Here is a 144,179-nt window from a genome sequence, read left to right on the forward strand (position 1 = left end):
AAAGGAGGTGTGGCTTGCCTCCGTCCTGATTGGCTTTTCCCCTCCAGGTTGACAGGCTGTGTTCCCGGCTTTGAAAGCTCGCTCCCCAGCTTCCTCCGACATCCTCCTCCACTGGAGCCATGGCATGGATTAACAGCGCCCCTGAGTGGCACATTTTTATGTATATAATTTATTTAATATTAAAATGTAATATTAAAACTGTACTACACCAAGAGTTTGCTTGGCGCTTTTCTCCCCTTTCCCTCTTCTTTTGCAGTGTGGGTCTCCCAGCCCTTTCAGAGCACAAGCAGCCTTGCATCCCTCGTGGAGTCCAGTTACCTGTTTTTAAACCTTTCCAGGTTCCTTTTGGTCATCTATTATCGTGGACCTTTTATGGGCAGTACACCATAATAGTTTATGGACAATACCTACCTATTGAACTATTGGCATTCCTGCAGAGAAGGGTAGAACTGAGAATTTTGTTTGTTTCTTGTCTACCTTTTCTCATCAGCAGTTAGAGCAGTCTTGTGACTTTTATCGGTGTCTGGTTAAAGCTTGTAAGAGGAGTTTTCATTCTCACCTGATTGTCCCATAAGGCTGCAGGACCCCGACCCTCTATCTGGACAGTTCTGATTGTTGATCCAAGGAATATCCGATTGCCTCTCAGGAGATCAGGAAGGAATTTTTTCCCCCTGCTCTAGCATATTGGATCATGTTTTGCTGGGGTTTTTCGCCTTCCTCTGGATCAACTGTGGGTATAGGATTGTGTTATAGGATTGTGTATATGGGATTGTATGGTTGTATTTTCTTTTCTGTTTTTTATTGGTTGAGCCAGATGGACTCGCATCTTTTCTTCAACCTTACTATGTAACTATGATTGGCCCTGTGCTGATCACATGCACTCTCGAGAGATAAAAAAAAAAAACTCTTTAGCAATACACACCAAACTGAGGAAATTGATTGGTGACTGTGGAAGAAGGGGAGGATCAGAGAAGACAGGATAAAACGGCCTTTATACACAATTCAGAGGATTAAAGTATAACTAAAGGCAAAACTCTTTTTTTTTTTTTTTTGTTTTGGATGAAGTGGAGAGGGATTAGAGCCTGTGTCAAGTTTTTGTTTCTGCCTGTGCCCCACTCAAGGAGATTCACTCTCTCTATTTGTCCTGTTTACCATTATCTTTTCAACTAAAAGTAAAAGAAAATCCCAAAATTTGGGTTGTCCCCAGAAAATTAATAGAGGGGAAATCTTCCAATTGGGACACTAGTTCTGGTGACCTGGGGGTCCCCAATAAATTCCCTTAATTTGCAAGTATTTCCTCTAACAGACAGGATCAAACAGCCTTTATACACAATACAGAGGATTAAAGTATATTTAAAGGCAAAACTTTTTTTTGTTGTTTTGGATGAAGTGGAGAGGGATTAGAGCCCCTGTCAGGTTTTTATTTCTGCCTGTGCCCCACTCAAGGAGATTCACTCTCTCTATGTGTCATGTTTACCATTATCATTAAAAGTGAAAGTAAAAGAAAATACCAAATTTTGGGTTATCCCCAGAAAAGTAATAGAGGGGAAATCTTCCAATGGGGACACTGGCTCTGATGACCTGGGGGTCTCCAAGAAATTCCCTTAATTTGCAAAGATTTCCTCTCACTTGTTTGGCTACAGGACATGAAGTGAAGGAAAATCTCCACAATGGGAGAGATGGCAAAAAAATAAATAAATCTGACAGGGGCTATAACCCTCCCTTACTCTATCCAAAACGAAAAAAAAAAAGTTTTGCCAAAGTTCTACTTTAACCCCTTAGGTTCCTCGCTGAGTATACCAAGCATGCTTTATTGCATATACAGACTGATTTTACTGTTGTGGGTTTAGTAACACTTTAACCACTTAAGCCCTGGAGGATTTGGCTGCTCAATGACCAGGCCCTATTTTGCGATTCGACACTGGGTGAGTTTAACGGAAAATTACGTGGGCCTGGGACACTGTACCCAAATAAAATTGACGTCCTTTTTTTCCCACAAACAGAGCTTTCTTTTGGTGGTATTTGATCACCAGTGCGATTTTTATTTTTTGCGCTATGAACAAAGAAAGAGCAACAATTTTGAAAAAATGACAATATTTTTCAAATTTTTTTATATGAAATTCTCAAAAAAAAAGTAAAAATCAAAATTTTTTAACCTTTTAGGCCAATTTGTTTTCTGCTACATATTTTTGGTAACAAAAATCGCAATAAGCGTATTTTGATTGGTTAGCGCAAAAGTTATTGCATTTACTAACTACGGGAAAGATTTATGTAATTTTTATTGTTTTTTTTTCTTTAACTAGTAATGGCGGCAATCTGCGGTTTTTTTTTTTGCGGGACTGCGACATTGTGGCGGACAGATCGGACCCCTGAAGGACATTTTTGACACTTTTGGGGGTACCAGTGACATTACTATGTGGCTATTAGTATGCACTGTTACTGTACAAATGACACTGGCAGGGAAGGGGGTTAACTTTATTGGTGATCAAGGGGTTACGTGTGTCCCTAGGGGTGTGATTCTAACTGTTAGAGGGCGTGGCTAGTAAAGTAATCACAGAGACATACGATCCTACATAGCAGGATCGCATAGCCTCTGTCATTACTTCAGGGAGAATGACAGATGGCTGTGTTTACATCAGCCATCTGTCTTTCTCCTTCTCCTGAGGGAGATCGCGAGTGGCCGGCGGACATCGGAGCCGCCGGTCACACGCGCTGGCAAGGCAGGGAATGAGCGGGGGCAGAAGCGCGCCGGTGGTGGCGCGCTTGCCCCCTACAGGCTCATGGGCGAGCGACGTACCCCCTACGTCACTTTGCCTGTAGGGGGCTGACTGCCGCAGTAAGTAGTTGTGCGGCAGTCGGCAAGTGGTTAAGATGTAAATAAAGGCAAAACTGTTTTGTTTTTTTTTCATTTTGGATAGCCTAAGGGAGGGTTATAACCCCTGTCAGTTTTAATATTTTTTTTTTGTCATCTGTGTCCCATTGGGGAGTCTTTCCTTCTCTTTATGTAGCCAAAACAGGGACTGAGAGGAAATCCTTCTAAAGTGAGGGAATTCTGGTGTGTCGCCAAGGTTACCAGAACTAGTGTCCCCGTTGGAAGATTAGACCTCTATTAATGTTCTGATGTCAACCCAGAATTTGGTATTTAACTTTCGATGATAATGGCAAACAGGACAAATAGAGCCAGTGAATCTACCTAATGGGGGCACATGAAGCAATAAAAGCTGACAGGTGTTCCAATACCCCCCCTACTCCAAAATCCAAAACTTAAAAAAAAATCCAAAACTTAAAAAAAAAAAAAAAAAAAAAAAAGTTTTGTCTTTAGTCACACTTTAAATTGGAAATAAAGCAGTTGATTTCCCAAAACAGCTACATTCAGGCATGCAATGAATGATAACTGTCACAGTTTCTTCTGTTTTCATCCAAACTGTTAAGTCATTAATGTCTTTTGTAATAACTGATCACATGTGCAGCACCATGACAGCTGCATATCAAACTGAGACTAAGATAGCAGCTTCCCTGGATGTAAAGGATAGAAGGGTTCAGTTCTTCTTTAATTCTGCATTATAGTTTTTGTGACTCTAACACATTAATAACTATATTGAATTCAATTGTTGTAATCATTGAAACTGGACAACCTATAAGATTACTTCTGATTGGTTGGTTTGAGTTCCTGCACCTTGCACTTAGTCATTGCACAAACAGTTATTATTACCTATTATGCAAAGACCAAACATGCTTACACCAACTGTACAGTTTTAGCATTTAGCTATATTGTTTAGTCCTTTTTTATGATCATTTTTTCTGATTGATGTAAATTACTCCATGTAGGCCCCTTTCACACGGGCGGTTGTTGTGCCATTGGTAAAAGCATGTTTTGTTATTTTGAAATTCCAACACTCCTTGCACAAAGATTATTCACATTTGTACATTGCGATTATGTGCGATTAGGTGCGTTTAGCTGCGGTAGTAAATTATTGCCTTTTGTATAGAAACTGTCCGCTTATTTTTTTTACTGCGATTACCTGCGTTTATATACAGATAGCTGCAGTACATCGCTCCTGGATGCTGTCAACTTTATTTTTCCCAAATGCACAAAACCGTATGTTATGAAAACGTGCTAAACGCAGTGTGTGAACTGGGCCATAAAGATGCATTATCTGCATTTAGATAGGTAAATAAGTTCCTCTTTCCGCAGCTAAAAGCTGAAATCTAACCACTGGTGTGAAAGGGGCCTTAGGGTCCTTTCACATGGGTGATCCGATCAGATCTGCCTGTCAGTTTTTTAGGCAGACCTGATCGGATGCTCCATGCATCCCTATGGGGCAGCAGATTTCAGCGGAGACATCTCCGCTGACACCCGCTGCTATCCGCTTTCGATCCTGTCTGTGAAATCCGGTTGGTTGGAAATCCTATTTTCCATCCGTCTGGAGGATCGGATTGGATGGGATTGGAGGAGAACGGACAGGCGGTCCATTCTCATCTGATCGCCCCATAGAGGACAGTGGGGATCTGACAGCTCCATCTCCGCACACAGAGCGGAGACGGAGCTGTCATCCACCTGCTCAGCGGGGATCGGTGGATTGATCCCCCGTTAAGACAAACCGACCTCGTCGAAGCTTGCGCCGTGTGAAAGAACCCTTAGTGCCGATTCACACTAATACGACTTGTCAGGCGACTTGGTCAGCCTGGCAAGTCGCGCACCGTCGCGATCCATTGAGTAGTACAGGACCAGTTCTAATAGGAGCGACACCCTAAGTCGGAGCGACGTAGTGTGAACCGGCACTTACTGTTTCTTATCTTTTCAATTAAACAGTATACCAAGCAAAGAGAAGGAAGGAACATGCTATTACAGTGCAAAGCTTATATAACATTGGCTGTCTTTATCTTCGGATCTACTGGTTATTTTGGCATGTGGCTTTAACTAAGAGTTAAAAAGACCCTATCACCAGCAAATAATAACGTGTTTTGGATGCCTGCTGTGTGGTTCCTCAAGCTGACATGGGCATCACTATGGTGCCCTGTGTACCATTGACAGAGGGGCTGGTGGTGGGGAACCACAAACTATGGCATGGAACACAAGCATCCAACTTTTCCATAAGGGTTTTGGATGTGAAGATTATGGCACAGCTTTTATTTTATTTTTATTTATTTTTTGTCAGTGTCAGGATGGCTTTATTACTGCTTATCCATTTTTTTATCATGTGCTCAGTTTGAATTGTTTGGATTCCTTTAAATATCAGAAATAATGACTTGGCCGCTCCAGTCTACTATATCTTATGGACAGTTTATTCAGGAACAGACTATAAAGTAAGGCTCCTATTGTGTTATGGATTATGAGATTTTTCCTGGTTAATACAATGTAATGTTCTGAAGAGCAATACAGGAAGTCCCCAGGTTACAAACAAGATAGGGACTGTAGGTTTGTTTTTAAGTCGAATTTGTTTATAAGTCGGAACAGGTACATTTTTTAACCGGTTCCCGACCGCCCGCTGCCAATTTACTGTGGCAGTGCGGCTCTCCTGTGCAAACCGACGTAGACCTACATCGGTCGCGCGCCCGCCCCCACTCGGCAGTGGGGACTTCATTGCATGGGGCAGGCGGCTCCAATTGCCGCTTGACACCCGCAATCGTTCCCCACTGAGAGAGAAGAATGGTCAGCTGTTGTTCTTCTCCCTGGAATGATTGCAGAGCACCTGTGTTCCTTCTATCCTTTCACAAGCCACGTCCCTCCACAGTTAGAATTACTCCCCTAGGCTCACATTTAACTCCTTGATCACCCACAGTGTTAACTCCTTCCCTGCCAGTGCCAGAGCTCCAGTCCCAGATGCCGACTCTTTAGTAAAAATATGGCGGAGGGAGCTAGCCGCGCTGTTTGAAGTCACGCACCGCACTGCAGGCGGTCGTGATTTTTATGAGTATTGCTGTTATACCACGGACTTATATTGTGTTATACCACGGACTTATATTGTGCAAACAATTGAATCTGTCAGCCCTGGACCTTTGGGAGGAGGATCGGTGTTCACCTTTATGCATCTGGCTTATTGGATCTCTGTAATGGGGATCACCTCTATCTGGTTATCTATCCGGTGTTATCAGAGTGCTTGGTGGCGGTTCTCCGGGTCTATGGTCTCTCACGTTTCTACAGTTTGAAGTGGACACTGAAAGGACTGCTTTGTCCAATTTATTTTTGGGACATTTATACAGAATTAGCGTGGCAGTTTTTACATTACGTCATTATTACAGTAACAGTGCATATTTCTGCAAAAAAAAATTGTAGATCGCCGCCATTACTAGTAAAAAAAAAAAAAACCATAAAAATTACATAAATCGTTCCCGTAGTTAGTAGATGTGAAATCTTTTGCGCAAGCCAATCAAAATACTTTTATTGCAATTTTTTTTTACCAAAAATATGTAGTGGAAAGCAAATTGGCCTAAAATGTTAAAAAAAAAATTTTTTGAGAATGTTAAATAGCAGAAAAATATTGTTTTTTTTTTTTCAGAATTGTCGTTCTTTGTTTTTTTTTTATAGAGCAAAAAATAAAAATCGCAGAAGTGATCAAATACCACAAAAAGAAAGCTCTATTTGTGGGAAAAAAGGACATCAATTTTTTTTGGGTACAGCGCCGCACGACCACGCAATTGTCTGTTAAAGTATCGCAGTGCCGAATCGCAAAATAGTGCCTGGTCATTTAGGGGGAAAATCTTCCGGTCCAGAAGTGGTTAAGTATAGCTCCAGCCAAAAGAATAATTTTTACGTTTTTTGGATAGCATAGGGAAGGGTTAACACCCCTGTACCATTTGTGTTGCTGTCTGTACCCCTGTTCAGAAGATTTCACCTCACTTTCTGTCCCTACGACAATTGGATTTTGAAAATTTTGGGTTGTTGTGGAAACAAGGATTATTGATAAAGTTTTAGGGGAGACACCTTTTTCCCATGAGAACTCTTGCAGGAATTTCCCTTCCTAGGGGGAGATTTCCTCTCATTTCCTGTTTGTCTCCCTCCGTTTGTTAGTAGGAGCTGTTTGCAAGTGGGATGTTTGTAACCCGGAGACCTCCTGTAGTATTAAACCTGAATTAAGATTCTAATATCTGTACATGTACCTTGACGGCAGGAAAATGGCATGTTGGCTGGAGAAGGTATGTTACGTGGCATGTTTCAAAGCAAAAGCATATTTGCTGGGTCCTTCAACCTCTTCATTAATTTTTTGTCCTGTATAAGGTATGTAAAGTTATGATAAATCAGGTCTATGAGACCCGTGTACACTGTAGAAGAACTCATCTAAAGCAGGTGAGTCTTTCCTGCTGTTTTCTGAACTGAGACAGCCAGCAAATATCCCCAAGAACGAGGATGACTGGAGGTTTACATATGCATGAGCATAAATATTTAATAGGATGTGCATGCAGGTCAGTCATGAGAATATATAAATCGCATTAAACTCTCAGTAGAATAAAGACACACACAGAGAGCTTACAGAAAAATAATAAAATCTATAAATTACTACTACGGTACTAATCACTTTTCCAATGTGGTATTATGTACTAAGACATCATGAAAGAGCAAATATTGCAGTATAGCTAGCAGCACACAATTAAAACACAATGCTTATACAGTGAATTTTTAATTAAAACATATGAAGATAGGCTTCATTACAGTTATAAAATCGGACCTAAATTTACATACGCAGATTACCTCTGTTGTAGACCAATGTTCATTACATATAAGTAAAAATATATATATATGACATATTACATATTTCCTTTGCACCTGCTACCAAAGATCAAAGAATCTGTTTGTGATTTGCCATTAACTTGATGGACCAATGCAGATCTTTGAAAATATTTCACTGGCTCTGCATAACACAGTCATAATCATGACAATCAGCAGATTTCAATTTTTATGGATATTGGACTGGTCCAATGCCAAGTTTGCGACAAACCTCATTCTGACTTAAGCCCCGTACACACGCACCGATTGTTGGCCGTAAATTTTCGGCCAACGTCCGATCGGCCGATTGTCGGCTTGTTAGTATGATGCTTCCGACAACCGACTGCGAACAAAATCTGGTGTGCATGCTATAAATTTTTTGTTGGCCGTCAGCAGAACGGCCGATTGTTCCTCAGTCAGTACAGATTTCGGCCGACAAAAATGTGATGATCAAGACTGGGCATGCTCAGAAAAGAAAAAACACACGAAAAGTAGACCAGAACATGACATCACTTCTGCAGTTGGATGTTGTTGGCCGACAAAATTCGTGTGCAGTCTAGAGCACATTTCAACCAACACAACAACACTGGACAAAAGACGGCCGATCGGTCGGCCAACAATCGGTGCATGTGTACGAGGCTTTACTCATCTTGAATGACATATTTCTGTATTCCATTCTTCTCTATTGATATTACAGAAGGCAACTTTCAGCAGTCCAACAATAATGAACTGAAGTAGACCTGTACTTAAAATGTGATTTTTTTATTTTTTTTGCCATAATGTAGGGAATATTTAGAAATGTTATTTGCACCTAAGCAATACTCTGAAAATGTAGCTGCCCCAAATTCCTCTGAATAAAAAAATCAGTATGCTGCCTTATATGTGGGTGTGCCTAGGCACTTCTATTCTGCAACCCCATAGTTGTATATTTGCTGTGTAAGAGGCACTGTGCCTGTGACTGCTAGTCTCATTGTATCCCGAGTCAACAAGGTGGGCAATTCTGACATGAGAAAGCAAAGCCTTTTTTCGCTACCTTAATGGCCACTCTTACACAGTGTGGACAAGGCATGGTAAGTTAGCAGTTGGGAAAGTGTTTGCTGGAGGGAGACCACAAGTAAAACTGGTGATTAGCCCTTTGTTCTCTGCCCTTTTTTTTTGGCCAAAGCTTCCAAAAATCAGGTTACTTAAAAAAAAAAAAAAAATCTTAAAATTCATTGGAAGATGCATTGAGTTTGAAAATATGCTGATATGGTATTATACTAAATGTTGACAGCTAAGTTGCCTTCTACAATTTTAACACATTCCCTCTTCAGCATAAGCTGTCCTTTTTGTAAAGAGAAAAATAAAAAAACATAACGTAACACCTAATAATATAAATCAATGGCTTTTTTTAATGGCATGGTGCAAAATACAGTATCTATTTTTCCAGTAAACAATGGCATGGCTATCAAAGTTGATGGGACCCTGTTTTCTATGCAGTTGCATGTCTACATGATCTGCATATTTTCACATATGGCTGGTGACCTAATAAATATAGCAGAATCCCAAGTCATGAACTATTTACACAAACAAGATCTGACACCTGCTTAAATATTCACAGATGATTGTTGGAGGAGTAAAATGTAGGAGATATGGTGGAGAACCCATAAGCAAAACAGCCCCACAAGTACATACAAAAACCGGAGTCAGACATAGCCTGTTATGCACTTATATTGCCCAAAGATAACAAATGCTTGGCTGTTAATGTTGGTAGCTTCTTTGTATTACTTGCACCATATTGTCCACCATGTTTCTAAAGTCCACAATAATGGGCAAGAATAATCAATGCGACTTCGGTTGCTAAGTCACAGTCCTTGCTGGAATTGATACTGTAATTCAACAGCTGATGTGACATAGATTGCCCAGACTAGGTCTAGTACACTGAAATACCAATCTGTTACAAAGTGACCCCAAAATGATTAACCATGCTGCTATTATTTATGGAAACTATAGCATGTACATATTTATAGGCAGAAAGCATCATGTGACTTTGGCACTGGCTCATCATAGACCTTTTACAGCAAAAAAATATCAATGCATAAACCACATAATTACAGTTCAAATGGTAGAAAGGTAAAAAGAGTTGCATGAAGCATTAAGCTAAATGTGAATTGAAAGAGGCAATTAACTTGACAAATCAGCCAGTTTTGAACTGTCATTTTGCTAGTGCGGCATGAAAAATAAATATAACAAATACACTCTCCTTTCAGACACTTTTCATTCTTAAAGTAAAGTCCGAATTAAATTTAACCTGCTACACTCCGCATCTTGTTTTTTTTTTTTTTTTTTTCTAACGAAGGTAGACAATACAACTGTAAACAACGATAACAGAAAAAAAAAAAATCAAATAACATAGTAATATGAAATGTCCAGTTGGTCTTCATAGCAATGATGTCTTGAGAATTTAGATTGTAGGCTTTGTGTTTGAAAGGGGTCTGAAATAATTGGATATGTTGCTCATAATATTTGTTACCATTTTTGCGTCTGCACTAAAAAAGCAAAACCTGGTTGGTTACTATACCCGATGTGGATACTTTCCTTCCAGATTCCACATTTTATGTATGAAGCACAGCACAGCTCCATAAAACAATGGAACTTCCAGTTATTACAGAGACTTGCTGGGTCTATTGTATGAAAAATTTTGTAAAATCATTTGTGCTTACAGTCTTTAAGGTAGAAAATAGGCCATATATTGGAAAGTGTCCAAAACAACATAACTTTTTGTTGCCCATGGCAACCAAACATTTACCATTCCTATTTCTGGCACAACCCGTGATGATGAGATAATAAATTTAATTAATTACTAAGAGCAACATAACCATTTTTCATATTTGAGACCATTCATAGGTTTAGGCTTAGATGTAGGTTAAATGCAGCATTATTTTAGGTAAAATGCCTTGCAGTTGAGATGCATTTGTGATATGTTTAAGATGCTTTTACCATGTGTTTCCAGTGCTTTTACACAGATTTGTGTAGCGGAACAAATGAAAAGCATCATGTTACATGGTAAGTGCAACACTAAATGCAACAGATCCTATATGAAGGGGATATTTCTGATTGGTGGCTCTGGTTTATGGGTTACAATATGCTGCACATTATCATTGCTCTTTGCCTTGTCATATTGGATATCCTTTCGATTATCTCAGACTACATTCACACCTGAGTGTAGCGTTTTCCCGCGTTTTTTACCGCGATTTTTACCACGATTTTTACCGTGATTTACAGGCGTTTTTTGTGCAGGCGTTTTTAGATTGAATAGAGACCAATGGAAAACGCCTGTAATCTGCCCAAAAAGAAGCTCATGTACTTTTTTGAGCGTTGGACGTTTTGCTCACAGCGTCAAAACGCTCAGATGTAAACAGGGCCATTGAAATGAATAGGATTTGTCTTGTTGGGTGTTTTGAGAGCTGATCCTAGAGCAGAAAAACTCCCCAAAAACGCCCCAAAACGCCAACATGTGAACGGAGCCTTATTGAATTTGAACAGAACTGCATATGATAATTCTCCAAGGATGGGTACATCAGTTGGCATTGGTGGAAATAATAAGCCAGTTGGTGGTAGCCAGCACTAGAATTGTGCCTCTCAAAGATATCATGATCATACCATTTGGATAAAGAATAATGACTCTCATCCACCTGGCCTGAAGAGTTTGTACACAGTTTAAACACAAGTCTTGTGAGTGCTCCACACATAAAACAGGACTATGATTTAGAAGACACCATAGTTTACATGGAATAGTTGACATTGTTTTTTATGTATATTTTCATGCTGGTAGGCAATGTAGTAACAGTTCCTTAAGTCCAATCTGAAATATTGCATTAGGTACATTCTTCACACAGCTCTGACAGTACAAAGCATAATGCAATTGTTGTTTGGATTCAAGGCTGAATGCTGCAAGCAATGGATATGATAAAACAATACAAATTATTTTAGCTGTACAGTTCATAAGAACTCATCAGTATTTTCATTTAGTGTTGCTGGATTGAAGCTACATTACTGTAGTAAGAGTTTAGAAAAAGTTACTTCTCTAAAGCTACTGAGGCTGGAAAGAAGAGTGGATGTTTCTAGGACCCCCTCTTCTTATGGTTATATCATCTTAGACTGAATATACATTAGAAAAGGACAAGTGCACAAGTGCATTTCCCATGGCTCTTTGTCATGATACATGCATTAGCTTTGGCCAGGATAATATAAAGCAGGCTATGGCTACTGTTTTGCAAGCTTTGCCCAGTTGTCTGCCACCATTTCACCTTCTCCAGTGCCACCCCTGCCACATCTATATTCTTAAATGTTACTGTAGTATGTGTACTTTCCACCTGGCGTCTTCAAAATGAACAAGGCAACCCAAAAGCCTTGCATTCATCCAGTCTGGAAGGTGAATCATCTGCTTCCTCTAACATGTTTGACTGGTAGTAACTGTAGAATGAGCACATTGTCCTAGTCTATTCGACAAAATAATTATGCAGTTTGGAGTGAAACATTTGCAGTGTGGAAGTGCATTAGACACATTTTGGGAGACCCTGACCTAATCTATTATCTAACTGGGTTATATGGGTTTTTGCAATTGTTCATTTTGTTAGTAACTCTACTAAAGTTATCATTTACTCCTATTTTATATCAGCAATAGACTATTCATTAGCTTTGATCAATATAAGACTTAGATTGATCAATATAAATGAATACAGTGGTGCCCACTGAGCAGTTCTTTCAGCAAAAATAACTCTTTAAACACATGAAAGTCATCTTGTGAAAAGCACACTGCTATTGCAGGTCTTCTACAACTGTTTCCTGAATGTCTATCCCTGCTGATAGGCAACGGCCTACAAAAAAAAAAACAGCATGATTTAGAAGAGGGCAGCTTATACCACAAAGAAGGCCTGGTGACAAATTGGAAGTTTTCAAAAGACAACTCAGATAGGTAAGAAATCATCAGCCCAATAGAGAATTCCTTTAGAGGAATTAACCATGTTATATTAAACAATATTTTTTTAGAAATATTAATTATTTCATATATAATATTAAATAGCAGCACTGACAGAGAGAGATTTTTAATACAAATTTTTAGAAATGTGTTTACCCTTCATCTGTAAATAATTTATTTACACAATTTGGAGCATTTAAATGTTCATAAATATAAATATATCTTTTCTTTAATTTAAATAACAAAATGATTTGCATTGTTTGTATTACAGAACCTAAACGGGTAAAAACATGCTACAGTGAATATATCCAGAGGTGAGCCAGGTGGTTGGCATTTCTGTCAAGGAGGAGACTGTTAAAGCCACATTACCACCTATAAGGACATTGGAGGATATCTATAGTTTTAAATATTCTTTTAAAAACAAAGATATTACTGTTGAACGGAATATAATTAATTCCACAGCTTCAATACTGCTTAGTTTTAGGGACATGGGTATAGCGAGCAGATATGGACTGACAGTCTTGCAGTTCTGGCACTTGCCAGAAGGACTGTTGTTTGTGATATTATTAGTATTATATTATAGGCAGTTGTGAGCTGGTGAGCGTCCACACCTGACCACCAAATACTGTATTAGTTTAGTGTTGTTTACTTTGTTATAAGCAAGACTCTCTTTCTAATTGCTTCAAATTTGATCCCAATTTCCTTGTAAGAAGCAAGATTGTTACTCATTAGCTATTTCATTGGGTCGAAGTACCAGATCCAATCGAACACAATGGTGTTTTTTGCTATTACTATTATTAGTCAGAAATATATCAGGATCACAAAATGTTTAAGGCCATCTACAATAAAAACTGTGTTACCTTAAGGCTAAAACATCTTCACTGGTTAATGAAGTTACCAAATGTAACTGTTTTTCACTACTGAATGAATGACCTGTTATATTTTATGTTATTTTTTTATAGACTCAGCTATCTATAGATATCAGAGCTTTATAACAGTTATAAAAACTATATTGAGACTGAATTTTGTGATGTTGTGACTACTTCCCTTCTGATAATTTTGCATGGAACTGGGTACACATATCTTTACATGTCAAAATGCATCCACCTATAATATGAAATCTGAACTTAAAAGACCCCTGTTATATGTTTAAAGAATCAATATACTTATAATGAAAAAATATAACAATATGTAAAAGAGCTATTAATTGAATTGACACCTATATGTATAAAAACCCACACCTATAGAGAAAGTTAGATCTCTCAGAGTTCCATATCTGGAGGGAATGTCCCTCTTTTGGAACCAAAAGTATCTGCCCCTCATTGCGCCTTAGTTGTATCTCTTTTAGTATAAAGGAAAAGAAGAAATAAAAAAATCCCTTGTTGGTTTATACCAATCATTTTTGGGTATTCATTCCTTGTGGTCGGCGTAGCTGGGAGTGTCACATGGGAAGTCAGTTTGTGTTTGAAAATTTTGCTCCCTAATAAAGCACTTTTAGTTTACATTTTGGATAATCTCTTTAAATTTTGATATATTTATCCACAAATAATAATAAAACATCTATTATACAAAGCAGTTTATGAAAATGATATAATTATGTAATAAAATAAACATATTTGTTTAATGATCCCTTAACAATTTGTAGATAGATATATGGAGTCATCTGTAAATATTTATATCTCTGCTAGGATTTTAATGGCTTTCGAAGGCCACATGTGATTTACAAATGGCAAGGCTCCAGTTACCCTCTGGATGTAAGCACTAATAGCACAACCTCATGTGGCTTTTTATTTTAGCAATAAGATCCACTTTAGCTGCAACTAACTGTTTTTCATGGGTTTAAAAAAAATCATCTGAGCAAATAAGTGCATTGTAGGATAAGTAACCTCCTTAGAGATGGTCTCCAAAAAGGCGGGCACTTAAGTGTAATGTGTTTTGGCTATAAATCTATCAAACGCTCTTCACATGGCTCCAAGGGTAATTTTGTCGCTCCTCCAAAAACATCGACATTGTTATCGGCCCATGGGATGATGTTGCCAGGCATCTTGGTTGAGCAGTTGGCTATGTTGACTATGTCTTCTGTTTTTAGAACACGGTCCCAGATATTAAATTGGCTCAACTCTCCAACAAAGGCTTGTGTGGCATCAAACCTTCCTCCAACAGAATCCTTTACAGGAAAAAAAAAAAAAAACAATATTTGTATTTTCTTTGGTACCAATTTGTAACAATAATGTACTGTACTTTGAAGACTATAGTATATAATAATAATAACAATAATAATATTAATAATAATAATAATATGAATAAAGTACACATAGGTTTTATTGATATTGATCATTATTAACTATAACATTTAATACATTTTAATAGGAATATTATGTAAAAAAAATATTATAATATATAATTTATAATATCTAGTATTATATAATATATTACAAACATTAATATTATTATATTGCAGCAGGGGAATTCATGTATTTGTTACAACCAGAAGTGACTAATGTTTGAATTACCAGCAATGGCCATAGCTCTGTAGGAGAAAGAAGGTTGGAGACATGGGAGTTGGGACAGGTAAGTATTACTAATCTTATTTTCCAGGGCACTTCAAAAGGTCACTTTGAGGGCTACTACAAGAGATTGTATAAAGGTTTGTATATATTTTCATGGTCAGGACTAAAAAAATAATTTTTTTTTAATGTATAGTTTTTAGTTGGGTAAATGTGAAAATATTACATAATTAGTATTTTATTTGCAAGCCACTAGTTGCACAGAAGTAATAGTTTCTAGTCTTCTATCACTACATTTGTATAGTCATATTATCTAAACCCCAGCACTAGTGTCTCAACAATACACTCAAGTTAGGAGGGGGATGGAGGGCAGGCAGAGCTCTCCTCTCCAATACCCCCTCAGTACAGATCCCCCCCCCAATACCTGACAGTACAATGCTCTCCCTTCCTCCGCCCCATCACCCCTCCTCCAGTACAGAACTCTCTTGTGTGTAATATGCCAGGGGAGTATTGCCTTTTAGCATTAAGCTAAAACAAAACTTCTGCTTGCAGCTCCCCCCCCCCCCCAAGCCCCTTCTAATACTTACTACAGCCTGATCTCAATCTAGCGATGTGCACGAGGACAAAGGCTCTCTCTGCTCTCGGCTCTCTTCCTCCTTCTTGGCTCAGAGACAGCAGCAGGAACCATTGGCTTCTGCTGCTGTCAATCACTGCCAGTGGAGAGGGATCGGGGGTGGGGCCAAGCCACTCTCTGTGTGTCTATGGACACACAGAGCCAGCTCGAGAATGAGTTCATGAGTGCTCCCATAGCAAGCGGCCTGCTATATGGACACTCAGCAGGGGGGGAAGAAGCCTGGAGTGCCGGCAGGGAACCCAAGAAGAGCAGGGCTGCTCTGTAAAACCATTCCACAGAGCAGGTAAGTATAACATGTTTGCTATTAAAAAATAATAATGATGATAACCCTTTTTTTTTAGTTTTAGATAGAGTGGAGAGGGATTAGAACACCTGTTAGTATTGTTGTCTATGCCTCTGTTAGGGAGATTCATCCTCTATTTGCCCTGTTTACCGTTATCACCAAAAGTGAAAGTAAAAGAAAATCCCAAATTTTGGGTTGACACCAGGACAGTAATAGAGGGGAAATCTTCCAATGCAGACTCTAGTTCTGGTGACCCTGGTGACAACCAAGGATTCCCTCACTTTAAATGGACCTTCTCTTACTTCCTGTTTTGGCACAGGAAGTGAAGGGAAGGGAAATCTCCTCAATGGAACACAGATGGCAAAAACAAAACAAAAATAAAAACTGACAGGGTTAAAGCCCTCCCTTAGGCCTGATTTACACAGATGCAATTTCAGATGAAACTTGGGTCACACTAACTTGCATGACAATGGAAACAACACTGTTTACAATTGTACCTGTTCATATCAATGCAGTGCAGCTGCAATGCAATTTAGGAAAGGGTCCTGTGCTACTTTGGTGCGATTTACAGTGCGATTTTGCCCCAAAGAATATGCAAACCCCATCCAAATTGCAACCAAAGTTTCTGAAAATCGCATCTAAATTGCATTGCAGTAGCGCTAGGAATCAGTAACTCTAAGGGGAAATCAAAATAATGTAGTTATAATATTATAATAAGAGTATGACTCTCTAGTAAAGCATCCCGGTAACCTATCTAGTCCCCATACTATATATGGCAAATAACTGTGGCCCTGTAGTGATTCGCAGATACAAAATAATCAGTATGCATTGTAGTAGTTATAGTGCTTGCCCCTGTTTATATATACAATCTTGTTACCTTGTCATTATCATCGCCATTGTTTATAGGTGAGCTCGCACTTCCACAATTCATGGGTGGGACCCCTTGTGCTCTCTATGCTTGGTTGTACTCCCTCCAGTCGGGTTGCTGATGCAAACAACTCTTTTTTTAGTAAGTGTAGCCATGATTCATGGCATAGACTGCAATAGTTGTAATTAACTTATTTATATATGATTATTGATTGTATACTTTATCTTCATGTAGAAATATCGCCTTTTATTGAAAAAAAGCTCCTGAAGAAGCGCAGTCGGCGCAAAACATGTCCTGCTGAACCCCAACAACTGGATACAACACCCCACTGCTGGTCTCCCACAAACAGTCTATAATAGGAGTTTGTATCTGCAGGTCTTACACTTGCTGTAGTACATGGGTGTAATCATCCAACATTTGAGGTTGATGATCCATATTGATGTTGGGATATTAATATAGTAAATCCAATATATGTCTTGTTTTAAATAAAAAATTGTTTGTCCAAATTGTGATTGTAATAAAATGTATATTTTTTAGTTAAAATTACCCTTTTGTGAGGTTGTGTTGTGCCACTAAAGTCCATTTTCTCCATATCCTCCTATTCCATACATTGCAGTAGTGTGAACCGAGCCTCAATCAATCCAAAATGAAAAAAAAAAAAAAAAAAACTGGCTTCTATTTTTGGAGTTCTACTTTAAAGGAATTAGCAAACTAGTATGAATTTTGTTTTTACCTCATCACCATATAAATAATGTTCTGAGATGCTTTATTAAATATTTAAATGGATGTTTATCAAATGCATTTTCTGTGGGCAATTTTGAGGGAGTAGAAGAAAACAAAATAAAAACGATAACATGAATTTGTGCTGCTATCAAGAAAGAAAAGCATAATAAAACACATTTTCCTAAATGCCAAGCACTTTAGGTTTTTTAATGGGAGAAGCAGTTTGTGAGCTTTCTAGCCGGCTTGGGCCCCTTTTAGGGAAAGCAATGTTGGCATACTAAAATGAAAGTGCTCATAGTCCAGTAATAAATGTACTGTACTCATGGTTCTAAATGCTGTCGATCTGTTTATACTCTACGTGAGATACGTATAAAATGTTCTTATTCAATGGATTCTAAACAATGTCCCATGGCACTTTAGACCTCATAGGGACCACATTAGACACTGTTGCTGTAATTCTTCTACTTGATGCATGTAAGTTCACATTTTCTGTAAATCAAAGTGACGACTAAAAGTGCTTATTCTATTGACATATCTAGTTCAAAATAGAATCTTTTACAAAAGAAAAAAAAACATCATATTACCTTATTTAAAGTAATGTGACTGTTTTTTTGACATTTGCTTATTTACAATATGCTCCATAAGGAGAGTTGTAATGTAAAGGGTAATTATATTTTGTACCCACCTGCTCCTGGCCCAAAATAAGAATTCCATTTGGTTTAATTGGGTGCCAAGGGGCTAAGTTTTCCCCTGAGCCAAGCTTGACTCCATCCAGATATGCTTCCCACATTCCATCTCTAGTCGTCCATGTGATGCAAATATGATGCCATTTTCCATCCCCAATAGAGAATGGTAGCTGGGCCACCTGCACACAAAAAGAGAAAGAAAAATCATTGAAGTCTTTACGTAGATTACTTTTTTCCATTCAGGGCAAACTAATTTCCTCTACTTACTCCTGGGAGGAGTAATTTGAAGTGAAAATTGGTGTAAAGGGAAATTGAGATATTATAAAGAGCAACCAATCTGCTGTTTGTGTTCAGTTTCTAGCTCAGGGATTCCTGAATCTAAATGGTTACTATGGACTATACATCCAGGTTACTTTTACTCCTGGTATTATATTTGTGTTTTTCATATATTATAAATCTCATGCCATAGCCTAATTTAAAATATATAATCTTACTTGATAAGGCAGTGCAATCAGTAATAATACTGTGCAAAATGCAATAACTCAAGGCATTACTATATGCTAAATATTAATATTGGTTTTTGCAACGCATCACTGAGTAAGCTCAAAAGAGGTCCCACGGCCACATTCCATTTTAGGTATTCGTATTATTGTCTCTCTCTGGCTCCACTTATTCTGCCTAATTTTTTTTTTTTTTATCTTTTTCTTTGTTCAGGTAAATATGAAATATTTTAAGCTAATATGTTGTCTTTTACCTGGTCAGCAGGCAAAGCTCTAGTTTCCTTTTCATATGTGAAACAGTTTCACCCTCGTCTTTGCCAAAAAAAATCTGGTTTAGCTGAAAAGTGACCAACATTTTTAGACGGCTTAGTCCAAGGTTTCAATCAGACAAATAGGACCTTATAGCGGAGCTACACCCAAAAGGGGAAGTTCCGCTTTAAGGACTCATCCCGCACCACTCCTCTTGAAGAATTGGCAATTTTGAGGAGCAGGGGGGGCAGGTACTCACTCCCATTTCCACTCTGACTGCCTAGGCGATCGGAAGCGGAAGTTCTTCTCCCTGCTTGACCAATAATGATGCGCAATGCTCCCCCCCCCCCCCTGCTGCTGGGATTACATCTCTCCCTCACTCTTCAGACTTGGGGGGTTTTTGCCTGTCCCATGGGTTCCCTTTTTGTCTCCATTATACCCATTTGAGCACTGGCCTTTCTAACATAGTTGCTTACTGTGCTCTTTCACTACTCTGGGTCTGATTGCTTTTGATCCGATGTAAGCTGGGATAGTTGTCAAATGTTATGTTGATGTAATGGCATTGTTCCTCTGTTTATGTCTGTATTCCCATCTGCATTTCATGCTTTCTGTTATTGCTCATTTTATTAAATGTTTTATTAAAATGTTTTTAAAGAAAAAAAAAATGATGCGCAATGCTGCTCATGCATGAGCACTGGGCACCTGGCTGTGAAGCCGCAAGCTGTCACAGTTGAGTGCCCATAATGAAGATGCCATGCAGAGGAAAGAAGACAGCAGTTGAGACCGGCTGGAGTAGGCACACAGCTGGATCATAGGACAGGTGAGGGGATGTTTTTTAAAAGTCAGCAGCTACAGTTTTTGTACCTGCTGGCTTTTATTTTTTTAACAGGAGACTGGAAGTCCTTTGTCTGTTATGAAAGTTAACCCATAATGCTTTAGTGATCCTTTGTCATATATTAGCAAAGGCATATTTATTCTTGAACAAGGTGTAATCCTGATGTCCAAAAGATTGCTAGTTGTATTTATCTGACAACTACATGATGATTTGGAGCATACTCCCCAACAATTCAAACAGATGGTACATCTTGTCCACAATGCCACCCTTCCCCCAATGATCAAACTGTTGACATACCATTTAGCACTTTAATATACCATTGACATACCATTTAGGCACTCAATATATACTGCCTGGCCAAAAAAAAGTCAACTGAAATTAACTAAGCAGCTAACTAAACTAAACTAAAGTAACTATTGGATAGTTACTGCATGTGCCCGAAGAATGAGGTCAGCTGACTACCTGAATATACTGAATAACCAGGTTATTCCATCAATGGATTTTTTCTTCCCTGATGGCACGGGCATATTCCAAGATGACAATGCCAGGATTCATCGGACTCAAATTGTAAAAGAATCGTTCAGGGAGCATGAGGCATCATTTTCAAACATGGATTGGCCACCACAGAGTCCAGAACCTAACCCCATTGAGAATCTTGAGGATGTGCTGGAGAAGGCTTTGCGCAGTGGTCCAACTCTCCCATCATCAATACAAGATCTTGGTGAAAAATTAATGCAACACTGGGCGGAAATAAATCTTGTGATATTGCAGAAGCTTATCCAAACGATTCCACAGCGAATTTGTGTCGTAATCAAAGCCAACTAAATATTAGAGTGTGTGACCTTTTTTTAGCCAGGCAGTGTATGTTTCTGGTACAAAGCTAGGTGATGTTATTATAAAGGAAATAGATGCTTTAAAACTGCGTGAATTTTCTTAATGCATCACTTCCAAGAAGAGCAAATTTAATAAAAAATGTACATGTTGCAGATAAAAAAAGCCAGTGGGTAATTCAAAACTATAAAAACGCAATACATTAGTTTTGGTTAAATGGAATCCCCATGATTTGCACTACATTACCTGACCTATCTTTCAGTCATACATTCCGTAGTTGCACTTTTACACACACCATCACATGTGTCATAGTTAAACATTTCATAAAAAATTGAACTAATATTTACACACTAAAAAGATCAATGGTATAGCAGAAATTGTTGCTCCAAAATGCATGGAAGGGCATCCTTGTATGTACAGAAACCTTTATAAAAAATAATAAGACAGCCTACTACCATCCAGGCCGACCCACTTTAAATCAGTTCAGTATGCTGCTGAAAGCTAAACTCCTATGCTACATTGTAGAAAATACAAACAGGTTCAGTTCCCTAAGCTAATGGACATTTTTTTGCCAAAATAGCCATTATTTTCAGTAATAAGTGCTTGAAAAAAGTTATATGGCTATAAATACAATCATTATAACAAATAGCATGTATGTTATTGCTTAGTCAATTACAATTGGTATATTCCGCTATGTACAGAAAAGCAATTATACTGACTGAAGTAGAATTATACATAGAAGCCAAACTTTCTACTGTCAGTGACAGTTAATGAGCTGGCACACTGCTGTTTCTGTGGTCTTTTTAAATGTTTCATCTTTCCATCTCTAAGCATTGTGAACTGGATTTATTTATAAAGGAATAATAGCGTTGACTTCAATGCATAGGGATGGAATAACTGGCTTGCTGCCTCCTGCAGACCATTGTCCTTGGTTCCAGTATTCTGAGTGTCCAAAAAAATGAAAATTGTATATATTAATTTGCTGTCCTAAATACTACCTCAGCTGAGGATTCATAGGTTAGAGCAGATTACCACAGATCAGTGAGTTCTGGAGCTAGGATCCCTGTGCTGCATGCAGGCTAGGAACTATATGGTTTTAGTCCAAGATGAGGTGGGTATGCAGCACAATAAAAGATAACTAGGGTTAAAGTTTAGTTGAGAGGTCAGGATAGGATAGTGTTAGACTTAGACTCAAAGGGTGGTTAAAGTGGTTCTGAAGCCTCAATGTTTTTTACCTTAATGCATTCTTACCTGAGCCCGATCTGATCTAGCAATGTGCAAAAGAGCAGCAGATGTTGCCGCTATTTCTCTCCTCATTGGGCAGATTGATGGCAGTGGGAGCTTGTCAATCAATGCTGTGAGGAGGGTGGGGCCAAGTCGCCCAGTCTGTGTCAAAAAACAGACACATGCCCCTCTGCTGTGTCCTCTTGTCTACCTTTATTTTTGTGTTCAGTACCACGTGTGGTATCCACTTTCTACACTCCCCCATCTCTTTGACCTGGATAATAGCAACTAGCCTCGTGGCACCTCCATACAAAGGTTATTCGGTTATCTGGGTCTGCATTCAGCTCTCCACCCAAGAGGACATACATGTGCTGGACCCCTCGGTACTTATCCTGGTGCTCTGGGACTCTGGGGTGTTATCTTCCATCCCCCTGATGCTGGCCCTAAGTTGGATGCTGGTGGGATGGCAGGACTTCCCTAGATATGCTCGACGAGCTCCCATGTCAATCGCTAGTCATCGTACCTTCTACCATTGGGGTCCCTTGATAATCTATATATCTGACAGGGTCTCCGATGCAATCCTATTTTTACACCATTGCTCGATATTAGATATACTGTATCTGCTGTGAAAATGGACCACTGCTATCTTTTTGTGACTTTACTTTTTCCATTCATGACCACTGTTGCCTTACTGTATGCCTTCTTGTTTTACTGTTTTATTAAATAAATAAAGAATTAAAAAAAACAGACACATGGAGGCACTTGTCGAAAAGAAGGGGCTTGGAGTGCCAATGGTGACCCCCAGAAGAGGAGGATCGGGGCTGCTCGGTGCATAACCATTGCACAGAGCAGGTAAGCATAACATTTTTGTTATTTTATTTGAAAAAAAAAATGTGAAAGTTTAATGTTACTTTAAGTCTTTTAGGGAGAGTTTAAAATATAACTGATGGCAAAACCTTTTTTGTTTTATTTTAGAGTAGAGTATAGAGAGGGATTAGAACACCTCTCGGGTTTTTATTGCTGTCCGTGCCCCCACTAGGGAAATTCACCCTCTCTACTTGTACTGTTTACTGTTACCACTAAGTGTGAAAGTGAAAGAAAATCCCAAATTTTGGGTTATCACCAGAAAAGGAAAAGAGAGGAAATCTTCAAATGGAGACACTAGTGCTGGTGAACCTGGTGATAACCAGGGAATCCCCTAACTTCGGGAGGATCTCCACTTAGTTCCAGTTTTGACTATAAGTTAAGTGAAGAGAAATCTCCTCAATTTGAAACAGATGGAAAAAAAAAACTGAAAAGATTGACAGGTGTTATAACCCCCCCCCCCCCTTACACTATCCAAAAAAAAAAAAAAATTGCCTTTACTCTTTTCCCATGCTCGAGACTTAACTGAACACTTAAAGTGATCCCTTAAAACTTAAAGTAGAAGTAAAGTGTTAAAGAGACTCTGTCACTTCATTGTCTCTTTAAAGCTGAACCCCATGCCCACTTATGTCCTACAGTGTTGCAGAGCAATCTGATGCTTTCAGGTACAGTATGGGGGATCATAAGAACCCCTCCCATGATGCAGTGCTTAAGCCCGACCGGACAATCGCCAGTTACAAAACTGTAACATGAGGTTAGTGGTAAGATATCATCAACCTTGTGTACAATTTGAGACCTAGTGACATAAAGCTTAGAAAGTGTTAGAACCAGGGGCGTACCTAGAGCATTTGGCACCCGGGGCGCATCCTATATCTGGCACCCCCCCCCCCCCAGGCGACAAACTGCCCATTGACGTGTCACGTGTAAAATGTATGGAGACCCCCTTTTACATTACACAGCTCCCCCCCTGGACCCCTTTACATTACACAGCCCCCGTTCCCCTGTACCCCTTTACATTACACAGCCCCCGTTCCCCTGGACCCCTTTACATTACACAGCCCCCGTACCCCTGGACCCCTTTACATTACACAGCCCCCTTACCCCTGGACCCCTTTACATTACACAGCCCCCGTACCCCTGGACCCCTTTACATTACACAGCCCCCTTGCCCCTGGACCCCTTTACATTACACAGCCCCCCATTGGAACCATTTACATTACACAGCTCCCACCCCCCCCCCCCCATGGAACCCTTTACATTACACAGCCCCCCAATAGAACCCATTACATTACACAGCCCCATCCTCCATACAACCCTTTACATTACACAGCCCCCCCAATATAACCCCTTTACAATACAAAGCCCCCACCAATAGAAACCCTCTACAATAAATCCCCCCATAGAACCCCTATACAATACAAAGCCCCCCATAGAACCCCTATACAATACAAAGCCACCCCCCCCCAAAAAAAACAACCCCTTTACAATACAAAGCCCCCCCCCAAAGAACCCCTTTACAATACAAAGCCCCCCCCCAAAGAACCCCTTTACAATACAAAGCCACCCTCCCCAGAAGAACCCCTTTACAATACAAAGCCACCCCCAAAGAACCCCTTTACAATACAAAGCCCCCCCCTCAAAATAACCCCTTTACAATACAAAGCCCCCCCTCCAAAGAACCCCTTTACAATACAAAGCCACCCCCCCTCCAAAGAACCCCTTTACAATACAAAGCCACGCCCCCAAAGAACCCCTTTACAATACAAAGCCCCCCCCCCCTGCAAAGAACCCCTTTACAATACAAAGCCCCCCCTCCAAAGAACCCTTTTACAATACAAAGCCACCCCCACAAAGAACCCCTTTACAATACAAAGCCCCCCCCCTGCAAAGAACCCCTTTAAAATACAAAGCCCCCCCTCCAAAGAACCCCTTTACAATACAAAGCCACCCCCCCCCTCAAAATAACCCCTTTACAATACAAAGCCCCCCCCCTCCAAAGAACTTCTTTACAATACAACCCCCGCCCCCTCAAAATAACCCCTTTACAATACAAAGCCCCCCCCCAAAGAACCCCTTTACAATACAAAGCCACCCTCCCCAGAAGAACCCCTTTACAATACAAAGCCACCCTCCCCAGAAGAACCCCTTTACAATACAAAGCCACCCCCAAAGAACCCCTTTACAATACAAAGCCCCCCTCAAAATAACCCCTTTACAATACAAAGCCCCCCTCCAAAGAACCCCTTTACAATACAAAGCCACCCCCCCTCCAAAGAACCCCTTTACAATACAAAGCCACCCCCCCAAAGAACCCCTTTACAATACAAAGCCCCCTCTCCAAAGAACCCTTTTACAATACAAAGCCACCCCCACAAAGAACCCCTTTACAATACAAAGCCCCCCCATGCAAAGAACCCCTTTAAAATACAAAGCCCCCCCTCCAAAGAACCCCTTTACAATACAAAGCCACCCCCCCTCAAAAGAACCCCTTTACAATACAAAGCCCCCCCCCTCCAAAGAACTTCTTTACAATACAACCCCCGCCCCCTCAAAATAACCCCTTTACAATAAAACCCCCCCCCCTCCACAGTACCCCTTTACAATACAACATTCGCCCCCACCTTTTTAGGAGGAGAGCGGAGGAGGAGGAACTGTTTAAAGCAGAGGATGTGAGAGAGACTCACTGTCACTCCCGAGCCCTGAATACACAGCGGTCAGAGCCTCGCGGGAACTGCAGAAGTTACTATGCTGGTTAATGAGCAGGTGATTGGTTGATAGGCGGTCCTAGCAACCAATCTCCTTCTCATAAACCAGCATAGTAACTTCTGCAGTTCCCGCGAGGCGCCGACCGCTGTGTATTCAGGGCTCGGGAGTGACAGTGAGTCTCTCTCACATCCTCTGCTTTAAACAGTTCCTCCTCCTCCGCGGCGGAAGCAGTCTGGCGGCCGGCCCCGGGTGTCACCCTGATCTTCCCTGACACCCCCCTAATGTGTGGCACCCGGGGCGGACCGCCCCCCCGCCCCCCCTATTGGTACGCCACTGGTTAGAACTGTGGAGATATGTCGTAGGGGGAAGCACTTCTAAAGTGAATATAACTACTTGCCCACTGGGCACTTTTACCCCCTTCCTGCCCAGGCCAATTTTTAGCTTTCAGTGCTGTCACACTTTGAATGACAATTGTATGGTCATGCAACACTGTACCCAAATGAATTTTTTTCACACAAATAGAGCTTTCTATTGGTGATATTTATTCACTGCTGGGTTTTTTACTTTTTTGCTAAAAAAACAAAAATTACCGAACATTTTGAAAAAAAAAAGTTTTTCTTAGTTTCTGTAAATTTTGTAAATAAGTAATTTTACTCCTTCACTGATGTGCGCTGATGAGGCAGCACTGATGGGCATTGATTGGCTTCACTGATGGGCACTGAAGAGGTGGTTGTTATGGGCACTGATGAGGCGACACTGAAGGGCCCTGATTAGGTTGCACTGATGAGGAGGCACTAATATGCCTCACTGATGGGCACTGATAGGTGACACTGGTGGGCAATGATATGTAGCACAGATAGGTAGCACTGATGGGCACTGATGAACAGCACTGATGGGTCTGTACTGTAATCAGGGCACTGATAATCAGTGCCCTGATTACCTGTACAGGTCTCCCCAATCACTCTGTCAGTGTTAGCCAGAGTAGAGCCGATACACGGCACTTCCTTTTTATAAAGCTCAGAATGGTTTACAAGTGCTGCCAGTTGTGGGAATACATTAGAAAAGATTGAATATACAGCAGCTTGTGAGATCTGTATATGCTTCTGGCAAGCTGTGAAAACACAGACCATCTGAATGGTACAGCAGGTCTCCTAGCAACATTACTACTACACACCATGGGAATATATGTTTACAGGTTTAATAAGCAATCAGGAAAACACCACATAGCAAGTTAACTACACAGATCAACATTTGTGCTGTGCAAATAAATTCTTCTAACATGATATTTTTTTACACACAGTAGCACATGCAATGTTAACCTACTTATCGCAATAATTAAAACCATTTGCTGCTACAGTAAAGAAAACTTCTTCTTCATAGGCGTGCGCAGCCTATGGCATTAGGGTGTGCACCTCAAACCAAAGCTCAAACACATGTGCGTGGGTCTATATATATATATATATATATATATATATATATGTATATATACACACACTTTTATAAATATATGTAAACAAACATTTTAAGTGGTATTAAAACATTTTTAATTAAATAAACAATTATCAATGTATACCATAGATCCCCTTTAGAGCAGGGTCCCCATAGATCCCCCTTTAGAACAGGGTCCCCAAAGATCCCCCTTTAGAGCAGGGTCCCCAAAGATCCCCCTTTAGAGCAGGGCCCCCCATAGAACCTCCTTTAGAGAAGAGTCCCCATAGATCACCTTTTAGAGCAGGGTCCCTATAGATCCCCCTTTAGAGAATGGTCCCCATATAATCTATGAGGACACTTCTCTAAAATGGGGAATCTATGGGGAATCTATGGAGACCCTGCTCTAAAGGGGGATCTATGGGGACCCTGGCCTGCTCTAAAGGGGATCTATGGGGACCCTGGCCTGCTCCAAAGGGGATCTATGGGGATCCTGCTCTAAAGGGGGATCTATGGCATAGATCCCCTTTAGAGCAGGGTCCCCATAGATCCCCCTTTAGAGCAGGCCAGGGTGAGGTGAGGTCTCATCCCCCATATAGATCTCCCCCCTTACAGCAGGCCAGGGTGAGGTGAGGTCTCGTCCCCCATATAGATCTCCCCTCCCCCCTTACAGTAGGCCAGGATGAGGGGGATCTATATGGGGGACCCGGACCTCACCTCACCCTGGCCTGCTGTAAGGGGGGGAGATCTATATGGGGGACGGGACCTCACCCTGGCCTGCTGTAAGGGGGGGATCATTTTTAGGGGATCTGAGTCAGTCCAGGCTGAGAAAGAACAGTATTTTTTCCCCAAAGATCAAACTTTTTCACCGCACCATCAAGTAGTGACATTCAGATCAGTTTTTCCTTTGTGCATCCTTCCCTGCTGGTCTGTACCTAACCCTAGGCCCCATAGCATTTTCCTGGGCTTCTATGGCTACGGTAAAGCCCTAGCTAGTTACGCTAAAGGGCAAAATAAAAATGGGAGATAAGAAACTATAACCAATAAACCAATTTAGCCTCTCTCATATCAGATGTTGGGGTTCTTTAAAGACTATCCTAAGTGGATATATACTGTATATACAGCTGGTAAAATAAGTATTGAACAAGTCACCATTCTTCTAGGTATTCATATTTCTAAAGGTGCTATTGACATGAAAGGTAAAAACCCATGTAATCCAAACATACAAAGAAACCAAAACAAAAAGGTTCAGAAATTAAGTTATGTGTAATAAATGGAATGACACAGGGAAAAATTATGGAACACACTAAAAGGAATTTATCTAATACTTCATACAAAATCATTTGGTAGTAATGACAGCTTGAAGACGCCTCCTGTATGGAGAAAGTAGTTACATGGATTGCTCAAATGTGATTTTGTTCCATTCTTCCACACAAACAGTCTTCAAATCTTGAAAGTTACGTGGGCCTCTTCAATGAACTCTGATTTTTAGTTCTTTCCATAGATTTTCTATTGGATTCAAGTCAGGCGATTGGTTGGGCCATTCAAGCAGCTTTATTTTCTTTCTTTGAAACCAATTGAGAGTTTCCTTGGCTTTGTGTTTGGGATCATTGTCTTGCTGAAATGTCCACCCTTGTTTCATCTTTATCATCCTGGTAGATGGCAGCAGATTTTTATAAAGAAGTCTTGGTACATTTTTCCATTCATCCTTTCTTCAAAGATATGAAGTTTGCCAGTACCGTATGCTGAAAAACAGCCCCGCACCATGATGTTCCCACCTAGAAACATCACTGTTGGTATGATATTTTTGGGGTGATGTGCAGTGCCATTTAAACCTCCAAAAACATGATGTGTATTATGGCATCCAAAGAGTTCAATTTTGGTCTCATCCGACCAGACTATATTCTCCCAGTATTTCACAGGCTTATCATGTTGTGTATCAAACTTTAAACGGGCTTCAACATGCATTTTCTTCAGCAATGGAATCTTGCGTAGTGAGGGTGCATACAGGCCATGGCGGTTGAGTGCATTACGTTTTGTTTTCTTTGAAACAATTGTACCTGCTAATTCCCGGTCTTTCTGAAGCTCTCTACAAGTAGTCCTTGGCTCTTGGACAACTCTTCTGATAATTATTTTTACTCCTCTGTCAGAAATCTTTTGAGGAGCACCTGGCTGTGGCTGGTTTATGGTGAAATTATGTTCTTTCCACTTCTGGATTATGGCTCTAACAGTGCTCACTGGAACATTCAGAAGTTTAGAAATCCTTCTGTAACCAATGCCATCAGTATGCTTTGCAACAATAATGTTGCAAAGGTCTTGAGAGAGCTCTTCTAATTACTGATAGATTTCAGATTTTCATATTTACCTAGAAAAATGGTGACTTGTTCAACACTTATTTTACCCACTGTTTATGTGTGTGTGTATATATATATATATATATATATATATATATATATTGTATATATATATATATAGAGAGAGTTGCATGTTTCAGTTAGTAGTAGAACATTTACCTTCGATTAATGCAGAAAATCTGAAACAATCCCGAAAATGCTTCTGAAAGACACATATTTATCCACTGGACTGCAAGTGAGGAGGATCTTTCCCAATTTCACCTGAACTTCAACAACCTCTACCCCATAATAAAACTTAAAGTGGCTGAAAACCCTCACATATATACCCAGTGGGATGACTGGCCTCTAGTGATACACAGAGATGAAACAAATACTACATCAGTTGTACATGGGTGGCACAGTGGTGTAGTGGTTAGCACTTTCACTTAATTTTGCAGGATGCAATAAAGATGCCTTTAGGCCTTCTTGATTGCCCTACTGTATGAATTAAGTAGCTTTCCTAAAGAAATTAATTTGATGGGACAGCAAAAGTCCTTTCAGTATCTCCAATGGTATGTACTTAGATTTTTTTTCTCATATGAATATGTTGCTTATTTGACAAAAGGAATTCAAACCCAAGTGTTTCCACCTGTCACCTGAATGCTAAAACTAGCTAGTATGGATGGGCATTTTTAGGGCAGTTACAGATTCACAACAATCTCCATTAAAAACACAATTTATATTCAAAACATACCATAAAAAAACATTAAAAGCCATACATTGAGCTGCAATGAACCAAAAAGTGCCATCAAGACTAGTTATGTGTATTATTTAACAAAAATGTATTTTAACTGCAACATGGTGAAGGGCTATCAGTTATGCATTTTTGCAGGCAGGTATGTTTCCTCCATTATTATTTCCTCAACTATTTTCCTTACATAAACTATAACAACCTGAGGTTACAGTATTTTATTTACATTTATGTTTTTAATGGCATATTTTATATCTGTTATATCTTTTTTGTATATAAAATCTTTGTTTTTGAATAAGCATTTATTTTGGGTGCATCCATGACATGGGATTCACAAAGTATTAGGCCCTGTTAACATCTGAGTGTTTTTCAGCTCGTAAAATGCTCATCTCTGAAGTTCCAAATGGCCCAACAAGCAAAAGTCAATTCATTTCAATGGCCCCTGTTCACATTTGTTGCCTGAAGCAAAATGCCTGAAGCTCAAAAAAGTACATGAGCTTCTTTTTTTGGCAGATTACAAGCGTTTTTGGTCAGATGTCAGTGCCTGCCTTCAAACACCTGCAAGATGCGTCTAAATAAACGCCCGAAGAAACACCTGAAATATGCCTAAAATAAAGCCTGAAAATTTTTTTTAGCCTTTTTTCAGGCATTGTTTGCAGGTGTTTGGAGGTAGGCATTGGCATCTGATCAAAAATGCTTGTAATCTGCCAAAAAAGAAGCTCATGTACTTTTTTGAGCTTCAGGCAAAAAAGTACATGAAGACAAAAGGCCCATATGAGAACAGGGGTCATTGGAATTTTGTTTGTTGGGCATTCTGGAACTTCAAAGATGGAAATTTTACGAGCTGAAAAACGATCAGCTGTGAACAGGGCCTCATTGGTTTTCTAAGGAGAGGGTACAGTACAAGTCCCTTGGTCTTATCTGATTAGAGACAGCTGAAAGGGGGCGGAGTCACATCTCTTAGTCAGTTGTGTATCTAAATTTAAGTTTGAGCTATTGAGATAAACAGGTGTTATAGATTCAATTAATAATTAGCTTAGAAAAAAAAAATCTAATTGAGGTGGTAGACCACAATAAGAGAAGATATTATGTAAGGGGAGATATTGGCTTGGGGTGGGAGGGCTGGGCTGTAATATGGAAGTTTATTTATTCCCTTTTTTTATGATTGTTGTATGTTAAATAAAATGAGACTTAATAAAATAAAAAATATTGAAAAAAAAATTGTATTTTTATTTGCTTTAATATACAATATTATTTTATGTTTTGATCATGATAAGTAACGTAACAAAATGTACTATATTAAAAGGTAGAAAATCCGCGCTTAGGATAATTTTAGATTTCTAGTGTTTGATATTGGCTGCAGCCTACCTTTATACTATATTCCTAAGAATATAGTGAGAATAAAGGAAAAGAAGAGGGAAGGTGTATGGCGCTGCCAAAAGGTGCTGATGGTTCTGTATGTCCAAAATAGGTGCTAAAGGTATATACGATATAAATCACCACTATGAATAATAATTAAAGTGTTAAGTGCATCATATGTGTATCTCTAATAAATATGTGTAATACTGTAGGATATTCCACTCTGTGGCTGATGAATATTGTGCTATGAGGAAAGGTTGATACAAAATGGGTGTGAATTGGTGTAGATACAGTTTGATAAGAAAATTAAAAATAAATAAAGTGTATGAAATATAAAAAATATAAAAAACAGTGGGATCCACTTAAATCTATAGCCTTATAATCGTAAAATACAAAGCATCAAGTATGGCATAAATAAGGTGCACAGTAGGTATATAAATATTGTGGCAGCAATGGTACAAGAATAAATAAGTCCGTAACACCTAAAACAGACAGATAGTCCCACAATGCTAAAAAAACTTTTCCTAAAATACAGGGCAAAGGGTGACTGTCTCTGCTGCGCTCTCTCACTGCGAGCATTACTCCCTCTGCCAAGCGAAAGACCAGCGCCACCTATATGCACAGCTTCATACTGCAGCATACAGAAATGGTCACTGATCACCTCACTCCGGAGCTCAAACTTCTGCTGCTCACCCCGCGCTGCAAGTACTGGCACCTCCGCCCCGAGCACTGGCCCTACAGCGACCCCTACTGGGCGATCTACTGGCCTGGCGGACAAGCGCTGGCCAGGTATACCTGTGGACCCTAATTCCAAGGAGCCGGGTTTACAAGATTCGGGCAGATAATTGGACCACCCAACCACTTTGATGGTCAGTGGAGGAGACCCAGGATTATAGATTCAAGGCCTGACACCCCTGTAGGGGTATATAGCTCTGGTGAGTGCGGTCCAAGGGGTGCGGGGAGCACTGAATGGTCATCATATACCTGAGCACCTTCAATATTTATCATCAGAGCACCTGCACTCAAGTCACCCTTTGCCCTGTATTTTAGGAAAAGTTTTTTTAGCATTGTGGGACTATCTGTCTGTTTTAGGTGTTACGGACTTATTTATTCTTGTACCATTGCTGCCACAATATTTATATACCTACTGTGCACCTTATTTATGCCATACTTGATGCTTTGTATTTTACGATTATAAGGCTATAGATTTAAGTGGATCCCACTGTTTTTTATATTTTTTATATTTCATACACTTTATGTATTTTTAATTTTCTTATCAAACTGTATCTACACCAATTCACACCCATTTTGTATCAACCTTTCCTCATAGCACAATATTCATCAGCCACAGAGTGGAATATCCTACAGTATTACACATATTTATTAGAGATACACATATGATGCACTTGACACTTTAATTATTATTCATAGTGGTGATTTATATCGTATATACCTTTAGCACCTATTTTGGACATACAAAATGTACTATATGTTCCCTTTACAAAGGAGGAAATAGTGTAAGGTGCCCTTGGTTAAAACATAGCTTGTAGAAGGCAAATTGATGACATTTTCAGATCAATCTATTCCTGCCAAATATTATGGATTCTTTCCATCTGTCTAAATGAATCATCACTTTTTAATTAGTAATTCTGTATTTGTTATCATAATTTATGGAACATAAGCCTGCAAAGAGGTGTTTGATGCGAACATAGTTCTGCAAATCTATCAAAAATAATCCTTTCGCAAAACTGTGGTTTGTAGAAGGTCTCTGCTGCAGCTGAGGCAGTTCTAAGATACGAGAGAAACATTTGCCCTGGGCTCAGGCAAAAACGCCAAGATGTAAACTTGTTAGTATTATAGCCTGGATAGCTGATGTTCTGAAACAGCTTGTATCCAAGACCCCACAGCTCCAAAAAAGACAAGACATGTCTTATTTCAAAGACATTACCGGTATTCTCTTTTATATTTTTTCCTTCTTGATACAGAAATGATATGTAAGTCTACAGAAAACCAAAAAGTTACACAAAATTCCAAAACATTCCTGATCCCTAACTTAAGTATTTTCCTGCATCAAATTCTACAAATAAAAAAAAAAAAAAAACCATAATAAACATGATTTGTCAATAAAGCACAACCCAAAGACAAACCTTTTTTTTTTTTACTTTTGTAAAATCAGTCTGTATATGCAGTAAAGCAGGCTTGTTATACTCACTGTGGAACCTAAGAGATTAATCCTCCACATTGTGTAAAAAGACTGTTTGATCCTGTCTGCTCTGATCTTCCCCTTCTTCCACTGTCCCCAATCTATCTCCTGATAACACAGAGCCTTTGGAGTCACTCTGCACATGCTCAGTTTGGTGTAAATTACTAGAGTTTTTTGCTTTGGAGGGTGCATGTGATCAGCACAGGGCCAATCAGCACTGTCCAGACAGAGGGTCAGGGGTTACTGTGGAATCTAAGGGGTTTATTCTCTGCATTGTGTAAAAAGGCTGTTTGATCCTGCCTTCTCTGATGCTCCCCATCTTCCACAGTCTCCAATCCATCTCCTGATAGAACAGAGCCTTAGGGACAAGCTGCACATGCTCAACATGCTCAGTTTGGTGTGTATTGTTAGAGAGTTTTTTCTTTGGAGGGTGCATGTGATCAGCACAGGGCTAATCAGCACTGTCCAGACAGAGGGTCAGGGGTCCTGCAGCCTCATAGGACAGTCAGAGTAAAAAAAAAAAAAAAAAAAAACTCCCCCACAAGCTTTAACCAGACACTAGTAGATGTTGCAAGACTGTTATATACTGCTGATGAGAAAAGGTATTTAGCAGTTTATATTTACTAAAATAATTGCATTTCCATGTTCCTTGTACTGTAGTAGAACAGATATAGTGAATGCAAGGTCCTGAGTTTAGTAACACTTTAAATAACAAATTAAAGTCGAACTGCAAACACTTTTTAAGCAGTTACAGCAACATTTTTTTTTCCTTTTGGGTTAAAAGTTTAACATAAATGAATAAAAGAAAAAAAAAATGAATAAAAGCTGACCACTGCAGTACCTCAGTGTTAAATGGTTTGTCTCAACCCTCCAATTGCCATGTTTTCTGGACAGTTTAGTCTGTTAAAGGACCAAATGATAGGCAAACAAAAGTCCAAATCGCATAGGGAATTTCCTAACAGGTGAAAGAATGTGTAGCATAGCCTATTTTCAAAAAGATCTTATAGAGGATCTTCACCCTGTAAACAAAAATTTGAAAGTCAGCAGCTACAAATACTGTAGCTACTGACATTTAAAAAAAACAGACAATCACCTGTGCCAGGATCCAGCAATGTTTTCACCCAACTGGGCTCTTTGCCAGTCTTTGGGTCCAAGTCATGGCACCTTAACTGTTGGCAGCCGACTGTGACTCCTTACGGGTTTACAGCCGGCTGCCCACTGTGCATGTCCAAGCCATGCTGTGATTTAGGAATAATCTCCCAGTCTCCTGGGACCTGTGAGGCTGTGACATGTCCTAAGAGGTTGCCAAGGACGGGGGGGGGGGCAACTTCCGCTCGGATCACTATGGCAATCCGACCAGGAGTGGGAGCGGTACCTGCCCCCCCCCCAAAAAAAAACAAATAACATTTCAAATATGGGAGAGGAGGGGTGGGAACAGAACTTCCCCTTTTGGGTGAAGTTCTGCTTTAAGCTACCCCTAAGTGAATTATTTTGTTACTCACAGATAGTTGCTCATCTAAAATCTAAACTTAAGTATGCAAGATGGCCCCTTACTGTGAGTGTGTTTGAGTTTACTTGCATGGCCAAGGAAGCGTGGAAAGAGAGAATTTTCACTATATACATTATACTGACTAAATCTACTCACAAACTATACAACATGTTGCAGTGGGAGCAAAACCATGGTAAGCCCATGGCAGGATATAGCAGATGATTTCACATCAAAATAACCCTAACAATTTCCAGGTTTAAGATGGTATTGAGATGGTACATGGCTCTGGTTAGAATAACAAAGACACATCCTCAAACCTCACCTCAGTGTTTGAGGTTGTGGTCAGATAGGCACCATGCTCCATTTTTGGCGGCAATGCACCAAAATAAGCAGGATTTGGAATGAAAGTTTCAATTTGATCTGTTCTATAACTAGAGTGAATCTTCCCAAATTACCAGAAACTGCTTTATTTCTCAAATTTGACAAGAAAATTCCTACATACTCAAAATTATTAGTGTCATATAACTTTCAACTTAACTGGATCATGGTGAGCGATATGCAGACAAGTTTGTTACATATTTCACAAAAGCCTTCACATGTCAAAGCATAGGATCCAATATTTGTTATAAGAGTTGTGAAGAATGACCTCCTTTCTCTTCCACCTGTTTTACTTTTCTCTTTACTATTGCTGCTCATATTCGCATTGCTAAGGTGATTAAAGACCTGTAGCTGATGTAAATGTGGACTCATAAATGGTACGCCATTTTTGTACCTCAATTACTATGATGTTTAAATTTGTGGAAATTGACACTTCTATTGTAGACGGATACACAGGTTTGTTAATTGCTATTATTTGTAAAACCAAAAAAACCCAAAATGAAATATAAAGGGAATTGAAAAAAAAAAAAACAGACATCCGAGCAGGATTACAGCGCTAAAAAGTACCCCAAATAGCCTATTACCTAAACATAAACATGATTATAAATGTGAAAAAACAATCAATCCCAAATAGGTGCATAAATATTCAACAATACATGCTAAAAATAAACTGGATCTTTAGGGCTGGTTCACTCTATTATTTCTGCGCCATGGATGCGTTTCTGCATGAGTGTTTTTAAGGATTTTTTAATGTGTTCCAGCGAGGTTTTGATGCCTTCTGGTGCATTTTCCCCTCTTTTTTTATACATCCTAATTCATAACATGTGTATTCCTGTGCATTCTTGATGCGTTCATGAGCATTTCTGATGCCCTTTGCCACGTCCCCAATAAAACATTTCCATACAGAAAAAAATGCAGCATGTTCTACTTGTGCTGACTGCAATGGAACACACTGCACTGGTTTGAACTAAAGCCATTGGAATATATGGAAAACATTGTGCATGCATTTTTTATACAGATTAACCACTTGCTGACACCCGTAGTAAATTTACTGCTGGTGGGCAGCTCCCTAAGGCACAGCAAAGTACACATACGTTGCAGTAAACTTCCTGGTTTAGAGGCATGCATACCCCCTGCTTACCTATGCTGTTATTTGACAGCAGGTTACAGCCAAAGATTTTTAGCTGTATACCTGCAGATCGGTGGTGGCCAATCACAGCACAGAGATCTGTGTATTTTTCTCCCTGCTTAAAGTTACCATTGACATTTGAATGCAAGGAGAGACTTCAGCCAGATCTGTAAATATACGCAGTGCCATACACATGCATGCACTTGTTAGGTACACAATTAACCCCTTGATTGCCCTCCTGATCCCTCCTGTCACTCAGCCAGTTTCATTAGTACAGTGTACAGTGTGCAGTGTTATCACTGATCACTGTATAAGTGTCACTAGCATTGTCAGTGTCAGTTAGTGCCCCTCCCAGCCAGTGTCAGTTAGCGCCAGATTTCCCACCACTCTATCACCGCCAATGCTAGTAAAGTGTCTGTATGGATCAGTATCTTAATTACGAGCAGAACTATACTAGTGTCCCCAACAGTATAGAGTCCCCAAAAATTCAGTAGGGGACATGTAGCAGAATACATTCTGACCTAAATTTATGAAGAAATTTGATTTTATTGGATATGTTATATAACAGAAAGTAGAAAATATTGTTCTTTTTTTAACATTTTCTGTATTTTTTCATTTATATAATTAAAAAAAAAAAAGTGGTGATCAAATACCACCAAAAGAAAGCTCTAATTTCTGTGAAAATAATTATATAGATTTATTATGGGTAGAGTGTTGTATGACCGAGCAATTGCCAGTTAAAGTAGTACAGTGCTGAACAGCAAAAAATGGTCTGGGTGTGAAGGGTTAAAACCTATTGGAGGTCAAGTAGATAAAAACCTGCTGGACTGCATATGATGCAAACCTGCCCTAAAACAGTGATAAATGTGATAGAGAAAACAGTATTAAAAAGTATCCAAAAATGTTGCAAATGGATTAAACAATTTGCAAAATTTTAGGATAACTTTGTAATATTATTTTCATCATATTTATCTCTGGAGAACTTATAGAGTTTAGACCAGCCTTACTCAACCTTTTCACTACAGAGGAACTCTTGACATAAATTTCTGGTCTCAGGGAACTCCTGCTAAAAATGAAAAATCTACAACTCATAACTAGTGTTGAGCGAACACGGACTGTATTATTCGTGTTCGTACCGAATAATTGGATTTTTGTTACCTGAACACGGACCTGAAAACTTTACTGAATGTTCGGGTTTAAAATCTGTGTTCGGTCATTTTATTTCCTGTTTTGAATGTAATGGCGCGCTTTTAATGGCGGGCTTTCAACAGCCAATCAACAAGCGTTTAACTGGTGTGCCTTAAGCCATCCCAGCCATGCCTACTAATGTATTAGTAGCTGTGATTGGCCATCTGAAGCATGTGACCATGTCTTTATAAGTTTGAGAGACCCAGCGCGCTGCGTCATTCTGCTGTAGTTTAGGGAGAGAGCACACATCATACGTGCTGGCTGCTGATTAGGGACAGACAGTGAAAAATTGTGTCCGAAAAGAATGCAGGGACAGGTCGGAGTGTAGGCAGGGACAGTTATTTGAGCATTTTAGGGACAGGCTGCAGAGATTAGGCAGGGTCAGTCTACATCGATTTTGCTGTGTGGGGGGTGGTGCAGTGAACGATCTTTTTGAGCATTTTAGGGACAGGCTGGAGAGTGGAGAGATTAGGCAGGGACAGTCTACATCGATTTTGCTGTGTGGGGGGTGGTGCAGTGAACGATCTTTTTGCCCTCACTTGAGCCCACTGAGGAGGAGGAGGAGGAGGGAGAAAAAAATCCATTTTTATCAGTCAGTTGTGTGCAGCGTTCATCAGCTATATTTTACTACATGTTAAAGGGGAATTTTTTTTTTCCCCCCTTCATAGCCTGCTTGTTGCTGACTCTGAGCTGACCGTGACATAAGACACTGCTGTGTTGTTCACATGTGCTATTGAGTGATTTTCAATTTTATACACTTTTTTCGATTCCACTATTCAATATACACGATTTTTGGGTTAAAAAAAATTAAATTGTGGCATAGTCTTTACTAATCTATTTAAAAATTACAAACTTAAAGAGGAATTTTCTTTTTTTTTCCCTTCATAGCCTGCTGCAGAACTGACCGTGACATAAAACATAAGACACTGCTGTGTTCACATGTGCTATTGAAAAATCACCAATTTTATATCATATTTTCTATTCCGCTATTCAATCTACACCCTTTGGGGTAAAAAGAATTAAATTGCGGCATAGTCTGTATTGGTACGTGTGAGATACACCTTTCCAATTTTTTGGGCGCATCTTACACCGCCGAGGATTGCAGGGTGCTTCAGTTTGCCTCCTGCCTGTTCCGAACTCCACCTACTCCTCATCCTGCCTTTAGGGTACAAAAAATTGTAATCGGGGCCTAGTCTGTGTTTGCACGTGTAAGATACACCATTTTATAAACCCTTTTTTTATACACCATTTTTTAAATACCCTTTTAGAGTGTAAAAAATTAAATTACGGCATAGTCTGTATCGGTACGTGTGAGATACACCTTTCCAATTTGTTTGGCGCATCTCCTTCCACCGCCGAGGATTGCAGGGCGCTTCAGTTTGCCTCCTGTTCCGAACTCCTCCTGCTCCTCTTCCGCATCCTCATCCTCCCTTTAGGGTACAAAAAATTGTAATCGGGGCCTAGTGTGTGCTTGTACGTGTGAGATACACTGTTTTATAAAATTTTTCCTATTCTGCTATTCAATATACACCCTTTTGGAGTGTAAAAAATTAAATTACGGCATTGTCTGTATCGGTACGTGTGAGATACACCTTTTAAATTTGTTTGGCGCATCTCCTTCCACCGCCGAGGATTGCAGGGCGTTTCAGTTTGCCTCCTGTTCCGAACTCCTCCTACTCCTCATACTCATCCTGCCTTTAGGGTACAAAAAATTGTAATCGGGGCCTAGTCTGTGTTTGTACGTGTGAGATACACCGTTTTATAAAATTTTTCCTATTCCGCTATTCAATATACACCCTTTTGGAGTGTAAAAAATTAAATTATGGCATAGTCTGTATCGGTACGTGTGAGATACACCTTTCCAATTTTTGGGGCGCCTCTTCCACTGCCGAGGATTGCAGGGTTTTTCATCCTGCCTTTAGGGTACAAAAAATTGTAATTGGGGCCTAGTCTGCGTTTGTACGTGTGAGATACACCGTTTTATAAAATTTTTCCTATTCTGCTATTCAATATACACCCTTTTGGAGTGTAAAAAATTAAATTACGGCATAGTCTGTATCGGTAAGTGTGAGATACACCTTTTAAATTTGTTTGGCGCATCTCCTTCCACCGCCGAGGATTGCAGGGCGCTTCAGTTTGCCTCCTGTTCCGAACTCCTCCTACTCCTCTTCCTCATCCTCATCCTCCCTTTAGGGTACAAAAAATTGTAATCGGGACCTAGTCTGTGTTTGTACGTGTGAGATACACCGTTTTATAAAATTTTTCCTATTCTGCTATTCAATATACACCCTTTTGGAGTGTAAAAAATTAAATTACGGCATAGTCTGTATCAGTACGTGTGAGATACACCTTTTAAATTTGTTTGGCTCATCTCCTTCCACCGCTAAGGATTGCAGGGCGCTTCAGTTTGCCTCCTGTTCCAAACTCCTCCTACTCCTCTTCCTCATCCTCCCTTTAGGGTACAAAAAATTGTAATCAGGGCCTAGTCTGTGTTTGTACGTGTGAGATACACCGTTTTATATCCTTTTTTATATTCCGCTATTCAATATACATCTTTTTGGGGTGAAAAAAATTAAATTGCGGCATACTTTGCATATTTGACTGTGAGATACACCTGTTGTATTTGTATACTGTTTTTCTATTCCGCTATTTAATAAACACCCTTTTGGGGTAAAAAAAATTAAATTGCGGCATAGTTTGCATATTTGACTGTGAGATACACCCGTGCGATACTGTTGTTGTTTTGTTCCGCTATTCAATAAACACCTTTCTAGGGCAAGATCATAAATTACAGAAATATGAGGAGACCGTCAAATAGGGGCCGTGGCCTGGGTCGTGGTGCTGCTGGTAGAGCTCCTGTTAAAAGGAGAGGATGTGGTCGATCTGTGCCAGCTACACGGACAAGTGAAACACCTTCCTCAAGTGTGAGTAGGCGACAGAACCTGCAGCAGTATTTGGTAGGGCATCATGAGCCTCCAGAAGTGATGAGGCCAGAACAAGTAGAGGCGATAGTAGATTGGTTTGCTGCTGACAGTGCCTCCAGTTCCTTTACATTGTCTCCCACCCAGTCTACTGCAGAAAGGTCAGAGTTGGCACCTGCAGCCGATGTCCAACCATCTTTCACCTCACCCCCTTTCAAATCAGGCAAGCAGTCTGAGCCCCAAGTCATGCAGCAGTCTCTTCTTCTTTTTGATGACTCTGTCAGCAGGGTTTCCCAGGGCCATCCACCTAGCCCTGCCCCAGAAGTGGAAGAGATTGAGTGCAGCGAAGCCCAACCACTTATTTCTCAAGATGAGTACATGGAAGGACCATTGCAGCACGTCTCCGATGATGACGAAACGCAGGTGCCAACTGCTGCGGCACTCAGAATTGTGGAGACCGACAAGGAGGGCAGAGGGGAAGACTGGGTGGAAGATGATGTGGAGGACGATGAGGTCCTCGACCCCACATGGAATGAACGTCATGCAGGTGACCTGAGTAGTTTGGAGGAAGAGGCGGTGGTCGCACAGAGCCACCAGCACAGCAGAAGAGGGAGCAGGAAGCAGAAGCGGAGGGGCCGTGCCCTAGACACTACGCCTGCTACTGCCCAATGCAGAAAGGGACCGAGCGCACCAAAGCCAGCTCAAAGGAGTTCTCTAGCGTGGAAGTTCTTCAGACAATGTGCTGATGACAGGACACGAGTGGTTTGCACCCTGTGCAATCAGAGCCTGAAGAGAGGCATAAACCTTCTCAACCTGAGCACAACCTGCATGATCAGGCATCTAAGTGCAAAGCACGAGCTGCAGTGGAGTAGACACCTTCAAAACCAAGAAAGGTCTCTGGCTCCTCCTGCTTCCTCTTCTGCTGCAGTCTCGGCCTCTTCATCCACCTCTGTAGTGATACCGGCACCTGCCACCCCACAAACAGACAATCTGTCAGCAACACCTCCACCTGGGTCACCAACCATCTCCACAATGTTCCGTGAAAGCGTTCAGCTTTCCATCTCCCAAACACTTCAGAGGAAGGGGAAGTACCCCCCTACCCACCCGCGATCCCTGGCCCTGAATGCCAGCATTTCAAAATTCTTGGCCTTTGAAATGCTGTCATTCCGTCTGGTGGAGACGCACAGTTTTAAAAGACTTATGTCGGTGGCTGTCCCACAGTACGTCGTGCCCAGCCGCCACTACTTTTCCAGGCAAGCCATCCCTTCCCTGCACAACCAAGTGGGGGAAAAAATCAGGTGTGCACTGCGCAACGCCATCTGTGCCTGGTAAGCATGGTCAGGGGCATTATATCTCCCTAATGGCACACTGGGTAAATGCAGTGGCGGATGGGCCTGAGGCGGATAGCAATTTGGCGCATGTCCTTCCACCACCGAGGATTGCAGGGCGCTTCAGTTTGCCTCCTGTTCCTAACTCCTCCTACTCCGCTTCCTCATCCTCTACCGCCTCCTCATCCGGTCAGCGTAACACCTTCACCACCAACTTCAGCACAGCCAGGGGTAAACGACAGCAGGCAGTTTTAAAACACCGCGCAGGAGTTGTGGAGGAGCATGGAACAGCAGACACATGAGTGGTTGCTGCCAGCGAGCCTCAAGCCCGGCCTGGTGGTGTGCGATAACGGGCGAAATCTCATAGCAGCTCTGGGCCTAGCTGGTTTGACGCACATCCCTTACCTGGCGCATGTGCTGAATTTGGTGGTGCAGAGGTTCCTTAAAAATTACCCCGATATGTCAGAGCTGCTGCAGAAAGTGCGGGCCGTCTGTGCGCACTCTCGGTGTTCTCACCCTGCTGCTGCTCGCCTGTCAGCGCTGCAGCGTAACTTCGGCCTTCCCGCTCACCGCCTCATATGTGACGTGCCCACAAGGTGGAACTCCATCTTGCACATGCTGGAAAGACTGTGCAAGCAGCAAGCCATAGTGGAGTTTCAGCTGCAGCACGCACGCGTGAGTCGCTCTGCGGAACAGCACCACTTCACCACCAATAACTGGGCCTCCATGCGAGACCTGTGTGCCTTGTTGCGCTGTTTTGAGTACTCCACCAACATGGCCTGTGCCGATGACGCCGTTGTCAGCTTAACTATCCCACTTCTATGCCTCCTTCAAAAAACGATTCGGGCGATGATGGAAGAGGATGTGGCACAGGATGAGGAGGAGGAGGAGGAGGAGGATGAAGAGGTAACATTTCCAAGTTTTTTAGGGCAGTCATTCGCAAGTGGCTCCGAGGGTGGGTTCCTGCACACACAAACGCCAGGGACACAATTGTCCAGCAGGGGCACAGTTCTGGAGGATGAGGAGGAGGAGATGGAGGAGGAGATGGAACCATGTTCACAGCAGGGTGGCACCCAGGCCAGCTCATGGCCATCACCGGTGCGTGGCTGGGGGGATACAGAGGACACAGACGATACACCTCCCACAGAGGACAGTCTTTCGTTGCCTCTGGGCAGCCTGGCACACATGAGCGATTACATGCTGCAGTGTCTCCACAATGACCGCCGAGTTGCCCACATTCTAACTTGTGCTGATTACTGGGTGGCCACGCTGCTGGATCCCCATTACAAGGACAATCCTTAATTCACTCACTGAAGCGTGATCGCAGGATGCGCGAGTACAAGCGCACGCTGGTAGACGCGATACTGCTGGCATTCCCACCTGACAGCGGGGCCACAGTGGAAGCACAAGGCCAAGGCAGAGGAGGAAGAGGTCGCCAACGCAACCAGGGCACCGCCAGCACCTCAGAAGGCAGAGTTAGCATGGCCGAAATGTGGAAAAGCTTTGTCAGCACGCCACAACAAACAGCAGCACCAGCAGCTCATATGGAACGTCTTAGCAGGAGGCAGCATTTCACCAACATGGTGGAGCAGCATGTGTGCACACGCCTACATGTAGTGAATGACAGGTCTGCCCCCTTCAACTTCTGGGTCTTCAAATTGGGCACATGGCCTGAGCTTGCCCTTTACGCCTTGGAGGTGCTGGCGTGCCCTGCAGCCAGTGTATTATCTGAATGTGTATTTAGCACGGCTGGGGGCGTTATCACAGACAAGCGCAGCCGCCTGTCCAGAGACAATGTGGACAAGCTCTTGTTCATTAAAATGAACCAGGCATGGATCCCACAGGACTTTTCCGTACCTTGTGCAGAATAGAGATGGATACCGACCTTACCCAGCCATTGTTATATTTTTGATCTTTCTCACTCTTTTGGGGTGTACCCTCATTTAAAATGACTGAAAAAAAGCAGTGTTGGCTACCTCGTCCTCCTCCCCGCCGCTTCCACCTACACCGCCACATCCACCACCACCTCAACCTCCTTCCTACTACATATGGGCCTCCTTCACAGATGAAGAAAATTGTTTTATTTTTCTGTTTTTTTTTTGTTGTTTTAAGTTATTTCCCTATCCACATTTGTTGCAGAGCACTTGCCATGCTCTTAACTACGTTTTGCTGCCATTTTCAGCACTCTAGCCCTTTCCATTGGTGTTTTAGAGCCATTTTAGTGCCTGAAAGTTCGGGTCCCCATTGACTTCAATGGGGTTCGGTGTCCGGGTAAAGTTCGGAAAAAGTCCAGGACACGGACCCGGACTTTTTTTTTCAAGTTCGGCCGAACCCGCCGAACACGGACATCCAGGTGTCCGCTCAACTCTACTCATAACACATTAGTGTGACAGTCAGTGGGAAGAATGCTCCTTATTCTTGTCATCTTTGGGAAGAATTACCCCCTTACAGATAGCTAAATGAAACAATAGTGTCATTGGGAACTTATCTGAGAGGCAGAAATTGCCTATCGCTCAAGGAACCCCCAGCAACCTCAGGAGGAACCCTGCTTGAGAAACCCTGATTTAGACCCTATGCACTCAGGCCTTTTTTTTTTCTCCTTTGCACACCAATGCTCCAGGGGAGGAGAAAGCAGCGTTAAAAAAAAAAAAACCCTAAAAGCTGCGTTTTGCAAATGTGTTTAGGCGTATTAAGAGCTTCGGTGTTCATTTATTCCATTGGACAGAATATCCATTTATTCTGGGCACTGAAATGAATTAACATTCAAGTCCTAAATGCGCCTATTGCTTAAGCGCGTTTAGGCGCGTCATGTTTTTTTTTTTGTGGCAAAACGCCCCTCTCCTGAACAAGCTGGCTCTTTTTTTTTTCTGCCTCTAAACGCTCCAGCCTCTAAATGCCTCTGAATTAAACAATTTGCAACATTTTAAATGAAACAATTTACCTCTAAATATATGAACATTCAAGCGCTTATCGTACCTATCGCTTAATAAGCACATTTAGGCACGTCAGGCTTTTTTTTGAAGCAAAACATTCCTCTCCTGAACGTGCTGACTCTGGGTTTTTTTCCTAGCTCTAAACACTCCTGCCTTTGAATGCCTGTAAACACCTATGTGTATATAGACAAATAGGCTACACACAGGGGCATTTGGAGGCAGAAAAAAAAGCCAAACGCTCTCAAAAGTGGCGTTTTTGACGTCCTGCATACACAAGGCCTTAAGATCAAGTTTATTTTCAGCATACAGTACATCGATGAGGATTTTTACACATTTATATAACTCTGATTGTTTTTTCACATTTTTTTTAATATTCATGTTTTAGGGTATATAGGTTTGGGGTACTTTTTAGCGCTATAATCATTTCATCATTTTTGTAATATATCAGTTGATAATAATACAATAATATAGCTTAGGGGGGTTGATTTGTGGATTTTTAAGTGTTAGAACAGTACTTTTTGTTTATTTACTAGCATGATCGCAAGTTGAAAATAAAGGGAAATAAAGAAAACCAATTCAGCCACATCTAAGAGTTGGTAAGCTGCAAGATAATACATTTTTTTCTTTTGGGTTCATGCCACTTAATTAACTGTAGAGCTGCACCTCTGTTTGGCAAAACAAGGCTTCAAAGATCTAAGCCAGGGATCCTCAAACTACGGCCCTCCAGCTGTTGCGGAACTACACATCCCATGAGGCGTTGTAAAATTCTGACATTCACAGACAAGACTAGGCATGATTGGGTTTGAAGACCCCTGATCTTGGGGAATAAAGGCGCAATTAAACAGTTGTTGGCAGTGTAATACTACAAAAATGGTAGTGCTCACTTTAATATGTAGCTGAATTATACATATGTGCCATTCAAGAAGGAGAGCTTAACAGAAGGAATCTGCTGTATACAGCACATTGGTCAGGTTTGGAGTAGGGGAAAACAGGGGGTATAATAGTTTCCTGATCACCAATAAGCCTTAGGCCCATGCAGGATCTATGAAACAAAAGGATCCATGGTACACGAGGCCAAGGCTTACTAGTGAACCTGTCTACCTGTACCTTGCGTTTTTCATCTGCATAAGATGTGCATTGATCATGTAGTTTTATGCTAGACATGTGCAGAACGAAAAAATTAATTTTGTTTCAATTTGGATACATTCATTATGTTACTAATTTTGATGTATTGATTCATTTCGGAATTCATTTCATTTATTTTTGTTTATTTTCATTACATTTATTAATTTTCTAACGAATTTCAAATTTTCTGAATAATTCAAATTCGTATTGGTTGAAAAATGATTGAACGATTCAAATTCGGCGTTAAGAATAGCTGGTTGTTAAGGAGCAGCTTGGGAAGCCGGTCGCGGTGTCCTTAACAACTGATGACTTATCAGCTTTCAGCGGGCTTCTCCGCTAAAAGCTGAAATGTAAACAAAAGAATGCTGGCAATAAAAAATTAAAAAAAAAAACAAAACAGTGTGGGGTCCTCTCCAAATCCATACCAGACCTTATCCAAGAATGCAGCCTGGCAGGCCAGGAAAGGGGAGGCACAAGCCGGGAATACAAAGTATTCACCATAAAAGTCTACAAAGTAAATAAAAACAGTAAACAAATTTTTGACAATTCCTTTATTGAAAAATAAAAAAAACAATGTCCCTCGGTGTAGATCCATCGTCAATCACGCTGCCTGCCACACCACCGGACCCAAAAAAAAAGAAAAAACTTCCGGCCTCGCCGAAGGCTCCCTGCCGACTGCCTGCTCTGTCTGACATTTCTTAAATAGATACGGACAGAGTCACCTGATGACATCAGTAAGTGACTCCACCCCGTGTGATGTCACTGACCGGAGCATGCTGGGAGGATGTTGACTCATTAGCAACCAGCTTTTGCTCACGTTCCGATAATTTGAAATTTGTTAGAAAACAAATAAACTAAACTAATTTCAGCTAACTTCAACTAAATTTGTTACTGTTTAATTCTGAGCTTCGGATACATCTGAATCTCTGAATAGCCAAAAATTTCCCCGAATTTACATTGAGATTGAAACGAATTGCACATGTCTAATCTATTTCATGAGGTCATTTGTTGCCCTGTACACACAGCCTATAGTAGAGTAAATGTTCACATTCTGGTGTCAGCAATTTATATTTGTGGTAAAACACTTGTTGTTAGTATGACACTGCAGAGGTTAATGCAAAAAAATCTGTCTGTAGTGTGAGCACTGACACTTCCTGTGAAGAATCTACATATTCCACAATCCCTGGGCTTTTTAGTTTAGTGCTAATGCAGGTGAGAGTTACTGTATATAGTAGTTAGATCTGACACAGACATACAGAGGGCTCACTAATGCATTGTATCATCCCATTAGCACTCCTACATTTGTGATGCAACGCAAAGGGAACGACGCAATATGGATTGGATGCTGTGTGACCTGGAACAAGAGGATTTCTTGTCCCTTGGCAAATAGGGATACATTACCCTAGCAATACATGACATATGGGAATTTATCATTTATAGCACTACAATCTGTAGCTCCAAAATGTGAACCCATCATTAGAAGGTAAATAAAACATACAACACAGTGAATATAACTAAACTAATACTTAGGTAAAACAATGAAAACAACTGAAAGTGTAAAATGCCTTTCAGCACCATTTGCTGAACAGCATACTTGTGTCATTCAGCTACATCTTAATGTAAGTGCTACCCATTTTGTGGTGTTACTACCAACAACTGGTTACCCCTAGACAGGAGCATTGCTAGAATGTGAAGTTCCTGGGGCACCTCTGCACATTCCATGGATGTGGATGATATATTGGGCATACAGAACAGTCGGTGTGGTGCAACTGTGCTGACAGTTAATGGATCCTACTCACTACTTGCACAGCACACATATGCCACAATCCTCACGAAATATGCTTTAATGACTCTGTCACAAGTCAGAGTCCCACAGACACATATAAACATCAGAGCCAAAATTGTTATAAAGCAAAAAGTCTTTGATTACTTATGCTTTTCTGCACACTGAATAAAAACATAGCTAACACTTTGCCTAAGCCTACCCTAAAGAACCAATTCTTTTTTTTTCTTTTTTTTCCACAATATAAACCATTTTATAAAGAATAGTTGGACACTACTTTAATTTAAAGTTTTAAACAAATCATTTTTTAAAAAATAATTCTCCTTTAAGGGGGCATGCCATGGGGTGTGTCCTAACATACTTTTGCTAATAGGTGTTCCTTGTTTCCATCTAAAAAAGTTGGGAGGTATGTGTATAATACAACAGTAAAAGGTATACACCACATACAGGTCCGCCATCAGGGGAGGACCGCTTATACACATGTAGGGGTCCCGGGCGTCCCAAGGGGCCCAGGCTCCCAACCAACTAGACCGAGTTGTTGCTGCTGTGGTTACTAGCAATTGCTAAAGCAGGGCAGCCATGGAGTGAGCCAATGCAGCTCACTTAGCCCCACCTGCAGGGGGAAGGCAGAGTGATATAGTCTGCACTGTGCCTCTACCTGCAGACCAAAGAGCTGCGCTGCATGTAGTCTGCAGGACTGATCTTGAGACAAGTTGTTAGACATTACAATGGTAAATTGATTGACAATGTTGCTGGATGTTGGCCTGTGCGGTAACTGTCTCTTTGTTGGATTGCGCTGTTTGTGACTGTCTCTTTGATGGTTGGGCATGTTTGCTGGATTGAGGAATCTCTTTGCTAGATATACTGGGATGTCTCTGCTGGATTGGGCAGCTTCTTTGCTAGAATGGAATTTCTCTTTGCTGAATATATGGGGATGTCTCTTTGCTGGATTGGGCTGTCTCTTTGCTAGATAGAGCTGTATCTTTGCTAGATTGGGCTGCCTCTTTGCTATATGGGGATCTCTCTTTGCTGGATTGGGCTGTCTCTTCGCTGGATTTGGGCTGTCTCTTTACTGCATTGGGCCATCTCTTTGCTGAATATATGTGGATGTCTCTTCGCTGGATTGGATTCATTTTATTATATTAAGTTGTAAGAGTGCTAAAATAAAAGTGGGTGCACTAAAGCAGTGGTCCTCAACCCTGGCCTACAGGGCCCACTAACAGGCCAGATTTGCAAGATAACTGAAATACATCCCAGGTGATATCATTTGCTGCTCGGTGATTGCAGTACTCTAGTCTGCATCTCCCCAAGGTAATACTTAAAATCTGGCCTGTTAGTGGGCCCTGTAGGCCAGGGTTGAGGACCACTGCACTAAAGGACTCAGTGGGATGGCCAGTGGGAGAGCCTTGGGGGAATGTTGGTGGTCAGGCCCGGGTAAGGCCTAGGCCTAAAGCTGTGTAAGGGGCCCCAAAATTTATGATGGCTGCCCTGACCACACAACACATCATATACTATATGCTCAGGACTATGTGATGTACATTGTACATTACATATGCGTGACTGCTACAATCTGTGTTGTACATTGCATACTCCGAGTCCTGACCACTACCACTGTATACTGCACCATTCTTTATTATATAATCCTGGCCTGTGTTCTCTTTACACTAGGCTGCATATCACTATAACTCCTAACTCCTGCAGTATGTATACTTTGTTATATATTACATACTCCTGACTACAACCCCTTTATACTGCACTTTACATGATATAATTCTGACCGCTGTTCCTTTTATACTAGGCTGTGTGTTACATACTCCTGACCAATGAACTCTGGCAGCTGTGCTGTACATTAAATACTCCTGACTGCTGCAATCTGTACTCTGTGTAGTACATTACTATATATATATATACAGTGGGTACGGAAAGTATTCAGACCCCCTTAAATTTTTCACTCTTTGTTATATTGCAGCCATTTGCTAAATCATTTAAGTTCATTCTTCTTCCTCATGAATGTACACATAGCACCCCATACTGACAGAAAAACACAGAATTGTAAACATTGTTGCAGATTTATTAAAAAAGAAAAACTGAAATATCACATGGTCCTAAGTATTCAGACCCTTTGCTGTGACACTCAAATATTTAACTCAGGTGCTTTCCATTTCTTCTGATCATCCTTGAGATGGTTCAACACCTTCATTTGAGTCCAGCTGTCTTTGATTATACTGATTGGACTTGATTAGGAAAGCCACACACCTGTCTATATTAGACCTTCCAGATCACAATGCATGTCAGAGCAAATGAGAATCATGAGGTCAAAGGAACTGCCTGAAGAGCTCAGAGACAGAATTGTGGCAAGGCACAGATCTGGCCAAGGTTACAAAAAGATTTCTCCTGCACTTAAGGTTCCTAAGAGCACAGTGGCCTCAATAATCCTCAAATGGAAGACGTTTGGGACGACCAGAACCCTTCCTAGAGCTGGCCATCCGGCCAAACTGAGCTATTGGGGGAGAAGGGCCTTGGTGAGAGAGGTAAAGAAGAACCCAAAGATCACTGTGGCTGAGCTCCAGAGATGCAGTCAGGAGATGGGAGAAAGTTGTAGAAAGTCAACCATCACTGCAGCCCTCCACCAGTCGGGGCTTTATGGCAGAGTGGCCCGACGGAAGCCTCTCCTCAGTGTAAGACACATGAAAGCCTGCATGGAGTTTGCTAAAAAACACCTGAAGGACTCCAAGATGGTGAGAAATAAGATTCTCTGGTCTGATGAGACCAAAATAGAACTTTTTGGCCTTAATTCTAAGCGGTATGTGTGGAGAAAACCAGGCACTGCTCATCACCTGTCCAATACAGTCCCAACAGTGAAGCATGGTGGTGGCAGCATCATGCTGTTGGGGTGTTTTTCAGCTGCAGGGACAGGACGACTGGTTGCAATCGAGGGAAAGATGAATGCGGCCAAGTACAGGGATATCCTGGACAAAAACCCTCTCCAGAGTGCTCTGGACCTCAGACTGGGCCGAAGGTTTACCTTCCAACAAGACAATGACCCTAAGCACACAGCTAAAATAACAAAGGAGTGGCTTCACAACAACTCCGTGACTGTTCTTGAATGGCCCAGCCAGAGCCCTGACTTAAACCCAATTGAGCATCTCTGGAGAGACCTAAAAATGGCTGTCCACCAACGTTTACCATCCAACCTGACAGAACTGGAGAGGATCTGCAAGGAGGAATGGCAGAGGATCCCCAAATCCAGGTGTGAAAGACTTGTTGCATCTTTCCCAAAAAGACTCCTGGCTGTATTAGATCAAAAGGGAGCTTCTACTAAATACTGAGCAAAGGGTCTGAATACTTAGGACCATGTGTGATATTTTAGTTTTTCTTTTTTAATAAATCTGCAACAATGTCAACAATTCTGTGTTTTTCTGTCAGTATGGGGTGCTATGTGTACATTCATGAGGAAGAAGAATGAACTTAAATGATTTTAGCAAATGGCTGCAATATAACAAAGAGTGAAAAATTTAAGGGGGTCTGAATACTTTCCGTACCCACTGTATATATATATATATATATATATATATATATATATATATATATATATATATATATATATATATATATGTATATATTGTGCTATACATTATATAATTCTGCCCCCTCTCTCTTTACATGAGGCTGTAGCTAACATACTCTTGACCAATGCACTGTGTCAGCTGTGTTGTACATTACATACTCCTGATTGCTGAACTCTGCATACCGTGGTGTACTTGGCACACTCCAAATTGCTGCACTCCTGCCATATAGCGTGGTCAGGATTATGTACCATATTGCCCTGAGTACAGAATGCAGTGAACAGAAGTATGTAACATACAGCCTTGCGTTGAGTGCAGAGCTCAGGAACACATTTTTAATTATTGCGGTATTTATCATAAAATCATAAAATAATTGATGTTGCTGTCTCGTTTCAAAAGTGGTTTCTTCCATATTTTTGTTCTTTCATTAAATATAGAAAATTAGAGATCGATGTTAGAGTGAGCTTTGTATTTGGGCCTAATTTATCTACTATGTTTAATATCTGTTAAGATATCGGACACATAATGAATACATTATTTTAGGCAAACTCATGGCATTGAAGCACAATCACTGTAGGCAAATATGGCTGCTTCCAAATTCACATACAGTATAATCACAAACTAAACATAGAAACATTATTTAAATGTTAAAACTTTTGTGACCAGAGGTCATTGAAGCCAAGATATACACATGTAGCAGTGTCAGAGGGTATCATTTGACTATTTCTAATGTGGCAGCTTGACAGTGGGATCTGAGAATAAGGAATGTGCACACTTGTGTGATGCTAGTTCTCTGCTGCAATATTATTTAAAACTGAACTTCAGCCAGATATAATCAGAGATGTATAGTAACTAAGTAGAACTACTTCACTACTGTACTTAAGTACCGAAAGGCGGTATCTGTACTTTCCTGGAGTAGAATTTTTTTCTCCTACTTCCACTTTTACTTTACTAAATTTTTTCAATGATTTCAATACTTCTACTCCGATATTTTTTTTTTGTGCTGCATAGTTACTCGTTACAATTATAAAAGTTACCACTGCCAGAACAGTATATGGCAGGTTTCATGAAGCTCAAAACATGTGTATTATCAGCGCATACGAAAATAAAAGCTACTGTATGTATAAATAAAAGCTGCATTTGAAATAATAAAAAACAAAATGATGTTCAAACTTTTGACTTCTTTCTTTAATAGCTACATAAAGCAGTACTTGTACTTTTACTTTCAGTACTTGAGTAGCAATTTTTTTTCAAAACTACTGGTACTTTTACTTTCAGTACTTGAGTAGCAATTTTATTTTCAAAACTACTGGTACTTTTACTTTCAGTGCTTGAGTAGCAAAATTTAAAAAAAAAAACTACTTGCAATACTTAAGTACAAAAAATGTTGAATACTTTAGTACTTCTACTCAAGTCACTTTTTGATCGAGCACTTGTACTTTTACTCAAGTATGGGTTTTGAGTACTTTATACAGCTCTGGATATAATAGACACTCATGCAGCTCTGTAACCATTAATACATCATTAAATTTTAAATTAAATTTCCAAGCAGCGTATGTACCTAAATTTGACTTAGTAATTTGACTTAGTATCTGCCTGTATACAGCAGAGCTGGAGTGTGAAGAGAAGAAGAAGCAGCACAAGTAGCCAATCCATGTGCTGACAAAAATAATGCTGACAGGAGGAGAGAGCAGGGTAACAGTGATATTTTACTGACTAGTCACAGATTTTGGGTGGGTCCAGGACAGCCTGTGCTCAGAAGAACTGGCTTAAATGATGCTGGCCAGGGCTGGGACAAGGGGTGGGCAGGAGGGACGGCTGCCTTGGGTGCAAGGGGTTATTGCAGGGATGGGGGTGCCTTGACCCTAAACTTGACCCTGCAGTTTGCCATCTTTGCCCTGGGCGCTGGATGACCTTGTTTCGGCACTGCACTGAGGACATCTTGTGAAAGGAAAGAGATACTACAGGGGGAGCTCTGGATTGAAAATGAATATTAAAAAAGCTGCTTGTTTATGTTATATTTTTAGCCAGCTACACATTTTCATCTCCCCCTTTTTTTGGCTGGAGTTCTGTTTCAACTTTTTCATGGCACGCATCATTGTGTGTGAGGAAGTAAAAGGCATATTGTGGTCATAAATTTATATGTATCTGAAAGTATTTGAAACAAACTATAAATTCCAATTAATAAGAGATTTTCAGTTAATTTTAAGCATTTCATTTTATAATTATAAATATAATTTTTTTTTAATTGTAAGCATTATCAACATCAAATTTTATGAAATTATTTATGCTTCAGTGTTTCTTCCTTCAATTTTCTTCACTTAATATGTTTACCAGAATGCAAGTAATTATTTGAAAAATATGCCTACCTTATCATTAATTAAAAGTTCAATCGGGTGATTCCCCCATTCGATCAGCACAATCTCATTAGCCTGGCCCTGCACAGCGTAGGAGAACGGGGTTCCAATCCCAGGCGAGGCGCTGGACTTCAGCCACATACAGATTGTGAAAGCAAACAGCTCAGGCAGAGTCTTTTTAATCTTGCCGTACAAATAATTGGTACGAAGTGGGAGGGAAACCTTGAAATCATCTGGTGATTTGAATGCGCTGCTCCCTGTTAGAGCACAGAAAAAGAAGAGAAAATATGAAATCGCAGGTCTTCCACTTCTGCATTATTATAAAAACATGAAATTAGAGCATGTATTATATTGTTAAAATAACAATGTTAAAAGAGATTACATAAGCCTGCACTGCACAGTCAAATCATTAAAACATGGGGATCTTAAAAGGGCTAAATACAATCAAAGTGATACTAAAAAAAATATCCTTATTTTTCAAAAATAATCCATACACATGCATTACATAATGGCCCTGTAAGTATTTTCCATGGAATTATTTTGTACAGTGTTCTTCTGCATCCTTCCTGAGCTCCTGAACCTTTCCCATGCACTCCCACTTCTGTTTGCTGGGAGCAAGCAGCGCACATGAGTTGGGGTCATGTGCTATACTCTTTGCACACTACAAATTTCAAAGTTCATAGCCCTTAGTCCATCTAGGTAGCGAGCAAGAGAGGGTGTTCCTATATATAGTGGGACCATGGAGAATTAATGTAGCCACCCTCTAACCAGAAGTCAGATCACAGCAGGAAATGAAAAATAATTTTGAGAATTTTGGAAGGCTGAGAATAATAGAAGGTACATGAGGTAAAGTTGAAGTATGGCCAAAACCTTTTTGCCCATACTTCTCCCATGGATCACAGGAGTGCTGCATGCTGAAGCCCGCTGTCGGCTGACATCACCAAGGAGATCCAATGAAAACCTGAGCCAGCCCCCCCCCCCTCCCCCACCCCCTCCACAGCCTGGCGCTACAGTGAATGTTGGAGGGGAGAACAGAGGGCCGCTGAGTGACAGTTATGGCTCTCTACTCAGAGCAGAGGGGGAGAACTGAGCGATCAGTGGTGTTTAATAACTAAGTTCTCACTGCAGAGCAGGCGGGGGGCAGATGCAGCATTGGATTGATGCTGCATCCACCTAGGCGAGTATAAATATTTGTTTTTTTAAAACCCTGAAATTCTCTTTTAAAAATATATACTTAGATAGATCTTTTTTAAAACAGAGTTTAATGTCAGTTTAAGGTGTAAGACCAACCAAATTATTTTTCTAGTTTTGGATAGAGTGGACAAGGATACAAACCCCTGCAAGGATTTCACTGCCATCTGAGACAAACCAGGTTAGAGAGATTTCCAGAGAGATCTAACTACAGTATCTGGGTTAGAGAGATCTCCTCTCACTTCCTGCACAGTGAAAATGGTAAAAAGTAAGGGGGAATCTTACAATACTGCCTGTCAAACTCGGCAGCTTGAGTTAATATTGATGCGGCCATGGCATGTATACAGCCCGTCAGGCTGTAATGTTAGAATGCCGGTGTGCGGCCAGGAGCAGTAAAACCGCAGTTCTAGCCTTCCTCTACTTTACTAAAGAGAAGCATTTTATATAATTGTCTTTGTTTCTGCTGGACTATGTGCCATTGTACGTAGTCCTGTCTGGTGAAACTAGTGCCAGGACTATGTACAATGGTACCCAGGTTGGGAATGCCAAAGTGTGACCCCCTCCCCTACTCCCCTTGGAGTGTTTCCATTTGATGGAACTAAGGAAAACTAATTTAAAAGATTTATAAATAATGGTGAAAAAGAGAAGGGAAGGTGATGAAGGGGTTTCAAATGGTATTAAACCCAAAGGCAAACATTTATTATATTACAGCTTACCAATTCTTAGATGTGATGGCTGCATTAGTTTTCATTTTTAGGCTTTCTTTCCTTATTTTTTCTGGTGATCTGGTTAGTAAGTCTATTGCTTTTAAGCAGAACAAACTAGCCTACAAATGTATCAGTGTTGAGACAAACTATTTACCACTCATGTGTGCGTACAATGATCCACTTTTATTTTTTCATTTAAAGCTTTTATCCCAAAAGAAAAAAAATCTATTGCTGTAACGGCAATGTAAGCTGAGATTTGGCTTCAATTTATTAGTGTATCGAAATCTGCTAGTACATCTATCACTCGCCTACCCCCAGAGTGACAATGATACAGTCCAAAGGTGCCCCCTGTTCTCATTCATCCAAAGCAGGGGTCTTCAAACTATGGCCTGCCAGTTGTTCAGGAACTACAATTCCCATCATGCCTAGTCATGTCTGTGAATGTCAGAGTTTTACAATGCCTCATGGGATGTGTAGTTCTGCAACAGCTGGAGGGACGTAGTTGAGGTTCCCTGATCTGACGCGTAAGCAAGTGGTCTCTAAACTGCAACCCAAAGGCCAGATGTGGCCCTTTGCTAGCCCTTATCCAGCCCTTGGGTCACTATTCCTCCCACTCACACCAGTACCAGTAATACATAATTTATGCCACTGAAACTAATGATGGGGCATTATTCTTCCCACTAATATTAATGATGAGGCACTATGTCTCCCTCTAGTATGAGTGATGGGGCTTTATTCCTTCCACTGACACCAAAGATGAGGCACTGTTCCTCTCACTTACACCAATTATGGGGAACCATTCTTCCTCCTACTGACCACCAACCCTGAGGCCATGTTTATTCTCACTGATACTAGGTCCGGGACACTTTCTACCCCCACTGGCCACAATTCGGTTCTCCTAAAGACTATAGGACAGTAAACTGGCCCCTTGTTTGAGAAGTTTGGAGACCCCTGGTGTAGGCACTCTAATACAGGTGGTGTGGTCAGATTACCAGGTAAAAAACAGAAGGAACAAAGCAAAAAAAAAAAAAGAAAACTAATACAGCCACCATATGGTTGATGTCCCTGCAATCATAGGCTCCCCCTAGGCTGTATGAGGAACATCTTAAAAACAGCCAGTTCAGTATTGGCAAGCCGGTTCTTAGTGCCAGAACCCACTACCGGCCTGTGCAGTGCATGGGTGTGTGCACCATCCCAAAGCTTTATCCACTCCAAGCAGAAGTGGCTCCTGACTCCCTCAGTTGGATGGAGGTAAAGGATAACAGGGGGAGGGTGACAAGAGTGAGGTGGGTGCAGGATGACAGGAGGGGGATAAAGGTAAGAGAATGAAAGGGATATAAAGTTTTAGAAGGGAAGTGGTGCAGGGTGTGTGTGGGGGGGGGGGGCAGAGTAATAGGGGTGTGGAATAGGAGAAGGGGAGGAAAAATGATAGGAGAGAGGGGGTGCTGTTGGAAGGGAAGAATGGGGTGACAGGGGAAGAGGTTCAGAGGTGGAGATACTCTGGAAACGGAGAGGGGTTAGAGGGCAATAGGAAGGGCAGCAGCAAGGACAGTTGGTGGAGTATGGGGAAACATGGAAGCTCTGTTAATCGGCAGCCTGAACAGCCTATCTGCCAGTAGGATGAGGTCAGAGTTGCAGCACCTCAGTAGTTTGAGGGCGGGCGAGGTTTCTACTGATGCTGAGCAGAAAGGAGTAAGCATGAGTGTGTAGAGGGGTTGGGAAAGCTGAGTCAAAGTGGGGACAAAGTGAGGGTGAGGTGGTGGAACCAGGACATAGCAGAAGAGTTGGGGTTTGGTCCTGCACCCTCCAGCCAGATGATGCAGAGGCAGAATAGGCTGCTGCCCCAGATGTGCCCCATGCAGCTTGGAACCCAAGGTAGGTGCCTCTTCTGCCTCGACCCTGAGTGAAAGCATTGTCACTGGGACACAAATGAGAGTAACTCTCTGTAATGGAGCCCCGCATAGCAGTAAAAACCTGCCAGGGATTTAAAACTTTGCCTCACTGTATCCAAAACTAAAAAACAAAACTTTTGGAAGGACACTTTAATTTCTCAACCTATTTTCCTTGCAATGCAGTACAGCAGAAATGCAGCTCAGAGTGGGACACCTTTAAACATGACATGCTCACATCATTCACTATGACTTGCTGATAGCAAAATAGAAAATGCTGCCAATGTATCATGAGAACTATTTTTTTTTATTTTTTTTTCGTAGGGGGGAGGGGGGTGTTGAGAATGAAGACCATAGACATACAAAGAGTTCAATTCAACAATTGCTTGTTGATCTGCTGAGCTCTTAGGACCTTGGATGGAAAGAGTTACTGCTTATGTGACTATAGCTTTGCATGCTATATGGAAATTAAAGTGACATTCACTGTGTGAGATGAGGATTTTAATTGCTGGAATTAAAATTAAATGGCTAGCAGAAACACAGGGATGGCTGACTATATTCAGTATAAAAACTTATGCCCATATAGCCTGCAAAGCTATAGTCACATAAGCAGTAACTCTTTCCATCCAAGGTCCTAAGAGCTCAGCAGATCAACAAGCAATTGTTGAATTGAACTCTTTGTATGTCTATGGTCTTCATTCTCAACAACCCCTCCCCCCTACGAAACAAAAATAAAAAAAAAGGAGTTATTACTTACTGAATATTTCAAAAGTTGTTACAATAAAAAAAAAAATTTATACCGAATATAGTCAGCCATCCCTGTGTTTCTTCTAGCCATTTAATTTTAATTCCAGCAATTAAAATCCTTATCTCACACAGTGAATGTCACTTTAAAAAGGAAAACACAATCTGTTCTATTTTCCATTAACATAATAGACTGTATTGGCTGATCAAAAGCTCTCTTTGCACCTCTTAACACAGTAATGCTTTTTATCTCCTTCCTACTATCGGAAAAAACACTGTGTAAATGATGGAGATCTGTCAGTGACAACCACTATTTACAACATGCTAAACTATACTCCATCATTATTTAATGTGGAGGATGGGTTGCCTATTATGCTGTACCTTTTTTTGTACATAATACATTTTTTTAATAGGATTTCTCAGAAATTGTAATTCTTCCTGTAGCATGACCTACGTGCTCCCCACCCATCAGTTTGATCCTTGCCCTACTGTTGCTTCTTTAGTTGGAAGCGAGGTCTGAATAGAACACCACTGTTTTTTTATTGTAGCATTGTAATTATTAATTTCACCAGCAGGTGATGCTAAAAGTGACATCTCTAATTACAGATCTCTGTGTCCATAGAAAAAACTTCCTAAGCAGGAATTCTTTAAACGAACGTAGCAGTCATTCTTTGTCAGCCTCTTAGCCAGAAATAAACAGAAACATTAAGCTGATACTCCAGTCAAACTCGAAAGCTTAAAACTCATAATCCTTTTGTGGACCCATTTTTTCTTTTAATGACTTCTTTTTGTCATTTCCCAGTTACCTTGTTTTCTTAAAATTCCTGTTCCTAACATTGCAATTCTGCAAGCTAAAGAGTATTACACACACACACACTTCAAAATTCCTTTGTAAATACAGGTTTTGTATATATCTTCAAACAAAGATATATGTGTTTTGGCTTTGTACACCCCCCAATTACCCCATTCTTACGATTACCTCATATTTACAGCATATTTACAGCATTTATTTTATATTTATATTTTTATATTTATATAAAAATTATAATTTATTACAAGTTATATATATATATATATATATATATATATATATATATATATATACACAGTATCTCACTAAAGTGAGTACACCCCTCACATTTTTGTAAATATTTTATTATATCTTTTCATGTGACAACACTGAAGAAATTACACTTTGCTACAAAGGAAAGTAATGAGTGTATAACTTGTATAACAGTGTAAATTTGCTGCCCCCTCAAAATAACTCAACATACAACCATTAATGTCTAAACCGCTGGCAAGAAAAGTGAGTACACCCCAAAGTGAAAATATCCCAATTGGGCCCAATTAGCAATTTTCCCTCAGGTGTGAATGGGGGAGCAGGTGTGTTAAATTTGGTGTTATCGTTCTCACTTTCACATACTGGTCACTGGAAGTTCAACATGGCACCTCATGACAAAGAACTCTCTGGGGATCTGAAAAAAAGAATTGTTGCTCTACATAAAGATGACATAGGCTATAAGAAGATTGCCAAGACCCTGAAACTGAGCTGCAGCACAGTGGCCAAGGCCATACAGCTGTTTAAACAGACAGCTTCCACTCAGAACAGGCCTCATCATGGTTGACTAAAGAGTTTGAGTGCACATGCTCAGCGTCATATCCAGAGGTTGTCTTTGGGAAATAGACGTATGAGTGCTGCCAGCATTGCTGCAGAGGTTGAAGGCGTGGAGGGGGGGGGGGGTCAGCCTGTCAGTGCTCAGACCATACGCCGCACACTGCATCAAATTGGTCTGCATGACTGTTGTCCCATAAGGAAACCTCTTCTAAAGATAAACTTATTTGGTTCGGATGGTGTCAGGCATGTGTGGCGGCAGCCAGGTGAGGAGTATAAAGACAAGTGTGTTTTGTCTACAGTCAGGTATGATGGTGGGAGTGTCATGGTCTGGGGCTGCACGAGCGCTACCAGCACTGGGTAGCTTCAGTTCATTGAGGGAACCATGAATGCCAACATGTACTGTGACATACTAAAGCAGAGCATGATCCCCTCCCTTCAGAGACTGGGTCGCAGGGCAATATTCCAACATGATAATGACCCAAACACACCTCCAGGACGACCACTGCCTTGCTAAAGAAGCTGAGGGTAAAGGTGATGGACTGGCCAAGCATGTTTCCAAACCGAAACCCTATTATGCATCTGTGGGGCATCCTCAAATGTATAGGGGGAGGAGCGCAAGGTCTCTAACATCCGTCATGACGTCATGGAGGAGTGGAAGAGGACTCCAGCGGCAACCTGTGAAGCTCTGGTGAACTCCATGCCCAGGAGGTTTAAGGCAAGGCTGGAAAATAATGGTGACCACACAAAATATTGACACTTTGGGTCCAATTTGGACATTTTCATTTAGGGGTGTACTCACTTTTGTTGCCAGTGGTTTAGACATTAATGGCTGTGTGGTGAGTAATTTTGAGGGGACAGCAAATTTACACTGTTATACAAGCTGTACACTCACTACTTTACATTGCAGCAAAGTGTCATTTATTCGGTGTTGTCACATGAAAAGATATAATAAAATATTTACAAAAATGTTAGGGGTGTACTGACTTTTGTGAGATACTGATATACTGTACATATATATATATATATATATATACATTTATATTGTATATATTTTTTATATAATTTATATTATCACAATTACTTTTTAGAGCACTTATCACACTGAATTAAAAACATTTTGTGCATTGAGTTTACACAGCATGCATTCACTAGCATGAGACTAAAGTCTTTTGAAAGTCCTGTTTAAAGTAAAATAAAGCCATTCTTTTTTTTTTTTTTTTCATGTTGGCTAGAGTAGATCAGTTTTTTTTTTTTTGCCATTTGTTTCCCATTTGGGGAGATTTCCCTTCAAGTGCGAGGAAACACCTCCAGAATAAGAGAACCCCTGGTAGTCACCAGGGTCACCAGAATCTGTGATTTTTTTTGGCATATTTCCCCTCTATTCTTATTCTGGTGACAACTCAAAATCTTAGATTTTGTTTTACTTTCACTCTTGGTCATAACAGTCACCAGGACAAATATAGAGAGTAAGGCTCCTCGTAGATGGTGCAAATTTCTTTCCTGCAGTCACGGGTTGCAGGAAAGAAATTTGCACAAATCCCCCATCAACACAGACAGTGCTGACAGGGTAATCCCCCCTGCTGAGACATTGCCTTCTCGCGGCGTGGGGGGGGGGGGGTCGAGTGGCTATAACAGTCGCTTGCAATAATCAGAAGCAAATCCAGCAGGCTGGTTGTAACCAAGTTGATTGATCGATCAACTTGGTACATTCAGCCTGCCCATTAATGGTTCCAATCTCGGCCGGTTCAGCAGGGATTCGGCATCCCGCCGAGATTCGAACCGTGTATGGCCGACCTTAATCTTCCTGACAGGGGCACAGACAGCAATAAAATAATCAGAGGTGCTCTAATCCCTCTCAACTCTGTCCAAAAGTGAACAAAAAAAGTTTGCTTTTTGGTTATCCTGTAAGCCGTGAGAGCTGATAGGAAAAATATATAAAACATAAACTAATTGGGCTTCTCATCACAGTTTATCTAATGTTGAGTAGTATAGTGCCAAATAGGGATGAGCAATGAGAATCATCATGCATTTACAAATGATTCAGAAAATACATCACAGTTCTCCAATATGCCAATTTGTGCCAATTATAGTATGAATAATTGTGATTTAGAGAAAATTAATTAAAAATTCGTTTTTTTTGGGTTTTTTTTAAGTTTAGATCTAGAAACAGATTTTTCCAATACAAATACTGGATTCTGAGATAGATGGACAGGCCTTAATAAATGTGAAAACATGTGCTGTGCTATTTTTCAATGTTTTAGATCAAAGCGATATATAAAACCCAAAACCAAAAATGTAATATATGGCATCTTACCAGTCATTAGATGTGGTGGCTGCATTGATTTTAGTTTATTAGACTTTTTCCCTCTGTTTTTACCTAGTGATCTGGCCAGTAACACACCTCCTGTATTAGAGTGCCCGCACTCTGGATGAAGGAGAACAGGGGCACCTTTGGGCAGCAGCATTGTTATTCTAGGTGCAGGGGAGTGTTAGATGTACTAGAAGATGTATATACACTAGCAAACAGAAGCCAAACTCCATCTAACACTTTATAGGCAGTTACAGCAACATGTTTTTGTTTCTTTTGAGATAAAGGTTGTAAAAAAAAAATGAATAAAAGCCGATCACTGTAGGCACCCATGTCAGTGGTAAATGGTTTGTTCCATTTCTGTAACTGCTACATCTGCAAGTGAGCTTGTTCTTTTGGAAAACAACAGAATTATTGGCCAGATCACCAGGTGAAAATAAAGAAAAGAAAACCTAAAAAAGAAAACTAACGGAGGCATCACATCTAAGAACTGGTAAGCTGCAATATAATAAATGTTTGCCTTTGGGTTTATTGCCACTTTAATTTTAGAGTTTGTTATTAGCAGCTTTTTTTTTTTTTTTTTTTGAGGTGGAATTTGCACAAAATTACATATTTAAGGCTTTATTATACAGCAAAGACCACAAGGACTTTTTTTTTTTTAATGTCAATATGCCATTACCTTAATATACAGTATATGCATACATATATCCTATCACATTATTGGACTGTAGGAACCCTACAGGTAGGAATAGGAATAAATACACACTCATATCCAACATAAGCACTATTTTCATGCACAGCTTCTTCTTATTGATTGTTCTATACCCATATAGTCATTGACAACCTTTGATGTACTCACAGTTGAGAATTAGGTATGCCAAACAAACATTTGAATTCAGGACCTGGGGCTCTACTCCTACAATGCTAAAGGCTATGTGGCCTACCTTTGTTTAATAATCCCCTGTGCTGCTTAGTAAAACATCCCACTATCTTAGAACAGACTGCAATGCTGAAGACAAATAATACTTTAAGGCCAGAGAACAAACTCTAAAAAAATACGGTTTGTTGGTAATAAAGTACTGAATATGTAACAGTGCCTTAGAGTATTGTGCTCAGCTGCAAAGACAAACCCATACTTTACAGTCATTCAAACTTAACGTCTTGTGAATGCAAACAAAATTGCATGATTTGTGCACATTTACAAAATGTGCAAAAAAGTGCTCTGAGCTGACGTTGCTATTCATTGTTAATAGCACCCCAAGCATGTTGTGGATGGGGCCACTCACATCATGTGGTGCAAAAATGCGCAAAACAACACACATATGCATGATGTGATTTTGCGCATGCCGGAGGAAGAGGACCCTAGTGGCCTTAAAACGTTGTGCTTTAAGTTGGGGACACTTGCATGTCCAGTCTGTTTATCTGATTATGGTATGCTAATATCTTGGGTTTGACTTATTCTTTGATGGCTCCATCCACTATTTCATCACATCACCCTCCTATGACTGGATTTAATTGGTGTATGGAGTGCAGTGGATTCTTTTTATTAATGGTCTGCATTACCCAAGATCGTGTGTTACACTGTAATATTAACTGCAATGCCATTATTTCTTAGGGCTTGTCCACACTTCCGTGTTGCGGCAAAGTACGCAGTACCATGTTTTTTTTGTTTGGCGCAATTTTAAAATTGAGTCATGCACTTCTGTTGCATGTTTCCCATGTGTAGAGCAGACCATTAATATTAATGGGCTGCCCTAGTTGTGACATGCAGAAATGAATAGAAATGTGCAAAAAAGAGAGCGCGCTATGTTGCACCTGCAAAGTGTGAGTGGAGCCTCAATGGCATCCCAATGTACCTAGCCGTCATATATGAGTTGCATTGCATCACAATGCATGGTAACTTATTTCCATGCTTTGTGGTACAGCTTCATTTGAGAAGTAAAAAAGGTCATAGGCTCCTATGATGGACTTAGATGTGGTGGGCATCCCGTGCAGCAATGCACATGTGCTGGTGCATAACGTAGATGTGAGCCTAAAGAAGGACAACCTTTGAGTTCAAAACCACAATAAAAATAAAGCTATGGGCATCCAGCCTTGGCAGTTAGTCACAAAAATGTGAAGTAAAAAAGGTCATGCACTTCTATGGTGAAATTAGATGTGGTGGGCAGCCCGTGCAGCAATGCACATGTGCTGGGGCATTACGTAGATGTAAGCCTAAAGAAGGACAACCTTTGAGTTCAAAACCAAAATAAAAATGAAGCTATGGAATGCCAGCCTTGGCAGCCAGTCACAAAAATGGGAAGTAAAAAAGTTCATGCACTTCTATAGTGAACTTAGATCTGGTGGTCAGCCTGTTTAGCAATGCACATGTGCTAGCGCATCACATAGATGTAAGCCTAAAGAAGGACAACCTTTGAGTTAGAAATCACAATATAAATTAAGCTATTAGCAACCAGCCTTGGCAGCCAATCACAAAAATGGGAAGTAAAAATGGTCATGCACTTCTATGACGAACTTAGATGTGGTGAGCAGCCCGTGCACCAATGCACATGTGCTGGTGCATCACGTAGATGTGAGCCTAAAAAAGGATAACCTTTGAGTTCAAAACCACAATAAAAATGAAGCTATGGGCAACCAGCCTTGGCAGCCAGTCACAAAAATGGGAACTAAAAAAGGTCATGCAATTCTATGGTGAACTTAGATGTGGTGGGCAGCCCGTTCAGCAATGCACATGTGCTGGGGCATCACGTAGATGTAAGCCTAAAGAAGGACAACCTTTGAGTTCAAAACCAAAATAAAAATGAAGCTATGGAATGCCAGCCTTGGCAGCCAGTCACAAAAATGGGAAGTAAAAATGGTCATGCACTTCTATGGTGAACTTAGATGTGGTGGGCAGCCCGTGCAGCAATGCACATTTGCTGGGGCATCACGTAGATGTAAGCCTAAAGAAGGACAACCTTTGAGTTCAAACCCACAATAAAAATGAAGCTATGGGCAACCAGCTTTGGCAGCCAATCAGAAGCCAAATTTCATTCTGACCACAAATAAGTACTGCCCGTTTATATCTTATTAGCTACAATAGATTAAAGCTCAGCATTGCTCCTTTATGTATATTCATTAAGAGAGTTCAAAGAACATTGACCATCAGCAAAGGGGAATAAATCATTGCAACTGAACAGACTTCAGCTTACTTTGGTCAGATCAAGTGAATGATGACATTTGTTGTTCTCCATGGGTTACTACCCTTTTTACATCATATGTGCTCTTTGTATTACTAATGAAGTCTACATGATGTTAAATACAGCTGAATGTGCTGATATTGATTATTCTTCTACCAAATTACCTTTTTCAAGCTCATTAACTCTTTCCAGGAGCGCAGTGAGGGCAGATTCTGTTTTGTGCCTATGTGCGGCACTCTCATTATGAAGAATGGATTTCTCATCTTCTAGTTCAGCCACTTTGTTTAAAAGCTGATGCTCCAGGTCCCCCAGCCTCCTCTGGAGCATCTCTCGAAGATCATTAGGCAGAGCTGAATAGGACACATTGGATCTCAGTTGATGCTTCAAAAAAAAAAAAAAAAGAAAAGACAAATCAATTAGGCATCTGATAGGGAGGTTAGATATCCAAATTCACAATACTCCCTGCAATGCATTCTTGGCATAACCCTCATCAAATGAATTAACTGCTTCAAGGCACCAAGGTACAAGTAATGTGCAACCATAGGAAATTGCCTTCAATACATTTTCACTATCTGACTAGTGATTTTCCTCCTCTGATAGTCTACTCTGTGCACAGTTGCCAATACTGCAATAAAGTTATGAATGATTTATGAGGAATATCAATGAACAAAAGTGTACTATCCATGAGCTTGTGCCCATATTGGCTCGCATTCCTGCATGTGTGATTATGCCAAGGATTATGATGTACTTACAATTTTAGCAGGCATTTGAAATAACTATGCCACTCACAGGGAATTAACGCATACCCAGGAGAGCTACATGGTTTATGAAAATAATGAGTACACAACACAGCAAGACATTATCCTGGGTTGCCCTATTTAGGTAACTGCATCAAGCATTTCACGTAGCCATCTTGCTATAGATCTGCTCTAAACACATGGTTCTAGGAAATTCAAATATTGCAGTATATCCCAACACAACAAATCGGTATACAGTGTCAAATCCGTGTGTGTGTGTTTTTTTGTGTGTGCGTGTATATATATATACAGTGTATATATATATATATATATATATATACATACACACACATTTACTCACAGATTATTTTAGATGTTATCAATGATGCAGCAAGAATGCAGCAACTGTAAAAATCAGAAAATGTTAACCTGACAATTCAACAGTCACAAAACCTTACAGTGCAACACATTTTAGGTAATCAACGACAAACATCTCAATATTTGTAAGAACAAACAAACACATTAGAACTTCTATAATATCTCCAAGTGTCTTAATAAATAGCTATTAAATGTGTCAACAGATGCTAACAAATGTAAACGATGTTACCAAAAAGCATTCAATCAAATTTTGCTAATTCCTGCATCTTGACCATTGGGCATTCTCAGTATTGTATATACATTCTATCTATCTATCTATCTATCTATCTATCTATCTATCTATCTATCTATCTATCTATCTATCTATCTATCTATCTATCTATCTATCTATCTATCTATCTATCTCTTTGTGAGGGGGGGGGGGGGGTTAAGCACCTGGATACTTTACTCACAAATAGAGTGCGGTGGCTACCCTTGGGACTATCTATCTGTCTGTCTGTCTGTCTGTCTGTCTGTCTGTCTATCTATCTATCTGTCTATCTATCTGTCTATCTCTATTCATTAATCTATCTATCTATCTATCTATCTATCTATCTATCTATCTATCTATCTATCTATCTATCTATCTATCTATCTATCTCTCTCTCTCTATCCATTGATCTATCTATCTATCTATCTATCTATCTATCTATCTATCTATCTATCTATCTATCTATCTATCTATCTATCTATCTATCTATCTATCTATCTATCTATCTATCTATCTATCTATCTGTGTGTGGGGGGGGGGGGGTGAGCACCTGGATACTTTACTCACAAATAGAGTGCAGTGGCTACCCTTGGGACTATCTATCTATCTATACCTCTATCAACCTCTCTCTGTGTGGTGGGTACTTTGCCCATAAATAGAATGTAGTGGCTGGCTACCCTTGGGAATATCTATCTATCTATCTATCTATCTATCTATCTATCTATCTATCTATCTATCTATCTATCTATCTATCTATCTATCTATCTATCTATCTATCTATCTATCTATCTATCTATCTATCTATCTATCTATCTCTCTATCTATCTATCTCTCTAGCCATCCTCTATGTGCAAATTCTTTATACTCTTAACCTAAACTTTAAATATGCTTTTGCTTTTCTCTTAATATCCTATAAATCATGCCATTTTTACCTGCCCACTGAATACATTCCCTTTGTAGAACCCCTGTATAATTACATGATTAAATCACTACGCTGTCTATTATTCCTGATGTACCAAATTGCTTAAAGTAATATCAGCAGTTTTTGTTTTATTTGCTAAGCACTAATGACCTCTACAGTATGAGATATGATAATGCCTTCAATTTATAAAACAATGTAAAATGACAAGGTCCCTAATCTGTATGTATGTTGCCCCCGTTTTAATATAGGGTACTGAACACATTGATACACACACAGGCAATGTGTGAATGAAGCTGGTAATTCAGCACTTCGGACAGCTCCTGGGTGGAAATTCAGCACTTCGGACAGCTCCTGGGTGGTAATTCATGACTTTTGATAGCTCCAGGGTGGTATGTAATGCTTCTGAATAGAAGAGCAGAGCCTGAGCTGTCCCAGGTGCTGAATTTGGATGTTTCTGGTTTCCTTCTGTCTCATAGCTCTGTACAGAGCCAGGCGTGCTGTAAACCTTCCCCTGTCAGTATCTCTGTGCCATGAGTATGAATGGAAGGAAGCACACAGTGTGTCCAGTAAATGTGAATGAATTGGGATTACTCTCCTATGAATGCAGACCATTGAGAAGAACAGACCTCACCATACGAGCCACAAGGAGTGACGACTGATGGTGGTCACACACTATCATAAATGATTGATTTCTTTTCAGATTGATCTCCTCCAATATAAATAATTGATCTATAGTCAACAACCTATTTGAATCATATGACACACACACAGGGAAGTAGATTCCGATCGATAGTTAATAAAAGATCATAACTTACAATCATAATCATATATCTGTTTCTATCATGTTATCTCATAATCAGATTGATCAAAATACAACCAAATTCATTAACAAATGATCTCACTGCTGCTAATTGATGCAAAACAATCAAGAATATTCCACCCTGACCGATCATCTCAGTTTGTTCAAAATCAATTGGAAGGAAAACTATAGCTATCCGATTGTTTTCTGGCTTCAATCGCTTTGATTAAATCACGCAACAATCAGATTTTTTTTTTTTTTTTTTAAAAAGTGTGTATGGCCGCCATAAGGGTCACTATACACCTTACAATGTGGCTGTACAATTCACTTTCAATGTACCAATACTATGTAATAGGACCTACCTCACCTTTCCCAATCAATATGTATCCAATCAGACAAGTCTTTTCATTACATAAATTGTTGACAGAACTAAAAGAGATTGTACAATTAGATTGTAATATGTGTGAGGAACTTTAGATTGACTATAACTATGTAATGTAATGACCTTCCTAATCTATCCAATCAGTATATATCAAATCTGACATATTAGTAGGTAGATGTAAATGAGATTGTACAATCAGATTGTAATATGTGTAATGAATCTATGTAGTATAAGAACCTTCCTAACTTATCCAATCAGTTTATATCCAATCTGATATATTAGTGGGTGGATGTAAAGGAGATTGTACAATCAGATTGTAAGGTATGTGATGGACTCTATGTAACATAAGGATCTTCCTAATCTATCCAATCAGTATACATCTAATAAGACATGTTAGCGGGTAGATGTATAGAAGATTGTACAATCAGACTGTAATATGTGTAATGAATCTATGTAATATAAGAACCTTCCTAACCTAACCAATCAGTGTATATCCAATCTGACATATTAGTGGGTAGATGTAAAGGAGATTGTTCAATCAAATTGTAATATGTGTGATGAACTTTAGATTGACCATAACTATGTAATGTAAGAACCTTCCTTATCTATCCAATCAGTTTATATCCAATCTGACATATTAGTGGGTAGATGTAAAGGAGATTGTACAATCAGATTGTAATATGTGTGATGAACTTTAGATTGACTATAACTATGTAATGTAAGAAGAACCTTCCTTATCTATCCAATCAGTTTATATCCAATCTGACACATTAGCGGGTAGATGTAAAGGAGATTGTACAATCAGATTGTAGGGTGTGTGCTGATATTGCAGAGCTCATGCTATAAAGTTTTCAATGGCAGCGGTAAGTCCCAAAAGCCCCACACTTACCTCCAGATTCTCCAGCCTGTCTTTCAGGGATTGCATGGTGCGGCTGAGTTGATCTATGATCTGGCTGGGATCTCTGGGGAGATCGCCCATGGTGTCCTTGCCCCCCGATTTCCCGGCCACCTTCTTCCAGGACCCATGCTTGCCATCCTCAGACAGGCTCTCACAGTGGTTCAGCTTGGCAGTGAGCTCCCTGATGGTGTCCTTCTGGGTTCCAATGGTCTCCTTCTGCTGGAGGATGGTCTCCCGGAGCTGGATGACAGTAGATCGCAGCTCTTCCTCCGGAGTGGTACTGAATCCTGGCATCGGGCATCCTGGGGTGGCATCGGGGGGCAGAGCCGTACACACATAGCGTTCCCCCGCGTTGTCCCGCTGTTGCTGTTGCTGCTTGATGGTGTTGCCCCCAGCCAAGGCTAGCAGGCTGATCACCGCACTTATTACCGCAAGCATGCCTGCTACAACTACTACTACTACTCCGCACAGGAGGCTGCGAGTCCGGGAGGGTATGGTGAAAGAGAGGGGACGCGATGAGACTAGTTGTGCCGCGTTGACGTTGAGCCAAGAAGCGTCAGAAGGTAGGTAGCCCTGTGTGCGGTGTGAGGTGTGCGGAGCCTCTCCTGTCCGCTCTCTATGAGATCCTCTCCAGCGGAGTTGTGCCCGAGCGAGCTCACTGCCTCGTCTTAAAGGGACAGCTCCAGCAGGCGGGTCTGATTGACAGCTTCTTCCCCCATGCACACGTCATCTCATCCCATGTGAATGTGCAGCATGCTGTTCAAGGTGAAAATGATGTGTAAGAGCAGAGAGCCTAGCTATTGGCTGGACAGGAATCACTTCACTACATTCTTCTTGTAGGTTACTAAATGCCCCCTCCATCTGTCATGCTGCCCACTGCATTTACTAGAACAATACATATTTATGAGTTTCCGGCTGCAAAATAAGGGTTTGGGATTGTAAAATGAATGCAATGCAACGGAGTATGTGAGGTTTATGGGGGAGAGCGAGGAATGATGGGAGACACAAAGTAGCCCACAGCAGTTGTCACCAACCCTATTAAGACACAGGGGTACCATAGGTGTCCACAGCCTATTGCATTAGGGTGTGCACCCCAAAAGCTTAAACATACACTTTATTGTCAAAAGTATTGGGATGTCTGCCTTTACACCCACATTAACCCTAATGGCATCCCAGTCTTAGTCCATAGGGTTCAACACTGAGTTGGCCCACCCTTTGCAGCTATAACACCTTCACCTCTTCTGGTAATGATGTCCACAAGGTTTCGGAGTGTGTCTATGGGAATGTTTGCCCATTCTTTCAGAAGCGCATTTGTGAGGTCAGGCACTGATGTGGACGAGAAGGCCTGTCTCGCAGTCTGCGCTCTAATTCATCCCAAAGGTGTTCTATATGGTGCAGGTCAGTCAAGTTCCTCCACACCAAACTCACTCATCCATGTGTTTATGGACATTGCTTTGTGCACTGGTGCAAATTATTTGGTGGAGGTGGACTATGGTGTGGGGAGGTTTTTCAGGAGTTGGGCTTGGCTCCTTCTCAAGTGAAGGGAACTCTTAAGGCATCAGCATACCAAGACATTTTGGACAATTTCATGCTCCCAACTTTGTGGGAACAGTCTGGGGATGGCCCCTTCCTGTTCTAACATGACTGCGCACCAGTGCACAAAGCAAAGTCTATAAAGATATGGATGAGCGAGTTTGGGGTGGAGGAACTTGACTGGCCTGCACAGAGTCCTGACTTCGACCCGATAGAACATCTTAGGGATGAATTAGACCGGATACTACGAGCCAGGCCTTCTCATCCAACATCAGTGCTTGACCTCACAAATGCGCTTCTGGAAGAATGGTGAAACATTCCCAAAGACACACTCCTAAACCTTGTGGACAGCCTTCCCAGATTAGTTGAAGCAGTTGTAGCTGCAAAGGGTGGGCCAACTCAATATTTAACCCTATTAACTAATACTGGGATGCCATTAAAGTTCATATGTGTGTAAAGGCAGGTGCCCCCAATACTTTTAGTAATGTAGTGTATGTAATAGGTGTCACTGTGCCAGGATGGGGGTTATTGAGGGGGTTGTTTGGGGACTCTGCAGCAAAGACTTGGTGGCCATGTAGAGGATGAGATTTCTGGAGGGGGCTGGGGCCTCTTCAGGAAAGGGCACTCTGGAAGATGGAAGAGAACTGCAAGGGGATGGAGGTATTATGGGAGTTTGTGAGCCAATGTGGGATACTTCTGGAGAATGTGGGCATTATGTGGGGCTGAAGGATCTGCAGCAAGCTGGAGGGGGGGGGGGGGACACTGTGAAAGGTTAGGAGCACATTGGGAGCTGGAGGTCCTCATGTGGCCAGGGGGCACTGTGGGGGAATGGGGGTGCTGGAGGGGGTTAGGAGACTCTGCAGCAGACTTTTCTGAGTTACAACAGGAGGTGATGAGGTGACATATCACCATCAGGACACTTGTCAACCACCCTCTTTAAAGCAATCCACCACAGATTGCTTTTCAGAGGGGAAAATTTGAGTGTAAATGAGTCCCTAAAGCTGAAGGTTAGGTATAGACTTTGTTGCATAGTTACGTATGTCTGGCTTGGGCCAATGAACATATTCATATCTCATACCTAAGTGATCTCTTTGTAAATCACTAAAGTAGTCACAGATACAACAGTGATAGTGGAAGTTTTCCAGGCCAAGTGCTGAGCAGCTGCCCTTCTGCATAAGAACCACAGGGAGTTGCTGCACCTGCCTTCATTCATAGAATGCCTTGTGTTTTTTTCAATGAATACAAGGCATTTGCTGATTGGACAAGGTGAAGATCATGACATCACCACTCCACTTTTCCACCTCTTTCAATCATAGAATGGTATCCTGTGAATGGGGACATAACCAAGCCAGCGGCCCTGGTGGTTTGTGGGAGGACAGCTGCCCAGCACTGAACCCAAATTAATGGTGTTATCACTGCAGTAATGACCATTGTGAGCTTCCCCAGCAAATATGTAGGTAAGAGATATGCATGCCTACACTGATCCAAGCTGAACCAATGTAACTTTACATTACAATTTATACATAAACTTTAGATATAAGAGCTTATAAGAGGTGCTGCTGCTGCATCTGAAGCAAGGCAACATTTCTCAGTTGGGTGACAGGATGAAAAAGGAGGCAATGTTTAACAGATCGCAAATCATTTCCTGATTAGAGCCAGGTAAACACAGTGATCATAAGATTGCTGCTTACCTCTGATATTAGAGGATTCTTATAAGGGACTGACTTGTCCTGTGCTTTGGGCTCCTGGTGGCCATTTTGGGTAGTACCTGCCTGTGAACTGACAACAAGCATTGGTAGCTATACGCAATGCATGAAAGGCTCCTTCAGCACCAATATACAATAGAATATTTACTGGGACAGGTTCTCTTTAACAAATCAACTGCAATACATTGAAGCTAAAGGAGCACAGATTGTGACAGCAGAAAGTGGAAGTGATGAAATCCTTGTCACTCCTGGGTTCTTACAAGCTAAGGAAGATCAGCAAATGGACTTTTGCTGGTCTCAATTTCCTCTGTCTGCAACAGCTGCTATGAGGGTCCCAGGCCTATAGGTAGTACAGCAGGAGGAGAGCTCTATGTGAAGGGGGGGGGGGGGGGGGGTTGGGTAGAGAGATTAGTACTGGCTGCGTTGGGGGAGTGCTTTGTACTGGTTGAGCAATAGTAGAAGAGCTCTGTTCTGGGGGGGGGGGGTTCTGTTCTGGGGGGTTGGGTGGAGAGCTCAATACTGTGGGGTTGGGGGGAGAGCTCTGTACTCATTGGACTTTGGGGGGAAGACCCCTGCACTTGAGGGCAACTCTATACTGAGGAGGATTGGGTGTGTGCTCTGCAATGGGGGAGTGGTGGGGGAGAGCTCTGAACTGAGGAGTTAAGCTGTGTACTAAGGGGGTACTTGGGGGGGGGGGCTCTGTACTGGAGGGTTGGATGCCATGCTCTGTACTGGGGAGGAATTGGGGAAAGAGTTCTGTAGAGTTCTGTACTAGAGGGGTTGGGAGAGAGCTTTTACCTAGGATGGGGAATGGGTCTGCACTGAAGGGTGGGGGGAGAGCTCTGTACTGGGGAGAGATGTATTGAAGAGAAAGATCTGTACTGGGAGGGCTGGCAAGGTGGGTATGAGTTCCTGCACCTATTTTCTGAGGAAAAAAAAAACACTGGCAGTGGACATGCAAGAGTTATGGAACGACTTGGAAATAATAGATGGCCCCAGTTATGCAAACATACCTACTCATGATCAGGTTGTATTTGCTATTTATTTCCCGAGCTCAGTCTGGTCAACAAAAAATTAGCTCTAAGTCACCAAGTGGAGAAGTTCACCAACATCCTCTAAAGCCTCGTATACACGCAACGAATTTCCGCAGACCAGTCGTCCGTCTTTTGTCCAGAGTGGTGTCTGTTGGTTGGAATGTGCTCTAGACTGCACACGAATTTTCCCGCACGACAGAATTCTACTACAGAAGTGATGTCATGTGTTGGATTGCTTTCTATGTGTTCTTTCATCTCTGAGCATGCCTAGTCTTGCTCATAAGATTTTTCCCCATCGAAATCTGTACTAATGAGATGAAAATCGGACGTGTTTTGACAGTCGACAAAAATTATATAGTCTGCACACCAGGATTTTTTCGGCCGAAAAGTCGGAGTCGGTTGTCGGAAGCACCATACTAACAAGCCGAAAATCGGCAGATCGGTCGTCAGACGAAACTTCCCGGCCGAATTTCTACTCGTGTGTACGGGGCTTAAGAGTCTTTAAAATGAGAAGTGACCAAAGGACTACGAAATCTGTGGCAATGGACAATGAGACAGCTCCTTCTCCCTTGCCTATGCTAGAGGAGACTATCAAAGAACTGAAGGAGTCTCTCTGGCCATCATCAGGCTGAGGTGACGGCTGTTAAACGGGAAGTTTTAAAAATATTTTCCATTGGAAGATCTGCATCACGAATCACAGAGGTTGATGATGTGGCCATTCTGGTAATTTCACTCAGAATTGTAGTGAGAGAGAACTATGCTTCAAAAAGGTTCTCCTCCAAAACTTAAGAATCGCTGGGTATGGGAACAAGCTGCAGGAAGTACCTTGTCTAGTCCACACCAATATGCTGTGTAAATATTGCATCTTACAAGTTACTACTATTGACTATGAACAGTATCAGAGTTTAGGCCATCCTCAGATAACTTTGGAGGCTGCCAGTAAGTTACCCATCCCTGTGGTAGGGGTCTCGGGATGAAAATTCAACTGTGCGATCAAATATTATATCAGATTAGAGTGGTGGTGACCTGTGGTTCTGCCTTTTAGAAATCCCTGTTGTTCTGGGCATGCATTTTCTACAGGAACTGAATATGCTGTACTTCTACAACCCCAATTTCAAAAAAGTTGGGACGCTGTGTAAAATCTACATAAAAACAAAATGAAAAAGAATTTGCAAGTCTTCTAAACTCGTATTTTATTCACAATAGAAAAATCAAAAATCTATCAAATGTTTAAATTGAGAAAATTTACAATTTTAACCAGATCCTGCTCAGGAAATAGCCTATTGACGGCCAGGCGAGTCTCTGCCATCCTGATTGGACGTCATATGCTGTCCATCAGGATGCTCTGCTAATGCGCGCCCCTGGGGCGATCCGCAGGACACAGCTCATCTCTGATCAGGGTAAACAGCCAATGAAATTTGGCAGTTTACCATGTGATCAGCTGTGTCCAATCACAGCTGGTCACAATTGTAAACACACAGCAGTTATTTGCTAATTCTGGCACTCTGGCTTTCCCCGCTGTACCGAGGATCAGTGAATGAACGCTTCTGTGTTGTCTACACACACACTACTGTGCACCAGTTCCCCCCAAATAAAGAGAACCTATCAGATCAGCCAATCACTGGTCTGTCATACAATCCATTAGTGATCTGTCACACAGCCCATCAGTGGATCTGTCACACAGCCCATCAGTGGATCTGTCACACAGTCCATCAGTGGATCTGTCAGGACAACCCCTTAGTGCCGTCATCAGCAGATCTGTCACACAGTCTATTAGTGCTGCCATCAGTGGATCTGCCATACAGTCTATTGGTGCCTCCATCAGCGGATATATCACACAGCCCATCAGTGGATCTGTCACACAGTCCATCAGGGAATCTGTCACGCAGTCCATCAGTGGATCTGTCACACAGCCCATCAGTGGATCTGTCACATAGTCCATCAGTGGATCTGTCACACAGCCCATCAGTGGATCTGTCACACAGTCCATCAGTGGATCTGTCAGGACAACCCCTTAGTGCCGTCATCAGCAGATCTGTCACACAGTCTATTAGTGCTGCCATCAGTGGATCTGCCATACAGTCTATTGTTGCCTCCATCAGCGGATATGTCACACAGCCCATCAGTGGATCTGTCACACAGTCCATCAGGGAATCTGTCACGCAGTCCATCAGTGGATCTGTCACACAGTCCATCAGTGGATCTGTCACATAGTCCATCAGTGGATCTGTCAGAAAAACCCCTTAGTGACGCCCTCAGTGGATTTGTCACACAGTCCATTAGTGCCGCCATCAGCGGATCTGTCATACAGTCCATTAGTGCCGCCATCAGTGGATCTGTCACACAGCCCATCAGTGGATCTGTCATACAGCCCATCAGGGAATCTGTCACACAGTCCATCAGTGGATCTGTCAGGACAACCCCTTAGTGCCACCATCAGTAAATCTGTCACACAGTCCACTAGTGCCGCCATCAGCGTATTTGTCACACAGCCCATCAGTGGATCTGTCAGGTTAATCCCTTAGTTCTGCCATCATTGGATCTGTCAGAGCAGCTCATCAGTGGATCAGTCACACAGCCCTATTAGTGGATATGTCAGCGCAGTCCATTAGTGCCGCTATCAGTGGATCTGTCAGTGCAGCTCATTAGTGCAGCCTAATCAGTGTCACCCATCACAGAGCCAACATCACTGCTGCCCATCAGCAGTGTACCCATCATACCTTCACATCAACCACCATGTTCAAAAGATATTTTACACCTGAGGAGGCATATACAGTCCTTACTATGTCGGATAATGATAGCAGCGGAGAGCTGATTCGGAATACGAGCCAGTAGAGAGTATTGGATCAGGGACCGAATCGGAGGAGGAAACAGTCCCTCCCAAAAGAATAAGAAGAATAACAAGATCAGAAGACCTGCCTACCACCAGCAGCGCCATACACCCCAACAGCACCATAACCAACAGCCCTAGAGCCCAGGAAGGAAGGCTCAGTACCAGAACTGGAATAATACACCAGACCCAAAGAATCTAGGCCCAAACTTACCTTCCTGATGCCCTGGCAAACCCATAATGGCTGCCTTTCAGCTCAGGGTCAGCTACAAACCCCCATTTCACCGCACTGCCAGGTGTGCAGCCCAACACCGAACATTTTTTGGAAATTTTTTTTTTTTCATTTGTTTTTCCCTCGAAATTTGCTGCAGTACATCATAGAGAAAACAAATCTTTCTGCAGAGCAATTTATTGTCACCAACCCCAATTCTTCCTATGCCCATATGTTTCATTGGCGATGTCTCACAGTAGATGAGTTAAAATTGTTTTTGGGCCTTACATTTAATATGGGGTTTGCAAAGAAAACAAATTACATGCCTATTGGTCCACCCACCCCATTAATCACATGCGGATTTATTCTGCAGTCATGTCCTATGACATGATCATGTGCCTCCTGCATTTCAATGACAACTTGCAGTACCCTCCCAGAAATCATCCCAATCATGATAAATTATATAAAATACACCCACTAACAAATTATTTTTCCAAGCGATTTTCAGGAATGTATGTTCCAGGCCAAAACATTTGTGTCGACGATTACCATGTCCACTTCAGTTGCCGGCTGCAATTCAAACAATATACTCCCAGTAAGAGGGCCAGGTACAGATTAAAACTCAACAGATCATTTTAAAGAGCAACAGGATTTGTGCATGCCTTCCGTGTGTATGAAGGCAAAGACTCCCTGCTCCAGCCCCTTGAGTGCCCAGCATACATTGGAACCAGCTGAAAAATTGAGTCCTGGCATACCCCCTGCTCAAAAAAGGCTACTATATCTACCTCATCAATTAATCTACCAGTCTGCCCCTTTTCTGCCACCTGTACCATGAAAAAACCTTGGTCTGTGGTGCCACCAAAGAAAAACAGAAAGGGCTTCCCACACAACTTAGTGACAACAGGGCTACAAAAGGGGAATCGTCAAGTATGAGGAACGAGGAAGTGTTGGCCATAAAGTGGAGGGATTAGAGAGATGTCTACTTCCTGTTCACCATCCACAATGACAACTTGGTGTGGATTCCCAGAAGACGCGGTCCCATTGTAAAGCCTGAATGCGTCCACAATTATAATCTGTTCATTGGGGGGGGGGGGGGGGGGGTTGGATTTAAATGACCAGATGCTACAACACTAATTACCATTTAGAAAGTCCCCATACTGGTATAAAAAAGTCCCAATTTGCCTTTTTCATATGGCCATGTATAATGCATATGTCACCTATCAAAAATCAAGAGAAAGACCCAGTACCTTCCTAAAATGTACTGAAGAAATTTCCTACTGCCCTGATCTACCAGCAAGGATCCCCGCCCAGGAAGCATTAGCTCTGATTGTGTAAATTGTCTTTATGAGCATCATTTTCCCAAAAACATTCCCCCGACAAAATCAGGAAGAAGACGCCAAAAGAAATGTCATGTATGCAGCAGAGGATATGCTAGAAGAGACACCAGTTATCATTGTTCCTAGTGTCCCTCCCAACCTGGCCTATGCATCAGAGAATGCTACAGACGTTATCACACATCCCTAAGATATTAGTTCCCCTTATTTTTAACAGCCTGCCATTTCAAATACCTGTGCAGATCATTGGCCTAATACTTTGATTATAGGAACCTATATGTGTAATTTATGTCCTTAGAACACCTGATGGTGTTCCTTGGATTTTGGGCCTCTCTTTGTGGCTAGGCTATAAAAAAGTTTCACACATGTGGAATCGCCATACTCAGGACGAATAGCAGAAGATATTTTGGTGTGTAATTTTTGCTTGGTATGTTCATGCTGTGTTTTTAAAATTGACAACTTTGTGCAAAAAATGCGTTTTAATTTTCCCAAAACTTGTGGAAAAAAATTACATGTTTAAAAGATTCATAATGTCAAAAGACTCATAATGACTCATAGAATAAACGTTGAGGTGTTTGCTTTCCAAAATTGGGTCATTTTGTGGACATTTCCATTGTTCTGGTACTCCAGGGCCTTCAAAAGAGTGATAGGTAGTCAGGAAATTAGATGTGTAATTTATGCTCCTAGAATGCCTGAAGGTGCTACTTGGATGTTGGGTCTCTGTATGGGGCCGGGCTGTGTAAAATTCTTACACATGTGGTATTGCCATACAGCCATGCAAGTACGCCTATGCTGTGTGTAGAAAATAATTTGTTAATATGACAATTTTGTGTAAAAAAAAAAAAAATTAATTTCTTAATTTTCCCAAGAATTGTGGGGAAAAAATTTCAACTTCAAAAAACTCATCATGCCTCTTACTAAATACCTTGGACTGCCTACTTTCCGAAAAGGGGTCATTTGGGGGGGGGGGTATTATTACTGTCCTGATATTTCAGGGCCTCAAGAAATTAGATAAACACAGATTAGAGACAGTCATTACATCAGGATTGATCAGTTTTCAATGATAAGTAGCATAGCTTTTAGACTCTATAACTTTCAAACAGACTAAATAATATCCACAAATTTGGGTATTTTTTTTTCCAAGGATATGTAGCAGTATAAATTTTGGCCTAAATTTATAAATAAAAAATTACTTATTTGCAAAATAATTTTTGCTCTTTTTTCACTTATATTGCAAAACATAAAAAACCCAGTGCTGATTAAATACTATCAAAAGAAAGCTCTATTTGTCTAAAAAAAAAAAAATGATAAAAATTTTGTTTGGGTACATTGTAGCATTGCCATTTAAACTGTGAGTGCACTGAAAGCTAAAAATTGGTTTGGGCAGCAAGGAAGGAAGGGGGTAAAAGTGCCCTGTATTGAAGTAGTTAGGAATAATATGAGGTACTTTTGAAATTGATGACAGCAAGACATTTCATAAAAGTTGGGACAAGACAACAAAAAGCTGGCAAAGTATTGTAAGTGGTACTTAGTAGCTATCATTAGCAGCCAATCGGATTTCTGTTTACTAAGGTCAGATTATTGAACAATGAATTCTGATTCTATAGGTAAAGCAATTTAATGATAACTTTAATAAATAAGCCTTGTGTTTTCAAAAAAAATAAAAGGTCAAATTTTATCAGGCTTGCAGTTTGGAGATGTATACAGTGGTAATTGCCAAGTGTGCAAATCAGAATGAGGAGTTAAATCTTGATCTGTCACAATTCCTAGAAGTCATCTCAAATATGCAAATATGTATTTTTTTATGTGTGGAATGTGACAAACATTTAAAGTAGAACTATAGGCAAAACTTTTTTTTTTCATTTTGGATGGAGCAAGGATAACAAGGTTATAACCCCTGCCAATTTTTTTTTGCCATCTGTGTCCCATTGCGGATTTTCCCTTCACTTCTTGTCCCATAGCCAAACAGGAAGTGAGAGGAAATCCCTGCAAATTAGGGAATTCCTTGGGGACCCCCAGGTCACCAGAACAGGTGCCCCCAGAAGATTTCCCCTCTATTACTTTTCTGTGGACAACCCAAAATTTGGGATTTACTTTTTACTTTATCATTCAATGATAATGGTAAATAGGACAAAGAGAGAGGGTGAATCTCCTTAATGGGGGTACAGGCCATAATAAGAACTGACAGGTTGCCTTTAATTTTACTTTAAAGCTGAAATCCAGGCAGGTATAAAAGCCACAAATTACCGTATTTATCGGCGTATAACACGCACTTTTTCCTCCTAAAAATGGAGGAAAAAATAGCTGTGCGTGTTATACGCCGATATAAAAAAAAATGTCCAGAAAGCAGCGCTGAGAGGTAGAAGGGGGCGGGCGGCGCCGAGGAGAAGGAAGGACGCGCTGTCATCGGAAGTCCCGCCTCCTATGCCGACGTCAATCATAGGCGCAGAGACTTCCGATGAGAGCGCATCCTTCCTTCTCCTCGGCGCCGCCTGCCCCCTTCTACCTCTCGGCGCTGCTTTCTGGAGATTTTTAAAAGTGATGATGTGTATAGTGGCGCTGGCGAGGCTGCAATTATGGGCGCTGGCGAGGCTGCAATTATGGGCGCTGGCGAGGCTGCAATTATGGGCACTGGCGAAGGCTGCATGTATGGGCACTGGCGAAGGCTGCATGTATGGGCACTGGTGAAGGCTGCATGTATGGGCACTGGCAAAGGCTGCATGTATGGGCACTGGCGAAGGCTGCATGTATGGGCACTGGCGAAGGCTGCATGTATGGGCACTGGCAATGGCGAGGCTGCAATTATGGGCACTGGCGAGGCTGCAATTATGGGCACTGGCGAGGCTGCAATTATGGGCACTGGCGAAGGCTGCATGTATGGGCACTGGCGCTGGTGAGGCTGCAATTATGGGGACTGGCGCTGGTGAGGCTGCATGTATGGGCACTGCGCTGGTGAGGCTGCATGTATGGGCATTGGTGCTGCTGCAATTATGGGCACTGGCACTGGTGAGGCTGCATGTATGGGCACTGGCGTGGCTGCATGTATGGGCACTGGCAAGGCTGCATGTATGGGTACTGCAGTGACGAGGCTGCATGTATGGGCACTGCACTGGCGAGGCTGCATTTAAGGACACTGCGCTGATGAGGCTGCATTTGTGGGCACTGGTAAGACTACATTTAACTTAAAAAAAATGCTGTTTATTTCAAAGCTGTTTATTTTAAATTTCAGCTTTTTTCCTGAAATTTCTGCCCTAAAATTTAGGTGCGTGTTATATGCCGGCGCGTGTTATACGCCGATAAATACAGTACTTCAGCTATGTATTTATTAAAGTATCTTTAAATAAAAAAAAGATAAACCATTCTAGTTTTGTATAGTGTTGGGAAGGATTAAAAGTGCTGTTAGGGCTTTCTGCTATCCAGAACCATGGAGTTTTTTTGCCCCTAACATCCTGTCCTGCTTACAACCATTTCACAAGAGAGGAAGTTAGGGAAAATGTGTACCATGAAGAGAAATATAAATCTGACAGGCACTCTAACCGTCCCCTACTAAAGAAAAGCATTTTCTTGGTGCCGGCATGACAGGTCAGTATTAGTCAGCATGTGGTATGCTGTCATTGATTGGTGCCAGGAGAGGAAAATTGTGGTAAGTATTTCTTCCATGCTTCTGTTTTCCTGCTGCCAACATGGCAGCATGCCACATGTATGCTGCCATGGATTGGCAATCAGGAAAATAATATTACAGCAATAATTTAATATAATTTTACTTTGGTCAAATGTAGTAGCTATTGATATGCACTGTTGTCAACTCATTACCTTTTGGTGGGACTTATTTTTTAGACAGGTTCACCCTTATCAACATGGTAGCATAACACGTATTCAGGGCGTAACATGTAACATATTTGTAATCACCAGCCTCCTTACCCCCATTGCTGATTTTGAGGGACTGTCCCTGATTTGGAGTCCTTCTGTCCATCTTTCCTCCTCATTTGTCTCTCATTTTGCTCTGATCTATATCATTGTATATAAAATGCACTGTATATATTTCAAAAAGTGTTTCCCTGTGCTAAACGTTTCATCCAATTTCTAAATTGCTGCTTTTGTAAATTTAAAAAGCTAATTTAAAATAACTGTAGCATTAAAAAATATATTTTTTTGTTGAATTCTCCTTTAAGAGGGTGTGTCGGGGGGTGTGTCTATGCCTGCATAATTTTGCTAATAGATGTCCCTCGTTCCCATCTCAAAAAGTTGGGAGGTATGCCCAACGCAGCGGTGACTTTTAAAATTGTCGAGGCTCTGACTAAATTAATTAATTCACGCAGCAATCACACAGCAATCTGTGAATGAATAAACTACAAGTCCTGTCTGCCACTGTGGCAGATGGACTTGTAATTCTCAATGGACTACGAGCCCTTGTAGTCCATTTACATTTCCTGCAGCTCAGTAATTGCCTTCCCTTACAGATGTATGGGGAGATTGCTGTAAGAAGTTGAACAATATAATAGCGCACACATACACAAAAAAAGTTGCTTTCAAATCTTGCAAGGCTACTTAAAAACACCTGCTCTTATTAAGTAAATATGGGGATTTGGTCACACCATATGGCCATACTGTGCTTAAGCCCACCACTATGTCAAAGTAGCCCATTTCCAGTGGGTCCTACACTACTCATAGAAAAGATAAATCCCACTTCTCAGAACCATAGGGCATACTCACTCCTTGCATGGGATAAGTTTCCTAGCTGCAAATTCCTCTGCTAAAACTGCAATGAAGGGACCCCTCCTATAACTACTCACAATTAGACAATGATAATGAGGTATTGGTGTTGGAGAGTGGGGTGCTCCACCCAGAAGTCTGGTCAGGACTAAACATGTAACAAAAAGATATTGGGGGGCACACCCTAAACACACAATTCTAAGGTTCTATATTTTTGTTGCTGTAAGAAGTTGTCTGCAGGAGCCTGACATTGCACCCACCCCACTGATCATGGGTGTAATGCTTTGCAGGCTGCTGTGTAAAAAAATAAAAATAAAAAAAATACACACATTATTTCTTGAAAATCATGTGCATACATTTTGTTTGTTTTTTTAAACAAAGGTGAACTTGGCCTTTGTCATTTTCACCTCTGATTTGCGTTTATGACCAAGGGTCAGCCTGACTTGACATATGAACATCCAAGTTAAAATCCCCTTATACAATATCTATACGATTTCCTTTAGATTTGCCATATCTGTTATGCAATGGCTTACTTTAACTACACATTCAATTAACATCCAATGACAGTGGCCCTTATGCTACATAACTGAAGCCTCTCTGATTGAATCCAACAGAGAACCCTGGTCACAAACACTGCAATTTGATTATACAATTTCCCGAATATTTACCAACAATTATGTAGCAGAGTGGTCTCCCAGAATGGACATAAATTTAATAAATCTTTACGATAGAATTTGGTAGCATTCTGTGTACTCTCCTTTAAATCTACAACTACTGTATGTAGTGCTAGGGCTCGTTGAATTGGATACAATTTGATTTGGTTGCTTAGGCAGGCCGTCTCACTGTAAAATATTGGTAAATTTTTTGGAAATGTTTGGGCACTTTATAACAGTTTGTACAATTGGAACCAAACTTAAGATCAAAGGATCAATCCTTCTACAATCTATCACTCTGCATGAGGATTCAGTGCATTATTTTTTACAGGCACTACAAAGTAAGTGATTTTTTTGAGTGGGGATTCACCATTGAGAAAACAAGAAAAAAAGTCCAATTCGCTTTTCAAGTAGGGAAATGCATTATTAATTAGGAGACTGTATTAATGGACTTCTAGGGAAGTGGTAAGCCTGAGCAGGGTTAAAGTATGAAGTGTCATTAGCTACTGTAATAAACAGGGTTTAATGAACGGGGATATGGTATTTACTTTTTGCCACATTTTAGTTATTGTATATAGCGTGATGGAGATATTGTGCGTCCTAAGGTCTAAAAGCATTTCACACTTCAGCTATCTCTGAAAGCTAAAACACATTTCTAATGTTTACAAGCTGGTTTGCCGTAATCTGTAGAAAATCAGCAAGGAGTGTTGAAATGGCTACAATCCTGAAGCCTTTGGGAAAGATCACACAACAAGGTCAGTATTAGTCAGCATCAACAGTAGGCTAATGTTATTTGTAAAAATATTCTTTATTTGACTTGACAGCTTGTGTGGGAGATTGAGTGTCTGACTGAGAAAAATAATTGCTAAGAGATGTCATTTGGAAAATATTTGGTAAATCTAAAATATTGCACATTTTTTATTATTATATGATTACTATACATGATTTATATAGTGCCAACATGTTATGCAGCACTTTACAATATAAAAGGGAGACAATACAGTTGCAATACAATAAAATACAAGAGGGCTAGGAGGGCCTTGCTCAGAAGAGCTTACAATCTAATAGGGTGGGGCAGGTGGTATATAAAGTTGTAACTGTGGGGAATCAGCTGATGGAAGAGGTAAAAGATTAGTTGGAAGAGTGATAGGCTTCCCTGAAGAGATGAGTTTTTGGGATTGCCTGAAGGCCAGTAGAGTAGAGGATAGCCGGCTCTGGAGAAATCCTGGAAATAAGTATGGAAGGAGGAGACAAGGAAGCTTGAGAGTAGTAAGGTTTTGAGAGGAGTGTAGAAGACGGTTTGGGTGATATTTGGAGACAAGATTGGTAGAGTTGTGAATAGAGTTGTGAATAGATCAAAACAGGACTGAGGATAATAGGCGTATACCGAATATATCTCAATTACCCTGCAGTTATTTAGAGCGAATGTATCAAAATATTCAATCTCTAATGTGAATATTTAATAATTACATTTATTAAAACAAAGTATTAAATTATAGCTGCTGCCTTAGTAAATCAATAGTCAAAACAAACAGATGTGCATATCTCCTCAGGTGTCAGTCTAGACAGAAAAGTTAAACACATAAGCAGCGCTGGGAAGATGTATAGACCAAAATTAGGTATATACACTGGTAAGTCCACACAAGTCCAAAGTTGGGATGGCCAATCACCACGGAGTGAAGTTGGAAAAAAGGAAACTTTCACCACACCTCGTGATCCCCTTAGGTAGTGCTCACTCACCAGAATTATAATTCTATATGCCTTTAAAGGATATCCTTGCTCTAGATGGATCTCCGCCCAGGATGTAGACCCACACCTTTCCAAGAAGGAGGATGTTTGCAAAATCTGGCTTTTAGGCATACACCTAGATCAATGGCCGCATACACTTCCACCAAGGACATATAGGAGCATATAAGAGAAAAAGCTAATAGGGCAGTAGTCCAAACTCAAGTTTATTGGCACAAAATACCCCCCTACCCCTTCTCTATACACTCACAATGTATCAAATTAAAAGCGCAAAAAGATATAAATGAACTGGCAGAGGCAGATGAAAGCTGTACTGCCGGGATCTCACCGTCCTTCACTTCATCAGCATTCGGAGGATCTCGGAAACATCCGTAGCAGCCGTTCAACGTCTTTGTTGCCGGGGTGACGCGTTTCATCATCAGAATGACTTCAACAGAGGGCGTGGGCACGTGAGCTGGACACCTCTACTTATCTCCCTCCTCACCAGCCGCTTAACCCTTACAGCTAACTGATCACCATCACATGACCGCCAGCTTCGGGAGAACGATCTGGATCACGGGAGATCACCGATATGTTACTTCAATCACTAATATTGAATGTTCATGATATAATTAAGTATCGCCATTGGGGGTAACCGCTAAACGCAATGACAGTCTTCTTCCTAGCACTGGCCATAATATGCAGTTAAAAGAGAGTCCACTATACACCCGAGGATACACATAATCTAAGTGATCGGAAAAGAGATTATACATTGGCTACAAAACATCTGCCATCTCTTTCAAATTTGTCACAAAGTATAGAAACGTACATTATATGAATAAATGACATTACACTTAAACAATCATAAACATTATGTATTCATATACACCAATAGAAAATTATTATTGGAGATCTCCACGTCTCAATTTAACATTTATCTCATTTATATTAACCCTACATGCGGGCAGGTGGTTATCAAGACCCTCCCTTGTTCTGTGTTAATATATAAATTTGTCTGCCAACCCAATAATATTAAAGGAGAACAAAACCACAGATTATTATGGGAATATTATTAAAGATGGAGATCATCCCAAACATAAATTAAAATATATATATAAATAGTAGGACTAAATATGTAGTACCAAATTTAATCAAACTGCAGCACCTATACATTAATAAACATAACGTCTTTAAAATTCAAAATGTATATTAAAATATTGATTAAAATATTAAAATATATAAATTACTAAAAAAAAGAAAAACGCACATTCCTCTATGTCCAAAAAAACGGGGAAAAAAAACTTTATCCCTGATATACTTGGTGACCTACAACATCAGTAATTACTAATATAGCAATTCACATCTAATTCAACATTGAGGCCTTTGGGAAACATAGAGTTGGTTAGGTATATCCAATGGGTTTCTCGTTGCGAGAGTTCCCTAACGAGATTGGAACCCCGCCATGTTGGGTCAATTTTGTCAATACCCCAAAATTTTAGGCCTGATGGGTCCCTATTATGTTTAAGCCTGAAATTGAGAGAGACACTATGGTCTTTAAACCCTTTAGTAATGTTGGTTATGTGTTCTGACACTCTTTTGGAAAGTGTCCCTTTTGTGCGCCCAATATAAATCAGGCAGCATGGGCATTCCAAGCAATAGACCACATGCGTGGACTGACAGGAGATAAACTTCTTTATTTTGTTTATATTTGAAGCATGGATAATACACTGTGGACTTTATTTGTTGTTTATACCCTTTTCAGGGTTTTTCTTTTTTCACATTTGCATTTGGTGTATTTGATTATATACCTTATTTATTGGTTGTCACAATATTGATTTATTGGAATCACATAAGTTATTTTGGCACCTATATTGTTTAGCGCACCAGACCACCCCATTTACAATATTATTTTTCCAGATCAGGTATCTGGATCTTTGGTAGCAGCTTCACGTTTTTGTTTAAGATTTGTCAGCGCACCCACATTCACTTTGATATCCTTTAAAGGCATATATAATTATAATTCTGGTGAGTGAGCACTACCTAAGGGGATCACGAGGTGTGGTGAAAGTTTCATTTTTTCCAACTTCACTCCGTGGTGATTGGCCATCCCAACTTTGGACTTGTGTGGACTTACCAGTGTATATACCTAATTTTGGTCTATACATCTTACCAGCACTGCTTATGTGTTTAACTTTTCTGTCTAGACTGACACCTGAGGAGATATGGACATCTGTTTGTTTTGAGAGTTGTGAATAGCTCTGTATGTTGTTGTAAGTATTTTGAACTTAATTCGCCGGGTGATCGGGAGCCAGTGTAGGGATTGGCGGAGAGGGGTGGTAGACACTGAGCAGTTGGTAAGGTGGGTAAGCCTTGCAGCAGCATTCATAATAGACTGAAAAGGGGATAGCCTATGAGAAGGGAGATGCAATAGTCAAGGTGAGAGATAACAAGGGAGTGAATAAGTAGCTTGGGGGTTTCATTTGTTAAAAGAGGCGAATTTTAGAGATGTTACGGAGGTGAAGTCTACAGGCTTTTAACAACGATTGGATTTGGGGCTGAAAGGACAGGTTAGAGTCTAGGATTACACCTAGTATCCTGGCATGAGGGGAGGGATTGATGGTTGTATTACTGATTTTGATGGAAAAGTCATGTAGGGGGGGGGGGGCACAGGAGATATGGACATCTGTTTGTTTTGAGAGTTGTGAATAGCTCTGTATGTTGTTGTAAGTATTTTGAATTTAATTCGCCGGGTGATCGGGAGCCAGTGTAGGGATTGGCGGAGAGGGGTGGTAGACACTGAGCAGTTGGTAAGGTGGATAAGCCTCGCAGCAGCATTCATAATAGACTGAAGAGGGGATAGCCTATGAGAAGGGAGATGCAATAGTCAAGGTGAGAGATAACAAGGGAGTGAATGAGTAGCTTGGGGGTTTCATTTGTTAAAAGAGGCGAATTTTAGAGATGTTACGGAGGTGAAGTCTACAGGCTTTTAACAACGATTGGATTTGGGGCTGAAAGGACAGGTTAGAGTCTAGGATTACACCTAGTATCCTAGCATGAGGGGAGGGATTGATGGTTGTATTACTGATTTTGATGGAAAAGTCATGGAGGGGGGGGCACAGGTGTGGGGGGGGGGTGGTAATTTTACCAGCTCAGTTTTAGAGAGGTTTAGTTTAAGGAAGTGGTGCGATATCCATGCTGATATGTCAGCTAGTAAGTTAGTAATGTGAGAGGAGACTGAAGAAGTGAGGTGAGGAGTAGACAGATAGATTTGGGTGTTATCGGTATATAGATGGTATTGGAAGCAGTTATCAAGTGACCAAGGGAGCAGGTGTAGATAGAGAAGAGAAGGGATCCAAGAACAGAGCCTTTGGGGACCCCCACAGAAAGGGGCAATGGAGAGGAGGAGAAATAGTTGTAGGTAACACAACTCTGTACTCTATACAGTAGTTCTAATTCTATGGTATTTTAGAAATGCAACCAGTAGGTGGTGCACTAAAGTTGGTACCTAAACCTTTCTGCTAAATCTATTTACAACTATGCTGTGAACAGCTTGTAAATTGATCCTAAGATATTTGGCCCTTTTTTGCATACAGTTCAATAGGTCTCGGGAAGGACACGCTTTTCATGAAGCCAAATGGATTTTCACGAGGACAATCAAGAGGTTATCTTGTAATACAACATGATTTTTCAGTAAGAGGTCTATGAGCCCCAAAAGATGGGATTAATAAATAAATTAATTGTGAATTACTTTTTTAATTTATTGATTGATTAGATATTAGAAAACCTACAATCCTATTAGGTGAGTCAGTACATTTTTTCCAATGCAGCAAGTTTTTGACGCAAGCCACCGCATTATAACACTTCTGCAGTGAATTTACCTACATTGAAATGAGAATTAGGTGAGTAATACCAGCAGAGGAAATGACAATACACATCCACATCCACATCCAATGTAATATGTAAAGAACAGAAGAAAGAACGAACATCTAGGGGACAAAGCCTCCCACTTGTTCATATAGGACTTTAAAGGATGTGTAATTGTCAAGGAGGCAAAACTTGAAATAATTATAATAACGTAGCACTATCCTTTTGGGGGTTGCTTGCAATTGTATGTTCTTCTGACCCTGTGAACCGTCCAGCCCTCCTGACACTCTAGGTTCAGACATGTTGTGTATACTTTTAATTGACACACTGACACAATGCAGATAGGTTTTAACTCTTTAGTTTTACTTTACCCAAGAAGAAGGCTTGAAAAGAGTATTACTCAACTAGGCCCTGGATAAACAGCTCAGTTGAAATAACACTAAAGAACAGTTAATAACCAGTGATAGTAACATGTATATACTCCAATATACACAGTATCTTATAGTAAGTGAATGAATCTCTCATAAGTCATAAGCTATACATTTCTATGAGAAACACTCTTACTAAAGGGGAACCCCGGGCCAGTAACGTGTCCCCTTTAAAAGCAGTGAGATAGCAATGTTCAGAATGCAAGACCTTGCTATTATCTTCATCGGCAGGTGGAGCTCAAAGCAAAAATGATTCCCCAGTATAGCACAGTGTGAGACAGGCAATGCAGGATAGCTGGTTCTGATTAATGATGATCCACTAACTGATCCAAGTGTAGAGTGTCTGTTTTAAGTGTTTAAGCAGAACTGTAGCAACTGGTAACTGGGCTCTGAGCAGGTTTTCATTTTACAAATCCCGATGTCCCTCTTATGAGTTCTGAAAGAACAAGCAATGTTTTTGTTGCTTGTATGGTGTCTATTTTGATTGGTTAGTTTGTATGAGGATGGAAAGCGTTATGGCCAGTATGTCCATTATTGCCCCCCCCCCCTTTTTTTTTCTCTCCCCCTCCCTCCTCCTGTTTGGGTATCTATATATGTATGCAGGTACCTTTTAGAGCACGCCATTACATTCATATTTACTCTATTTAGTTAACACTTCAGTGACTGTGACAAGAGATTGCAGAGTTGACCTTCCCTCTCAAATGGTCCAGACTAGTAGACAGACAAACTGGGGCAGTGGAAAGTACAAAATTATGATTAAAGAATGGCAAGTGAGCTTTTCGTTTATAGGAAATTCAAAAAGGCTATTAACTTTTTCTTGGCAGTGTAAATTGCAGCTGTTATAATATGCCCATAGTGGTACTTTAGACCAAAACTTTATTTCTTAGTTTTGGATAGAGTGTGTAAGGGTTAGAACATCTGACAGGATATTTTTGCTATCTGTGTCCCCATTGGGAGATGTACTCTCTCTGTTTGTCCAGTTAACCATTATCACTGAGACTTAAAGTGAGGGAAGATTGAAAATGTGAAATTATCACCTGAACAGGAAAACTGGGAAAATCTTCCAATGGGAACTCTTGTCTGAGAGGTCATGCGGGCAGGTAGTCTACAGGTGCATTAGTTAGTTAGTGGGTCCCAGGCTGAAGGGGGGGAAAAAAAATGAATGTGTGTGTTATAGTTTCCAGGCCCTTTGGATCCGGCCTGCTCATCAGTAATATACAGAAAATATGGGGGAAGCCTGGGTTCTGGGCTCTTTTCAGCTTTTCAGATGGGCCACATTGAAAAGGACATGCCATAGCTGCTGTGGAGGAAGACTACTGTGCCTCGCAGTCCATCTGAGGCACCGGGGTTCTAGAGAACAACCAAGGAGACCTGGAGACCACCAGCTATGGACTACCATCTTGTAGAGGTATGCCAGCTGTCAAAAAAAAAAAAAAAAAGAGCCTCCGGCAAATGTTTATCAACATTCTTAAGGCTGCTAGATAACAATGTTTTACAATGTTTTACAATGTATCATTTGGGTAGTTTAAGCTTCTAAAGACTATGCTTTTTTCTGACACTTGTTGCTTACATATTAAAATCAGTGTTTTTTTGCTAGAAAATTACTTAGAACCCCTAAACATTATATATATACAATATATATATATATATATATATATATATTTTTTTTTTTAGCAGACCCTAGAGAATAAAATGGTGATCGTTGCAATCTTTTATGTCATACTGTATTTGTGCAGAAGTCTTTCAAACGCAGTTTTTTTTGGGAAAAAAATACACTTTATTGAATTTAAAAAAAAATAAACAGTAAAGTTAGCCCAATTTTTTGTATAATGTAAAAGATGATGTTACGCCGAGAATCATGATCTTTATTCTAAGTAAAAAAAATGTGATTCTCATTTTATCCAGAATCGTGCAGCTCTATGTTAAACTATACTACAAAGTATTTCAGTAAAGTTGCATCAACTGTTCTGAGCCTGGTCTGAAGTTATTTAAAGGGGTGCATGTTGTTTCTGATGTATCAAAAGACACAGGGCCTGTAATGTACATATGGGGTATGAAGTTCAGCTACTATTAAAGGTTTATTTGGCAAGTCAACAAGAGAAGCTTCCTATGGGGGTAACCAAGTGTTAGAACAGTTGTAAAGCATGGTACCTGCTATAGTGGCGGGTCCTCCAGTAGCGAGCGGGTCGATGTTCCAGCTCCCTCCCCAGCAGTCAGTTTCCAGTGGCAACCAGAACTGAAGCCACATTTAGAAGGTACATGACCCGGTCACTTGGTATGAGAAGGAAGGAGATAACATGTGCGCGCACGAGGTCCGCTATGTGTGCACAGCAGGATCTCATTCTGTAACTGGTAGTGAGGTAACAGGTTCACTGTACTGGCCGAGAGGGCATTGGCTCAGCAGCATCTCTACTAATGCAACATACATCAAGTTATGGTGTGTAGTGACGGGGAAAGCACTTTCAGAAGAACTCTGTACTTTTACTACTGCACACAGTGTTACGGCTCATCTCTAAGTCGGGAACTTGCTTTAATGTCAGACTTTCACATGACAGCAGTCCCTGCCTGGTTTTGGGCATTGGTGAGTGTGTACATGGTGAAAGGTTACCCCCTGCATTCAGGGCGAGCAGGCCCCACCCGCAGGTATTTCCTCCACTTTGTAGAAATTTTCCTTTTGACAACCTGATGTGTCTACAGTACAGGAAGTGAAAGGAAATCTATCTAATGGGACCTAGTTGGTAAAAAAAAAAAAAAGAAAACCCTGACTGGGGTTTTAACCATTTCCTATTTGAAAAATAGTTTGCAATCCTTAGCATCCAGTCAGATTTTTTTTTACCAAGGTCAGGTCATTGAACAATGAATTCTGATTGGTTGCTATAGATAAAGGATTTTATATCCTGGTGATCATTGTCACTTAGACCAAAAGTGAGGAAAAATTTGGAGTTGTCAATTGTCATCAGAACAGGAATATAGTGAAAATATTCCAGTGGGAATGCATAACATTGATAACTGTCTAGGGCTTCATTCACACCAATGTGTTTTTTTTTCATGCTTTTTGCAGAAATGAAGGACATTTTGTTTAACATGGGTTTCTATGGAACACGTTCACATCAGGGGAATAACTACAGGGGTTACAAGGATTGAAATTGCAACCAGGCCTCATGCTCCAGGGGGCCTGTGTGGCTCCCATGTACACCTGGATAGGAGGGCCGGCGGGGGTTGCATGTAGAGAAATCACTGTCCTCCTTTTTCCTCCTGTAGCTGCAGGAGGAAACTGGAAGAGATTGGATGCTCTGTATGCTGCCCCCGCCACTCCTCCTATACAGTTTACTTGTGTTCTGCCGTCTCTGGGCCTCTGTGTGCTCCCATGGTTCCCCTCCCCCACTCACTGTGCTGCCCCCCCCCCTCTGTGCTCCATCCCCTCTCCTGCCGGATACTGCAGGGGATGTGTCACAATAAAGAACCAGGAAGGGGTCGGTAAATATGTAATTTACCAGCTCCTACCTGAATGGACAGAGTCATAGTCAATGACATTGTAAAAAAATAAAAATAAAATGATAAAAAATAATACAATTAAAATACCAAAAAAGAAAAACTACTGACACCAGTGGGTGAACTTCCAGGATCGCAAAGGTCCCACTTGCAACCGGGTCCTGGCATTCCACCACCGTGAGGAGGCCCCAAGATGGCAGGAAGGGGTCCCACTGCAGAACTTGTGAAAGGGTCCTGCTGTGGGACCATAATAACGGGCCCCGCAACGAGAGTAAAGGGCCCCAGGATCAGTGGGAAGATCCCCAGGCTTGAAGGGAAGGGCCCCGGCCTGGGGATCTAGGGGTCTGGGGGGCCCTTAATGGTTTCTTGCACCAGGGCTCTGAATGTTCTTGTTACTCCTCTGGTTCACATTGATTTATTTTTGTGCCTCTGCATTTTTGGAAAAGGGTCAGGGACTTTTTTAAACGCAACACGGTGCTTTTTTGCTTTTTTGGTTTAATAGACTTCAAGAAGCTGCAGAAAAGCATGTAGTGCATTTTTTTTTTGGTTCAACAGACTTCAAATGAGAAGCTGCAGAAACGTAAGTAGTATGTTTTTACCATGTTTTTGCCGCACTTTGTGTTTTTAAATCTGCCCGACAACAAATTTTCCTAATTAAAAATGCAAAACGCAAATCACGGTAAAATCACAGCAATTGTGGTTAAAAAAAACATGAAAAAATGCAACGCTCTACTTTAATAAAGTATATTCAAATTATAGTGCATAAATAATAATCTGAAAACAGTATAAAAATCATCCATATATAATAAAATAATTAATAAATTGAGTCCATCGTTTCTTTTGAATATATATACAATCCAATAATAAATGATTCAGTGGCCATGAAAAAAAAAGGGGGTGCAGTCCCATACACCAGTACCTCTTCAGTAATTGCCTCTGATCACCACAGTGCCCTTTACCCCTCCAAAAACCCATAGATGGGGTAAAGGACACTGTGGTGATCAGAGACAATTACTGAAGAGTTTCTGGTGTATGAGTCTGCACCCCCTTTTTTTAATGGACATTGAATCATTTATTGATGGATTGTATATGTATTTAAAAAAAAAAGATGCACTCAGGTCATTAATAATTTAATATATATAGATGATTTTTACATTGTTTTCAGATATTTATTTATGCACTATAATTTGAATGCACTTTATTAAAGGAGAGTGCTGCACTTTTTTGTGACTATATATTGGCGCTTTTCCACTGCATGGAACCGAACGGTTCGGCTCGCTTTTTTGCTTTTCCACTGCGTGTAGGAACGGTTCGGTACGGTACGGCGGCGCTTTTCCACTGCATGGAACCGAACGATACGGCTCTCAAAAACAGTACCACCTCGATTGTGGTTCCAAGAGGTACCATACCCGGTACCATGTCCCACAATCCTTTGCATGCAGTCACTACTAGCCACTGATTGGTCAGAGAATCCCACCCACCCCGTTGTTATCCCACCCACTTAACTTTAGTACTACTTTAGTGGAAAAGCAAACCATACCGTACCGTACCGAACCGTTCCAACACTGTACCATGCGGTACCAGCAGTGGAAAAGCAAACCGGGCCAAGCAGGGCCGAGTAGAGCCGAGCCGGTACTTGCAGTGGAAAAGTGCCATATATTTATTGCATTTTGTACAGGTGGTTGGATGCATAGTGGTGCTAGCTGCTTCCTATAGTATATAGAGTTGAGCAATAGGTGGTTAATACATAGGGATAGCGCGGAAATCTTTTTCACATTTAAAAACCATAGAAAGCACAGCAAAAAGCACTACAGAAACACTCAAAAGCAACATGAATAGGTGTGAATTGAGCCCAAGAGGAGATTCGCCCCACTTTGGAGAGATTTTCCTCTTACATGATGTTGTGTCTACAGATCTCTAAAATAATAAACTAATGTCAGCACTCAAAAGCGATGAGATCTACAAGTCTATCTCTGTCAAAGTTCTAATTATTGACACAGTCTCATTCTTCAACATGATATAGAAGAAAAAAACATCCATTTCCTTGCAGCTCTCTCCAGATTTGGGAAGCCTCAGAAAAACTGTAAATGAAATAGAGAGTGCACTGGCATAGTGTAAGATCCTCAAAAAAATATTTTCACTTGGTAAAAAAAAATATATATTGAAGCGTGTCTTTATTATACTCACAAAAGGGGTTTAAAGACACATTTCTCAAATCGTTTCCATAAGGAACACCTTATCCGTCAATTAGTGCTTTATTCGAAGACCGACCTCACATATACTGGCTAACGCGTTTCGAGGTATCGCCAGCCACCTTAGAGGTTAACACAAAGAAGTGCTTCTTCAGAACACATTAGCCAGGAGGTCTGTCTTCAAATGAAGAGCTAATGGATGGATGAGATGACCCGACCATCAGAACTGGCAAATTATGCGAGAAGCGTTTCTTTATACTACATTTGCGAGTACAATATATTTTAACCAATTAAAAGATTTTTTGTGGATCTTACAACAGTGCACTCTCTGTTTCATTTACAGTTTTAGAGTATCTCTACCCTATCCAGAAATAGTTACCGATTCTTTGCCACCTATCAGATTTCTGTTTTCCAAGGTTAGGTCACTGAACAATAAAACTTGATTGGTTGCTAAAGGTAATGCAATTGCATGATTCCCTTTTTTTTTATATTTTTTTAATAAGCCTCATGTTTACAACAAAATAAAAACTCAAATGATGTTTTTGAAAGTTATATTAGGTTTGCAATTAGGCGATACAGTGACAACTCCCAAGTGTGCAATCAGAATGATTTGTCACAGTTCTATAACTTATCACATCGCAGAACTCTAAGCAGGCATAAAAGACACAAATTACTGCAGCTCTGTATTCATTAAAGTATAAGCAAAGCCAAAAATATTTTTCTAGTTTTGAATAGCATGGGGAAGGACTAGAAGTGCTGCCAGGTTTTTACTGAGCTCCATTAGAGGGATTTGGATTTCTAGAGAGTAAATCAGGGAAAAATCTGCTCCAGTTACAGAAATATAAATCTGACAGAGGCTCTAACCTTCCTTTACTAAAGAACAACATTTTATTTCTGTCTGTGTTGCAGTTGGAGAGTTTTTCTCACTTTCTATCTGGTAAAATTCTGTAAAAATTCTGTTAAATTTGATGCCCTAAATAGTAGTAAAAACCAGACAGGGTTTTGGCTTTTTCCAAAATCTAAGAAAAACGTTTTGGCTGGAAATACTTTTTGATAAATCTTTTATTGATAAATATTTATCCATGTATTTTAATGCATCTATAATCATGAATACACCATTGAATGTATTTCAAGCAGTGCAAATACCTGAATTTGACTTGTACCAGCCTCTTGCACCCCCTGTACAGCTGAGCTCAGACTGGGACAAGAAGAAGCAACACAGTACATGTGCTTACAAGAGATATGCTGATAGGGAGAGAGAGCAGAGTGTCTGACAACTAAGTCATGTAACAGCCACCCAGGACGGATATAAATGTAATAGGTTGTTTTGGTAGGCTTTCACATTATACAAGTCAAAGGCGGACCATACATGTTGTGATCTTATTGTGCCTTCTTCTTTAAAGCGATAGTAAACTGCAGGGGGTTTTAACCACTTAAGCCCCGGAAGATTTTACCCCCTTCCTGACCAGGGGGTATTTTGCGATTCGGCACTGCGTGACTTTAACGGACAATTGCGCGGTCGTGCGACGCTGTACCTAAACGAATTTGGCGTCCTTTTTTTCCCACAAACAGAGCTTTCTTTTGGCGGTATTTGATCACCTGTGCGATTTTTTGATCACGCGCTATAAACAAAAAAAGAGCGTAAATTTTGCAAAAATAGCAATATTTTTCCCTTTTTTTTATATGAAATTCCCCCAAAAATAAATGTAAAAATCAAAATTTTTTAATATTTTCGGCCAATTTGTTTTATGCTACCTATGTTTGGTAAAAAAAATCGCAAAAAGCGTATTTTGATTGGTTTGCGCAAAAGTTATTGCGTTTACTAACAAAGGGAAAAATTTTTGTCATTTTTGTTGTTTTTTTTTTTAACGCGTAATGGCGGCGATCTGCGATTTTTTTTGTGGTACTGCGACAATGCGGCGGACAGATCGGACCCTTGACTGACATTTTTGACACTTTTGGGGTTACCAGTGACATTTCTACAGTAATCAGTGCTATATATATGCACTGTTACTGTAAAAATACACTGGTAGTGAAGGGGTTAACTTTATTTGAGAGGGAGGGGCTGTGTGTGTCCCTAGGGGCGTGCTTCTAACTGTGATTGGCTGGGGCTTCAACTGTATGCAGAGTGATCAATGGATCTACATAGTAGATCCATGTGATCATCTCTCATACAGAGAGGAGAATGACAGGCAGCTTGTTTACACAAGCTGCCTGACTTTCTCCCTCTCCCCCGCCGATCGCAGAGTGGCCGGCGGCGATCGGGTCCGCCGGTCACACGCGCGGGGGGGTCCGTGACCACGCGGGAGCGGGAGCGCGCCTCCGGCAGCGCGCGCTCGCTCCCTAAACCCTCACAGGCGAGCGACGTAGACCTACGTCACTTTGCCTGTGAGGGGCTGACCGCCCACGTAGATAGTCGTGCGGCGGTCGGCAAGTGGTTAAAAAAAAAAAAAAAAATTCCCTGCAAGCCAATGTCATAATATGTTAGTAGGCATTGCATACTAGCACATTATAAGAAACTTACCTTAGAAGGAACCCCTTCAGCCTATCTTGCAACAAAGCCCTCCAGAAGTATGCTGACAGGGAGACAAAGCAGAATGACTGACAACTATGTACAATATCTCACAAAAGTGAGTACACCCCTCACATTTTTGTAAATATTTTATTATATCTTTTCATGTGACAACACTGAAGAAATGACACTTTGCTACAATGTAAAGTAGTGAGTGTACAGCTTGTATAACAGTGTAAATGTGCTGTCCCCTCAAAATAACTCAACACACAACCATTAATGTCTAAACCGCTGGCAACAAAAGTGAGTACACCCCTAAGTGAAAATGTCCAAATTGGGCCCAAAGTGTCTATTTTGTGTGGCCACCATTATTTTCCAGCACTGCCTTAACCCTCTTAGGCATGGAGTTCACCAGAGCTTCACAGGTTGCCACTGGAGTCCTCTTCCTCTCCTCCAGGACAACATTACAGAGCTGGTGAATGTTAGAGGCATTGTGCTCCTCCACCTTCCATTTGAGGATGCCCCACAGAGGCTCAATAGGGTTTTAGGTCTGGAGACATGCTTGGCCAGTCCATCACCTTTACCCTCAGCTTCTTTAGCAAGGCAGTGGTCATCTTGTAGGTGTGTTATACAAGCTGTACACTCACTACTTTACATTATAGCAAAGTGTAATTTCTTCAGTGTTGTCACATAAAAAGATATAATAAAATATTTTTAAAAATGTGAGGGGTGTACTCACTTTTGTGAGATACTGTATGTAGGTTGTTTAGGTAGGCCTTAATTTTATACAAGTCTAAGGCTGACCATACATGTTGTGATCTTATTGTGTTCTCTTCTTTAAAGTGGTAGTAAACCACAGGTGTTTAACCACTTTACCCCCGCTCACTGTGCCTCTACTGCGGCACAGTGGCTCATTCCCGTCCAGTGACGTAGACCTACGTCGCTGGACTCCTCCCCTTGTGGGTGGCGCTCGCGCGCCGCCGGAGGCTCGCTCCCGCTGTATTCAGTCACAGCGGGAGTCGGGCCAGGGGAGGAACGGAGGTGATCACCGCCGCTCTTCCCCGATCGTCGGGGAATCGAGTTTGGAGATCCGCCCGCTTGTGTAAACAAAGCGGGCGGATCTCCTAAGTGACAGACAGTGACAGATTGCAGGGTTCAGCATAGCTGAGCATGCGATCTGTCCCTGTGTCACTCAGTCACCTCCCCCCACACACGTTAGTAAGCACCAGGTATACATTAACCCCTCCCTCTCCAATAAAATTAACCCCTTCCCTTCCAGTGTCATTTTTACAGTAACAGTGCATATTTATAGCACTGATTACTGTAGTAATGTCACTGGTACCCCCAAAAGTGTTAAAAATGTAAGTCAAGGGTCCGATCTGTCCGCCGCAATGTCGCAGTCCCGCAAAAAAATCCCGTCTCTGGATGGCAGATGTTGGTGATGGTGACTATCCTCAGACTGATCCACACGGAAATGTCTAGGAATCCCCACTCCAAGAAGTGTATAATGGGATAAACCAAAAAGACACCATAGCATAATACCGTATGGAAAATTTATTGAAAAGTAAAAGAATTGCACTTACAATATGTCAGATGGTAAGAAGCATTCAGTAAACATAGGCACTCATGATACTCCTAACGCGTTTCCTTAAAAATAACATCCTCAAAGGAATTATCTAATTCCTGTGGATCAGTCTGAGGATAGTCACCAACATCTGCCATCCAGAGACGCTGTAGAGGTTCCTACCATTCAGTAACGAGGACATCTTTACATTCAGCCCGTATGACCCATTTGCTGTACAGTACTTTGGGTCCATACCATCTGGTGAGCGCATTTGCATCTTTGTGGTGTGGGATCTATCACCTTTTCAAGTCAGCACTTTCCTGTGTGGGACTTTTTCTTTCTAGTTATTATTTTCACATATATGAACTTATTGGGCTTTCCTTTCCTGAATGAATAATTTTTGGAATATTCATGAATTTATATGTGTATATTTATTTGTGCACTACTGATTTTAGCGCTGCACTATATATATTTTACACTTAGAACAAAGCCATCCAGCACTGTCACCATCGAGAGGGTGGAAATCTTCCCCCAATCTTCCTTCCTGGGTTCGGGGCCTCCAGCTACATGAGTGGCCGGAGTTGCGATTACGTCACTCCTGCGCATGCGCGTGGGAGCCGCTATTTATGCCACGACTGCATGCACTCTGAATATCTCCTAAACTGTGCACGTTTAGGAGATATTCACAGGACCTACAGGTAAGGCTTATTAGGGATTACCTGTATGTACAAGTGATGTAACGGAGTTTCCTACCACTTTATATATACCAACAGTTTTGTAGTGCTAAGATCTCTTACTATATAAAATTGGTAAAATAAATGGGGCTTCTTAAGGTAAATCAATAATGTGTATGGTTGCTTTAAAAAAGATTGCACGGCCAGCTTATGATCAGCTGGTAATGCCCATGTCTGTTCACAAGCTATCTCACTGCATGAGGATGCAGTGTGTTATTTTCTACAGGCAGTGTACTACAGACAGGGTAAATGATTTTTTTTTCTTTGCGTCAGGATTTACCATTGAGAAAACAAGAAAAAAAAAAAAGCAAATTCAGAGTTCAGTGCTCAAGGGGGAAATGCATTATTAATTAGGAGACTGAATTAATGGACTTCTCGGCAAGTGGTAAGTCTGAGCAGGGTTATAGTATGAAGTGTCATTAGCCTCTACAATAAACAAGGTTTAAAGGACAGGGATATGGTATTTACTTTTTGCCACAGTTTAGTTATTGTATACAGTATAGGGTAAAGGAGATATTGTGCATCCTAAGGTCTAAAAGCACTTCACACTTCAGTTATCTCTGAAAGCTAAAACACATTTCTAATGTTTACAAGCTGGTTTGCCATAATCTGTAGAAAATCAGTGAGGAGTAATAAAATTGCTGCATATCTGAAGCCTTTGGGAAAGATCACACAACAAGGTCAGTATTAGCCAGCATCAACAGAAAGCTAATGTTATTTGTAAAAAATATTCTTAATTTGACTTGACAGCTTGTGTTGGAGATTTGGGTCTCTGACTGAGAAAAATCATTACTAAGAAATATTATAAAATATTGGAAATGTGAAAATTATGTTTATACATATTTTGTTGGGTAAATCTAAAATAATGCATATCTATATTTCCAAATCGCATTTGGTAAGTGGTGCACTCAAGATAGAACTCTACCTTTCTGCTGAGTGATTTTACCATTGTGCTGTGAATAGCCTGTAATTGATTCTCAGATATTTAGCCCTTTTTGAATACTGTACAGTTGAATAGGTCAGAGGTGGGGAACAGTGCTTTACCTGAAGCCGGATGGATTTTCAGACAGACAGTCAAAAAATAAGCCCGTGGGGGGCGTGGTCTGGACGCGCTGAAAGATGGCAGCCTGAGAACGGAGCTCCCGCCGCCTCGAGTCCTCATCAGCCTAGCTCAGAGTCTACACTGCCGCTAGAAAGCCGGTAAGGATGGCAACGAATGCCCGATCCTCCTCGGCCACCCGTTCCCGATCCCCGCGGGATCCGGCGAGCAAGTTGAGCCCCAGCATCCCGGAGCTCTTCCGCACCCAGGCCGCAACCATGTCCCAGCCCGGGCTCTCCTCCACATCCCCCTCGCTCCCCTCATCCCCCGCCCGATCCGATGCGGCGGCCACGATAGGGGGAACGGAGTCGGCTTCCCCTCCTCCACCCGCCCCGAGGCAGCTCTGCATGGAGGATCTTCACCTCATCGCAGCGGACATTAAAAATACGTTGGGGGCAGCCATATTGGAGCTGAGGGGTGACATCCGCTCCCTGACAGGCCGGGTGCAGGAGGTTGAACACGCCACTGCTCAGCAGGATGTGGCCATAAGGGACTTGTACCTCAAATCTGACTCCCACCTCATGCAGATGAGGGACATGCAGCGCCACATGGAGGACTTGGACAATCGGGGTAGGCGCCATAATCTGCGGATCCGGGGCCTGCCGGAGTCGGTAGAGGGGGAACACATCACCCCCACTGTGACTGCGCTGTTCAACTCCCTGCTGGACAGACCCCCACTATCCCCCATCGATATGGAGCGCATTCATAGGGCCCTGCGGCCCCGGGGTCGGGAGGGTGACCCGCCACGTGATGTGGTGTGCTGCTTAGTGGATTATCGCCTCAAGGAGGACATTCTGCGGAAGGCCAGAAGCAGGCCACAATTGGAATGTGAGGGAGCACCCGTGCAACTTTATCAAGACTTATCTGGAATAACCTTGCAACGCAGGCGTGAACTCCGGCCCCTACTGGATGTCCTGAGAGCGCGAAACATTACATATAAGTGGAAGTTCCCTTTCTGCCTGGCTGCGTCCTTACAGGGCCGTACGGCTCTCCTTAGGGTGCCCGAAGACTTACCTCATTTTTGCTCCACTCTGGGGATTCCTTTCATGGCGCTTCCAAATTGGTACGCGGAATTCAGGAATGCAGCGGACCTTGAACCGCCTCAGGAGGGCGAACCGATGGATGCCCAGGAAGTGCGCTTTCGCAGACCCCGCTCACCCTCCTGGAACAGACCGGCGAATGGTGGAGCTGGTCCCGCTAACGCCCTCAGCCCTACCAAACCTCCCCAACGGAGCAGGGCTCGGAGAAATAACTGACTTGCCGCAACGACTGTGGGTTGACACCCTCGGGCGCAGCACTTAGTTCAACACTGCTCCTTGCTACACTGCCCCTTCTCTGCCGTCCTCTTCCTTGTCGAGCGCTGGATTGGCTATACCTTGTGCCGGTACCTCTCCCATATCGCTCAGGACTGTTGGCTAAGCCTAACGGAGCCTTGGGACGACACCATACCGTCTCCGCAACTGACAACGTGACTGGACCTGATCTACCGTTATCCACCTAGATTGCTGCTGGAACTGGTATTGTTTCCCTTCTACCTCTTTTTGCAATGTTTGCAGTACTTTACACCCCCCTGTGGCTCTTTGCGGACTTTGTAGTTGTAGCCTCCCGCCCTCTCCCTTGTCGTTACCCTGGGCCTGCAACTGTTGCTCCGGGACTCTTGCACCGGGCCTGAGGTGCAGACACGGAGCATAGGAGTCTTTGCTACCCTCGGGTCGTCCCGGGCCTTCACCAGCATGCAGTGATTCAGTTTAGGTACTTTGGAACGAGCGGAAGATCACGATGGGTCCTTCATGGGGTGGGTTGGTTGTACAGGGATGCACTGCCGTATTCATTGTGGTTATATCTTTATCTACCTATTTAACAGTTTTTGTTTCCCGGATATCATTACGTTAGTTTGTGCTGGTGAACTATACGATACCACACGTTTGTCTGGACTGCGCGCTGCTGCCCACGGTGCCTACTGGTGTGGCCGCGGTGGCGTGCGGGTCAGATGTTCGTGTCCTACACATGGACTGATTCACCGGGATGTGGTATTCACATGTGCCTCCCGGGGGGTCACACTCTGAATAGACCTTGTGTCTCTGCACCCTCCGTTGACACTTGTTATTGCCCCGTGCCCGTGCCCCGGGCAGTACATCCAGCAGCCTCTGTTTGCCTCCGCCTGATTCTGTGAGATGGGGCGCGGTGCACGGGTGGTTGCTCCGGGGGCTACAGTTGCTTTCAACACCTGCTCGGTATGAGTTCTACCTCTTGATTCATCTGAGCCAGTTCTGGGCACTTAGCTCAGCTTAGGTTATTGTTATCTGATCGTTTGATTGTTTATCTGCTATGTGGTCCATATTTACGGTCCTTACTGTGTTTATAAATTTTTTTTTTTTTTTTTTTTTTTTTTTTTTTTTTTTTTTAAGGTTTCCATCGGGTTCCCCTCCTAGTCTCCCCCATATTATAGCCCCCTTTAGGATCCCTTGAAAGGCGCTCCGCTCTAGACCTCTTCCTACCCGCCCCTTCCTCCTTCAGTTGGTAGATTGCAGTAGCTGGTTTAACAGGGGTTGGGAATCGGGAGGGGGGACCTCTGGAGGGCCGATAACCACTCATTCCTCATTCATCCTCACTGTTCACCTGCTCGAGCCCACTTCCCTTACCTTAGTTGGCGGTGGCCCATAAGGTTACCACTTCCCTCGGGCGGGATGCCTCTCCCTGTCCCTTTCTCGACATACTAGGCTGGGAACCCCCTGGGGAGACGGCCTTGGCCGCAAGGTTGTCGACACTATTTTTACTGTTGTTATTGTTGCACTTGCTGTTTTTATGGTTGCCATGACCTCTGTGTTTTCTTTTTTTTTTTTTTTTTTTTTTTTTTCTCTTTCCCTTACTGGTCTCCGCATGTTATAACACTCTCTGAACATGGGCTCCTGTTATTTTGGACTCGAGGACGGGCTCTTTTCGGTGAGTACTTGGTTTTCACTCCGTCTTCCGGTTTGTCCTACTCCAACCCCGCTCAGCGGTTGTTGCTATATATCAATTTGTTTAACAGTAGTGCTACTTTCCCCTACCGCTGAATTTCTTTGTTTCTGATCTCCCACTTGACCACCTCCCCCGGTCTCGGTTAGTTGAGTCTGGTGGTGGTCCCCTCCCGAACCTACACCGTCTCATCCCACCCCCCTCTTTTCCCCAGTGTATACTTGCCTCCCCCCTTTCCCTCCCAGTCGTGTCTGTCTGTCCACCCCATACGTCTTCCACTGTGATACTCCCCACCCTTCCCTTTTTTTTTTTTTTTTTTTTTTTTTTTTTTTTTTTTTTTTCCTCATTTTATACATCTCTGCCATGGATACTTCCCTGAAGGTTTACTCCCTTAACGTGAGGGGACTGAACATCCCTGAAAAGCGTTCAAAGCTTCTCCTTGCCCTTCGTCGGACGAAGGCTGATGTGATTCTTCTACAAGAGACTCATTTTCGCTCGAATAATATACAGAAACTTTTCACTAAACAGTATCCTACAGTTTATCATGCAACTTCTAAGGATTCTAAGTCTAAGGGGGTCTCCATACTCATGTCCAGGACCTGCCCCTTCGCGGTGTCTGAGTCCTTGGCGGATGAGAACGGACGCTTCCTTTTTCTTACCGGCTCCGTCCATGGCAGGGCCCTGACGCTGGCCAATATCTATGCGCCTAACAAACACATAGTCCCATTTTTCCGCTCTACCCTTCAACGGTTGACAGATTTTTACTCCGGCCAGATTATTCTGGGCGGGGACTTCAACGTTGCCTTGTCGCCTCTCTTGGACACTTCTCTGGGGTCCTCGTCCATTCCCTATGCGGCCTTGCGGTCTATTAAGACGTTGCTCACTACTCTGCTCCTCCACGATTCGTGGCGTACCCTCCACCCGGGCGTCAAGGATTTCACCTTTTTTTCCTCGCCGCACAACCGATATTCGCGTATCGACTGTATTTTCATCTCCCAGGCTTTGTTGCCGGCTCTTTCTTCAGCGACTATTGAACCTATGCTCCTGTCGGATCACCACCCCATCAGTGCTACCCTCTCTTTCATGGCTCCACCACGTCGCTATGGAGCGTGGCGCCTGGACGGCTCCCTCCTAAATGACCCTACTTTTGTTAAGGCCCTCTCTGACCGACTAAAGCTGTACTTTTTGGAGAATGCGGCCCCAGAGGTCAGTCCTGTCAATGTGTGGGCAGCACACAAGTGTGTGATCCGTGGTGAACTAATTGCCCTAGCCTCTAAACGGAAAAAGGAGCGTGTGGCTCACACGGAGACGCTCTTGTCCAAGATAGCTTCGCTGGAACGTTCTCACAAGCTGTCTTTAGCGTCTGATACCCTGGAGGAACTCACTAAGACCCGTCAGGAGTTGCTGGAGGACCTTGGTAGATCGGTTCGCAGGAACTTTGCTCTCTCTCAAGGCTTCTTCTACGAGCACTCCAACAAATCGGGTAAGCTCCTTGCCAGAGCTCTCAAAAAGAAAAGAGCGGCCAACACCATCCATTCCATTTCCGATTCCTCGGGCAAGGCGCACGCCTCTACCCCCGACATAGCGGCACAATTTGTCCGATATTACTCGGACTTGTACAATCTGCCACGGGCAAACACGCCTGAACTTGTACAATCTAGGGCGTGTGAGATTCGCCAGTTCTTATCCCAACACTCTCCCCCACCACTTTCGGAGGAAGTATTAGCTCCTCTCAACGCCCCTATATCTGCTACGGAAGTCTTGGCGGCCCTTAAGCAGTCCAAACCTGGGAAATCCCCCGGCCCGGACGGACTGACGGTTGGTTACTATAAGTCTTTCGCAGATCAACTGATTCCGCACATGGTGAGGGCTTTTAACGCTTTCTCTGATATACCTGCCTTGGGGCCGGACTTTTTGGAGGCACATGTCGCTGTCCTCCCCAAACCTGGGAAGGATGCGACGTTGGTACCGAATTACCGCCCCATATCTTTACTTAATGTGGACATCAAATTGTTTGCGAAAGTGTTGGCTACCCGCCTTCTTCCCTCCATCCCCGAGGTGGTGTCCCTTGATCAGGTTGGTTTTGTCCCCGGTCGAGAGGCCCGGGACAACACCACGAAGGCAATCCACTTGCACCATTGGTTGTCCACATCGCGTACGCCTGGCTTCTTTTTATCCCTCGATGCGGAGAAGGCGTTCGATAGGGTGGCTTGGGACTACATGTCTGCCACACTTGAAGCCCTTGGACTAAAGGACCGGTTCTTGCGATTTGTCTCTATCCTTTACTCCAACCCCTCTGCCAGGGTCAAGGTGAATGGGTCCCTGTCGGACGCCTTCTCCGTATCGAACGGTACCAGGCAGGGTTGCCCGCTGTCCCCCTTGATTTATATCCTCACTTTAGAACCCCTCCTGCGCCAGATCCAAGCTAGTCCAGATATCAAGGGGGTGACTTTGAAAGGCAAAACATACAAACTGGCGGCATACGCTGACGATATCCTACTCTTCCTCACCGATCCTCTGCTCTCAGTTCCAAATCTCTTATCCGTTCTTGCACGTTTCCAAGATCTCTCCAATTTGAAAATCAATTACTCTAAATCCCGGGCCCTCAACATTTCCCTCCCTCCCTCTCTCTTACAACTCTGCCAATCCAATTTTCCATTTGAATGGGACCCCCACTCTATCACGTATCTGGGTGTCCAATTACCTAGTTCTCTTTCCGACCTTTATTTCAAAAATCACTTGGCGATCTTGAACACGGTGGAAAGAGACTTGCACTCCTGGCTGCAGGGTCATTTTTCTTGGTTTGGCAGGGTCGCCATTGTCAAAATGAATGTCCTACCTCGCCTGCTCTATATCCTTCAAGCTCTACCCATACGTATACCGCCCGCCTTTTTTAAGTCTTTCCGGCTTATGTGCTCTAGATTTCTGTGGTCCTCTAAGAAACCCAGGCTTAGCTGGGATCTGCTTACACGTCCTAAACAGGAGGGCGGTTTAGGATTCCCGCATTTACTCAAGTACTACCAGGCATGCCATCTATCCAGAGTGGTGGATTGGCATGCCCACTCATTGTCTAAGGATTGGGTGTCTCTTGAGGGGGCCTTGGCTTCGTTCCCAGCACACCACTTGCCTTGGTCGACTCTTTCCAAGATTCCACGCCCCACGTTAGCTAATCCCCTTACTGGAGCTACTGTAAGGGTATTTCATGCCCTCCGTGAGCAGTTGGATCTCTCGCCGAAGCGCAGCCCTTTGACTCCCTTACACTCCTCCCCTGATTTCCCCCCTGGCCTTCCATTTGTGCCTACCGAGGGCCCTTCCTCGGATATACCCTTTCAGGCTCGTCACTTTCTTGATAGCTCTGGACTACTCTCCTACCAGGATCTCTGTCAGCGTTTTCCGAAGGTTTCTATTCCCTTCTATTGCTATCTCCAAATTCGCCATTTCCTGACTCACACGCAGCCACTGCCAGAATGGGGCCGCCCCCTGACCTCTCTGGAACGTATTTGTGACGCCCCTGGTCCGCACCGGCACATGGTTTCGATTTTGTATTCCATGCTGTTCCCCCCCTCACACGCCCCCACGGAAGCTCTTCGAGCACGGTGGGCGCGTGAGTTGGGTGTGGACCTCACGGAGGAGGACTGGTCTCGGGTGCTTTTTCACATGCACAAGGGTTCCTTAAACGTGTTGACCCAAGAAACCGGCTATAAACTTTACTCTAGGTGGTATAGGACCCCAGACCTTTTGCACAAGTTCTCCGCCTCGAATTCCCCACAGTGTTGGAGGTGTCTGCAACATAAGGGGACTCTGCTGCACATATGGTGGGATTGCCCAGTTCTGCAACCATTCTGGAAGGAGGTTCACGCCTTAATCTGTCGTATTACCACGTACACACCTGACTATTCACCGGCGCAATTCCTTTTGCACCACACCTCCCTCTCCTATGCCAGCTACAAAAAGTCCCTGACCTTGCATCTGATCAATGCAGCCCGGATGTGCATACCGTGCCATTGGCTGTCCACCACACCCCCGTCGGTTGCTGACTGGCTTCGCAGGGTTCAGCGGGTGGCAGAGATGGAGGACATCGTGGCCCAGGCCAAGGATACTCACCACCAGTATCGTACAACTTGGGCGCCCTGGACTCACTTTCAATCCTTGCCAGATTTCCAACGATTGAGCATCTGAGACTTATAGTCCACCTTGTGGCTCTTTGAATCCTGTACTAGGGGTTAACCCCTTATCCTGGGGTGCTTTCCTGGATGTTCAGTTCGCTCTGCCTTTTCTGACGCTTGTATTATGCCAGAGTGTATTGCCCCTTTCCACACGTTGTCCTTCCCTTCCTCCTTTCGTGTATCCCCTATTTACCCTACCTGTCTCCTCCCTCATCCTCCTCCCTTTCATCCCCCCCCTTCCTCATTCCCTCCCTTTTATGCCTTTCAACAAATTACTCAGGGTTCTTTATTTCGCACTCGGTGGTGGCTCGGCCTCCACCGACAACAGCTATGGCGCCCACGTTCAGAGATGTGTTTACCGGATCGCCACCTGTATGCGGTGGACCCCCCACTCCTTGACACAGTTAGTTCCCTTTACGGGGTGTCGGGTATGGGGGCGCCACTATGCTTTATCATAGGAAGCTCCCTTGTTTCGGTTCTCATCAGGTGGATGGGCGCTCTACCCAGCGAACCCTTCCAATAGCCCTATGTCCACTTGGTGCTCCCACTGGCCCTCTGCTTTTACACCGAGTTATCACATGACACCTTGTGGGATTGTCTGTGCTCTTTTGTTGCTCCATGCATGCATTGTACTGTTTATATGTGTATCACTTTTGTATTTGATCACTTTTTGTGGGCTTTGTAACCTGCCCGTTACTGCTTTGTTCTTTTGTGCTATGTATGCTTTATTCCTTAATAAAATGTTTTTGAAAAAAAAAAAAAAAAAAATAAGCCCGTGCTGCTAGACTTTCTTTTTAGAAAGCCTAGAATTTTCTTCAAAGTATCATTAATGCACTCAGTATGAATGTTTAATTATAAAATGAATGTTTTATCCAAGAAGTGGGAAATACAATGTTGCAAATGATCAGTTTATAAAAATGTACATTTTTTTTTATCTTATTCTGTATTTAAGATGTTCACTGAAGCATACATCAACACTATGTAATTCCATTTTACCCCAGGGGGGATCTTGGGTTAGTATAGCAAAGTGTTTGGTGAGGCTCACCTTTTATCTTTATAAAACTGGGGAAACCTTAATGGTGCGAAATTACATACACTCCGCTCTCCTCTCCTGTACATACTACCAACCGCCATACACTCCGCACTCCTCTCTGCACATACCACCCACTGCCATACACTCCGAACCCCTCTCCAACACATACTACCCACCACCATACACTCCGTACCCCTCTCCAACACATACTACCCACCACCATACACTTTGTACCCCTCTCCTGCACATATTACCCAATGCCATACACTTCGTACTCCTTTATTGCATATACTACCCACCTTTAAACACTCCGAACTCCTCTATTCAACATACTACCCACCGCTCTACACCCTGCACTCCTTTCCTGCACATACTCTCCGTTCCCCTCTCTTACACATACTACCCACCACTATACACTCCATACCCCTCTCCTGCACATACTACCCACCACCATACACTCTGTACCCCTCTCCTGCACATACTACCCAATGCCATACACTCCGTATTCCTTTCCTGCACATACTACCCACTTTTATACACTTCAAACTCCTCTTCTGCACATACTACCCACCGCCCTACACTCCGCACTCCTTTCCTCCACATACACTCTGTACCCCTCTCTTGCACATACTACCCACCACCATACACGCCGTACCCCTCTCCTGCACATACTACTGCCATACACACTGTTCCCCTATCCTGCACATACTACCCACTGCTATACACTCCTCACCCCTCTCCTGCACATACTACCCACCTCCATACACTCCGCACTCCTCTCCTGTACATACTACCCACCATCATACACTCCGTACCCCTCTCCTGCATATACTACCCACCTCCATACACTCCGCACTCCTTTCCTGTACATACTACCCACCATCATACACTCCGTACCCCTATCCTGCACACACTACCCGCCTCCATACACTCCGCAAACCCTCTCCTGCACATACTACCCACCTCCATACACTCCACACTCCTCTCCTGCACATACTACACACCATCATACACTCCATACCCCTCTCCTGCACATACTACACACCTCCATACACTCCACACTCCTTTCCTGTACATACTACCCACCATCATACACTACGTACCCCTCTCCTGCACATACTACCCACCTCCATACACTCCGTACCCCTCTCCTGCACATACTACCCACCTCCATAAACTCCGCACCCCTCTCCTGCACATACTACCCACCTCCATAAACTCTGCACCCCTCTCCTGCACATACTACCCACCTCCATACACTCCGCACTCCTCTCCTGTACATACTACCCACCGCCATACACTGCGTACCCCTCTCCTGCACATACTACCCACCTCCATACACTCCGTACCCCTCTCCTGCACATACTACCCACCTCCATAAACTCCGCACCCCTCTCCTGCACATACCTCCCACCTCCATAAACTCTGCACCCCTCTCCTGCACATACTACCCACCTCCATACACTCCGCACTCCTCTCCTGTACATACTACCCACCGCCATACACTCCGCACTCCTCTCCTGTACATACTACCCACCGCCATACACTCCGCACTCTGCACTTTACATTCCCTATTTACCATGACCACATTCTCCATTATGTAAGTAATCTGGGACTCTATTTAACCACACCCCCTTTAAGCCACGCCCAATATTAAGTGCAATTTAAACCACGCCAAAAATTCACAGTGGCGCCGCACTTTTTTTTCTTAAGGCTTTTAGTCCATTTTTGGTCTTGCACACGGGCTTACTGATTTCATGATACACTCCTGCCAGAACAGCTGCATAAACAGCAGTGATCATTTCTAAAAATGTATTATGCATTTCATTTTTAATGTGTCTTTCACATATTTCCTGTTTGCTCTTCCATATTTTTGTTTTTGTATTAAGCCTTTAAGCCTCCCTGCTTACAGTATATCTAAACGCCAGAACAACAATTTTAATATATTGCAGCTTGCCAGTCCTTAGATATGGATGGATTGGCTGAAGAAGTTGTATTAGTCCTATTGGTGAAAGCACTATAAGATCTTTTATGATTTAAAGGTCATCTGTATTTGGTAAGTCGATCCAAACAAAGGGGTCACAGAAGGGTAAAAGGAGCACCTGGAATATCTTGGTTACAGCATGGTTTATATTTGCGGTGATTGATAAGTGGGTGTTATTGGATACCACACTACTTGGATACATCGTTTCTAAAGGATATAGTACAGAGATCTATACTTACCCCGACTACATTTTTTGCACATTGTTATAGCAGTTGCTATTGGATACCAGATTTAAAGTATAACTAAAGGCAATATTTTTTGTTTAGTTTTGGATAGAGTAGAGATAGGTTAGAACACTTGTCAATTTTTATTACTGTCTGTGCCACCATTAACCACTTGCCGACTGCCGCACGACTATTTATGGCGGCAGTCAGCCCCTCAAAGGCAAAGTGACGCGTAGGGGTACATCACTAGCCTGTGAAGCTCTAGGGGGCGAGGGCGCGCCGCCGGAGGCGCGCTCCCACCCCCGATCGTTCACTGACCCCCCCCGCGCGTGTGATCGGCGGTCACTCGAGATCGTCCGTTACAGAGGGAGAAAGGCAGGCGGCTAATGTAAACAAAGCCGCCTGTCATTCTTCCCTGTGTAAGTGCAGAGATCATACGGTCCTGCTATGCAGGATCGTGTATCTCTGTAGTTACACAAACAGCCACATCCCCTAGAAGCACGCCCCTAGGGACACAATTAACCCCTCCTTCTCCAATAAAGTTAACCCCTTCCCTGCCAGTGTCATTTTTACAGTAACAGTGCATATGTATAGCACTGATTACTGTAGTAATGTCACTGGTACCCCCAAAAGTGTCAAAAATGTCAGTCAAGGGTTCGATCTGTCCGCCGCAATGTCGCAGTCCCGCAAAAAAAATTGCAGATCGCCGCTATTACTCGTTAAAAAAAATAAATAAAAATTACAAAAATCTTTCCATTAGTTAGTAAACGCAATAACTTTTGCGCAAACCAATAAAAATACGCTTATTGCAATTTTTTTTACCAAACATATGTAGCAGAAAACAAATTGGCCTAAAATGTTAAAAAATTTTGATTTTTACATTTCTTTTTTTTGGGAATTTCATATAAAAAAATGTGAAAAATATTGTTATTTTTGCAAAATTGTCGCTCTTTTTTTGTTTATAGCGCATGATCAAAAAATCGCACAGGTGATCAAATACCACCAAAAGAAAGCACTGTTTGTGGGAAAAAAAGGACGTCAATTTCATTTGGGTACAGCATCGCACGACCGCGCAATTGTCCGTTGAAGTCACGCAGTGCCGAATCGCAAAATAGGCCCTGGTCAGGAAGGGGGTAAAATCTTCCGGGGCTTAAGTGGTTAAGGAGATTCAACCTCTCTATTTCTGCTGTTTACTATTATAATTCAAAGTGAAAGTAAAAGAAAATCCCACAATTTTGGGTTGTCCCCAGAAAAGTAACAGAGGCGAAATGTTTCAATGGGGACATAGTTCTAGTGACCTAGTGGCCCCAAGGAATTCCCTCTATTTGCATGGATTTACTTTCACTTCCTGTTTGGCTATGAGACAGGAAGTGAAAGGACCACTGCAATGGGACACAGATGGAAAAACAAAATCTGACAGGGGTTATAACCTTCCCTTACGCTATCCAAAATGAAAAAAAAAAAAGCCTATAGTTCTACTTTAAAGTTTATATGTGTGTTCTTAATGCACTTTGCACTTTTTTATTATTGTTTATATATTTATGGTTCACATATGTGTGATGTACAATATATGCTGAAGGGATTTATATTCATTGGAGGAACAAGTTTTGGATTGAGAAGCACAACAAAGGTTTATTGCACAAGGTTTTATATGTTGATAGGTTTAGTGCTGTGGACCCAAATATAACCATTTTTTTATGTGTATTTCATGCAGGAACAGTAAAAATCTGAAAACACTGGGAAACTGAACTCTGAAAGCTTGTCAAATCTTATGCTTCCTGGGATTTGGGATATGGATATCGCAGGAGGCTCCAGGGGCAGGGTCCCTCTTCATTCTCATCTAGGAAAGAATAGGGGCAGGGTGCAAAGTAGAATGAAAAAAAAAAAAGGTAAAAAAAAAAAAAAAAAAATGAAAAAAGCTAAGGTTTTTACATTACAGATGGAAGAGAAATACAATGGTGCCAAGTGTATTTTCTGAGTAAAGATCCATTTTACGCTAATCTTTTACATATGTAGAGCTACCCCCTAAGGAGCCATTGGTTATAGAGGTTCTTTTATTCTCTAGAAGGCAACATACCTTGATTGCTTGACACTCACTGATCCATCTTAGGCTTCATGAACACTGGACGTTATTTTTCCTCCGCTGGATGCCTTTGCTTCAAGGGAGGATAATGCAACTTATCCACTTCTGGACCGGAAGATTTTCCCCCTTAATGACCAGGCCATATTTTGTGATTCCGCACTGCATTACTTTAATGGACAATTGCGCAGCCATGCGACGCAGTACCCAAATTAAATTGATGCCCTTTTTTCCCACAAATAGAGCTTTCTTTTAGTTGTTTTTGATTACCTGTGTGATTTTTATTTTTTGCGCTATAAACAAAAAAATAGCGACAATTCTGAAAAAAAAAAAACAATATTTGTCACTTTCTGCTATATAACATTCTCAAAAAAAAAATTTAAAAATCAAACTTTTTTAACATTTTAGGCCAATATGTTTTCTGCTACATATTTTTGGTAAAAAAAAATAAGCGTATTTTGATTGGTTAGTTATGGCGTCTACTAACTACGGGAAAGATTTATGTCATTTTTATTTTTTTACTAGTAATGGCCGGGACTGAGACATTGTGGTGGACAAATCAGACCCCTGACTGACATTTTTGACACTTGGGGGAACCAGTGACATTACTACAGTAATCAGTGCTAAAAATATGCACTGTTACTGTAATAATGACACTGGCAGGGAAGGGGTTAATATTGTGGGTGATCAAGGGGTAAATGTGAGCCTAGGGGAGTGTTTCTAACTGTGGGGGGGCGTGGCTTCTGAAATGATCATAGAGACCTGTAATCCTATATAGAAAGATCACAGGGGCTCTGTGATCATTCCAGGGAGAAGAACGGTCAGTTGTGTTTACAATCGCTGACCATCCTTCTCTCGGAGCTGGGAGTGATTGAGGGTGTCAGGTGGTAATCAGAGCCGCCTGCCCCGTGCATCGGCCTCCCGATAGGGGGCGGGAGCGTGCATGCTCGCCCCCTAGCTGCCTGCGCGAGACCGACGTAGGTTTACGTCGGTTCGCGCAGGAGGACCACATTGCCGCAGTAAAAAGGCCGGGGGGCAGTCCGGAATCGGTTAAACATGCACCTAAAGCCATGTTTTGCATGTGCATTTATGCATGTTTTTGTGTTTGGCATAAGCTGATAAGGCAGTACAATCAGTCCTGTTGTATTGGCCCCATCAACTAAACAGGGGGGGGGCAGGGCAGCTTTATTGTGCATTTCTGCCTAAATAAATACATTGATTTTACTAGACCACACCCTCACTCCTACTTGCCTACCAGGGCTTACATTACATTTCCCTGGGCCCTATCAGGTTAACACAGGGGCCCAGGAGGTGGGAGCAGAGGAGGGACTTTTTTCCATATGCTAAGTGTAGGCAGATAAAGTCAGTGCTTTTTTTTTCTGCTGCACCCAGAGGGAGGGGCCCCATCAGGAGGGCTATATGGGGCCCCATAATTTCTAACAGCGGCCCTGACAGTGCATGTTAGAATAATTCAGGAGAATCTCTACACTAGGCTCTGACCTACACTTCTAGTTTGGGTCATGTAAGGCCCGGTCAGTGGACTATGTGTATTGTTGGCTGGTGATGGGTCCCTATGTGTTTTGGTTGCAGACTCAATGACTGGTACAAAATATCATGCTGGCCACAGGGCCACTCACTACTCCTGTGACCTTGGGTGTGCCCTCCAATGTGATGAATGGGCTCTCATGTTGGATCCTAGAATACTCTCAGTCTCTATCCTCTTCTAGATTCTAGAAGCACATAGTCTCTGCTTCTAACAAAGGTGTAGTTCTAAGGATTACTGCACCCAACACCAATACTCACAGTTTACTCTTTCGGTTCTGTCCCTAGGGGGGAGCAATAGGGCTACTTATAGGCACAGTGTCAATTCAGAGTACCCTGATGACTATAGTTCTTCACTGTCTCAGAGTGCAATGTAGCAACCACATGGTTCTGGACAAGCAGTCCCGCTCCTCCACTGGGAGTCAGTGAAGTACTACAATGATGCAGAGGTGTTATCCACTTTAGAATCTGTCACCAGTAACAGGTGCAACAGTCACCAGTCTAACATATCTCTACCCCTTTCCCTTCCTTCTCCTGGCTCCCTTTCCGCCAATCACAGTCCTTCCCCATCCATTCAGGTGCACCCAAGATGGCCTCTCCCAGGGTTGAAGACACTTCTTAGCTGAGCATTGTTCACGATCTCCTTCAAGATGGCCCCTGCCACTCATTCTTTGGCATCTTCAGCCACATTAGGTAGCTGCCAAAGCTCTGTTTTATAAATACCTTTAGTCAGGGTTTTTTTTTCAGAGAATAGGTGCAGGAACTCTTCCTTTTCTGCAAACTGTATGGCTGAAATTTGCACCGCTCAGGGATCGCTTGTAATTTAGGAGCAGTACGCTCTGAATTACATGTGATCTCTGTGATCGCACTAATGTGAACCGGCCCTTAAAGTGATTATAACTCTCAGACAGGAAAAATGAACAAAGCATATCCCTCTATTGTGTATACTTGTCTCAATTAAATGCACAAAGTGTCATTTCTGCCTGCTGCTTTGTTCCTCTGCTATCAGTACAAATCACTTCTGACAATTTTCCCCTGACACTAAGAGAAAAATGGTGACCGGGGAGGGATCTCCAGTGGATTGACAGCCTGAGCTTCGTTCCTGTTTGCTGTGTAAAGAGGGATGTGTCTCTTCCCTCCAATCAGCTCTAAGAGCTTTCCTAACCGAGCTCTGCATGGTGTAACTTCAGCACCCCCCCCCCCCCCCAGCTCAGACAAGCCTATAAATTCAGCTCTTTGAACAGATATAGAGAAGAGAAGACTGCAGATAGACAGATACAACTTATGTAGGTGGATTTGTTTGATCTCTGTGTATCACCTGAGGATAGTCCCTTCACTGGGTATATTTAACGAGTACATGTGTTTTTTAAGCAAGCAGTGTAAATTCCTAAATTTGACCTTGCATCAACCTTTTGCAGTCCATGAACAGCAGAGCTTAGACTGGGAGGAGGGAGAAGCAATACAAGGAGCCAATTAGTTCTGCTGCAGCACAAGAAACATGCTGACAGCAGGAGTGAGCAGAGAGATGAGCTTATCAGTCTGCTGCTTCTCCTTTCAGTATCCAGTAACAAGGTGTGGATCTAGAGGAGACCTGTAAGTGTTACTGAACTGCTGCAGAAAGGAACCTGGTCTAGCCAGACAGGGCTGTGCTATGTGGAAGAGCTATCTAAAGCTCAAGACTGGATGGACAGAAATACAAATCCTTTGGCAGATAAAACAGCTCCTATATAAATATTTCATCTGTCTTATTGGCTGTTTGGCTGGAGTTCAGCTACATAATGACTATATATTCCCTTTAAAGGAAGCCTGTGCTGAGATAAATGCATTGACTGCCATCATTTACTTCCTTGTGAAAATGTTAGTTTGCCATCTGTCTCTGACATCAATACCTTCTGAGTCAGAGCAAAAACAATCATGCGGCAAGTGAAACCATAATTCATGATCTGCATACTTGTTTCAGGTCAGTGAATCAGAAAGTCTTGAAGTCATTTGTTTAGCATAACAACCAGGCAACCAGCATTTTCAGAAGGAGAGGCCATCAGGGACAACTTTTATATTTCTTTGTACAAGTTTCTTTTAAAGCGAAGAGGTAAGCTTTACTTTGCTGCCACCTAAAGGAATAGAAATGAAGCGATATATATAGGTAATTATAGGGCTAAAACTACTAAAAAAAAATGGATTTCTCTAAACTAACAGCAATAGAATGGTGCCATCCTGCCCTAATGGAAGCCTTTTTATTCCCAAAAACTAAAATGTAATACATTGCACTTTACCAGTCTTTGCTTTTTTTATTTTCTTTTATGTTTACCTGGTAATTCTTGCAATAACACAATTCATGTACTAGAGCAGCCTTTTTAAACCCGGGTGCCTTGAGGTTTCTTCAGGGGTGCCTTGGCAAAATGCCTAAAATTTGCCCAAAAAATTGTATACAAGCCGGGTGGTGGATGAAGCCTGCCTTTTAGTTACAGAAACCCACAGGTTTTCATTGTGCACCATTACAACGTTCCAGCTGCCGGCATCCTAAGGACCAATGCCATCATCATTTAATAAGGAGGATGTCAGTTGCCTGCATAGCATCCTTGTTTGACCCTCCCCTGCCCCTTTCCATCAGCGTTGGGGTGACATTAGCTGAGTGATGGAAAAAAAGAAACATCAGAATACTAGTCAGTACCAGTTTGCAAAAGTGTATTTGCTTTGGTAGAATAAATCCCCTCTAACGTTGAGTGTCCTACTTGTGTGAATGTTGCTACATTGTATAAAACTATTAGAATAGTCTTTACATTTTAAAATGGGGTGCCTCAAGACTGTTCATAATTTTTAAAGGATGCCTCGACTGAAAAAAGGTTGAAAATGTAACGCTCCTGCGTTTTTGTAGTAGGCTGGATTTGCAGCTGCAGAATCTCCACTCAGTAGTCATGTAGAGATGTGTTGAATAACCAGATCCAACTCTCCAGACTCATCACTGTGGGCCTGTCAGCTTCAGCATACAGATATACACACACTCAATAAGATGTTCCTGGAGTGATAGGATGTATATGATAGTATGAAGGTGATGTGCTGAAGGGACAGGTGTGAACAGTGACAGAGTTGGTAAGCACTTGATAGAAATGTTCAGGAGAGTATTAGATGGTATTAGGTAGAATGCAGATAGGTTAGTAATCGAGTATGGTAACAGGTGGTAAGGACAGCAGATGACAAATACAGGATAGGCTAACCCAGTGCAAGGATAGATGGTAGTAGACTCAAGAGCTAGCAATCTATGTAACAGTGCAGATGATAGAATTTGTATGCATAGATAGTAACAGTCCTTAATGTGCAGAGGTAGGTAGTGTAAGTTAGGTTATGGAGGATTCCCCTGTGGGGTACTTATCACTAGTAAGGTTAGTAGTAGAGGGGTCCAGTAGTGAGGGAGTGATCCGGTAGCGAGATACAGGGATCAGTAGCGAGGTTCCGGTCTGTTCCAGGTAAAAGCAAATAGCTGGAGGTTCCGGCAGCGAGACAAGCTTGTAAGCATGTAGACACACAGGCACATAAGCACAGGCACAGGCACATTGAACGAACAACGTGAGAGAGAACGCCGGCGGTTGAAATAGCCGCTCAGAGCGGCGCTCGGCGATGACGTCATCCGTCTTAAAGGTGTATGCGTACCACCTAATTAGAAAGGTGGGACGCATATTGAAAGGAAATGGAAATTAAGGGTACCAGAGGTACCAGAATCTTACAGAAAAACACTGTACTAGAGTGTCGACCCTCACTATCTCCGGTACTGAATCTATGGAAGGGCAGCATTGTCACCCCAGGACAGGACTACAAAACGCCCCTTCCCCCCTTTTCTCCTATCTATAACATGCGCGCGGGAGCCGACGGTCACGGCACGGGGCTCTGAAGGAACGGCACCAGCGGCCGTTCCTTCAGAGTGCATGCGCCAGTGAGGTCACTGGCTGCATGTAAGGTAAATATCTCCTAAACGGTACAAGTTTAGGAGATATTTACAGTACCTATAGATAAGCCTTATCATAGGCTTACCTATAGGTAAAAGTTGCAGAGGTGGGTTTACTTCCTCTTTAACCACTTAAGCCCCGGAGGATTTGGCTGCTAAAGGACCAGGGTTTTTTTTGTGATTTTTTACTGCGTGACTTTAACGGACAATTGCGCGGTCGTGCGACGCTGTACCTAAACGAATTTGACGTCCTTTTTTTCCCACAAACAGAGCTTTCTTTTGGTGGTATTTGATCACCTGTGCGATTTTTTGATCACGCACTATAAACAAAAAAAGAGCGTAAATTTTGCAAAAATAACAATATTTTTCACATTTTTTTATATGAAATTCCCCCAAAAAAATGTAAAAATCTAAATTTTTTAACATTTTTCGGCCAATTTGTTTTATGCTACCTATGTTTGGTAAAAAAAATCGCAAAAAGCGTATTTTGATTGGTTTGCGCAAAAGTTATCACGTTTACTAACAAAGGGAAAGATTTTTGTCATTTTTGGTGTTTTTTTTTTTAACGCGTAATGGCGGCGATCTGCGATTTTTTTTTCGGTACTGCGACATTGCGGCGGACAGATCGGACCCTTGACTGACATTTTTGATACTTTTGGGGGTACCAGTGACATTACTGCAGTAATCAGTGCTATACATATGCACTGTTACTGCAAAAATGACACTGGCAGGGAAGGGGTTAACTTTATTGGACAGGGAGGGGTTAAGTGTGTCCTAGGGGCGTGATTCTAACTGTGCAGGGACATTCCTATTGGTGTAAAAGCAAAGATCAACCGTTCTACATAGTAGAACGGACAGATCTTCACTTTTACACAGGGAGAACTGACAGGCAGCTTGTTTACACAAGCCGCTCTGTCTTTCTCCCTTCACAGGAGTGATCGCAGTGTGACTGGCGGACATCGAGTCCGCCGGTCACACGCACTGACTTGTCTGTGAACGAGCCGCGGTGGGTGCGCGCCTCGGCGGGCGCGCGCCCGCCCGCAATAGGCTCGCAAGTCAGTGACAGGCGAGTGACGTACCGATACGTCACTCTGCCTGGCTGGGGCTGACCGCCGCAGTGTATAGTCGTGCGGCGGTCGGCAACCGGTTAAACATATCTTGATAAGAATATTCACACCAAGCTGAAAAGATTTTATGTTACCTTTGACCATTTAGAGCAGCTTTTCTTAACCTTCTTAAGCATAGAGGAACACTTGAAAAAACATTTGGGTCTTAGGAAACCCCTGTTACTAATTACTATATCTACAGCTCAGGGTACATTGGCATGAACAGTAAGAAGGGAATAAATAGTAAGAATAAATAAAAATGGCCCTCTTAGATTTTTAGTCAGTGGAGAAGGTCCTCCTGCTTAGATAGGTAAATAGTGGGAGAAGGTCTGTGTTACATTGGTGGTCATTAGGGGAGGGGCACCCATACATTGGTGGTTGGTGAAACAAGGGTCCCATTACACTTGGTAGTCAATTGGGTAGAATGTTCCTTACATAGATGGTCAATAGGAAAAATGCTTCTTACAGTGGAAAGAATATACGCCCCCCCTCTCTCTTCCTTACAGATAGCGAAAAAGGTCACTGGTGTCAATAGTAAATTATCTGGGAGGTAGAAATTGTTTATCTTTCACGGAACTTCAAGCATATTCTAGAGGAACCCTAGCTGTGGAAGGCTGATTTAGAGCAGAGCCTTAGTAATAAAAACTGTCATTGAGTATTAAAAATAATTATAACTGCAAGCATTGTGCTGTGAACATGAAAAATTGCTTCAATAACACTGAAACCATTTTGTTCAGTCAATTTCTTCTAGTTAATTAGACAATGCTAGCGTCCAGCTTTTTCTACAACTATAAATGTATTTTTATTGGGCTTTGTAAAAAAAATATATATAGAAGCGGTCATATAATTAGCATAAAATGTATTTTGAATTACCCAACTGAAGTATACTAATTGCCTGCTGTCATTTTGCTTGTTAAATGGTGGACCCAGCTAAGCAATTTTAATCCACCCCAATGAAGAAATGTAGCTAAAGGAAAAATACAATCCATCTTGTTGGTGAATGATTACAAAACAAGTTAATGAGAATATTTCGTAGAGGGATGTCAGTGTGTGAGTGTTGGAAGGGGGGGGGGGGGCATATTTAGATTTGCAATGTATTTGTTTTGTTCAATGTCTAGTGAATATAAAGTGAGAAGAATATTAAAATCCCTGTAGATTCTAGGATGAAAATGATTCTGAATTTGACAAGATAACTTTTAGGCCCCTGAGCTATTGGCATTATCACAGAAGCAAATTAAAGTCAATAGTTGTATTTTTTAGTTTTGTTTAGAGTAGGAAGTGTTAAAACCTCTGTCAAGTTTTATAGCTATCTACATTCCCACTGGGAAGATTCATTATCTCTATTTGCCTTGGTGTCTCTGGTAGAGAAAGTAAAAGAAAATATACCATTTTAGATTTCAGAATCAGAATCAGAATCCCAAAGAGAAATTATTGTTACACAGCCACACTCAACAAAGACAACACAACAATGATTAGAACAAGACACAATGATACAACAAGAGCGTCTGCAATCACTTGATTTATTCTCCCTGGAGAAGAGACACCTGAGAGGGGATATGATAGCAATTTATATATATCTCAATGGTGATCTCGGCATAGAAAAAAAGCTATTCAGTCGGAAGGATTGCATGAGGACTAGAGGGCATACAATGTGATTAGAGAAGAAGTGTTTTATCTTCAGGCAACGTGGGGGGTTCTTTACTGTTAGGACTACAAGATTGTGGAATTCTATACCACAAGAGGGGGTTTCTGCGGGAAGTATGGTGGCTTTTAAAAGACTCTTAGACATAAATCTCAAGAATCAGAATATTCAGTTGTATGCGAGATGATTACGGCCACACACACCTACACAGGTTGAACTAGATGGACTATTGTCTTTATTCAACCTCACCTACTATGTAACCTATGTATGATTACCAATAACAGCAATTAGCACTAGTAAACAAATGAAAACTACTCTAATAAATAATTTATACATGTAGCACTACTCCGTTGGGAGCTGCTGAATACGGGTTCCCCTGGGTTACCATTAGCAACAGTAGAACAATCTGGCATGTTTCCAAGTGTTTTACCTCAGACAAGGATCAGTCCAGTTTCTGGTTTTTAGGTTTTATTAGGAACTTGGATAGGAGAAGGGATGAGTGGGATACTCCCACTGAATTAAACTATTCACAATAGGCAGGGACGATCCGAAAAAATGCAGATTAACGTTGGTTAACGCTGGTTAATGCTGAGTAACGCTAGGTTGAGCTAGTCACGGCTACGCTGCTGCTTCACTTTGCCCTTGGCTGTGAAAAGAGTCATTAGGCTTCCTGAGGTAATCCTTTCCTAAGGCAAGCTGTAAGTTGAGATAGACTGCACTGCTGAACAACTTCAGGGCCCTTCCTGGTGCCCCCTTTTATCCCTAATCTTCAGGGCTTAAATATTTGGCACCCCCTTTACTGTAACACTCTGGGTAACTGGCTCCTTGATTCCCTTGACCTCTCTGGAGTGGTCCCCTCTCTTAGGCAGACCCCTGGGCAGATCCTTGAGTACTCACGACACTGTTTTTCATGAAGTCTTCTGCCCAGCAGCTCCACTGGTCAGCACACTGCATCTTCTGCAGCACAGCTCAACCCCTGGTCCCTAGGCCGACTGCCTGGACCACATTCCTCACTTCAGCAGGAGGAGAGACAGCGGTCCACCTCCTCCTGGGACTTTGCTCCTGCCAAAAGACACCCTGTCACAGACCCCCTTTAGAATTTATTCCCTATCCCAGGATGCATTGCAGCAATGCCCACCCACTGGGACAGTCATAAACCCTGGTGTGCTATTGGCTAGGTTTCCTCCACTGTCCAACAAGATCCCTCACTGAATACAGTGGGGAGACTCCCCAGACTCAATAAGTCACACCTGGAAGCATGTGACAGGCTAAACTGACAGGTCAGGCCCTCCTGATAAGCAGACAGGGACAAATTATGTTTTTACCTAGCACCTACCTAGGAGGGAGTATATACAATTCAAATAAAAAATAGAATAAATAACAAGGATTAAAAAATAATAGAAAATCAAACTACACTGAACAAAATCAAAAAGGCAACACTTTTGTTTTTGCCCCCATTTTTTATGAGCTGAACTCAAAGATCTAAGACTTTTTCTATGTACATAAAAGACCTATTTCTCTCAAATATTGTTCACAAATCTGTCTAAATCTGTGTTAGTGAGCACTTCTTCTTTGCCGAGATAATCCATCCACCTCACAGGTGTGGCATATTAAGATGCTGATTAGACAGCATGTATGATGCACAGGTGTGCCTTAGGCTGACCACAAAAAAGGCCACTCTAAAATGTGCAGTTTTATTACACAGCACAATGCCACAGATGTTGCACGTTTTGAGGGAGCGTGCAATTGGCTGACAGCAGGAATGTCCTTCAGAGCTGTTGCCCATGAATTGAATGTTCATTTCTCTACCAGAAGCCATCTCCAAAGGCGTTTCAGAGAATTTGGCAGTACATCCAACTGGCCTCACAACCGCAGACCACGTGTGACCACACCAGCCCAGGACATCTACATCCAGTATATTTACCTCCAGGATCGCCTGAGACCAGCCACCCGGACAGCTGCTGCAACAATCGGTTTCCATAACCAACTAATTTCTGCACAAACTGTCAGGAACCGTCTCAGGGAAGCTCATCTGCATGCTCGTCGTCCATCAAAACAACGTCCGATTTTCGTCTCATTAGTACAGATTTAGACGGAAAAAATCTTAAGAGCAAGACTAGGCATGCTAAGAGACGAAAGAACACAAAGAAAGCAATCCAACACATGACATCACTTCTGAAGTAGAATTCTGTCGTACGGGAAAATTCGTATGAAAATAACCTCTTCACTTTCCACATCAGACTAGCATGCCACAAAAAAGGGACGACAGATCGTTCGATAATCTGATCGTGTGTACGGGGCTTTAGCCTGCTTCCCCAGCATGCCACTGCATATGGGAGAACACTGATCACCACAGACTCATAAAACATCTTAAGCATCATCCGGCAGATGTTAAAAGACCTCAGTCTCAATAAAAAATAGAAGCAGTTCTGGCCCTTCCTGTAGAGCACCTCAGTGTTCTTGGTCCGGTCCAACTTATTATCTATGTGTACTCAAAGATACTTGTACCTCTCTACTGCATCCACATCCACTCCTCGGATGAAGATGGGGGTTGCTGGTGCCTTACCCCTTCTGAAATCCACATCCAGCTCTATAGTCTGTCACAGTTAGATACAGATTATCCTCACACCATGTGACACCACAGTCCTATACTCACCCCCTCATTAACCACTAACCCCTAACCCTAACCCCTACCCCTAAACCCTAACCCCTAACCCTATGATGGCAAGACTCGGTCTGGTAACTAATAGCAATGGTTTAGACAGTAAAAAGAGAAGGAGAGAGAACCCCTGTGGAACCGCAATGTTGCTGATCAGCCTATCCGACAAACCTTCTTGCATATGCACATACTGCTGTTTTCCTGTCGGGTAATCTACAATCCATGACACAAGGGAAACATCAACCTGTACCACTGCTAGCTTCTTGCTTAAGGGATCCAGCCTGATAGTATCAAAAGCACTGGAGAAGCCAAAAAAATATGACCCTCACAGTGCATGCTGGCAGATCCAGGTGTGCATACATAAGATTTAGCATGAAGATGATAGCATCCTCAACTTCCAGTATCTGCTGGTAGGCAAACTGAAAAGGGTCTAAATATTTACTTACCACGGGGTGTAACTGATGTAAACAAGTCTTTCATAATGTGGGAGGTCAAAGCCACTGGTCTGTAATCCTTGGGGCCACAAGGACATGGTATCTGTGGCACAGGGACAAGGCAGGACATCTTCCACAACACAGGGATCATTCATAGACTCAGGCTTAGGTTAAAGATCCATTTAAGGACACTCCCCAGCTGGTCTGAATATGCCCTGAGCACTCTGGGGCTAACGCCATCGAGGCCTGCTGATTTTCCTGCCTTAAGTCTCCTCAACTATCTACTCACCGGATGAGATGTAAAAGGGATTTGGTGAAGGAACACCTGGGAACACCTGTCCTGGTGACAACTGTCTAAAAGGTAATTTCCCTTTGCTTTGGAGAGGTTTCCTAATATTTCCTATTGTGTCTTTGGGACAGGGTGTCAAGGAAAATCTCTCCAATGGGTTTATTAACTGTTCCAAATCCATGTCCGAATTTTTTTAAAAGGTTTGGGCTTTACATACACTAACATTGAAGCTAACAACATTGGTGTTGCTGGAACATGTACATGTTTAATTTGTTGTCAGTTTGTCCAAACAGGCTAAAAGTTGTCAAAAAACAATAGATTTGTAATGAATGAGGTGGACAATTAGAGAGTTTGTTTACTTTAAAGGCCCACTCCTAGGGTTAGAAGCATATTATGGGAGCCCAACAGCTCTATTATTGCCACTGCTAAAATGGCAGCTGGAAGAGGGGACAATTAAACCCTGATTAAGGGTGCACTCTTGGACCCCTGAATTGCGTTGGCTACTCTTTGGATTGTCTTCCTGACTTTTATTGGAATAAATGTAAAGTTGTATTTGCACCTCTTAGCTAACATGTGGTACTTTAATTTCCATTTATGTTAAATTACGCTACAAGCCAAGGAGACCATGGAGATCCTCTGGGGTGTAGAAGCTGCTTGCCCAGAACCAGATCACTTACATCAACATCAATACTTTTGGATAGCGATAACTCAAATAACCCTGTAGGACCAACGCTATTTTTTCACTTTCCTCACCTGTTCTTTACTGAATAAGATTTTTAAGGAACAGAAAGAAGAATTAAGGCATTGACTGATAATATGGAAACTCTAGATATCATTAATCAGAAAGGCTGGAGTGTTTGAGAGTATGTATGAGCTAATGCAAATCATACTGGGCTGCTTAAAGGATACATACTACTAAATACTTTTAGTACAATTATCCTTTACATAGCCACCATTCTTTTCTTGGCCTTCTTAACCCTAACCCCTCAAAAGCTTACATTCCGCTGTTCCTACTCCACTCAAGACAAATGATGTGCGGCCATTAGGTCTTTAATGAAAGTCTCAAGGCTATGCTCTGTTTATAACAGGGGTCTTCAAACTATGGCCCTCCAGTTGTTCGGAAACTACAATTCCCATCATGCCTAGTCTTGTCTGTGAAAGTCAAAGTTTTACAATGCCTCATGGGATGTGTAGTTCCGCAACAGCTGGAGGGCCATAGTTTGAGGATACCTGGTTTATAACAAACTGGTGTGCCCCTATTGAATGGGTGTCAATCTTTCTGCTAACAGTCTTTTTATGAATGAATGGGTATTGCACCACACATGCTCTGAAAAAGCTACTATTCAATTCCTTTTTCCCAGGTTATGTACAGGTGGTTGTATGGTCTGATATGTAAATGCTTATAGATCAGTTTTTTTTACGCAGGTGGTAATTATATATATGCTATTGGCAAGTAGCTACTAAGGTTTTGTGTGCAGTATTGATTCACATAGAGTTTTATTGCATTGTATTGTTATTTGTATATTGACAATTAAGTATGTATCAAGCTTTGGTCAATGTTAACTGTGTGGCCACGCCCACAGGGGAGGTACTTCCTCCCCCCAATCTTTGGGGTAATTTTGAGACACTTTTTACTATATATATACACCAAGGGTTCAGACGTGGCCCTTTGGCTCTGAGGAAGAGGCATCGCCTTGAAAGGCATCAGCCGTTCACCTTGACAAGATATTGGACTCCAACATTATGGACGTTGTTAGTCGGAGTTGATATGCTGGTTTACATCGATTGTTTGTGAGTAGACATTTAATTAAAGCCTACTGAGGATAATGCGCTAGGCTGGTGCGCCCTTCTTTTGTGTTTATGTCTACACTGTTTTGTCGACCACCCCGGTCGTAGAGGGCAGCAAGGTTTAGCCATTTGTAGATGCCAAGTGAGAGTCCCGGGACAGAGGCAGTCTGAGAACCAGATTCTGAGCGCAGGGACCAGGTGCTAAGCATCACATTTTTCTTTTCTGAAAAAGCAAAGCCTACACAATCTTTTGGCAAAAAGACAGTGCAGCATCCAGCATGCTTTGCAGAAAAGATCTTTAAAAAAGAGGAAGCAGACAAGTGTAAGACTTTGGACTGACAGACATATAAAAGATGACTGTACTAAAAGTACAGTTATTCTTTACTCAGTTATGCTTTAATAAGACAGTAAAGTTTACTGTGGTCTATGCAAAATCTCTATTTTGCCTAAAGCTATGATTTGCATCAGTAATTATCTCAATACATGAACATAATTGCATAATGTCAGGAGACACAAGTTATAGCAGCAGCATGTGGGTGAAGTTCTAAGCCTGTTTCCTGTTAATTCTCCTCACCTCCCCAGCATTTTGGCCATCTGTGGTACCTGCAATAGTGACTGTGTGCCATACAGAGCAGCCTGTGTCCTTGATGCTGACAGCAACAATACAAACTTCCTTGAAAAGGGAAACCCATATGAACTCAAGAACAAAAATAATATATATTGCAGCTCAAATCTTAAGATGTAGTGGCAGCATTCATTTTCTTTTTTGATTAAAATACTTTCAGTGCGAGTAATTTAGGATGACTCCCTAGATGGTGTGACAGGCTATTTTTTACCTTCTTAGGATAGAATCCATGGTTTATTGGTATAAAGAAAGTTGGGTGCCAATTACTTTAGTATTTTCATCTAATTTACTCAGAAAATGCCAGAGAGAAGGTTAGGTGCACAAAAAATATTTCCCATCTTCTAGTAGCAGGTAAAACTTAAATTAAAGTCCTTTAAAAGCAGATTTCAATTACTCTAAGACTCCATTCACACTAGCGCGACTTGTCAGGCGACTTGGTCGCCTGACAAGTCGCGGTCGGTCGCCCGCAATTGAATAGTACAGTCGCTCCGTCTTAGAAAAAGGGTCCTGTACTACTTTGGGGCGACCTGGAGGCGACTTGCATTGACTTCAATTATATGAAGTCCGTGCAAGTCGTGCCGAGGTCGCGGTGCACGCTGTGCACCACGACTTCACAGGTCGACCCAGCAAGTCCTGTCGCCCCTGTCTGAATGGGCTCTAAGAGAGCAGTTATTGTCTGTAGTTAAAGATCAAATTAAACGTTCTCTTCCTTTAAGTACATTCTAGGCCTTGACAATTTGCAAGTAGTTGATGAGCAGTAATTATTAAACATAATTGCATGATGTTGATGAGCAGTGAGAGCCTCTTGCAATGTCCACCAGCAGAAGCTTTTCTCAAGCTCTCCAGGACACAATACTTCTCCAGTTCCAAGATGTTCCATTCAGACAGCTATATTCCTGCTTCTTTATGTACCCAGGCAGATGTAATTCCTTAGGCCCTTAGCACAGGTCCCTGGCTGGACAAGGACCAAGAAGAGAAAGAACCTTGTCACAGTGGCATCCCCACCAGACAGAAACCCAGGAGAGTAGAGATAGACCCTTGTGTAAGGTTGCACCAAATATTTATCATCTTCTGTCAGCCCACATCAGTTGACAACACCCTCAGTGACTGGTCAGGGTGGATAAATATGCATAACTCACTAACTAACCCACACTGTTACCTCTCACACTGATGTACTGCCCTGCCCTAGTCTGGAGATTGATCTTTCTTTCTCAATGCAGAGTGTCACATAGAAGCTGAAATGAGCAACAGCTGTCCTAGGATATTCCTGCTCGCCTCAGCAAAGACTGTCAATAGAGATTTTCTGCTAAGAGACTGTCCTTCTGTTGTTGCTGATAAAGTTTTGAACTATCCTGTACCCTTAACCACTTAAGCCCAGGAAGATTTTACCCCCTTCCTGACCAGGGCCTTTTTTGTGATTCGGCACTGCGTGACTTTAATGGACAATTGCGCGGTCATGCGACGCTGTACCTAAACGAATTTGACGTCCTTTTTTTCCCACAAACAGAGCTTTCTTTTGGTGGTATTTGATCACCTGTGCGATTTTTTGATCATGCACTATAAACAAAAAAAGAGCGTCAATTTTGCAAAAATAACAATATTTTTTACATTTTTTTATATGAAATTCCCCCAAAAAAATGTAAAAATCAAAATTTTTTAACATTTTCGGCCAATTTGTTTTATGCTACATATGTTTGGTAAAAAAAATCGCAAAAAGCGTATTTTGATTGGTTTGCGCAAAAGTTATCGCGTTTACTAACAAAGGGAAAGATTTTTGTCATTTTTGTTGTTTTTTTTTTTAACGAGTAATGGCGCAAATCTGCGATTTCTTTTGCGGGACTGCGACATTGCGGCGGACAGATCGGACCTTTGACTGACATTTTTGACACTTTTGGGGTTACCAGTGACATTACTGCAGTAATCAGTGCTATACATATGCACTGTTACTGTAAAAATGACACTGGCAGTGAAGGAGTTAACTGTATTGGAGAGTGAGGGGTTAAGTGTGTCCTAGGGGCATGTTTCTAACTGTGATGGGACATGGCTACTGGTGTAAGAACAGAGATCAACGGTCCTACATAGTAGAACCGTGTGATCTCCATTTTTACACAGGGGAGAATGACAGGCGGCTTGTTTACATTAGGCGCCTGCCGTTCTCCCTTCACGGCGAACGATCGCGAGTGACCGGCGGACATCGGGTTCGCCGGTCACACGCACTGACTTGTTAGGGAACGAGCCAGGGCGGGCGCGCGCCTCAGCGGGCGGGCGCTCGCCCGCTATTGGCCCACAAGCGAGTGACAGGCTAGTGACATACTGGTACGTCACTTTGCCTGGCCGGGGCTAACCGCCGCAGTATATGTACTTGCGGCAGTCGGCAAGTGGTTAACCCTCTCCTGTTCAAGTTTCTGCTCTAAATCCACAAAAAAAACATTACCTAGACTGAGCCTTTGTTTTTCTGTATACTTGGAACTGTGTCTGGGCTGGCAGCCTCTGTATTAGCAAGGGAGACCTGTGTAATTCCAGCAGCCCTTGGGGTGAAGCGCCACATTAACTAATTGAGACTAGTGATGGGCCAAACGTTGAATCCAAGGTAACTTAGTGAACTTGAAATGCTGAATCATCATAACCCTACTGAAGTTAAAAGACTCCACTTGGCGAGCAGCAGCAATTTTAACCACTTCTGGACTGGAAGGATTTACCCCATTAATGACCAGGCCATTTTTTGTGATTCGGCACTGTGTTACTTTAACAGCCAATTGCGCTGTCATGCGACGCTGTACCCAAATAAAATTGATGTTCTTTTTTCCCACAAATAGAGCTTTCTTTTGGTGGTATTTGATCACCAGTGCCATTTTTTTTTTTTGCGCTATAAACAAAAATAGAGCAAAAATTCTGAAAAAAAACAATATTTTTTTACTTTCTGCTATAAAATATTCCCAATAAAAAAAATGTAAAAATCAAAATTTTTCATCATTTTAGGCCAATATGTATGTGGTAATAATGCTTGAAGGGTAACATTAACAATGCAAAAGTCCTTAAATTAACATGCCTGGAGGTTGCCCTTAATATGTCTGTAAAGTGGTACACCTGTATGATGTATCCTACTGCAGCCAAACTGACATTTATTAAACAAACTCTGTTCAAATTGCCAGTAAATGACAGTTCCTAGCCACTTTGTATTGTTTAAACAAACAGAAAGGGATTCCCTTCATCTTGACAAGCCCCTATTCCTAGATTAGGGTTTGGTAAAGATGATAATGAGGGACCCCGCCCAAAAAAAAATGGTATGGGGTTCCCCTTAAATACATACATACCAGACCCCATATCATTGATGAGGGTTACATATTCTGATATGCCCCCTGCCCTCAGACCCTTAACACCAGTGGTCCTCAACCCTGGTCCTCAGGGCCCACTAACAGGCCAGGTTTGCAAGATAACTGAAATACATCCCAGGTGATATAATTTGCTGCTCAGTGATTGCAGTACTCTAGTCTGCATCTCCCCAAGGTAATACTTAAAATCTGGCCTGTTAGTGGGCCCTGAGGACCGGAGTTGAGGACCACTGCTTAACACCACCAGTAAGGAATTGTGGGAAAGAGGCCCATAGTGCTTTGTTAGGGATGTCCCTTCTGGCTGGGTACCTCCCAATGTTGAGGTCATGTGGCTCAGTATCAAGCAGGAGGGGGGGATGCAAACTCATCCCCCACCTTTCCTGGCTTGCCGGGCTGCAAGTTCAGATCAGGATTTGGTGTGGATTTTGGGGTGGATCCCACACTGTCTTTTTTTGTTTGTTTTGCGTTGGTTCCCCTATAATCCATAACCAGACCTTTTATTTTTTGGTGGGGTACCCTATTAAAATCTGTACTCAAAGGGTCAGGTGTGTATTTTTTTACACAATCCATACCTCTTTGTTTACATTCACCTGTCAGCTGAAGTAGGTTGTATACATTGTAGAGAAGTTCAAAGGCAGGATAAGGATATTCCCAGTGCATATTATTTAAAGGAATTTTGCTTTCTTATTGTTTCATTTTAAGCATTATTAAAATTGCTGCCCTTTGTCTAACAGAATTTTAAGATTTTTTTTTGCTTTGGTACATGTTTCCCAGGGCATTGACCAGCCTTAGTGCCATTTGCTTGACAGTCTCTTGCCTATTAGCCTATAAAATGGGCATTACTGTTTTTTAACATTCAGCTTTTATTAACTTCAAAGGGGTTCAAATTTGGCAGCTGAATTTACACAGTAATGTTGAACCAAACCAGGTATGTTCAGCTTATCTCTAATCACAGTGGAGAAGTCTTGGATAGGTAAGCAGAGAGGACAGCCACCATCATGTGAAGCAGAAAATCTGGTCTACGTGCTCACCCCTTCCAGGGAGAGGGTCTGCTTTACAAAGAAGTAAAAGTATATTTCATGGAAAGAGAGTAAGACTAGGAGCCATCATGTGAAGCATAGGTGTATTTAATACAAAGGCTTCCTTGGATACAGGAGAACCCTAAATTAAGCACCTGAGTACTATCAATTCTGGAAAATGCTTGTTCCATTGAAACTTGGCTTAGGTCACCATTCTGGAAATCCTCATTGTGAAAAAAAGCAAAGTAAGGCTGTTAAAATGTAATCTGAACCAAAATGAACATTTCCATTACAATTCCATGCCTGTAATGGGCTGAGAGAAACAGTGAGAAAGCGGAGAGTAGAAAAGGTGCTCAACACCATTATGGGCCCAGGTGTGGAAAGGGATAGTTGGCCTGCCAGTGGGTCACCATTGCTGTGGTTTGAGGAAAAGAGGTTCCCAATCTCCTGAAATATTCCATAAACGTTGTTCCCTGTTGTATCAGGGGCCTCAGTATTACATTGAGACTCTGGAGGCAGATGCCCAAAACTGGCGGTGTAATGAGAGAATTCTCAAAGTTAATGCTTCCCTGGTGGCACTGACGCCGTGTGGAAGCGAGCCCTTGGTCTCTTACCTCCCTTAACTACCTGATGAAAAAAGATAGCCCTCCAGCAGGAACTGGCTTAACAACTTCTGCAAAAGGCAGTAACACATTGGCGTAGGTGTATGCTTGCAACTAGAGGGAACTGACTTAATCACTCACACTACAAACGTTGTTCCCTATAGATACAGTACAGTGATTAAATACCCAGGGGCAGAAAGTGTGTGACACGTCCAGCTTTTCACAGGCGCTAAGAATGGAAAAAATCCTTAAAACGAAAACTGATGACCACCATATCTAAGAACTTGTAAGCTGTAATTTTTTATTTGATTTTTGGTTTTGGGATTTGGGTTTAGATACACTTTAAGGATACTGCTGTTTGTGTCCCCCCTCTCTGTGCTTACCTGAGAATCACTTGAACCATCTCTGTGCTCGTCTGCAGCAGTGCTGGTCTCTCTCCCTGCTCTCACAGGGCAGACAGAGAGCAGCAGGAGCCATTGGCTCCTACTGCTGACAATCAAATCCAGTGAAGAGGGAGCAGGGGGCATGTCTCAGCCAGGCTGTGTGCCTTTATGGACACTCACAGCTCAGCTCAGGAGTGTGCTCCTACGTATGCCCCCATATCCAGTGGGTTGCTATAGGGGAACACCGAGGGGAGCAGGAGAAGACAGCTCTGGCAGGAGACCCCAGAAGAGAAGGTAATATACTTGCACAGAGCAGGTAAGTATAAACCTTTTTTTTTTTCGTTTTGGGTAAAAAAAATATCAGGCTTTAATATCACTTTAACCTGTGGCATATTTGTCCTGGGTTTGTGACACAGTAAGTATTAAAGCTAGAGAAAGACAGACAACTTGCTATTTTAGAAGCAGGTCAGCAATGTCAGCCCACAAATTTCTGACATGACAGGTGTCTTTACGAGACTAAAGACACTATGAGAACAGTATACAGACGTATGGTAACTTTTAACAGTAAGAGCGGCGGATGTAAGTCCCATGAGGATGAAGCAGAGTAATGATTGCCATCTTTTGCCCTGAACCATCTCTGTTGTGATAGATTTGTGAGAAACCTGCACAGATCTGGTTTTTGTGATAATGAAGAAATGGCATAAAAGCCATTTTTTCTTTAATGCTTCTCCAACGACCTTCACATTAGATGCATCCATAAGTGCTCCGTATTGTTTCCTTCCCTAGAGTTTAGTATGCCTTTCTTTTATGAAGTCGTAATATGTGTATTATCATGAGATATACAGGTATTTTAGACATTACATTGCACTTTTCAACAAAACAGTCATTGTAAACACAACGTGAAATTCACATTTCAATAGTTTTATGTTTCATTGTGGGCTTTGTAATCGTGTCCCATGATTTGTCAGATCAATATGCAGAATTACTATTTTGAGTATATAGATGGTAGGTTGCTTAATTGCAGAGTTTAGGTTTAGTTCTGTGGTTCTATTATTGCAGTTATAATTGTGATTTCTTACAAAGGGTTATGGTTAGCAATGAAGGGCAGATAAAAGTAGGATGTAAGGTTGGTCACGCAAAGGCAGATCATATAAATTGCTTTAAGATTTGTCATTGAAATAACTGTTCTTGGTTCTTGCTTCACTGAGTTAATCTCCTACAGATCATAAGGCACTTTCATACAGAAATTGGAACAAAAACAGCATAAGACTTTTTAGTTCCTTTGGTGCTCGGTGATGACAGAGATTAGATAATTGTAACCTGATCCTTACAAAAAGCAACAGCAATGAGTGATTAGAATATAATGCCTATGTGGGTGTTAAACATGATCAATAGGCAGTAGGCATTCAATAGTCAACTGCCCCGCAGTCTTCCATAATGAAGAGTGGCCCACACTGTTGTCTAAATCTTCTGTTGTGTCTTGGTCCACTGAACACCACTCAAGCAGCCAACCTAAATTCCCTCCAACAAACACTTGATGCCTGATGCCCCCAGTCAGCAAGCATGGCTTCTCCTGTGCTAGACAAGGATTTACCCACAGCCACAGGTATCCAGCAAAAGAGGAAACCGCCAAACAATCAATTTATTCTTTTGAGCTATGCTACCTGTTGTACAAGGCTGAATTCCAAGACTGATATCAGGCAAATTATGTCTTGTGGGTACCAGGCTCCTATGGATTATTTTTTCTTCCACCAGTAAAGGCATCAAATGGAATCAAACACCAGAAACTCTGCTCTGGTATTTCTAGTGTGAATCCTGCAACCTGTAAGCAGAGGTTTGTTTCCAGCTAGTAAAACCCCTAACCTGGGTGGTTGGTGGGTGGAGTCAGTACCTCTTTTACTAACACAAACTATAGTGGGTGGTGACCTAGTCAGAAAGGAGCATGGCAACAGGTCACCCTGACTTACATTAGGAAGGTTTATTACCTGGGCAGGAGAGAGAGCCCTTCAGGGCTGGACTGTTAGGAGGCTCTGGATGACTATCCATGGTAGGGGGACTGACAGTGGGGAAAGAGTGGGAAAATTGGCTGAACCTTCTAAGCTCTGGGTTAACTGCACTGGGTTTATCTGTACTGGAGGTCTGAAGAGTGACATGAAGAAATGGCTGTACAGAATGTTGACCTGTCATTTACAGTAAACTTTTGGGAAGGTATTCTGTGTGGACATTCTTTATTCATGGTGGCAGGCCTCAGGCCTGAAGCCTGGGAGACACAATATGGCAGCGTTTCCCCTAAAGAAAGGTATGAATGTACCCTATCTTAAGAAGAATAGGGGCGGGCCCCTGGCCAGATTGGTGAGAAGCGACAGCGCATCCAGGCTGCTCACAACGATATCTCCCATGACAGATAATTCATAGTTTAGACCAGCCTTTTTCAATCAGGGTGCCCAGGCACTCCAGGGTACCTTGAGGTTCCTTCAGGGGTGCCTTGGCAAAATTACAAAAAATTGATCAAAAAGTGTATACAAGCCAGCAGGTAGATCAAGCATGCCTTTGAGTTACACAAAGCCACAGGTTTTCATTATGCACCATTACGACTTTCTAGAAACTAGCATCCTAACAACCAATGATGTCATCAGTTAATAACGAGGATGTCTGTTGCCTCCACAGCATCCTTGTTTGACCCTTCTGTGCCCCTTTCCCTCAGCACTGAGGTGACATTACCTTACTGATAGAGAGAAATTTAGGGAGAAGCGAAACATTGGAATACTAGTCAGTACCAGTGTGCAAAAATATGTTTGCTTTGGAAGAATAAATCACCTCTAATGTTGGGTGTCCTACATGTGGATGTGGCTGCATTGTGTAAAGCTATTAGAATAGTTTTTTTACATTTTAGAATGGGGTGCCTCATTTTAAAGAGTGCCTTGACTGAAAAAAGGTTGAAAAACACCAGACTATAAATCATGCTTCTGTAAGAGATTTACAGATAGAAAAGTTTGTAGTAGAGTAGTTAAGAATATATACTATGGTCCCATATTCTTTAGCTTTTGGGCACAGCCACCAGATAGGTACATGATACTATCATCAACATAAATATTAGCAAAAACAAAAGTTAGAAGCAAAGGGGTTGAAGGACACAAGCCTCATATAAATTGTAAGATTGCACCTGTATATTAGAAGAAGAATTTCATTATAATTGTTCCATATTAATATTAATGTTGTTGATTTTTTTTCAAATTTGCATAAATTCATAGATAAGTATTGCTACGTCCCTGTCAACAATACAAAAGAATTAGCATAGATAAGAATGGAATTAACTTGATTGATGTTTGCTTTTTCAGCTATATGATTATATTGCTATGTAAGGCATCATTGGGTAGCTTTGTTTGTTTTCTATATTATCCATTTAGCTTGGCCTTGAAAATTCTATTCACATATCAGTATGCTGTAAAGTATTTACAGTATAGCACAGGCAAAACACACATATGTGTAAGTCCATACAGGCCCACATGTGCAGACAGATATACAGTATATACTGTACTTACAGACACTTACATACAACATACCTGCAAACACAGGCACACCACATAGACACACATACATATGCATTCACATCATCACCAAAAATAAATATGTAAGTCTTACAGGGAATAGAAGTCATAGTTTCCCAGAGGACATCATTTCAACTCAGGCTCTGATTTTAACATTTCATAGCCTACTTTCAGCAGTCAGTATGGGATAAAACAGAATGTTGTTTCATCTTCTTATTAAGCTTCCAAAATTCTGTTTTAGGCATTAAACTGACAGTCAGATGATACGTTAGAGTATGCACTCTCCACTGTAATTTTAGCACTGTTCTTTGCTTCTTTTAAATCAGCTTACCATACAGACTTCCAAATCTCAAAGTCATTTTCTCACTGCTCTGTGTTTGCCATCACGTGTTTTCCCACTGTAGAATTAGGCCAGAACCCCCCCCCCCAGAAATCCGAGTCTAAAGATTTATCAGTGAAAGGGTAAAAGATATGACTTTCATGTCAAAGGCAGAATATTGCAATCAACCCTTTGCAGTGTGTTGAGCTGTCAGGTAGAAATACTCTATTAATCAAATCTCACTAGACCTCCACTACCTCGTCTTCTTCATATCAAAATCTATTTTGCACTTTTTCTCCATAAATAAATTAACATATTCCTCATTTCATTGATCACCCATTTAGAGTTGGTCCTGTAATGTATGGTATGCAAGGAAGCCTTTCAAAAGAAAAAAAAAAAAAAGTTTTCTGTGGATGGGACATCATCTAAAAGTGTCCTCTGACCTCAAATCAACCACCAAAAAATATTGAGAGACATAAAAAGCCTTTTATAATAACAGCAAAGGGAAAGATTGGCCAAAGAGCTGGCAAACAGAATTAAGGTAAAATTTCCTAGCTGACCCTGATCTGTCACTATACCATCTGTCAGCCTTCTCTACAGCAACTTCCATTTCACTGAGGCTACAGTATGTGTGTTGTGCTTCCCTTTTAGGGCTCATGCACACAGGACGTTTTTACAGCTGCTGTTAGGGGCGTCTGATGTTTTTTCTTACTGCCTCTAAATGCCCCTCCATGTTAGCCTATGTGTCCATGCACACATAAACTTTCAGAGGCGTTTGGAGGCATAAGCGTTTAGGGGCAGTAGAAAAAAGCGACAGCCTGTGCGTCCAGGAGCAGAGGCTGTTGAGCTGTACAATGCCAAAAAACTGCTAAATGCTTCTAAATGCTGTAACAAGCTGTTAGTAGAGTTGGGCGGACACCTGGATGTCCGTGTTCGGCGGGTTCAGCCGAACTTGAAAAAAAAGTCTGGGTCCGTGTCCCGGACTTTTTCCGAACTTTACCCGGACACCGAACCCCATTGAAGTCAATGGGGACCCGAACTTTCAGGCACTAAAATGGCTCTAAAACACCAATGGAAAGGGATAGAGTGCTGCAAATGGCAGCAAAACGTAGTTAAGAGCATGGCGAGTGCTCTGCAAACAAATGTGGATAGGGAAATAACTTAAAACAACAAAAAAAACCCGAAAAATTAAACAATGTTCTTCATCTGTGAAGGACGAGGCCCATATGGAGTAGGAGGGAGGTTGAGGTGGTGGTGGATGTGGCGGTGTCATAGGCGTGCGCACAGGGTGTGCCAGGTGTGCCTGGGCACACCCTAATCACCAAGGGCACATTAGCATTATCGCTCTGTTTGCCAGTGAGGAGATGGGAAAGATCTCCCTCGGACCTGCTCTGCTATAAGAGAAGTGCCACACACTTCTATTTCACTTTGCCAGCAGGGAGAGTAATGTACCGGGGCCATATACATGTAGGCAAACACATGCATGTGTATTTAAACTTTGGGGTGCACACCCTAATGCAATAGGCTGCGCACACCTATGGGCGGTGTAGGTGGAAGCGGCGGTGGAGGAGGACGTGGTAGCCAACACTGCTTTTTTTCAGTCATTTTAAATGAGGGTACACCCCAAAAGAGTGAGAAAGATCAAAAATAGAACAATGGCTGGGTAAGGTCTGTATCCATCTCTATTCTGCACAAGGTACGTAAAAGTTCTGTGGGATCCATGCCTGGTTCATTTTAATGAATGTGAGCTTGTCCACATTGTCTCTGGACAGGCGGCTGCGCTTGTCTGTGATAACGCCCCCAGCCGTGCTAAATACACTGGATATAATACACTGGCTGCAGGGCACGCCAGCACCTCCAAGGCGAAAAGGGCAAGCTCAGGCCATGTGCCCAATTTGGAGACCCAGAAGTTGAAGGGGGCAGACTCGTCATTCACTACATGCAGGCGTGTGCACACATACTGCTCCACCATGTTGGTGAAATGCTGCCTCCTGCTAAGACGTTCCATATGAGCTGCTGGTGCTGTTGTTTGTTGTGGCGAAGCTTTTCCACATTTCAGCCATGCTAACCCTGCCTTCTGAGGTGCTGGCGGTGCCCTGGTTGCGTTGGCGACCTCTTCCTCCTCCTCTGCCTTGTCCTTGTGCTTCCACTGTGGCCCCGCTGTCAGGTGGGAATGCCAGCAGCATGGCGTCTACCAGCGTGCGCTTGTACTCGCGCATCTTGCGATCGCGCTCCAGTGAGTGAATTAAGGACGGTACGTTGTCCTTGTAACGGGGATCCAGCAGCGTGGCCACCCAGCAATCAGCACAAGTTAGAATGTGGGCAACTCGGCGGTCGTTGTGGAGACACAGCAGCATGTAATCGCTCATGTGTGCCAGGCTGCCCAGAGGCAACGAAAGGCTGTCCTCTGTGGGAGGTGTATCGTCTGTGTCCTCTGTATCCCCCCAGCCACGCACCAGTGATGGCCATGAGCTGGCCTGGGTGCCACCCTGCTGTGAACATGGTTCCATCTCCTCCTCCACCTCCTCCTCCTCATCCTCCTCATCCTCCAGAACTGTGCCCCTGCTTGACAATTGTGTCCCTGGCGTTTGTGTGTGCAGGAACCCACCCTCGGAGCCCCTTGCGAATGACTGCCCTGAAAGCCTTGGAAATGTTACCTCTTCATCCTCCTCCTCCTCCTCCTCATTCTGTGCCACATCCTCTTCCATCATCGCCCGAATCGTTTTTTGGAGGAGGCATAGAAGTGGGATAGTTAAGCTGACAACGGCGTCATCGGCACTGGCCATGTTGGTGGAGTACTCAAAACAGTGCAACAAGGCACACAGGTCTCGCATGGAGGCCCAGTTATTGGTGGTGAAGCGGTGCTTTTCCGCAGAGCGACTCACGCGTGCGTGCTGCAGCTGAAACTCCACTATGGCCTGCTGCTGCTCGCACAGTCTTTCCAGCATGTGCAAGGTGGAGTTCCACCTTGTGGGAACGTCACATATGAGGCGGTGAGCGGGAAGGCCGAAGTTACGCTGCAGCGCTGACAGGAGAGCAGCAGCAGGGTGAGAACGCCGAAAGTGCGCACAGACGGCCCGCACTTTCTGCAGCAGCTCTGACATATCGGGGTAATTTTTAAGGAACCTCTGCACCACCAAATTCAGCACATGCGCCAGGCAAGGGATGTGCGTCAAACCGGCTAGGCCCAGAGCTGCTATGAGATTTCGCCCGTTATCGCACACCACCAGGCCGGGCTTGAGGCTCGCTGGCAGCAACCACTCATTTGTCTGCTGTTCCATGCTCCTCCACAACTCCTGCGCGGTGTGTGGTTTTTCCCCCAAACATCCAAGTTTTAAAACTGCCTGCTGTCGTTTACCCCTGGCTGTGCTGAAGTTGGTGGTGAAGGTGTTACGCTGACCGGATGAGGAGGCGGTAGAGGATGAGGAAGCGGATTAGGAGGAGTTAGGAACAGGAGGCAAACTGAAGCGCCCTGCAATCCTCGGTGGTGGAAGGACGTGCGCCAAATTGCTATCCGCCTCAGGCCCATCCGCCACTGCATTTACCCAGTGTGCCGTTAGGGAGATATAACGCCCCTGACCGTGCTTACTGGTCGACGTATCGGTAGTTAGGTGGATCTTGGCACAGATGGCGTTGCACAGTGCACACCTGATTTTTTCCCCCACCTGGTTTTGCAGGGAAGGGATGGCTTGCCTGGAAATGTAGTGGCGGCTGGGCATGACGTACTGTGGGACAGCCACCGACATAAGGCTTTTAAAACTGTGCGTCTCCACCAGACGGAATGACAGCATTTCAAAGGCCAAGAATTTTGAAATGCTTGCATTCAGGGCCAGGGATCGCGGGTGGGTAGGGGGTACTTCCTCTTCCTCTGAAGTGTTTGGGAGATGGAAAGCTGAACGCTTCCACGGGACATTGTGGAGATGGTTAGTGACCCAGGTGGTGGTGTTGCTGACAGATCGTCTGTTTGAGGGGGGGCAGGTGCCGGTATCACTACAGATGTGGATGGAGAGGCCGAGACTGCAGCAGAAGAGGAAGCAGGAGGAGCCAGAGACCTTTCTTGGTTTTGAAGGTGTCTACTCCACTGCAGCTCGTGCTTTGCACTTAGATGCCTGATCATGCAGGTTGTGCTCAGGTTGAGAAGGTTTATGCCTCGCTTCAGGCTTTGATTGCACAGGGTGCAAACCACTCGTGTCCTGTCATCAGCACATTTTCTGAAGAACTTCCACGCTAGAGAACTCCTTTGAGCTCGCTTTGGTGCGCTCGTTCCCTTGCTGCGTTGGGCAGTAGCAGGCGTAGTGTCTAGGGAACGGCCTCTCCGCTTCTGCACCCTGCTCCCTCTTCTGCTGTGCTGGTGGCTCTGTGCGACCACCGCCTCTTCCTCCAAACTATTCAGGTCACCTGCATGACCTTCATTCCATGTGGGGTCGAGGACCTCATTGTCCTCCACATCATCTTCCACCCAGTCTTCACCCCTGCCCTCCTTGTCTGTCTCCACAATTCTGAATGCCGCAGCAGTTGGCACCTGCGTTTCTTCATCATCGGAGACGTGCTGTGATGGTCCTTCCATGTACTCATCTTGAGAAATAAGTGGTTGGGCATCGCTGCACTCAATCTCTTCCACTTCTGGGGCAGGGCTAGGTGGATGGCCCTGGGAAACCCTGCTGACAGAGTCATCAAAAAGAAGAAGAGACTGCTGCATGACTTGGGGCTCAGACTGCTTGCCTGATTTGCAAGGGGGTGAGGTGAAAGACGGTTGGACATTGGCTGCAGGTGCCAACTCTGACCTTTCTGCAGTAGACTGGGTGGGAGACAATGTGAAGGAACTGGAGGCACTGTCAGCAACCCAATCTACTATCGCCTCTACTTCTTCTGGCCTCATCACTTCTAGAGGCGTATGATGCCCTACCAAATACTGCTGCAGGTTCTGTCGCCTACTCACACTTGAGGAAGGTGTTTCACTTGTGCGTGTAGTTGGCACAGATCGACCACGTCCTCTCCTTGCAACAGGAGCTCTACCAGCAGCACCACGACCCAGGCCACGGCCCCTATTTGACGGTCTCCTCATATTTCTGTAATTTATGATCTTGCCCTAGAAAGGTGTTTATTGAATAGCGGAACAAAACAACAACAGTATCGCACGGGTGTATCTCACAGTCAAATATGCAAACTATGCCACAATTTAATTTTTTTTACCCCAAAAGGGTGTATATTGAATAGCCGAATAGAAAAAAGGATAAAAAAACGGTGTATCTCACACGTACAAACACAGACTAGGCCCCGATTAAAATTTTTTGTACCCTAAAGGGAGGATGAGGAAGAGGAGTAGGAGGAGTTCGGAAAAGGAGGCAAACTGAAGCGCCCTGCAATCCTTGGCGGTGGAAGGAGATGCGCCAAACAAATTTAAAAGGTGTATCTCACACGTACCGATACAGACTATGCCGTAATTTAATTTTTTACACTCCAAAAGGGTGTATATTGAATAGCGGAATAGGAAAAATTTTATAATACGGTGTATCTCACACGTACAAACACAGACTAGGCCCCGATTACAATTTTGTGTACCCTAAAGGCAGGATGAGGAAGAGGAGTAGGAGGAGTTCGGAACAGGAGGCAAACTGAAGCGCCCTGCAATCCTCAGTGGTGGAAGGAGATGCGCCAAACAAATTTAAAAAGGTGTATCTCACATGTACCGATACAGACTATGCCGTAATTAAATTTTTTACACTCAAACAGTGTGTATATTGAATAGCGGAATAGGAGAAATTTTATAATATGGTGTATCTCACACGTACAAACACAGACTATGCCCCGATTACAATTTTTTGTACCCTAAAGGCAGGATGAGGAAGAGGAGTAGAAGGAGTTCGGAACAGGAGGCAAACTGAAGCGCCCTGCAATCCTCGGCGGTATGAGATGCGCCCCAAAAATTGGAAAGATGTATCTCACACGTACCGATACAGACTATCCTGTCACGGTTCTCGCCTTGGCTTTAAGACAGTCAGGCGTGGTCGCCGTTAAGTACCTAACATGGGATTTGAACCTGTGTACTTTGACATTCTGTCCTGTTAACCTGCCTCTGAGCCACACTTCAGCTCATATGGATCCAGTCTTGTTAATCTGGTATTCCCTTCAGCACTAGGGGGCTGGACTTCACCTGAGTGTGCTCTTGTCTCTCATTGACCACCTGAAGCTAATTGCTCAATTAAGCAAGCTATAAAACACTGTCTCTCACTGAGAGCATTGTCAGTTCATTGCTGATCCTTCCTTGTTCCTGATCTATGTTCCAGACCTTGTTCCTGTTTCCCAAGCATGTGTTCCAGACTGACTCCGGCTTCCATCCTTACCTTGTTGTTCCTGTGATCCTTATCCGGACTCCTGTCTTCCAGTGACTTCTGTTATTCCTGGACTTCCCTTCCCATTGCATTCCTGCCGGTCTTGCCTATTGGAGCACCGTCCCTGCCAAGCCCCCGTGCACAAATTCACAGCACCAGGTGGCTTTCTTACCTGGTCACCCTGGACTGTGGATATCTGCAAGGGTGAGCGTGCATCTCTGCGTTACAGACTCCAACAAAGGTAAGCCCCGTGACATAATGAACTGACCATATGGAGTCCGCAGAGATGTACAAGCAGCTCACCCAGCAGGTGTCCAGCCTGGCCCAGACTGTGGCTGAATTGCAGCAAGAAGTGCTGATACTTAAAGGCACAGTACGCCCAGCCCTGGAACCTGCACATCCAGAACCCTATGTCCTGTTACCTGACAGATTTGATGGTTCCCGTTCCTCATTTACAAACTTCCGGATGGATTGTGAGCTCCTGTTTGTCCTTAAACCCAGAACCTATTACAATGACTTTATCAAGGTTCATTCCGCTATTAATCTGCTTTCCGGAGGGATAAAGACATGGGCATACCAGATGCTGCAGGAGAAAAGTCCTATCTTGGACAATTGGGAGTCATTTATAAATGCCATGGACTCTCAGTGTCTTACCTCCCAGAAAGCTACTTCCAAACCTGCTCCTGGTTCCCGCAGACCTCGGGT

General features: G+C 42.3%; 1 protein-coding gene across 1 annotated transcript; it reads right to left on the bottom strand.

The window, feature by feature from the left end:
• Positions 1-14,088: 14,088 nt before the first annotated feature.
• NPTX2 (neuronal pentraxin 2) lies at positions 14,089-70,562 on the bottom strand. Its single transcript, XM_082262480.1, has 5 exons — positions 69,837-70,562; positions 65,644-65,860; positions 53,859-54,103; positions 18,366-18,545; positions 14,089-14,832 (listed from the first exon to the last, which is right to left on the bottom strand). The coding sequence occupies exons 1-5, from the start codon at positions 70,281-70,283 to the stop codon at positions 14,605-14,607; spliced, it is 1,317 nt and encodes a 438-aa protein (XP_082118606.1). The 5' UTR covers positions 70,284-70,562; the 3' UTR covers positions 14,089-14,604.
• Between the last annotated feature and the right edge of the window lie 73,617 nt (positions 70,563-144,179).

Source organism: Pelophylax lessonae (assembly GCF_965119305.1).
Source record: "Pelophylax lessonae genome assembly, chromosome: 6".
Taxonomy (NCBI): domain Eukaryota; kingdom Metazoa; phylum Chordata; class Amphibia; order Anura; family Ranidae; genus Pelophylax; species Pelophylax lessonae.

Coding starts and splice junctions, on each gene's coding strand:
- NPTX2 (XM_082262480.1), bottom strand. CDS start 70,283: ATGCTTGCGGTAATAAGTGCGGTGATCAGCCTGCTAGCCTTGGCTGGG. Junction 18,546..53,858: donor AACTTTTAATTAATGATAAG/GTAGGCATATTT, acceptor TTTTGTGTGCAG/GTGGCCCAGCTACCATTCTC. Junction 14,833..18,365: donor TTATTTTGGGCCAGGAGCAG/GTGGGTACAAAA, acceptor TTTCCTGTAAAG/GATTCTGTTGGAGGAAGGTT.